The 104,690-nt window shown below is 41.2% G+C and overlaps 1 protein-coding gene across 2 annotated transcripts; it reads left to right on the top strand.

Annotated features, from left to right (window-relative positions):
- The first annotated feature begins 7,781 nt into the window (after positions 1 to 7,781).
- On the top strand, positions 7,782 to 88,763 carry LOC117355144 (cytochrome P450 2G1-like). 2 transcript variants are annotated; one of them, XM_033933264.1, is made up of 9 exons: positions 7,782 to 7,935; positions 36,111 to 36,273; positions 49,766 to 49,915; positions 52,281 to 52,441; positions 52,538 to 52,714; positions 60,578 to 60,719; positions 65,323 to 65,510; positions 76,900 to 77,041; positions 88,392 to 88,763. In XM_033933264.1, the coding sequence occupies exons 1-9, from the start codon at positions 7,834 to 7,836 to the stop codon at positions 88,571 to 88,573; spliced, it is 1,407 nt and encodes a 468-aa protein (XP_033789155.1). In that variant the 5' UTR covers positions 7,782 to 7,833; the 3' UTR covers positions 88,574 to 88,763. The 2 variants fall into 2 exon arrangements, with proteins under 2 accessions (XP_033789155.1, XP_033789156.1); XM_033933265.1 differs by lacking the exons at positions 76,900 to 77,041; positions 88,392 to 88,763 and adding an exon at positions 65,594 to 65,709.
- Positions 88,764 to 104,690: the final 15,927 nt, after the last annotated feature.

The raw sequence follows: 104,690 nt of genomic DNA, 5'->3' as shown, positions 1-104,690 counted from the left end.
GGATGGAATCCATCCAAGGGTTCTGAAGGAACTAAAGGAGGAAATAGCGGAACTACTGCAGCAAATTTGCAACCTATCTCTGAAAACAGGTGTGATTCCGGAGGATTGGAAGATAGCCAACGTTATGCCCATCTTTAAAAAGGGATCAAGAGGGGACCCGGGAAACTACAGACAGGTGAGTCTGACCTCGGTTCCGGGGAAAATGGCGGAAGCACTGATAAAAGAAAACATCGATGAACATTTTGAAAGAAACGAACTTCTGATAACCAGCCAACATGCAGGGGAAGATCGTTCCTGACTAACTTACTGCACTTCTTCGAAGGAATTAACAAACAGATGGACAGAGGAGACCCCATAGACATCATATACCTAGATTTCCAGAAAGCCTTTGACAAGGTGCCTCATGAACGTCTACTCTGGAAACTGAAGAACCATGGGGTGGACGGAGACGTGCACAGATGGATCAGAAACTGGTTAGAAGGTAGGAAACAGAGGGTAGGGGTGAAGGGCCACTACTCAGACTGGAGAAAGGTCACGAGTGGAGTTCCGCAGGGCTCGGTGCTCGGGCCGCTGCTTTTTAACATATTCATAAATGATCTAGAAACAGGGATGAAGTGTGAGATAATAAAATTTGCAGACGACACCAAACTATTTAGTGGAGCTCGGACAAAGGAGGACTGCGAAGAATTGCAAAGAGACTTGGACAAACTAGGGAAATGGGTAGAGAGATGGCAGATGAAATTCAATGTTGAGAAGTGTAAAGTATTGCATGTGGGAAGCAAAAACCCGAGGTATAATTATGCGATGGGAGGGATGTTATTGAATGAGAGTACCCAAGAAAGGGACTTGGGGGTGATGGTGGACATGACAATGAAGCCGACAGCACAGTGCGCAGCTGCCGCTAAGAGAGCGAATAGAATGCTAGGTATAATCAAGAAGGGTATTACAACCAGAACGAAATAAGTTATCCTGTCGCTGTATTGAGCAATGGTGCGTCCACATCTTGAGTACTGCATCCAGTATTGGTCACCGTACCTTAAGAAGGATATGACATTACTCGAGAGAGTTCAGAGGAGAGCGACACGACTGATTAAGGGGATGGAAAGCCTTTCATACGCTGAGAGATTGGAAAAACTGGGACTCTTTTCCCTGGAAAAGAGAAGATTAAGAGGGGATATGATAGAGACTTACAAGATCATGAAGGGCATAGAGAGAGTAGAGAGGGAAAGATTCTTCAAACTTTCAGAAAATAAAAAAACAAGAGGGCATTCGGAAAAGTTGAAAGGGGCAAATTCAAAACAAATGCTAGGAAGTTCTTCTTTACACAACGTGTGGTGGACACCTGGAATGCAATTCCGGAGGACGTTATAGGGCAGAGTACGGTACTGGAATTTAAGAAAGGATTGGACAAATTCCTGCTGGAAAAGGGGATAGAGGGGTATAGATAGAAATTTACTGCACAGGTCCTGGACCTGTTGGGGCCGCCGCGTGAGCGGACTGCTGGGCGTGATGGACCTCAGGTCTGACCCAGCAGAGTCATTTCTTATGTTCTTATGTTCTTATTGGACATGATAGTGGTGGAGAGGAGGGAGGGAGAAATGTTACACTGGTCAGGAGGAGAGATGATCCAAAGAAGGGAGAGATGTCAGACCACTGAAATGAGAAGGAGAGAGAGAGAGATGCCAGACTGCAGAAAGGAAAGGAGAGAGATGTTAGACCTCAGAAAGAGGGAGGGAAAGAGAGAGAGATGCTAGACCATGGGAGAGGAGAGAGATTCCAGGCTAAGGGAAGGAGAGGAGAAAGATGCCAGAACATATGAGGGGGGAAGGGGGAAGACAGAGATGTCTGACCATGGGAGAGGGATGAGATGGTGCATAGGGATTGAGGGGAAGGAGCGACAGAGGGAGGAGATGGTATACAGCAATAGGTGCAGCAGGGAAGAGATACGAAGAAATGCTTCTTATGGATCGATGGAAGTAAGGGAGAAGAAAGAGGGAGGAGATGGTGCACATGGATAAATGAGAAGGGAAGGCATGAAAAAGTAGATTTTGAGAAGAAAGCAGACAAATGGAAGAAAGTTGAATGTTAAAAATTAATGCTAAAAATGGATGTGCATGTATGGCAGAAAGTGAAGGAGAGAAAAACAGCAAATATATAAGGTGGCCCAGCATAGACAGAAGGAAATGCAGCCAGAAACTGGGAAAGATGGTTTGAAAACCAAAATCACCAGGCAACAAAGGTAGGGGAAATGATTTTATTTTCAATTTAGTGATTGAATTGTGCCAGATTTGAGAAATTACTTCAGCTGTCTATATTTTGTACTGTTCAGGAAGAAATGCATTTGTTTCTATTTCTCTGAGGATTGTATTGTATGCAGAATCTTGCATCTTAGGGTTTTATTTATATATATATATTAGTACTTTTAGTTTATGGTCTTGTATTTGTATAGGGGTTATCTGTTTTCTGCATGTATGACCAAGGCCAGATGTTCTGGTAGGAATGAATGCTGAGAAACATACAGTGTGCTTTGTGCAGTTTAATTTTGTGGTCAACCATTATGTATTGTTAATAAGATTATATTGTGTATGTATATATGAAAAATTAAATGGAAAAATGGTATTATAGGGGCAGTTCTGGGGCGGAGATTAGGCGGGGTCTGGGGCAGAACCCAATCAAAAAAGCGTTCCTCTGCCTATGTAATGATTCAGATGTGAACCAATCTAGTTGATAGTTAATTCTTTGTTTTGAAACAGTAAAGATGGAAAATGCTTATCTTTTTCTTTATCTATGTGCTTGTGTCATGTAAGAGTTACTAGTTTGAAACAAAAGAAACTGTGGAGTCTGATGTTGCTGATGCAGGCTTTATTCAGGCATGAAGATAATCTACAATCTTAAAGACAGTGGAAATCATCCACAACTTAAGTCAATGAAGAGGACCTAACACAGTCTGTGTTTTAACCAAAAAAAGGTCTTCCTCAGGTTGCTTTTGAGTTACTAGTTTGACAAGAGCACTTATTAAAGGCACATATCAAGAGTCTTCTTGAATTATGAAATCTGTAGAAAGTTGCAGACCTAGATTTTGCAAGAGCATTAGAGAGAAGGACTTGGTGGCAAATCAGATCCACCAATAATTAAGAAGAATGGAAACTAGGTGGTAAATAAGACCAAGAATATTATAATATCTCTGTATTGCTCCATAGTGTGACCTCACCTTAAGTATTGCATTCAATTCTGGTCACAAGAAAAAGATATTGCAAACTGGATCTGTTCCAAGAGCAAACCGGATCTGTTCCAAGTAACCTATATTCCTTAGTCCACAACCCTTAGGGTGGGGTTAAGAAGGCAAAGCCTCAAGACTTCCTGAGCGTAGATGCTCACTAAACCAATTCAATACAGGGGCAAAGGAAGATGAGATTAATGAAGAATGACCATCCTAGTGGTAAAGGATGATCACCATGCCATCCATCCTTTTACCTGTAAGGGAAGTTCTGTGCGTAAGCTATTGCATAGGAGCCTATGACCTGCTTTGGAGAGCAATATTCAATTCTGGTCTCAAAAAAGATATAGTGGAATTAGAAAAGGCTCAAAGAGCAATTAAGAAGATAAAGGGGATGGAACTCATCTCATATGAGGAAAAACTAGAGGTTAGGGTTCTTCAGCTTGGAAAAGAGATGGCTGAGGGGAGATATGATTGAAGTTTACACAATCTTTAGTGGTGTAGAACAGATACAGGTGAAAATATTTTTTGAACCAATAGGAGGAAATATTTTTTTCACTCAGAGAATAGTTAAATTCTGAAACGCATTGCCAGAAGATGTGGTAACAATGTTTAATGTAGATGGTTTAAAAAAAAAAAAAGGTTTGGACAAGCTCCTGAAGGAAAAGTCCATAGTCTGCTATTGTGACAGACAAGGGGAAGTCAATGCTTGCTCTGGATCAATAGCATGGAATGTTGTTACCATTTGGGTTTTTGCCAGGTACTATACTTGTGACCTGGATTGGTCACTGTGGAAAAAGGATACTGGGCTAGTGTTTGGTAAAAGGATATAATAAGAAGGATGTTGTTGTGCTGGAGTCACTACTAATAAAGGAGGGGACAATGTGACAAATTTGTTACCACCAGATTTGTTACCACCAGTCAGTGCTAACTCAGCTCCTCAAGTCAATCACTTGCTCTGTAACTCAATATATCGCAAACTATGGGCCCGAGATTCCAGGTGTGCCTTGAGATGCCGGAGAGGAGGAGAGGCACCAGCTGACTGCCTACAGGATGTGCTACTTGCAGCAAGAGGCACATCCTGTAAGCAGTCAGCCGGCACCAGCCTTCCTCATGCCTCTCTGTGCCTCCTCCCTTCCAGCACCCCTCATGGACGGCTCAGGCCCTGTCTGGAGGGCCATCAGGCATGCACAGGCATTGACATGATGATGTCATGCATGCATGTGACATCATTGCATCGATGTCCACGCACTTCCGATGCCCTCGAGCCACAGCCACCAGTTTAGTATGCCACAGCTTTGCAAAGTTTGTGAGACATTGCTGGAACTACTGGAACTTTACAGGTGGGCTGGCACACAGTGGGTTGATATGAATGTTCACTGATTTCCTTATCATCATTTGATCTTTGGGATTTTCAGTCTGAGGCCCCAATGTTCTAACCTTACAGTGCTTTTAACAATAAATGCTAAACTACTTCTAATCAGTTTAGTGTTAAAGTATTTTAGCTTCCGAAGCACATAATGGCTCTGCGTGGTCTTTGCCATGCTTCTTAGCACCCTTCAATAATACTTTGTAAATGTAGTACAAGGTCATTAATATTAAAATGAACACTACAGGCGATGCCCAGACATTGCCTGATTCACAAAATGAAGCGCTGACCTTTAACGCTCCAAAATTACCAGCAGGTCTGGAGGTGGCAGTAGTGTGTTAAAAGCACATCTCAGGCATGTATGTTAAAGGTATGCCTCATGTGCATGGGTCAAAAGTGTACACCAGCAGGTCTGGGCTGCAGATTGCATGGGAGATGGAAGTTGAAGATGCATTTATCATACTTGATGGGATGGGGGTCCATATATGTGTGTGTTAAATGAATGTCTCATGCATCTGTCTTAAAAGCACATCTCATGTGCTTCCAATAAAAGCATATGCCAGTAGGTCTAGGGATGCTGATTGCAATGAATGCTATGCGCTGCTCCCGATGCTTATAGAGTTCCTTTGAGCGGCTCCCCTTCCTGCTTTCTGCGCCTGCCAATGACGCAACTTCCTGTTTCCACCCGGGTGGATTGCAGAGGCAGACACAGAAAGCAGGAAGGAGAGCCATGGGTGATGTAGCTGAATCACTGACGAGGCCGGCAGTTTTTTCAGCTTCACGGAAGGTAAAGGGAGAGAAGGCTGGGAACATGCTGGGCCACGGGGACTATCCAGAGCCTTGGCACTGGGCCATGAGAAGGGAAGTTCTAGGACCATGACTCCTAGGTCGGGAACACCCCCTCATGGCTGGCACCTGGGGGAACATTACTAAAAATATTTTTTTACATTGGGGGGGGGGTCAAAAATGATGGCAGGGGGTGTCAAAAAACAATGGGTCCCGGGTGTCACATACCCTAGGTACGCCTCTGTTAATAAATCTCAATAAATAATATATAAATAAACCCATTGGTTGTCCTTAATAAATTGCCCTACTGTCCATTTGCCTACATACAGCCACTCCTGTCATGATATGGTCGTCCTTTGAATCTTAAAGAGCTTATTATGCCACTGCAGTATAAATGTTACCTGTTCCCACTTTACCTGTGCACAGGTCTCAATTACACTGAAGGCTTCTGTAATTGACTAACAGTTATAATACAGGTTTGTTATCATAGAAAATCATTTGTGGCAGAAAACCTAGTGGATCAAGTTTAAATCATTCCCTTTTGACCTACCTCCAGAGAAGATAACCTTCTATCTGTGTCTTTAGTACCTACTATGCATTTGGGCCCTGATTCTATAAGACGTGCTTAGGCTAGTTGCTGCTAGGCCCGTACATTGAGAACACCTAGCGAAACCTTGCTTAAATCTATGCTTAATTTGTTTTATAAAAGGCTAAATGGCATGGTTATTGACCATGGATCAAAAAACGGAGATAGTCGGCTCTGCACAAACAGCAGCAAATCCAAAGACAGAAGCAGAGTGCACCCGGTCTTCAAACGAACCGCACTTTAATAGCAACCAATAGCAAAACGCATACAGAGAATTATCTGACAACATCCTCTGACTCGACACGGGCCGTGTTTCAGCTAAAAAGCCTGCGTCAGGAGTCCTTGTGAATGACAAACCAGATAAATAAACAGTATTCGTAAAAAGAATGCCAGATTGTAAAAAACACTGTTTGTGCAAAAGTGTGAATGGTAATTGACCATGCTATTTAAAACCCATTCTAAAACAATAAAAAAAATACTAATTAAAGCTGAGCACAGATATCCATGTGGCACTAAGAGATGCCTAAGTTGAGGTGCCTTTTGACAGCTAATGACAACCAGTGTCGTAGTAATGGGGGGTGGTCCGCCCCAGGTGTGGTCTTCCTAAGGGCATGGCACCCCTCCTCCTCTCCACCCCTTGCTCCTCTCCTTGCCGTGCACAAGTGCCCCTTGCCTTCCCCCCCATACCTTTTTTACTTCCCCAGCATCGGCGCTCTCTCTTACATCACTTTTAAGACCCATGCCTAGGAAGTGGCATCAAAGGTTGAGCCAACACGGGGCAACTTGCTCACACCAGACAGGTAAAAAAAGTAAGGGGAAAGTGAAGGGGGCATGCACATGGCAGGGGTGTCAGTGAATATCCCCTCTAACCACCTAATCTGAAATTAGCTATTTTATGGATGGTCCGAGGGCAGAGTCAGGGCAGAACTGGTCCTTATGTAGTTAAGTGCCGATATTGAGCACTTAACCACTTATAGTAACTGAACAAATCAGACTGCATAAAACACAAGTCTTATGTTTGTCTGATTTCACTTATCTGGATAAAGGCTGACTAGTGGCCTTAACCAGATAAGCGCTGTTCATCCAAATATTTGCAACTATTCACAGCCAGTACCCAGACATAGTCCAGCATTGAATATCCAGGCATAAGACTATTGGCAGATAAATAGTAATAAAATTGTTCACTGATGCAAGCTGAATATTTACCTATTTGTTATTAAAAGGAGAACCTGATTGTTACAAACTAATGGAAAAGAAAAAAAAAATCAAGAATCATTGGGACAACCTTCTGAGAAACAAAAAAAGCTGTTCTTGAAATAGTAATTGATGTGGAGACAAACTGTAATTCGCCAATCAAAATATATAAAAAAAAGGAATACAGTAGTGATATCAAATATTAAGTGGTAGTGATATCAAATTTGTAATGATAATGAGGAAAAAGACCTCAAATACCCCAGCGTCTTAATATTTTAAAGACACATTCAATGGGGTAAAAAAGTACTATCATTGGTCAACAAGCCTCATTAACCTGATGTCCTCATCAAAGACCTTTTTTTTTTTTCTTAATTTTACTTCAATCTCACTGGAACACTTAAAAAAACACAAAGCAAACAAGCAAGAGCTAAATGGGTTGAAACTTGTTGCTGGGATGTGGCTACAACCAGCTTGAATGTGTTGCACAATTATAATGCCTCTGGCAATACGACCTAGCATAAAAATCAACAAGTTACGCAGAACTCAACATATTCACCTGCTAGTAAGAATGAAAGAAATGTATATTCATGGTAGCAAATCCTAACCATGGATCTCAGTATAATCTTTGTTATTTTTGTACCATTTGCTTTCTGTTTTCTTGTCCAATTCTTAGATGGAATAATGTTTAGATGCACGAGGTTGCCTCCAGGACCGACACCCTTTCCTATTGTTGGCAACCTTTTCCAGCTAAAGAGTAGGAATATCATTCAGTCACTTACAAAGGTAAGCCTTTTTAAAAATTTATTTTTGCTGTACTTTTGTTCTTCCCTAGGAAAGTCCAGTCATTTGAGCCAATTGTGAGTAACCTGCAGAGAAGGAAGGTATGCAAGTATTTTAGGTCTCCTAAAGTTAAAGACTCCTAAAGTTAGGTGCCTAGCTGATCTATGCACTGACCCCCCTCCCATTTTTTTTATAAAACCATAGCATGGTTTTTTAATGCTGGCCATGGTGGTAACAACTCCGTCAGAGCCGTTTCCGTCATGGCTGGCACTAAATACTACGCTGAGCAAACAAACCAAAACTGCAGGCTTGTACACGATGCAGGCAAATTTTATTGTGACAAATAAATCATATCTAAAAACCTTTTACCAAGCGAGGGACCCAACACGGTCCGTGTTTCGGACAACCTTCATCAGTGGTCCCATTAAGTACAAATACAATATTAAAACAATTATGTAAAAATAATGAATCTAAAAAAATTTTTATATTAAAAAAAATATATATAATATATATACAAAATATATATATAAAAGGTATATAGGTGTTGTATAATATACCATATAGGAACATGGTGATCCTGTTTATGCTTAAAACAAGTGTGTGAAGAAGAAGGAAAGAAAGACTGCATGCAATAATCATGAATTCCGTGTTCTCCGAAACACGGACCGTGTTGGGTCCCTCGCTTGGTAAAAGGTGTTTAGATATGATTTATTTGTCACAATAAAATTTGCCTGCATCGTGTACAAGCCTGCAGTTTTGGTTTGTTTGCTCTGGTTGGTTGTTTACTGCAGACGAAGTTGGACCCCTTGTTTTCCCTGGTTTTGTTCCACTAAATACCACGCTACCATTTTGTAAAAAGGGTGGGGTGGGGTTAATTATTTTAAAAACTTAATTGGTGCAAATTACAAGCAATTAGCACCTCATACTGTACGCATATGTGGAATATACATTTAAAAAATAAATAAATAATTGGCTAACATTAAAATTAATTGGATGGTAGATGCATAACTCGGTCCGGTAGGTGTCTACCACTTTCAGGTAGGAACCTAGTCCAAGGCACCTACCAGAAAGTAGGCACGGTTAAGGGGTGAATTGTGGGCGTGTTTAGAATGTTGGTGCCTGCTTTGGACTTAGGCGCTGGTATTTAGGCCAAGAAAACACTGGCAAAAATAGGGTATGCCTAAGGTTAGGATGCCTATAATTGCCTAAGTCCACTTTAGGTACTATAAACAGTGCCTATCTTAAGATTGACATATGCTAAACACCGCATTCCACTGCACCTGTTTTAGGTGCCGTCTATAGAATTGGGGCACCAACGTTATAGATGTCACAGTTGTCAATCAAAAAAATGGTGCCATTTATATAATCACATCTAGTGGCACCTAAGCGAACTTGGGCATCTTTAGGTGTCCTAGACATAGGTGCCGCTCCATTAGGCCAGCTGTTCACTCACCTAATTTGGTGGTCCTTATTTATTTATTTATTTATTTACTAATCTTTAAGCCCGTTACATTAACTGGTGCTAGAATAGATGTATCTGTCTGTCTTTCTTTCTGTCTCTCTCTCCTTGGCCTCTGCCTTTCTGTCTGTCTTTCTTTCTGTCTGTGTCTCTCCCTGGCTCCCTGTCTGTCTCTTTCTTTCTTTCTTTCTTTCTTTCTCTCTCTCCTTGGCCGCTGTCTGTCATTCTTTCTGTCTGTGTTTCTCCCTGGCCCTCTGTCTGTCTTTCTTTCTTTCTCTCTTTCTCTTTGGCCAGTCTGTCTGGTTTTTTTTTCTTTTTTTCTCTCTCTCTTTTGCCGCTGTCTGTCTGTCTCTCTGGCCCCCTGTCTGTCTGTCATTCTTTCTGTCTGTGTCTCTCCCTGGCCCCCTGCCTGTCTGTCTTTCCTTCTTTCTCTCTCTCTCTCCTTGACCGCTGTCTGTCTGTTTTGTTTTGTTTTTTTCTCTCTCTCTTTTGCTGCTGGCTGTATGTTTGTCTATCTCTCTGGCCCCCTGTCTGTCTTTCATTCTTTCTCTCTCTCTCCTTGGCCACTGTCTGTCTGTCTTTCTTTCTGTCTGTCTCTCTCCCTGGCCCCCTGTTCCCCTGTCTGCCTGTCTCTCTCTGTTGCACCATGCCTGCCTGTCTCTCCGTGGCCCCCTTCTGTTTCCCCCCCCCAGAGCAAACCAAGATTGCTGTCTTCCCCCCAACACACCTCTCTCCCCAAAGCAGGAGGGCTTGGGCTCCCTCCTGGCTTGATTGAGTCAGGGCTGTCGACGGGGCAAGAGGACTTGGGCTCCCTCTTGCCCCGATGTTGTCGGGGGGGGGAGGGGGTGATGTATCACAGCAGGAGAGATTGGCCATCTCCCCCCGCCACGATGCAATCACTTCTCTACCCGAACTGCCACAACCCGCGGCAGGAGAGATTGGGCATCTCTCCTACCGCGGGTCACAGCAGTTCGGGTAGAGGGGTGATCGCATCGTGGTAGGGGAGATGAGGCACTGCATTGTAATGTGATTAGTGTGTACCTCCGAATGCAAAATTAGAATCAGGATTCTCTCAGCGGTAATTAGATATTCTCTCCAACATCACTCATATAACATCTAATGTTCATATCAAATGAGGTTGTTGCCATTACTCAAATGAAAAGTTAGAATCAGAGTTTTCTCGCCAGTGGTTATATATTCTCCCCAACTACTCTCCTGTATTGCCTGTCTGTTAAATGAGGTTACTTTTTTGCGCAGTTCTGGGTTTCCTCTATACATCCCTATCTCCTCAGCTCCTCCAAGTTTGCTACTCTAGCCTCTAGGGAAAGGATTCATTCTCTGAGAACTAGGAAATCTTAGCATTGAGCATACACGTATAACCTCTCACCAACTGGGAGATAATCATATATATGACAGTGCGAAAGACTGGCTAGCACTCCTCTTGCTTCTAGATCATTGTATGCATCTTAGTATTATTGAGCTGTTTAATTAAACCTTGTTAAGGTACTAGGAATATTAGACTAATATAAAGATCTTTAGTATTATACTGTGTGTTTCATTTAGTGTTTCATTTTTAACAAGTAATGACATGCAATAAGAGTCTGCAATAAGCACTCCTCCTGTTATTAGAATAACTGACTATAAATTAAGACTATTAGTGAAGAAATGTGATAGGGGTGTGATAGTTGGAGAGGGTGGGTGGGAAAAAAGACTGAGCTAGGCCTTGCTAGGCCTGCTAGATACTATCTGTTAATGCTGGAGGCTGTGGTAGCTAAGTTACTTTCTTTAGCAGAAAATTAATGTTTAAAACTATGGGGACAAAACTTTTATACTATGGAAACTAGCTAATAAAGTACCGTATTTTCACATAGATAACGCGCACCCATGTAAAACGCGCACACGGGTATAGCGCGCAAAAAACACAAATTTATATACAGAAATTTTTATATACCGCGCACACCCGTATACCGCGCATGCTGCCCGACTCTCCCGTCGCCGCCTGACTCTCCTTTCGCCCGCCCCGACTCTCCTCTGGCCACCCCGACTCTCCTTTCGCCCGCCCGACTCTCCTCTCCCCCTTGAATCCTGTCCCCACCCTGAAAGCCTGAGCTCCCTCTTGCCCCGATCGTGTCGGGGGTGCCGCGGTTGGCTGGGGCAAGAGGGCTTGAGCTCCCTCTTGCCCCGATCGTGTCGGGACCGCCAAGAGGAAGCAGCAGGACACCGGTAGGAGCTTCTAAATGATGGGGGGGGGGGGGTCGGGAGGCTGTGGGGGTGCGAGCGGTCCTTCAGGGTGGGGGTGAGGGTGCGGGTGGGAGTGCGTGCGAGCGGTCCTTCGGGGGGGGGTGAATCAGACGTGGGGGGGGGAACTATGTAAAAAAAATTTTGTACAACGCGTTCACGCGTATAACGCGCAAGGGTGTGCGCGGTACGTAAAAACCACGTATAACGCGCGCGTTATATGCGAGAAAATACGGTAAAGTAAAGAAAATTAATGTTCACTTACCTAGAGATATTTCCTCTTCTGCTCTCAGAAAGAAGGTTACCTAAGACTTTTCCTCTCTATATAGGTATGATTCTTAGCAGACTGCTACAAACAGATCCTTTGAAGCTAACACAGTAATCAGATTGACCTGGTGACATTTACAGCTAGTCTACCTTTCTACAGAATCTTAACTAACACCTAATTCAGATCAGAAGCACTGCTTTCTGCCTATTATGGCATAGAACAGAAACTAGCTTTTTTTTTTTTTTTACAGAAAGTTTGAGCTCTCTTCTTCACTTTGTTTTAAAGCTTTAGCCTGTTATAGTTAAGTTTCTACCTCTGGTAAAACAATTCACATTTAAAACTATGGGAAAAGGGTTATGCACTATGGAAACTAGTTAATAATAAAGTTTGCCTTTTTTTTATAATGAAGACTGAGCTAGACCCTGCTATGCCTGCTGGAGGCCATCTCTTAAAGCTTCAGTCTGTGACAGTTAAGTTTCTAATTCTAGCAGAAAGTTAGTGTAAAACTATGGGGAAAAGGTGTTCATACTATGGAGACTAGCTAATAAGGAAAGTGTACTTTTTTAAAAGTTAAACTGTCTTTATAAAGGAACCTACAAATTATCTTTTATCCCCAAGTTATTTATCAAAGCACAAAGCAAAATAATGTTCATTTACCCAGGAAAAAAATGTCCACCTTTCTTTTCCTCTCTTCTTCTCTCTGAAAGAAGGTTAAATTAGTACTGTTTCTAATGCAGATGATAATGCAATGATGATGATACATTTATTCTTTCAGTCAAGTGTTTCAGAGAGACCTTTGATCAAAACTTGTAGAGCCAGTCAGAAGACATCAGCAATACTACATCCTGGCTTGATTTGAAAGAACTTTTAGTCAGACTGAACAATCCAGTTTCTAGAGCAATTTAATACCTTTTTAGCTATGCTGGATTAATGACTCATAAGCACATTAACATGAATGACAGCCATTTTAAAAAATAGTTTTACCAAAATGAAAGTGGATTAAATTATAGGACAATAAAGTTGTTGGGATAAAAAACATTGACAATAGTTGCATTCATTGTACTTGTGGTACTTATACCTTTGACTCAAAAAGTATTATAATAGACAATAACTTTGTAAGTCCACTTAAATAAACTTTTTAATGTATTCTTCATTGTATTTTTATTTTTACAGGCAGTCCCTGGTTTAAGAATGCCAAACTTGTACTTATAATAATAATAATAACTTTATTTTTCTATACTGCCATAGTCGAAAGACTTCTAGGTGGTTCACATTGAAAGAAGGCTGGACAATCAGCGAATTATAGAATTCCAGAATCGGCAAATTACAGAATTCGAGAAGTGAAGTGTTACATAAGAAATAGTAATTACGTAAGAAATTACATCGAGGTTGGCAAAGGGGAAATATCATAGTGGGTGAAGGGCATCTGTTTAGGAGATGAATTTGTCAAATAGAACAGTTTTATTTGATTTTCGAAATGTGCCATAGGTCTGCCTGGCACTATTAATGTAATTTCCCAGCCAGGATTGCTGTCTGCTTGCTTGGAACATGAAGGTTCTGTCCAAAAAGGATTTGTATTTGCAGCCTGTGATCTTTGGGTTTGTAAAGATGTTTTGGTTTCTGGTTGTTCATGTGGGGTTGTATAGTGTGAAGTGTGGTAGTAGGTAGGAAGGTGCTAGTCCCCAGATCTGTTTGAAACAGATACGTGCAAACTTGAACAGTATGTGCGCCTCCATTGGCAGCCAGTGGAATTTTTTGTAGTAAGGGCTAATATGGTAATTTTTCCTCAGTCCGATGATCATGCGAACTGCAGTGTTTTGTACTATTCTTAATTTTTGTATTTTTTTGGAGGGATACTTAGGTAAACGATGTTGCAGTAGTCTGGGATAGATAGGATCAGAGACTGCACCAGTAATCTAAAGGATGTTCTGTCAAAGTATTTTTTAATGGTCCTTAGTTTCCACAGCGTATAAAAGCATTTCTTCACCTGTAAGTTTGTGTGATCAGTCATGGTTAAATGTGTATCTAGTGTGATACCCAGTATTTTTATGGTTTTGGAGATTGGGTATTCGTGGTCGTTTAATTTTAGCGATGTTCTGGTTATTTTGTCCTTGGGGCTTGCCAAGAAGACTTTTGTCTTTTCTGTGTTTAGTTTCAGTTTGAAGTTGGTTGTCCATTTTTCGATTTCTATCATTATGTGAGAGAGGTTATCTATAATTTCATTTGTTATGTCATTTAAGGGGATTAAGATTGATATATCATCTGCGTATATACAATGCTTTAAGTTTAATTTTTGTAGTAGATGACCTAAGGATGCGATATAGATGTTGAACAGTGTGGGTGATAGTGGGGAACCTTGGGGCACCCCCGAGGGGTTTTTCCATGGGTTGGAGTAATTTCCACTGCTGGCTACACGGTAGGATCTGTTTGTTAGGAATTCTTGGAACTATTTCTTTACCTTTCCTGAGAGCCCCATTGCATCTAAGCATAGTAGCATGATTTCATGGTCTACTAGGTCGAATGCACTGCTAAGGTCTAGTTGCAGAATCAGAGCACTTTTGCCTTTGCTGAAAAGATCATAGAGGTGGTTTAGTATGGAAGCTATGACTTTCTGTGCTGTATCCTTTTCTGAAACATGATTGGTGTTCACTGAGGATGTTAAATTTGTCTAGGTAGTTCACTGGCTGTATGAACTGGGGTCCTGCTTCTCCCTTCCTGTGTTAATGTTCCCTGTTCTATGTGCAGGACCCAATAAACAAGCAGAGCTCCAGAGTCTCAATGTATGGATGAGGCAATGGTGCTAAATGCTCCGACATTGCTCTGATGCTCATGGAATTCTCTACCGTGGCTTAATAAAAGGGGTGGGTGTAAGTTAGGTGCTTACAAGTAGATCAGCTAGGCATGTCAATCTAGGCACCTAACTTCAGGCTCCATTTATAAAATCTAGGCCTAAATGCTAAAAAGCTTCTTAACATTTTGCACATGTGAATTCTCTTAACATTCATTAAGGCCCTAATGCTCATGAGAAGGCCCTACCACTGCTTAATGAAGTTCCCCTTAAGCAACACAAATTGACCCTTAATTCTGCTAAATGTATCTAATATGTTACTCAAATAGAAATTCCCAGCCTAAACCAGAACACACTTTTTGGAATTTTTAGAAATTTGACATCTGCCACTTCTCATTATAATAGTCAAGATTTTTGTCCCCTAGTCAATGAATTGTCATCTTTTATTTCCTGATAATTTAACTACAAAACAGATCATCATACCACCCAATCTGGATAAGGTTGTAGATTTTCCTATACAAGCTGGATCTGGCAAGCTGAGTTATTCATCTGCCAATTGATGAAAAGTGGGTTAAATCTTTATTAAGATTATCTTCTTCATCGTGCATATCAGATATTTGTCCAGTTTATTTACTGATTCAAATAATTAACTGGTTAAAATGGGACTGTTAAACATGGCATTTACAACAAGGCAGAACAAGTCACAAGGTTCTGAGAGTGGTGACTCAAAGACAAGAGCCCCTGTGAATATCAACACAAATGCAAATAGCATACAATAATAAATAATTAGTATAATTGGGTACCCTCAGTGTGAGGGATCAGTGAAGGGAGAATTTCTCCAACGCTTCATACAACAAGGTGAAGGCAACCATACCCCCATCTGCACACCATCATTGGGTACCTCCTGTGTGTGCCTTAAATCAAAATGTAAATCAAACCACAGTAAAAAAACTAAATAAACACAGGAGAAATCAATCATTGAGATCACTCTGAGAACCCCCCAGCCAACTCCCCCCAAAATAGCAATGGACTTAGCTTCAAGTAGCCTTCATAAGTTTACAGCATAAACAGGGGAAACCTGGATACCAGGTTCAGGTTCAACCAAGTCCGGTTTCGGGAGCTCAACGTCCCTTCATCAGGAACCTGCAGATGAAAAAAATCAATGGTATCAGTCCAAGCCGGCTGGAAGGAGGGCGGAGATAACAGAGCGAGGCACAAAGAGCGCTTAAAAGCCACAAAGGAAGTGGCGTCACGCATCAAAAAGCTAATCATAACAAGGGAAGAAAAATAAGACAACAGAACTAGATGATCATGTTCCACTCGATGCTGTCATTCAATCCGTACGGTTGCACACACTGCAGATGAAAAATCCAAAACTGTTCTCTAAGTTGAATGTGAGCCATCTTATTGCCTCTAAAGTCCCCGGGCAGCTGTTCCAGCACAAACCATGTCAGATCATAAAAAGCATGGTCTTTGTCCAAACAATGGGGTACTAAAGGGGCAGATCTGGAGGCTGTATGAATCCTACTTTTGTGTTCATACAACCTGGTCTTGATTCTCCTACTAGTGCGCCCCACATAAATCAAATTACATGGGCACGTAATGACATAGATCACCCACTAGGATTCACATGATGTATGATGCCTCAACTAATACCACCGGTGAGTCTGAGAGTGCTGCCAACATGAGATCGATAACGTATTGCAGCACATATTACAATGTCCACATGCCTTATGACTTCCTAAAGTATTGACAGTCCAGAACACTGCAGTTGTTAATACATTTTTTACATTTCTGGGGTGAGAAAAGGCAATGCGGGGGGAGTCCTTAAAAACAGGATGAAAATCCAGCACATGCCAATGTTTCCTAATGATATTAGCCACTTGATGAGCTTGATCAGAAAAAGAGATCACACAAACTTGCCGATCAGAAGGGGGGTCTCTGAACAGTGTTGAGTAAAAGATCAGGATTTGCATAACGTGCTCTAAGATAGGCATGTTTAATCATCCAATCAGGATAACTCTGAGCTTTAAAACGTTGAGTCAACAGTTTGGCCTGAGATTTACATTCCAATGTAGTTGTACATATACGGCGTATCTGAAACGAACAGGATCCGTTTCTTGGTCCCGAAATCGTCCTGCAAAACATTCTGTCATCTATTTCAGACGTCTGGAGGCAATTCCCCTTAGAAAGAAAGATACACGGACAGAGTTCTAAAGGGATAGCCTGTTTTTTATTAGTCTGCATTCATTATATATCTTCAGTGGTATTAGCAGATGACGTAAGTACAGACCATATCTACTGACAGGATACATAGGCTTCAAAGAAGTAATCAAAAAGGAGCAGGATATGTACTTCATTGTTTAAAGCTAAAAGGTGTAAAAAGCTTCCTTTATCTATCTCAACCGGTACATAGTAGTGGGGGGTCGAGCCTTCATTGTCTGAGAGTTAACTTTGTTAACATAAATTAAATGACCTCTTCCCAAACCATTAAGAGAGTAAACACCCAACATTCTACATTTGATTACTTCCAGCATGGACAGAGACAGAAAACTTATCCATTAAAATGTATCCTTTCATAGACAGAGACAGAAAACCTATCCTTTCCTTTCAATCCCCTCTTACGTCATGAAAATGACGTCATAAATGCACAGCATGAGCGTGGAGGGAGAGATATTCTAGATATGTCTCTTGAGGAGGAGTTTTAGGGGCTGTAATATGAGTCAAACAGCGCAGGAACAGTCTAAAAATTACATAAGCAACAAGAGTGCAGATAATAATAAAGATTATAATAATAAGGTCTTTCACCCACCCCTGCATCCAAATAAAATACAGATCCCAAGGATTAGATAAACCAGAATTACGTTTAAGTTCAACATTCTTATTGATAGTAATAAGGGACTCAAACCTAGCCTTAACCTGGTCTCGGGCCTTGAATTCATCTGGGACCCCTATCTCATCTATGTATAGCTAAAGTGCACTGGCCTATCTACTGGCTGAGTAGTTTAACACGGAGCCGGAGGTCTCCACAGAGCCAGTAAATATCACCTAAAGCAAAATCTAATGCGGCAACAGTGAAGCATACCTATAATTTCCAAAAAAGAATACTAGGCTGTAGTTAAATTTCCAGTATGCCTCGGACAATAGTTTCTGATTAATACATTAACACATTTTAGCTAATCATGATTTAATCAGGGACTACTTGAAACCGTCTTCCTGCCCTCAGGGTCTATCTGCATCCCCATGCCAGAGTCAGATTGATACAATTTCCCATAGGCCTTTGGTGACACCAGCTATGCCAACCGAAAATGCTGAACGCCTGCAACGGCTATGCTGACATCTTCCATATTCTTTGAAATGAAAGCAAACTTGTGGTACCCTTAGCCAGCTTGCCTCGCTTATGCCTTGCCAATCTCTAACAGTATATCATAGCTGTCCTCCAAGCTATGAAGATGAACAGTTCCCATTATGAGTTCAAACCTCTATCTTAGGTTGCATAGGTCGTATCTATATCTTACCCGTCGTTGAGCGAATGAACGGTGCATAAGAGGTGCAGGAAACTTTCTCAGGAGGCCCAGGCAAAAAGGTACAAGGATGTCATAAGAGAGTATGTAAGTATGGGATATGGGATAATATTATCTCTGACCCTGGTAATGGTAATGCAATAGGCCATGCCAAATTAAAACCAAATTAGAACCAAATTAGTAAGTTGTCAGAGAAGATACTGGAAATTCATGTATAACTGCCTTAAAAGCTAAAAGAAATGTACACGTGTTTCACTCTACAGCAAAGGAGAATCATAACAATACATAGCAAAATTTGTAGAATAGTTAAGCTAGGATGAATTAAAACATTAAATACATGGTTTGCAGTGGGCGAATACCCAAAGAAAAGTTCCCAAACTGAGACATGAGCGTCTCGTAGCAAATTTTCTATAGTTTGTGCAATCTGTCCATTTTCAAAAGTGATAGTATGATTCACTTCTTTGGAGGTTTTCTTAAGTTGTTCAATGTAAGTATGGAGTTCAGTAAAGTTCAGCAGCTTTTGGAATGTCTCATTCCCCATTCCAAGAGGTAGTGGATGTACAGCATATGAAATAAAGTCTGAAATGTCCATAGAATAGGTTAAATAGGAGGAATTGTACAGCAAAGCGTTCTTAGGAAGGTGGCTATCTCCGATGAACAGGAAACATTGTGTACAGCATGTGTGGAAAAGTCTTTGCAGTCAGGGTGCAGGAAGATGAATTAGTCCAGCAGGAACCAGCAGTCTCTTTAAACTGGTGAGATGGGATGAAATGATGTTTGCACAGGATCTTTCAGTCACTGCAAATTAGTGGTATTCACCCTTGAGATGGAATGATGTTTGTGCATACAGGGAGGGATTTGAAAAGAGTCCCGATATCATTCAGCAGCTGTACTTCAGTGTGATCCAAATAAGAGATAGAAAACGGGAGAGAAACCATGTTGCCTGTACTGAATGTAGAGAGAGAGAGAGAGAGAGAGACCAGGTTTCCTGTACTGAATGTGGCAACATGTGACAATATTAATGCATTTACTTGTTATAGTTATGGCAAAAGAGAGACAATATTCAAGTACTTAAGGTTCTTAATCAGACATTCCAAAAAGATATGTTTTTGTGTGCTGCATATAACTATTATGGCAATTCAGAGAGACCATAATTCTGTACTGAATCAGAAATGTGTACTGAATGGTTCATATCAAGTGAGCACCATAGGATATAGATATAGAATAAAACCTTTTCTTAAAATATAACCCCTAACTAAGCTACATTTAGCATATGCAAATTATAGGGAAAAAGAACATTGCGCATTTGGGCTAGTAAAAAGTGGGAAAAGAGCTAGCTCTAGAAATGGCCAATATTATGTATCCTGGGGTACCCCTCAAACTAAAACAAGTAGACAAAACACAGAGCACATGGCACAGACAAAACACAAAACACATAGCTCTAGGCTTCAAACTATTCTTCCATCAGTCAAGTGTTCAGAGCTGAACTTATCTCTGGAAATAAACACATTGTTATAGAAAAACAAAACAGAGATGAACACATGAGTAAAGTATATGGACAAATAATGCATAGCATAACCATCTCATATTTAGAAAAACTAATGTCTCTTTGGATCGTCTTTATCTCTGCAGTGACAAAGAGGATCCCTGGAAAACACCAGAAATATCCTAGTGCCAAAAACTGGGATGGGCATGCATATATCCGAACCGCTGCTAAGAAAAAGAAAAGAAAAACACATTTTAATTTTGCAACATCCTAATTTCAGCTAAAACAATAGGAAGGAATTTTTTTCCATTCACAAATGTGCCAGCTGTGGCTTTCCAGATTTTATCTTTAATAGTCCTATTCATGCGTTCGACAATACCGGAACTCTGTGGGTGATATGGGAGATGAAATTTCCACTCAATGCGGAATGCGATAGCTAAATCTTTGCATACTCTGGCAGTGAAAGCAGGACCATTATCTGAGTTGATGTATGTGGGACATCCCCACCTAGGGATGATTTCGCGAAGTAAAATGTTCACCACAGTCTGAGCAGTTTCATTTGTAGTGGGAAAAAACTTCAGGTTATCGGGAGAACATGTCAACAATAACAAGGGCAGCTGGTATACAGGGTTTCCCCTCTTTGCACCAAAGTCCGTCCGAAGGGCGGTTTTGGGCACCGGCCAGATGGGCATTGATTAAGCCAGTGACCAGGGTCTCCGCAATTAAAACATCCAGTACTTCTAGATGGATTATTACCATCTCAATCGGAGACAGGGGCCCGCCCGCTACGAAACCCGTGACCCCCTCTTCCGCGAGGAGCGGACAGGCGCGGTCCCCAGGTAGGTAGCTGGCTCTAATAATGCAGGATTTCCCGAGGCTTAGAGATCTCAAAGCGTAGGAGAGTGTTGCGTAGTGGTTAGCGCTACAGCCTAAGGAACCTGAGGCTTGGGGGTTCAAACCCCACACTGCTCCTTTTTTCAATCTGAAATTATGCACGAGAACTAGTGGGCCATTCTGAAATCATTTGTTTGACCAGAATCTGCAAAGGAGAACAGAGGTTAGAAAGGAAAGTCTGAAGTAGGGAATCCATATTTGCATGGGCACTAAGTCCTGCCTCTTGGGTCCAGGTTTCATTAAACCTCTTCCACACCTATCAAGCTCTGTCTGCAATCCTAATCAAATCACATTGGATTCCTGTTTCTCATCGCATTACCTTTAAAATCCTACTTTTAGTTTTTAAAACACTGTCTTTGAACGAACCCCAATTCATTAATAACTATTTATTCCCCATAGTATATCACGTTCTTTAAGATCCATTAATCAAAAACTCTTAACAATTCCATCACTGAAAGTTATCGGAACTCGTCATCATGATATCTTCTCTGTAATGGCCCCACAATTATGGAACACCTTACCTCAGCATTTAAGAGTAGAAAATGACCTAAACCATTTTAAAGGCAATCTGAAGAGCTTCCTTTTTAAAGACGCCTTTAATTTATTTATTCCCTATTCCTATTGTTTTCACCATTCATATCTTCTTTTGTGCTTTATTAATACAATTGTAGTTCTGCCCTTTTTTCCTTATGTATCTGTTAGTTTGTATGTCAATATGTCAAACTCATGTAATTTATTATAAATAAGCTTATGTGTACACCTTGTTTTTTATTTGTAAATTGCTTAGCAAATTAAATTAAGCTATTCAATAAGTTAAAAATAAATTGAAACTTGAATCTCACAAATTTCCATATTTTTCTTGCTCTATCTGTAAAACTAATTCTGGCCCCTGTATTAATTAAAGTTAATTTATCCTGACCCTCTTTGGTAGTATTAACATTGGGGCGGCCGCAAGTGCCCAAAATCAAAGGTGCCACATACCTCAAGCTGAATTCAGAGTCTGACTTCTTTCCCTTATCCTGTGTCTCCAAAATTGAGTCCACAGGAAAGTGATAGGAGTCCGGCAGGGCTGTGAAGGTTTGAGTGACCTTGGTATTTAGATACAGAAAGTCAGGACATCCCTATGCACTAACACTGTTTTCCCTATGCACTAACACTGGTTTTTTTTTTTTCCTGGCTGTCAAATCACTTTTTACTCTTTCCAATTCTATCTGCATTGTATCTTGATCCTGTTGCAAAGCATTATATAAAGGCATCACTAAGAAAGAAAGATAATGCCTCCAAATTATTCAAAATACTGCCATTAAAATCATTTCAACTTAAAAGCTCGAAAATTTGATCATGTCACACCACTTTTGATTAACTCCCATTGGCTTCCCATAGATCATCGATTTACTTATAAAATAATGTTACTGATACATAAAACCTTAGCTTCCGGTCTACCTGATTTCATCAACAGGTTATTAATCCCCCACAACCTCCATCGCACATTACGTTCTTCTTATCAAAACCTGTTATCCATTCCCTCTTTAAGACACATTGGCACCATGCGTACTAATATCTTTTCTGTGACGGCCCCTACCGTCTGGAACTCAGCACCAAATTATATAAGAGAAAGTTCATCACTTGATAAATTTAAAACTAGCTTGAAGGCCTTTCTTTTTTAAAGACGCATTTGGAGTATAAAAGTCCTTTTAAGGACTGTAATGGGACTTTGCTCCTTGCTTTTCTTATTCATTTTAATCTTTTCTACAAAGTGCTAGATTATTTATTTTTTGTTTCCTCCCTTTTGTTTTGATCCTTCTCTCTTTCTTTTTCATTATAATTTGTTTTGTTTTTAAATATATGCCTTTCTGACTGTCTGTTTTAATAATTACACAAATGTATTTCTACCCTTTTTCATTTTGTTTCGGTAAGTTCCCCAAACAAACCTGAAACCTACTTACAGGGAGCTCTTCTACGTTTAAAAGTTTCAGAAATCATATTCGTTCTGTCCACTGAATATACATTAACATTTTATAACATTTCCAATATTCTTTTATCATTCTTAAAAACTTATTTCAGACAATTTATCTATGTATCAAACAAGCTGCTGAAAAGTTCTCAGCCGGCCTACAAACAGTGCTGAAAACTAGTCAGCCTGCTTGTCATTACAACAAAGGAGAAGGAGGGGCTGTCCTCCTCCTCTTCCCGCCAAAGACTGCCACAGAATCAGAATCAGATCTCCGACTCCAACTCAACCACTTCACCCATACCACACATCCACAACCTGGTTCACTCACATTCAATTCATATTAAGCCCTACAGGGTTCACCACTTTCACCTACCCTATTCAACATTTACATATCCTCTCTAGGACACCCACTGCAAAAACCAAACCTGATCTATTACATATATGCAGACGACATCTCCATCCTAATCCCAGTGAATAGCATAACAAATGAAACCTCAAAATACATTACTCATATAATGACCGAAATAGAACATTGGACAAGCAACTTCAAACTGAAACTTAACACAGAAAAAAACAAAAATCTTCCTTGCAAGCTCAACGGATAAAATTGCCAATTCAACGCTACATATAAAAGACCATGATTACCCAATTACCAACACAATAAAAATATTGGGAGTCACATTGGACACACACACCTCACTATGCTTGAACACACGAATATAGTGGCAACAAAATGTTTCACGATGTTATGGAGATTAAAGACCATCAAAAAATACTTTGACCCACTATCGTTTAGATTACTAATGCAGTCACTAGTGCTTTCTACCCTGGACTATTGTAATATCGTTTATTTGGGTTTCATTCAGAACTCAGCTGTCCGCTTGATATATGGATTAAAAAAGAATGACCATGTCATCTCCCATCACAAACCACTGCACTGGCTGTCAGTCGAGGCAAGAATATTATTCAAGTTCTCCTGCATATGTTTCAAGCTAGTTTGGGGACCAGCACCTACATATCTACAAACCCATTTCGCACTCCACAACCCAACAAGACAAACCAGAAACAGCTATCTTTTTTGCATACCCAAGCATAACCAATTGTAAATACAAAACCTTTCTGGACAGAACCTTCATGCTCCAAGCAAATAAACAACAACATTGGCTAGACCGTCACATTAATAAAACAGAACTGACCTACAATGCCTTTAGAAAACTCATAAAAACTACCCTATTTGACAGATACATCACCTAAACAGAACCTCACCAAGTACTCTTTCTTTTCACAATGCTCTCTGAAATCCTAATTCTTGCTGTTTCTGAATCTCTAAACAAACTGTACATTGTAATTTTTTCCCTTTTTTCAGGAAAGCTGCGATTTTTCTTTACAGGTCCGCTCCAAAATTCTTAGCAAACATTATATTTTGTAATTTTGATTCCTAATAGTCTCTGTACTCTGTATTCCCTCCACATATTGTAAATCGCTGAATGTTCAATTCTCTTAAATGTAAACCGCCTAGAAGTCGCAAGATTGTGGCGGTATAGAAGAATAAAGTTATTACCATTATTATTATTATTACTGAAGTAAACAAAGTCTCATCTGTCTAGGAGGTGGAGAATCCTAAGTGCCTTTATGACCCATTAGAAAAACAATATCACAATGCAGGAATTTTTTCAATAAAAAAAACAATATAACAATGCAGAAATTTTCGCTTACCTTACCTTATAAGCGAGGTACATTAATAATATACAATATAATCTTATACTCTATAAAATCTTATCTAAGCGATAGAAGAGAAAAGCGCATGCAAAGAATGGTACAGATGACAGAATGCGCAGACGTTTCTATAAATCCACAATAGAGACTTTCCAAAAGTCTTCACTTAATTTCATTCTTCCCGAAAGAATGGCAGCTGCTTATTTTCGCGGCGGGAATTTACCGAAAACTCCACATTAATATTTGTCCTTGCCAAAAGGACAGTAACCGCGGCGGGTTTACCAAAAACCCTACAATTTAAATAAAGGGTTGGAACATGATGCCAATACCTGTGAGTATTAAAGAACAAAATTCAAAATTCAGAAATACTCACAAAATATTGGTAATGTCAAGTCCATCCCGGACGTAGCCCCCAAATTGAAACGAACAGGATCCGTTTCTTGGTCCCGAAATCGTCCTGCAAAACATTCTGTCATCTATTTCAGACGTCTGGAGGCAATTCCCCTTAGAAAGAAAGATACACGGACAGAGTTCTAAAGGGATAGCCTGTTTTTTTATTAGTCTGCATTCATTATATATCTTCAGTGGTATTAGCAGATGACGTAAGTACAGACCATATCTAGTGACAGGATACATAGGCTTCAAAGAAGTAATCAAAAAGGAGCAGGATATGTACTTCATTGTTTAAAGCTAAAAGGTATAAAAAGCTTCCTTTATAGTAGTGGGGGGTCGAGCCTTCATTGTCTGAGAGTTAACTTCGTTAACATAAATTAAATGACCTCTTCCCAAACCATTAAGAGAGTAAACACCCAACATTCTACATTTGATTACTTCCAGCATGGACAGAGACAGAAAACTTATCCATTAAAATGTGTGCTTTCATAGACAGAGACAGAAAACCTATCCTTTCCTTTCAGTATCCTCAAAAACTGATTCACTGGCAAAGATTGTTTGAGACGAGGAGGGTGACAGCTCAAGTAATGCAAATATGTATTATGATCAGTGATCTTCCTGAAAACAATAGTTGTCAGTTTCCCACATGATTTAGTAACCACAGTATCAAGATAAGTGACCTTAGTAGAACTAGTAGTAGCAAAAAATTTCAAATGACAAAAACTCATAAAATTTTTCTTCAGAGTTGGACCAGATCAGGAACACATCATCTATATAGCTATACAACATCCAAGATGAGGGATAAAGCAATTTTTCTTCAAAATTGGTAACATTCAAGTTGGCAACGCTAGGGGCCATTGCCGTACCCATGGCAATGCCATGCGTTGTAGAAATTCTCCCTTCGCTGATCCCTCACACTGAGGGTACCCAATTACACTAATTATTTATTATGGTATGTTATTTGCATTTGTGTTGATATTCACAGGGGCTCTTGTCTTTGAGTCACCACTCTCAGAACCTTCCACTGTTCCCTCTAAGCTGAGCAGGTGTCCTCCAGCTGCATTGCTACCACTAGGGGGTAGAATATTTTCAGTCGCTAAGGACAGGTATGTTCCCTGGAGTCCTGCAGAACTTGCCTGTCCCTCACAATTGAAAAATGTGACAGTAAAACAGCACCCTCTATTGGTGAGACTGTGGGTGGAGGACTCCTGCTCAGCTTAGAGGGAACACCTTGTTCTGCCTTGTTGTAAGTGTCTTTTGCAAGTTCCAGTAGCAGCTTTTTTGGGGGGTAGTGTACTGTTAAACATGGGACATTTCACAGATTTATTGGAGGGTATTTTGTTTACTTCCATTCTTAAAAAACACTTCCTTAAATCCATAATTACCAGCTAGCTAGAGACTGGTAGCCAGTATCCCATTTGCTTTCAAAAATGTCTGAAGCTACTGTATCGGAGATGTTATCCATCTATTAATAATTACACAATTATCTCAGTCCAGTACAATTTAGATTTAGAGTCTTTCATAGCAGAGACTCAATCCTGCTGTCATTGCTTCAGAAGCTAGGTTGATGCACACTAGAGGTGGAGCTGCAGTTTTGTTACAGTTTGATCTTACAACAGTTTTTGGCACAGTAGATTTTGATTTTCTTCTGTATAAATTATCATCACTTAGCGTTATAGGGACTGTCTTTCAATGGTTTAGGAATTTTTTGTTTAACAGACATTATCAGGTTAAAATGTAAGATGTCTTGTCTTCTACTTGGAAGACCTCATGTGAGGTCCTTCAATGGACTTCACTTTTTTGTCTCCAGTGTTAGGATGCCTTCAGATTTAAGGCTGTGAGCAGATCTTATTGGCTGAGGCTTTACCTTTTGGATGGTTCTTGGGATTGGGGAATGGGAGGGAAGGGGATGAGAGCTATGAATGTGAGGCTCCTATAGGGATACAAGGACACACAGGAATGGCAGGTAGCAACAGGAGAAAGTGGATGGGCTGTTAGTGGCAGAAGGGGATTGGTGGGGGCAGGAATCATAGTAAAGAAAATTTGCAGTTGAGGAAACTGAGAGGGAGAGAGATGTTAAGCCCATTCACCCACCTCAGTATTGATTTGGTGTCTGAAGGGCTGGTTCTGATAGATTGTATGGTGGGAGGCAAACATATACAGTACAGTCTTTGTGAGTATGTTTGAGTTTTGAGAGGGGATTTGAGAAGGAGGAGGCTGCAGCTGCGGGAGTAGAGCAAGAATGGGATTCTATTGGGGAACCCAGATGTGACCAGAAGAATGACGTGCATATTAAGGGCTCCTTTTACTATCCTGCGATAGCGCTTTTAGCGTGTGCGGAATTTTAGCACGTGCTAAACCCATGCTATGTGGCTAAAACAAACACCAGCTCAATGCTGCCGTTAGCATCTAGCGCACATGGCAATTCTGCGCGCACTAAAACTGCTAGCGCAGCTTAGTAAAAGGAACCCTAAAAGTTTATTGGTAAAGTGGGTTTTGAACACTTGCGGATGACACTCATGTTTTAATTTGTCTGGTGAGATGAGTGATGATTGATGATTGGAAAAATGTGAAAACATGAGTGCCGATGTTGTGGAACGTGTACATGACTTTTTTCGGTCAAGATTTCCTGCAATATGAAACATTTTTTTTTTCTTCTGCTAATGACATTTCTTTGTTGATTGTAGTAGATGATAACATGTCATCTACTACATGTTAAATATTTTGTTAAATATTAAATATCATCTACTACATGTTAAAACTATTTGTTAAATATTTTCAGTTGCATTTATCTGATTGAAAACTATGGTATTATTCATAGTTTCAAAGTTACAAGAAGATAAAAACAAGTTATTTTGGCTAAACCATGGTAAAGCTTCATTCCAGAGATTTTAACTCTGTCTGACAGTAGAGCAAATGTCAAAAGTTTGGGGAGTTTATTGAGATGCAATAATATTTTTAGACCCCCCCCCCCAAATTAATAAAGTAGTTCATACAATATTTTGTAAGCTTCTGCAGGTCTGCATTGTGCGATCTCTATGTGGCATGAATGTATTTTGCTGACTTTATTTTTATGGCATGAATGTATTTCGCTGATTGTTCAGTTTCTTATGGTGTAACCTGCCTAGTACTTTTGATAATGGCAGTATAAAAGGATAAATTTATTATTATTATTTGCTGAGAAACATTTTGCTATTTTGATTCAGGCACTTATTCTGTTCCATATAGACTACTGTAATAGATTATATGGTTTTACTTCTGTCCAGTTGACCAAATGCTTCAAAACATTGCTGATAAAATGATATTTCACCTTAAACATTTGATAGGGAAACCCCCTCCATAATACATTTGGCTTGGTTACATAGATACAGAGAAAAATGAAGGCAGATTAAGATTATCCCCCTCTTTTACGAAACTGTAATAGCAGTTTCTAGCATGGGGAGCCACACTGAATGGTCTGCGCTGCTCCTGACACTCATAGGAACTCAATGAACATCAGGAGCAGTGCGGACCATTCAGCGCAGCTCCCCGCGCTAGAAACTACTATTGCAGTTTCATAAAAGGAGGCCTATATGGCCTATCTAGTCTGCCTATCCATGCCATCTGTTATCCCTTCCTTTCCCTTAGACATCCAATGTACTTATCCCAAGCTTTTTTGAATGTAAATACATTTTTTTGTCTCTACCACCTCCACCAAGAGACTGTGCCAAGCATTCACTAGCATTTCAGAGAAAAAGTATTTCCTGAGGTTACTTCTTAGTCTATCCCCATTCATCTTCATCCTATGCCCCCTCATTCCAGAGCTTCCTTTCAATCGAGAGTCGCCTCATGAGCATTTATGCCACATAGGTATTTACCACGATCACTTTGTCACCATTTTCAATTTAAAACTTAATTAAATATTTCATATAAATAATTCTAAATAATATATAAATTTTTGTGAAGTGCTCAGACCCACAACCTTTTGTGCATTGTGATAAAAACACACAGCACTGGTTGACTATAAGACCATCACCACCTTCACAGTCTTAACTGCCTATATATCAGACAACATAAGGCATTGTAATTGGAATGCTGTTTAGTTGTTAACACTTATCTGTATTCCAGTGGCAGCTTTGTGATCTGCTATGATAACCTGTGCTCAATACTAATAACTTGAATGTGATGTCCCTGTCTAATCGACCCCTGACTTGAGTTTCGCTGAAGTAGCTTCCTCAGGAGGGAACACTATAAAATAACAATCATGAATCAAAACACTGACATCAACCACATTCAATGTCATCTATTCATAAAAAAATTATGATGTAACTATCCATTTAACAACTCAATCCTACCTGTGCTATATTTGGATCAGCAGTGTTAGGGATGTTTAAGTCATGGTAAGGGCCAATTAAAGCCCTAAAACTGCTTGATGAATTCCCCCTAAGCTATATTTACACCAATGTTGAACACTAAACAAAGGCTTTCCTCAACTACTATCTGTGCTCTAAACAGATGTTATCATACGCTCTAAAATGTAACCTAAATTACTAATCTAGACTCTAAAACACTGCATATATAAAACCCTAGCAGAGACTTTAATAATAATAATAATAACATTAGCATTCGCATTCCCGTCACCTGCAACTGAAAGCTAATCACCATCAATCAATAATCACACAACTCAGTTTTATTGGAATAAATATTTGGCCGAAGCTTTATTATCTATCTGAATATTATCTTCACTTACAATACAATCTGTGTCCAAAAACCAATAAACCCCCAATGCATATTTCACACATCCCCAGGGAGCTATTCAGTGTCGAAACTAGCTCCCGCTAAGTCTTTAAATTTATAACATTCCCCCAAACATGGCCCACGGTGACGCAAGGCCATGCTTCCCCTCCCCTTCCCCCAAACATGATCCACGGTGACGCAAGGCCATGCTTCCCCTCGCAGCAGTATCGCATAAGAGTGTTAAATTTATTTATTTATTAACTGCTCATCTCCCAGATCCAACTGGGCCAAACCCCATTTTCCGCCCCACCCAAAGCTGCGACCACCTCCCCCAACCCCATAAGCTCCACCAAATCCACCCAAGTCGACATATAACATGTACACCCCCCACCCCACCCCACAACACTAACACAAAACATAACACCAGCACAAATGGGAGGGAGGGAGGGATAATCTTTTCCTGAACAGACTACTCTACTGTTCCCCTTTCCTCAAAGAGTTCACTCCAGCCTGCCACAACATCCAACCAATCACGTTACTGCTCCGCCCCATCACCTTAGAAACTTCCTTAATCATTTTTCTTTCTTACAAGCTCTGTCTATTAACCCTTTCTTACTTCCTCTTATAAAATTGTCAATCCTTACTCTACAGACCCTTGATAACACCTCATATATTCCCCTTACCCTCTGTCCCCCCTCCCCCCATCATTCAATAAATATTACCAGCCAGTGACATCAGCTCAGCTAATGTTATATCACACCAGATGAATCTGGTGTTCTTCTTAATAATAACAGTTTAAATACCGCAGGACCGTAAAGTTCTATGCAGTTTACAATGATTAGAAATGTTACAGATTGAGTGAATAAACAAAGTTACAGATACACTATTATCTTAACTGATTTTGCTAAATATGCAGAGTAATCTATAATAATAATACTCTCGCCACATGTTCCCTGAGATCTGATCTGTCGGGAAGTGCCGGCGAGAGTGCGCATGCATGCTTACTTGGTCACCAGGACTCCAGCCGGGACTGCAGCCAGCTGCTAATCGCCTCCACAAGCCTGCTCCGCTCCTCGGAATGCTGCGGCAGTGGGGGGCTGTGTCTCGGAGGAGAGGGATCGTGGCGGTCAGCGCCCCACCACCTCTGCAAGTCTCTTGCTCTTCGTTCTGCGCGGGAATTCCAGGCACCCCATGTAACGCCCGTGTCCAGCGCGAGCCTTTAACCGTTGCGGCCAGCGCGGGAGAGGCGCGAGTGCAGCCTCGCCCACCCCAGCGCGAGGGACCTTCCCCCCTCTGCTCATGCTGCGTGAGGTGATGGACGGCGTGACTTTTGCTGAAAGGGGACCAGCAGTGGCTTAGGTAACGGGAACGCGAATGGGGGGGGGGGGGGTTGATGGTCTCTCGATGCCTGATCCACGGTGGGGCCCTCGGGCTGGGCCAGAGACCTTTCAAGGATGGCATTTCTTCTGGGTTGCTGCATTGGATCTGGCTCAGGCTACGAAGGACTCGGAGATCCGATTGTTTTTTATTTTTTATTTTTATTACATTAGCAATAATGACAAGTTAAACACAGGGCTTGCCTTTCCAAGAAAAACATAAGACCGAAGGCATCAGATCAAAAGGAAAATACATGAATGAAATACAAGTTCTTCCAGCAGACCACAATAAACGTAAGGGAGGAGAGAATATAAAAAGATGAGCGGGGGTCTGATTTTTTTTTTTTTTTGTTCTTATATATTTGTAACAGTTGTTTTATTGTAAATTACCTTGAAACTATGTGGAAGACAGTATATTAAATTATCATATCCCACAGAAAACGTATGGTGTTTAATTGGGGACTACACAAGGCCAGGCATAAGGTGCTACTCATGGACCCAGCACCTGGAAAGCTGTCACTCCTTAGGACACACAGAGAAAATATTGCCTTGAAACAGTCTCACACACATCATGAATTAGCAAGCAGTGCTCCGAAACAGGTTTCTGTCATTGCCCTGAGTTTTGTATAAGGCTCAAAATTAGACCTTAAACCACTTTACCTACCTCCAGCTAAGTTCACCTACCTCCAGATAATTCACCTACCTCGACTGAACTCATCTACCACCAGATAATCCTCCCCCAAATATCACACCTAATCACTCTTCAAGTAAACAGACCACAAAAAGATTGTAATCATGCCTACTCTAACTGTATTCCATTTGCTAAAACCACACAGCTAGGCACTGTCAGTTTTCTATCCAACACATAAGATCCCCAAGAAAAAAAAAAAAAAAAAAAAAATTGTATCCTCACTGGAAAATGTCCAGTAAAATCCTCTGTAATGTGATCATCACTGGAAATGTCCAGTCAAATCTTTTGTAATCCGCCTTGAACTGCAAGGTATAGGCGGAATAGAAATCCGTAATGTAATGTAATGTAATGTAAATATAATAACTGGCTGTTGCCCAATGTTTGCCTAACATTGTTATTATATTTCATTTTTGAACTGTTGCCTTATACAAAACTCAGTGCAATGATAGATGCCAGGTCTGAAAAGAATACCTGATAAGTGTGTGAGACTGTTTCAAGACAACAGTTTCTGTGCCTCTCCTATTTTTTGGTATTATGAAGTTCTTGAAAATATTTTTTTTCTTCCCTTTTCACGTAGTGCTACTCCTTAGGACACTCCACACGGTCAGTGCGGCAACAGAAAGAAAGACAGACAGGGGGAGAGAGACAGAAAGAAAGAAAGACAGACAGGGGGAAGGGAGAGCGACAGAAAGAAAGACAGACAGGGGGCCAGGAAAAGAGTCAGAAAGAAAGAAAGAAATGCCTAAGTCTACACATCTATTCTAGCACCCGTTAATGTAACGGGCTAAAAAACTAGTTTACAATATAATTAAAAAAGACATTGAAATTACCAACTGAACCCAAGTTTACTTTTCCTTATGTCTGAATGCCAGCAGGTAAGATACTCCAATGAAGTTTCTTTCCCTCAGCAGGTCCTCAGCACCTCTTCAGGACCTTTATAGGCATGTGTTACTTTTAATTAGCTTGCGTGAGATTTAAACTTTTTAATGGTATATAGTCAGAATATTTAAATGGTTTGTTCTCATATCTTTTTCATCCTAACACTTTAATACAAGGATCATCTAAGTTACTATTCTTTCCTTCTTTTACTGGAATAGGGTATAAGAGATTTTTGAAGGAATATTTCATTTATCAGGCAGTTCATTGAAAAGTTACCTTCTTAATTGAACTTTTGAAAGGAGTTAAAACACATTTATCTAGGAAACATTAAGATAAATTGCTCGGTGGTTTTTTTTTTTAATTATTGCGCTATAGTTTTTTTGTCATCTACTTTGAACCTTCTTTGGGAGTTGGCTGAATATCAATACCATATTATAAGAGGGCTAATTGTGTTAATACAAGGGTAAATTGTCCCTTATCAATTACAACCCTAAGTTCTGATACTAATGATAATAGACAGGTTTCAGTGCTTATGGAATTGAACACTTTTTAACTTACAAGATGTCTCTACTTTTAGGTTTTATTATTTTGATATATGTAGAAATGTATTTTCTAAATCCAAAGGGTATAATGCATAAGATAATTTAATAAGAGGGAACTTCAGTAACTTCTGCAGCTCATGCTGCTAAAAGCTGCAAATCAGAGATAAGCTCTATATAGCAATGCATAGATTATATCACTAAGGGCTCCTTTTACTAAGCTGCATTAGCGTTTTTAGCGCATGCAGCAGATTAGCGTGCATTAACCCCATGCTACACGGCTAGAACTAACACCAGCTCAATGCTGGCGTTAGCATCTAGCGCACGTGACAATTTAGCGCGCGCTATTCCGTGCATTAATGCCCTTATACAGCTTAGTAAAAGGAGCCCTAAAACACTCTCATATATTTGACATTAAAAATGTGTTCTAAATACTCTGTTAAAAAACATATATAAATAGTAACAGTGTCTCCGCGTGCAAATGTACTAAGTATATTGCCCACTCCCAAATTGATGAAATCCAAAGACTAATTTTTATTTCAGTTTATAACTGCAATGATTAGATATGTTATAAAGTCCAAAAGTCTTATCTGGTTGCTGGCTTGTACAAGGTGCCGCTGAAAAGTTCTCAGACCAACCAAGAAGAGAATGGTGTGGAGCCATGAAACCTACAAGTTATTCCACGCTTTTCTTAACACTTTTCATTTCAATGAAATAAAACAAAACGTGTCAAGAAAGTGTGTAATAACTTGTAAGATTCATGGTTCCACATCATTCTCTTCTTGGTTGAGCTGAGAAGTTTCCAGCAGCCCCTCATAATGATGTTTGACGAGAGTCTTGCTTCGATGTCTGCCTCAGGGACAATGCAGAGCTCAAGCAAACCACTGTTATCCAACTGCATCTTTGAAAGCTTACTCAGTTTAACATAATTCCTGCTTTTAAGGATCTAAACCACCCAAAAAACTGAAACATTTGGATTGACACCATGACATCATTTTTCAATAAACTTTATAGAAAGGTTCCTCAAATGATGGAATTCCACTCAACAAAGTCATTCAAGCCATTTGATTTCAGTGTATGTATCCACCATTGTTCTCTAACCCCCTCTTTTACTAAGGTACGCTAACCAATTAGCGCACGCTAATCAAATTAGCGCACGCTAAACACTAACGCATCCATAAACTAACATGCACACGTTAGCGTTTAGCGCATGTTAAATCGATTAGCGTGCACTAATTGGTTAACACACCTTAGTAAAAGAGGACCTACATATCAAATGATAAATATACTCACAAAAATGGAACAGAGCTATATATACTTTAGAAAATATAGAAAGGACCTTCAGATGGTATAAATTTTAACAAATGATCCATTCATTGAAAACTTTGGATCAACAATAAACATCATCATCAGTCCTTTCATGTTTTATATATATATATATATATATATATGTATATACTAGTACATTAACGGGTGCTAGCTGTCTGTCTTTCTTTCCCCCTCCATGTCCCTGTGCAGCAGCATTTCCCCCCACCCTACTTCCCTGTACAGCAGCATTTTGATTCTCCCCCCCCACTTCCCTGTGCACCAGCCACAGAAGCAGCTTTCGCTCCCCCCACACCACTTCCATGTGCAGCAGTAGCATTTCCCTTACCCCCCTTCCCTTCCCGCGGAGCTGCCCCCCCCCCACACACACTACCTTGTGCAGCAGCAGCATTTCCACCCTTCCCTGTGCAGCAGCAGCATTTCCCTGTCTTCCCTGTGCAGAAGCAGCATTTCCCCCCCCCATTTCCCTCCCCCACTTCCCTGTGCAGCAGCAGCATCATTTCCCGGCCTTCCCTGTGCAACAGCAGCATTTTCCGCCGCCCCCTTCCCAGCCGCCACATTGAAATTGATAGAAAAGCGCTGCACCGCGTTACCGCTGGCTTCGGCATCTTCTATCCACTGCGGCCAACCCTATGGAAAAAAGGAAGTAGTCAGATAGGGCGTGCCACAGTGGACAGAAAATGACGAGGCCAGCGTTAGTACGGTGCAGCGCTTTTCTCTTAATTTAAACGCAGGTAAGCTGGGCAGAAGGAGGAGGCTTTGGCGGTGAGTAAGGGCGGGAGGGGGGGAGTCGCCGGCTGTGCTGTGTGTCTCGGAGTTGCCTGGCCGCCGCTTCTGCACTCCTGCTGGCCACGGACCTACTGATTACAGATCAGAGATCACGGAAGCACGCAGGTAAGTGAGCATGCGCGGCTAGGTTTTTATTATATTATATATGTATATATATACTGTATACTGTATATACAGTATATATACATATATGTATATGTACAGTCATGTGAAAAAATTAGGACACCCCATGAAATATTTATATTTTGTTATGATGTTATGTTTTGCCTCTTAAAGAAATGATATGATAATACATTCAAGTGCTGGACATATCACTTTCATGGACTTTAGTTGCTTTGAAGCTTTATCCTTGAGGGGAACAATAAAGAACTTTTGATTTTTGAATGATGCCCATTTTGGACTCTTTTATGTAGTTTGTAATTTCTCACCAGCCACTCAAGTTACAGCTCGGTTGGGCTATGCTGAGGGCAGGGCTTGATTCTGGCCGATCCTGCATCCCACCATAATACCTATGTTCAAGCGGTATATCAAATGCAATAAATCCACTTTCAATGATTACGTACGTTAGCAATTTAAAACTTGCTAACGTACGTAAAAGGCAGATTTTACACAGAACTCTGTTAGGGAGTACTGGGTAAAAATCATAGAGCACAGCATATAATTTTTCTTGCTTATGCTAAACCCTCATCTGTATGTGTCATTTTTCATTCGCATGCTTGGTCATGCTAATTTTAGCATCTTCATGCAAATATTTCTTTAGATTGGTTTGAAGATGCATATTAAAACCTTGTTTCATAGCTCACTCATTTGTAGCATAGACACAAAGGTCTTAGCATGTATGCTATGGTTTACTGTGTAGGCTTCAACAGAAAATGCAATTGTATGATGTTTCTTTCTTTCTGGAAAAAACTTGAACATAGAAAGGAAGATTTCTCCCTTATACTCCTTCATAGGGGTGGGAGGTGGGGGATGGGCTGTCTTATCAGATAAAATAAGTTGGAAGACAGCCTACCGACATATTGCATTATGTGTCCCTGGACAGAAAAAACATTGGGCAGTGTTTTAAGAACCTTTAAAATTATTTCATTATCATTATAATAAGAAATATTTTGCATATTATTGCTGTTCTTACCTTTTTACAGCTCTATAAAAAGTACGGTCCTGTGTTCACAATTTATCGGGGCAATCGCCCACTGGTCATGATGTGTGGGTACGAGGCTGTGAAAGAAGCTTTGATCGATCAGGCTGATGACTTTTATGACAGAGGAAGAATCCCAGCATTAGAAAAAATATTCCACGACTTTGGTAAATAATATTTTAAAGAAGAAAATGCAAAAATGTATTGATATATTCATTGGCGTACCTAGGGGGGGGGGGGGGGGGACGGTCCGCCCTGGGTGCAAGCTCCAAGGGGATGCACAAGACAGAGCTGAACGGGGACGACGGGAGACCCACGGGCTAAATACAACTCGGGCCGCGAGGCTCGTCTTCTGTTCTTACCTGCCCTGCCGCGCACACAGACCCGACCGGAAGTCTTCCCAGATGTCAGCGCTGATGTCGGAGGGCAGGCTTTGCTTAAGCCCTCCCTCCGACGTCAGCGCTGACATCGGGGAAAACTTCCGGTTGGCTATGTGTGCGCGGCAGGGCAGGTAAGAACAGAAGATGAGCCTTGCGGCTCAAGTTCCACCCAAACCCAGAAATAAGGCAATACATGGGTTGTTGGTTTTTTTTTCCCCAATCCTGCCCTCAACCGGTCAATACTTTAGGACAGGGGTGTCAAAGTCCCTCCTCGAGGGCCGGAATCCAGTCGGGTTTTCTGGATTTCCCCAATGAATATGCATTGAAAGCAATGCATGCAAATAGATCTCATGCAGATTCATTGGGGAAATCCTGAAAACCCGACTGGATTCTGGCCCTCGAGGACCGACTTTGACACCTGTGCTTTAGGATGTCCACAACGAATCGGTACAAGATAACTTTTGATTGCATGTATGTAGTTTTCAATGTTTTGCATTGTTTGTATTTTAATTGATTGTTGTGAACTGCCTAGAACTTTTTGGGTATGGCGGTATATAAAATTAAATTATTATTTATATGCAGATGATTTGTTTAGCTATTCATTGTGGATATCCCTGCTGTAGAGAACCCCCCCCCCCTCCCCATAGAGTTTAAGAAGCTCTGCCCTAGTGGGTTGCAATAAAAACAAACGGGGGATAAATACAGCCCAGGCATTTCACAAACTGCCGGTGCCAGGACGTGAGTTCAAGTCGTGCCCCCGGTCTCTGCCAGGGAGGGTGCAGGTCATGCCACCCCAGTGGAAGCTAAGGCTGCGCTCCAGATGAGGTGGCGCGACAGAGGCTGGAGGAGGAGGAGGAGGGACGGTCCGGATGGCTGGGAAAGTTGCTAAGATGAGGGCTAGGAGGCAAACGTGGAACACAAAAGGGGGGAGGGAGTGCATTTTTGGACACAAGGCATGAACTTGGGAGAGAGGATGGAGGAAGGGAAGGAAAGAGGTGGGGGAGGGAGTGTGTTTTTGGACACAGAAGGCATGGACTTGGGAGAGAGGAAGGGAGGGAAAGAGATGCTGAGCTGGGGGAGGGAATGTGTTTTTGGACACAGAAGGCATGGACTTGGGAGAGAGGAAGGGAGGGAAAGAGATGGTTGTGTACACGGGGAATGCAAGAAAAGATAATTTTTGGTCATAGGGAGGGAGTGAGGTACAGACAGTGGCATACCAAGGTGGGGGGGGGGGCGGTCCACCCCGGGTTTACGCCCCAAGGGGGTGCACAGCTGGCCACCCTCCAGTGTTCTCCCTAGGCCAGCAAACTGCGGCTCTTTAGCCACTTGAGCGCCACCATCCCATTGGGAACAGGCCGGCGCCGAGTTCTCCCTGCTTTTCCCTTTGGGGCAGACCAACTCTAGCCGCCTGCGTCAATTCTGACGTAGGAGAGGACGTTCTGGGCCAACCAATCGCTGCCTCACTGGTCCAGAACATCCTCTCCGACGTTAGAATTGACGTCAGGCGGCGAGAATTGGTTGCCTCTGCGGGGAAGAGAAACAGGGCGAACTCAGCGCTGGCCTGTTCCCGATGGCGGCAGTGGCAGCGTTTTCCCAATGGTGGTGGCATGGGGGAGGGGAGGGCAGGGGGAAAGAAAGAAAGGGGGGGACAGGGAGCCAGAAAGAAAGAAAGGGGGCAGGGTGAAACAAACAAAAATAGGGCACGGAAAGAGAAAGAGAGAAAGACAGACATACAGAACGAAAGAGGGCATGGAGAGAGAAAGAAAGAAGGGGCAGTGTGAAAGAAAGAAAGAAATGGGGCACGGAGAGCGAGAGAAAGACAGACATACAGAAAGAAAGGGGGTATGGAGAGAGAGAAAAAGAAAGAAGGGGGCAGGGTGAAACAAAGAAAAAGTTTGGGGAGGGAATGAGATCTGGAAGAGAAGAAGCATACAGGAGGCTGAAAGAAGGAAGAAATATTGGATGCACAGTCAGAAGAATAAAGTGCAACCAGAGACTGATGAAATTACCAAAGGTAAGAAAAATGATTTTGGTTTCAATTTAGTGATCAAAATGTGTCGGTTTTGAGAATTTATATATGCTGTTTAATTTTGCACTATGGCCCCCTTTTACTAAACCACAATAGCGTTTTTTAGCGCAGGGCCTATGAGCATCGAGAGCAGCGTGGGGCATTCAGTGCAGCTCCCTGCGCTAAAAAATGCTATCACGGTTTAGTAAAAAGGGAGGGGGAATATTTGTCTATTTTTGTATAGTTGTTACTGATGTGACATTGCATAAAGTCATCTGCCTTGACCTCTTTGAAAACCCACGGAATATAAATGATAATTAACATTTTCTCTGCGTACAGCGTGCTTTGTGTTTTTAAAATTTTATTGTTGGTAGATCATTTTGACTTGGCCACAAAGGTAAGGGGGAGGGAGGGGAGCTGCTGAAAGACATCTAGTAATCCTTGCAGGCTTGACTGTGCAGGGAATTATTTTTGTAAAATCATGTTTTGTTATGTGACTGGCATTATTTAGACTTTAATTTCTATGAATGAATAGAATGAAAATGATATAAAATTACTTGCTTGTTTTTATGTGCATGCACTGAAGGAAAGTGGAGAGAGAGTGGGCTGAGGACGCTGAAGGGAAATGGGGAAGAGAGAGTGGGGAGAAGACGCTGATTTATAAATTGACAATTGTACAGAATATTGTTTCTTTTTATACTTTAATATAATAAGTTCAATATAAAACAATTCAAGGCTTGTGTGGATGGAATCAGGTGGTTTACGGGGATGGGGACTGAACTTATGGGGATTAGTCCAATAAAATGGTATTTTTTTATTTCTCATTATTTGTTTTATTTTTATTTGTTAATTTGTAAAGTGGTGATTGTTATGTATCAGTTTTTTCAAATTTACATCTACTGTCTTTATATTTTGCACTGTATTAGAGGACATGTGTTACTGTTTTTGTGGTGTTGCATTGTATCCAGGGTCTGGTTTCTTGGCGGTTCAGTTTAACTTTTGTCTACATATTTCTATTTTTAGCTTGTGATTATTCCATATTGGGTGAGAGTGTATCTCTGTTCTGTGTGTATGAAAAGAACTTAGTTTTCAGTTGGCATTGACTGCAGGATCAACTAACTGCGGGATCTGGCTTGTTTAGTTTTACAATGTATGTGTTGATGTTCTAGTGCTCACTGCAGTGTTTAAGATGCTGCCTTTTCCTAGGTACACTTTTGTGTGATATGTGGATTGTTACTAAAAATCATATTTTTCATATAGATGGGGGGTGTCAAAAAATGATGGGCCCCGGGTGTCACATATGCTAGGTACGGCACTGGATATATTGATGATTATGTATCTATTCTGTAAACTGCTTCAATTTAAGCAGGTTAGAAATTTTTAAATAAAATACATAAACTAATTATTTATGATTCTAGTTTTAATTCTGTGCAGTGACCTGAAACACAATCTGTTTATTAGGCTTGGGATTCAGATCAGGTACCCTTACTTTATCCTAATGTAGCAGTTTCTCTTCAATAGTTCTGTAGTCTTAGTATCCTGAGTGGCCTAGCTAAGGAGGAGGGTGCTCAGAAAAATAACACTAACCACCCCTAGACTAAGAGATTATGTAGGGGAACCTGGCTAGGATTTAGGCCTGGATGCACTAAACATAATCGCTAATGACGACTGGATTGCTGTTGGTTGATTCTCTGGCCATTTGTAGAAGAGCAATAATCAATGTACCAAAAAGATTGCATGCAAATTTGCGTGGAGGTTCATCGTAATCCCTATCTCTCTCATCTGATTGATTGGTGTGAGAGTGACTCTCATACATGCGCAAAGCCAGCAAAGGGAAACCCGAGCATCTGAGAGGCAGGGAAAGCCTCGAAAGCAGTCTCCTGCCACTCAGCTGTTTAGGGCAGGAAACTTTTTTTTCAATAATGGACAGATGTTGTGCGTGTGTTACACATGCACAATATCTGTCCCATTAAAAAAAAAAAGCTCTCTCTGACGTTCCGACACCAGGAACCAACACCCCACCCCCTCACACACACAGCTGCAAAAATGGCAGGAGGGTTGCCCACTTTCTCTTGCCATGCTGTCCCTACCCCCCCCATGCAAGAAAATTGACAGCAAGCACGTATTTTGCTGATCACTACACTTATTACAGCTACAAAAAGATAAGTATAGCGTATATTTTCTACTATCAGTTCCAGCCTTATATTTTGTTGGACTTCTTCACCTATGGCCTGATGAACTATGTACGCTGAACTAAGTTTATAGCAGCAGCTAAGTACCAATGTGCTTTTCATTTGTTTTTCACATTTTTTGATTTACATTGAGGCATATTTGTACACAGTAAATCACAACGGGGGTGAGACCAGGGATGTTACACCTTTTAAACCCCAAATGGGTATAAAGAGTGACAGCTAACGCTTTGGTCTTGTTAGCGTTCAGTTGTGTAAACTGAGGACTCCTGCCATTACACTTAAATTTAAGTTTTATTTCACTCTATTTGTAGTGTGTGTACCATTGTACTTGGTTACTGCTATCTTCACTCTATCCTTGAATAATTTTCAGATTTTTTTAGTTTTACTCCCTCCTGTCAACAGAGACCCCCCTGAACCATCCCCTCCCCCCTAAAAAAGGCAGAAGGGATGCCCACTCCCTCCTGCCACCAGATGATCCCCTGAACCCCACTCCCACTTCTCTCCCCTCTCCCCCTGTACCTTTGATAGATGTTGAAAACTGGAGGGAAGCATGGTCCTTCCAACTCTGAGGCCTGCCAGTCGAAAAAGATGTGCCTTCTCTTGCCTGGTGCACCATGTGATGCACATGGAGGAACCTAAGGCTCTGATTAGCTCAGATGCCTAAGGCCCCTCTCCTTGGAGGGGGTCTTAGGCATCTGAGCTAATCAATCACTTGGCTATATTGCCTAGGGTTTTAGCTACGGTAATTTGCATTGCCGGATCAGAAAATGGGCGATTAGGAAAAACATGCAGTGAGCCGTTTTGTGAATCGGGACAGTAAAAGCATTGCTAAAGCTATCAAAACAGGTTTAGCAATGATCACCGACTTTAGTGCATCTAGCAATTAGTGTGTTTGAGAATCAGATGAAAGTTACACAGCTTAAAGTGACTAAGGGCTCCATTTACTAAGGTGTGCCAGTGTTTTTAGCGTGCACTAAAGATTAGCACGTGCTAACCCTGCACTGCACGAAAAATACTAATGCAAGCTTTATGGAGGCTAAAACCGCTAGTAAAAGGAGCCCTAAGTGAAATACTCAGTTTGAACGTGTATAAATGATTTTATTGTATTCTCCCATTTTTAAAAGGTAAAAAAAAAAAAAAAAACAGATTAAAATTCTTAATCCTATATAATAAAATCCTAGAGCATGCATGCGCTCTTGAAATTTCGTGATCCTTGCCGCTGTGATTTCTGATCCGTGGCCGCCAATCCGGCGGCAGGGAACATTTTGGCCACTCCCCTCCTCCTGCCCTCACTCACCATGGAAGCCAGGCAAGCTCTCTCCCTGCCCGCGTCCTCAGCAGGGAACACACCTCCCGCCCTAACTCACCGCTGCCGCCGCCGCCGCTGCTGCTGCTGATCCTCCTGTAAAGAGCAGCCTGTGATGGTGTCCGGCTTTAGCGAACCTCGCAGGCCGCTCTCCAACCTCAGTAGCACGTTCCCTCTGACGCACAGGATTGCGTCAGAGGGAACGTGCTACCGAGTTGGAGAGCGGCCTGCGAGGTTCGCTAAAGCCGGACACCATCGCAGGCTGCTCTTTACAGGAGGATCAGCCACCACGGGGATCATGAGAAGAGCCGCCGATACTTTGAAATTTGAAAAAAGCAGCAGGCCAGCCCGCGGGAAGGGGGAGGGGCCGAACGGAGCAGGACAGCTCACGGTAAGAGAAGGGAATGGGGGGTGGGGGAAAATGCTGCTACTACTTCAGCAGGGACCTGGAGGGGAAGGGAAATACCGCTGCTGCTTCTGCAAAAGAAAGTGTGTGGGGGGGGAGAGAAGGGAATGGGGGGTGGGGGAAAATGCTGCTACTACTTCACAGGGATCTGGAGGGGAAGGGAAATATCACTGCTGCTTCTGCAAAGGAAAGTGGGGGGGAGAGAGAAGGGAATGGGGGGTGGGGGAAAATGCTGTTACTGCTTCAGCAGGGACATGGAGGGGAAGGGAAATACCGCTGCTGCTTCTGCAAAGGAAAGTGGGGGGGGGGAGAGAGACAGAAAGAAATACAGACAGACAAAGGATGCCAGGGAGAGAGACAGACAGAAATAAAGACAGACAGGAGAACAGAGAGACAGACAGAAAGAAAGACAAACAGACAAAGGGTGCCAGGGAGTGAGAGAGAAAAATAGCAGGAGGGAGACAGACAGAAAGGAAGGAAGAAAGAGACAGGAGCAGGGAGAAAGACATAAATAAAGAAAGACAGACAGGTCTTAAACACTAGTAATATTATAAAGTGCAAGTTACAATTAAAAAACTAGCAATTAGCTATTCTAAAAACTGGATCCAGTGAACTAAATTATTTTCTGGATTACAATTGTCTTACAGCACGAGGCATAAAATAGAAAATACTAGTCTAATGTAGTCTAGACAATGAAAAATATCTGTGACACATGTGACAAATTCCTACAAGACATGGGTCATCAGTTCAGCCAGTCTTCATATATCAATACAAACCCAATGAAAGAGAAATTTCTCTTTTAATTCTTGCTTAGGCTGTTTCCTTCCAACCACAAAGGTCACAGACATGTAAAAGTAGCAAAATGCTGCCAGCTCAATGGCTCTATCAGAAAATAAGGCATAACAAATGAGGGGGTGCTGAAAATTTCTCAGCCCAGCTAAGAGAATGATGTGGATAATAGTTCAATCACTGATCTGAAACAATGTCAAAACATAGAATTTCAGTTCTGCAAACTGGCACTTAACAAAATAAGAAAACACTCTTTTCAGCTAAAGTGGCAAAATATCGCTCAGAATTTAAGAAGTTGATTGGGCTGAGAACTTTTTAACATTCCCTTGTATATGTACACACACGCTACAATTCTCTCCATGTTACTTGAGCTATATATTAAAGGGTTGCATAACACTATAAGAAATGCATGGTTTAATTGCATAGATCCATTGAGATCCTAGTAGCTTCAATCTAGGTTTAGTGTATGAGGCAATTATTTTTCAAGAAGGTGATTTAGAAACCAAAAAAATATTGCTAGGAAAAGATAACTTGGCCCAATCCAGTGTGACTATTTGTGCATACCTATTGTGATGTGAAAGGTCTTCCATATATTTTGGTCCTCTCCTTCCCCTTTGCATCCATTATTTGGGGAATTTTGAAACTCTGCAGAAAAGTCCCATAGGAACATTTGAAAAACATTTGTGCAGTTTTCTTTTCCTATGCTATGCTTGGTGTAACAGTACCAAAAGATCTGCATTATGTTTTGTAGAATGAAGCTTATCTGATTATCTGATGTCATCCTTTTTACTATGTGGGGAGTACTTTGAAACATAACAAGTACTTTTCCATATGGTGGTGCTGGGGAGGAAAGGGGTGCAATTTCCATTGACCTTTTTCCATGGTAAGTAGCTGTTTACCTCCAGAAAGAGTTTCTTAAATTTCTTCTGCTATATCGATCTCATGCATGAAGAATCGTCAAGGTGAAATTCTCGTAAATACTTTCAGTTTCATTACCTTAGACACTGGCTTTGTTTGGAATATGAGGACCTGATTTTGAGAGGTGATACTGACCATGTTAATTTAAGTGCTGGTGTCAGTGTTTAAATTAATATGTTTATGAAGCACCACTATATATATTGGGGGGGGTTCATTTTCCAAAAATGCAAACATCCAATAAATGGTATAAACTAGCACTTGGATGTCCTAATCAATGGGATATACAAGTGCTGATTTTTATAACACTGGCATTCGCATCACTCCTCATATACACATCACTGAATAAAGACATATAACACTTAGTAATGGCAAAGCATGGGCCGCAGCTTTATTAAACTTATCCATCAATTAATTTATAAAAACATAACAATTTATACATAAATAATTCAGTGTAGCTTAACAACCATAAACCTTGATGCTAATCGGTGTCGAATTAGCTCAGCTCAATAAATTCATCACATTCCAGCAAACCCCACTTCCCCCAGCAAGACTCGCGGTATCGCAGAATCATGCTGGTCACCCATGGCGGTACCGCACATGAGCAGAATAAGCACATAAAATATATAACTTCATAAGCCACACTGTACACAATTCACCCCATAACACATTTCTGCAAAAGCTGCGACCAACCCAACCACCACCCACCAAAACCAAACAACCCCCCAAAAAAAAAAAAACCTGGGAGGGCGGGAAGGGAACAAATTTAACCCTGCCTACCCACCTCTTCCCACACGCCTACCCTTCCCAAAATGATTTAACCCGCCAAAATCACCCTTAATCCCACACAATTCCTCCACCAATCACCCTTCACCCTTCCTAACAACCAATCATCCTGTCCTAGCACCCCAATCACCAATCCCTGCCAACCTCTAGCTCCCACTACCAACCCTCACATTCCAACCCCCCCCTCCACCCCCAGCCCACTGTAACTACTTTTTAAGGGTTCGCTCAGCCACTGTTATCAGCTTACAGCTAAACTGTAAGCTCCCAAACCGTCTTTCTGTACATCTTGCAAGGCGTCCCATCCACTGTACATCCAAACTCCATGGGGGTATGTATAGAGGTATGCTATGGGCAGGTTCTGGGCAGCCTTATACTTGGACTTTTTGTGGTGATTATCAAACCTTTCCCAGGACGTCTAAGATGGAACTAGACCTGTTCTAGAAGCGCCTAAGTGCCACAAACCTACCCAAACTGACCAAATGACCATTGGAGGGATTAATGACCCCTTCCATACTCTCCCAGTGATCACTGACCCCCTCCAACCCCCTAAAAAAATCTGAATAGTACATACCTCTTTCTAGAACAGCAGCATCTGGTATGGGAAATCCTAGCAGAGCATCACATAATAACACAAAGTAAGCATGTAAATACAGATAAAAGTACATTATAGAATACTAGTCTTATAGCCCGTTACATTAACGGGTGCTAGAATATATGTGTGTGTGTGTCTCTTTATTTCTTTCTCTCTCTCTCTCTCCTTAGCCGCTTTCTTTCTTTTTGTCTTTCTTTTTCCTTGGCTGTCCATCACCACCTTTTGCCTGCTCCCCCTGTCCATTCTCCCTTCCTTTTACCTCCCCTGTGTCCACCACCACCCCTTCCCAGGTCTCCTTATGCAGCAGCAGCCCTTCTCCTTTTGTTTTACCTCCCCCCTGTCCAGCAGCACCTTCCTTCTCCCCCTGTCCAACATTAGACCTCCATTCCTTTTTCTTCACCCCCCCTTGTCCATCAGCACCTCTTTCCTTCTCCCCCTGTCCAGCAGTAGGCGTCCCTTCCTTTTTCTCCCCCCTCCTCCTTCTTATCCCTATGATACACTTACCTTGCTCTGCCCCTGATCAGAGGCTCCCGACAGCCACCCAGTTGCACCCATTGGCAAAGTTCCCTCTGCGGCATCCCGCACCCCTCCTGACGTGACTCCTGCTGTCTTTCTTTCTGTCTGTCTCTGTCCCTGGCCCCCTTTGTCTGTTTGTCTTTCTGTATATCTCCCTGCCCCTGTGTCTTTATTCTTTTCTTTCTGTCTCCCTTCCTCCCTCTGTCTATCTGTCCGAAGCAGCATCCCCTCCCCCTCCATTTCCCTCCCCCCACACCAGTTCCCTGTGCACCTGCCTCTGTGTCTTTCTTCTTGTCTTTCTGTGTCCCTTCCTCCCTCTGTCTGTCTGTCCAAAGCAGCATTTCCTCCCCCCACACCAGTTCCCTGTGCACCTGCCCCTGTGTCTTTCTTCTTGTCTTTCTGTCTCCCTTCCTCCCTCTGTCTGTGCAAAGCAACATTCCCTTCCCCTTCCATTTCCCTCCCCCCACACCAGTTCCCTGTGCACCTGCCCCTGTGTCTTTCTTCTTGTCTTTCTGTCTCCCTTCCTCCCTCTGTGCAAAGCAGCATTCCCTCCCCCTTCCATTTCCGTCCCCCCACACAGCATTAGCATTTCCTCTACCCCCTTTCCCTTCCAACAGTCGCGACTACAAACGCGGGCCCAAGTCCTTTGCCACCCCCCCTTCCCTTCCCGCGGGCCCGACTACACATGGCGATTTAAGCAGCGTGTGCAGCACTCTTCACACGCTGCTTCGGGTCCTTCTACTGCCCTGATTTACTCTGGCACATCCGGAGCAAATCAGGGCAGTAGAAGGGCCCGAAGCAGCGTGTGAAGACTGCTGACACGCTGCTTAAATCGCCAGTCAGGCCCACGGTAAGGGAAGAGGGGGGGCGGCAAATGACTCGGGTCCCGGGCAGCGGAAAGTTGCTGGGCTCCTCGGTGGGGGTGCTGAGTGGCTGCGATCCCTCTCCTCCCAGACCCCCCCCTGGAGGAACGGAGATCGGCGGCTGCAGCTTCTGGCTTCGGTGTCTTCTATCCACTGCGGCCAACCCTAGCGGAAACAGGAAGTAGTCAGAGAGGGCGGCCGCAGTGGACAGTAGACAGCAAAGACAGCGTTAGCAGCGCTTTTCTCTTCATTGAAAAGCGGGTGAGCCGGCGAGAAGGAGGAGGTGGTGGTTTTGGCAGTGAGTGAGGGCGGGAGGGGGCAGTGAGGGAGGGTGGGAGTCGCCGGCTGTGCTGTGCTTTCCCGATCTGTCTGCCGCATATGCACTCTGGCTACAGATCACGGATCAGGGATTACAGATCACGCTGGTTTGAGTGCGGATGCGCGGCTAGCGTTTTATTAAATAGGATAAAGCATAAAAACATGTCCATAAATAAACCAGCATAAAAACATTTGTTTACATCAGCCTTTATCTTCAATTTTTATATAGTCTGTGTAGTCATATTTTCTATGTAGATGGTTTTAATTCATTATTTATGTTTATTAATGCTTTATTATATATATATATATATATATATATATCTGCATTCCCATATATATATATATATATATATATTGTGACAGGGAAGTGCCTGTCAGCGGTTTAAACCCGGTTTTAAACCCTGCCTTGCAAAGGGCTGTCCCTATTCCTAAGCCCAGGAAACTGTCTAGTATCCCTGTGCCTATCACTAAGAACCAACAGGCAGGGCAAGGCAGAGAGGCAAGGACAGAAACCACAACGTCTAGTTTGGGGCACTATAATTCCTTTTATGATTCCTTGGGCAAAGCTCTGACAAAACCTCTGAGAAAGAAAACCAGCACAGGCATGGTTAATGAGGGGTGTGTGGCTAGCAAGCAGGACGAACCCAGAGGGCGAGTGAGATTAGGCTTGCAGCATAAAATGAGCCCAGGTGGAAACAATAGGGGGAGGGCTGAGGAGATTACGAACACTGTGGAGAATGCTGGAGAGAAGACTGGAAGGAGGAATGCAGGGAAGAGCCAGGCTGCACTAAGCAGGAGAGAGCCTGCCAAGAGGTCTCTGTCCCAGACCTTAGCTAAAGCACAGCTGGTCTTACAACCCTCCCGAGTGACCAGACTTCTAACTCCTCAACAGCAGTGCAGGGAAGTAGCAAGACTTCCAGGACAGGGCTGTCCGTTAGCTGGCCCTGAAGGGAGTTCTTACCCTAGCTCAGAGAATGGTGATTCCCTAATGGAATTAGAAAGGGCGTTATCTGAGAGCAGTGACATGGAATGCAATCTCGCAGCATGGGAGCTCCAGGAGAGTCACAGATAACGTGGTATGAATGGGGGAGGGGAATGAAAGTGAATGTTTGGAAGTAGCGTTCTTTCTCCCTTAGTCTAACTGTGAACTAGCATGAGTAAATTACTTAGAGCCCGAGAGGAAAATCTGTGAAGATAAGGAAGGAGGTGAGAACCTGTAATTAACCTCCTCAGAAAGCTTGCACGGAGCTTAGAGTCCCGATATAGTTTAACCCTGAAGCAGGAACTTTGGGAGGGGACTAACGGCAGTCTGAAACGGTTGGGTTATAAAGTTCCCTAGCCCTACCCTGAGAGCTTGGGGTAGTGGGGGCAGTGGGCTTCAGGGGGGACAGTGCTAAAGCTTCCTAATGATTTTTCAAACAGAAAAAGCAAAATCAGGAGAAAACGTTTTTGGTTTTATTTTTGGCTTTTCTGCCTGGACATCAGGTTGGACTGTATGAAAATATGTTTTGTTTAAGTCTCCTCAACACAGAGGGACTGCTTGAACCCTAGTGCTGTAAACTGAGGGAAATAAACGAAAAGCTGAACTTTACCACTAACGCAGCCTCCATTAATTATTCCACTGTTTCCCAGCGGAAGTCCTCCTGGGAGCGCTTGGTCCTTACGCCTGGGGCGGGAGCTGGGTTGCTTGCGCTAGGCTTACCCCCGGCCCCGCCACAATATATATATATATATATATATATATATATATATATATATATATATATATATATATATATTGCTGCATTCCCATACAAGGCCTTCTCATCCACAGAAACAGGGATCCTTCTTGGGACTATACTTGGCTAATAAAGATTGTATTATTGGTTGAAAAGACACAACCCTTGCCTTTTTTGCTTGACTGTCCTAGGTTTGACTGAAACAGAAGAGAAATTTAGGAGCTGAGCTTCTTCTTTTTATTTTAATATTGGACTCTTACAGAGCAGTAAATGCAGTAATGCAATTATTGTATATACATGAAAGGCATCTTTGAAAGAAGAAAAACAATAGCATTCTCTGCCCTCCAACCCTGCCTGCTGATCGACCCTTCCCTTTGAATGTATCCATGACATCCTGTTTGTCTGTCTTGCCTGTTTAGATTGTAAGCTCTTTCGAGCAGGGACTGTTTTCTTATTCTTTATGACTCTGTGCAGCGCTGCTTGCATCTGGTAGCGCTATAGAAATAATTAATAGTAGTAAACTAAGGAAAAAATATGTCACAAAGAAATACGATGGGCCGCTGAAAAGTTCATAGCCCAACCAAGAAGAGAATGATGTGGAGCCACAAAACTTACAAGTTATTCCACACTTTTCTTGATACTTTTTGTTTCCGTGATATGTACATTTATGGCTCCACATTATTCTCTATTTTGGTTGGGCTGAGAAATTTTTCAGCGGTCTCTTATAATAGAACAAATGGCTTATAATAACTTTAAGATAAATTTGCAAAGGAGAAGACTTGTTTTGGTACTTACATTTGAATGTTCTATAGGAGTTCTTGTTTTGGTAAATACCCTGAAAAATAAAACAAAATCCTTTTTTTTTTCCAGGAGTTGGTGTTCTCAGAGGAGATCAGTGGAAGCAGATCCGTGCTTTTTCTCTCAAAACGCTAAGAGAGTTAGGAATGGGGAAGAGGAATTTTGAGGAGTTGATGAAAGACGAAGCTCAGTGTCTAGTGAAAGAAATCAGAAACACAAAACGTTTGTATACTTTAAGGTTTTGCTAATGTTAAATGCATGGATTAGCTGCAATTTGATCATTATTTTTGCTAATGGGTATGAAATATGTTTGAAAAATGGGTGGAATAAATTTTACTTTGCAATTTATGCTCTCAGATTTTACCAGAATAGTTAGTGGTAAAGGGGCTCATTTTCAAAAGAGAAAAACATTCCCAAAATGGCATAAACCATCACTTGGATGATTTAATTGCCAAAACGATCAAGTGTTGATTTTTGAAACTAATTTTTTAGACGTATTGCAGAGCACTCACCCTCCAGAATGCCTAAATATTATGGAAATATGTATGAGGTGTGGTTTGGGTGGGATTTGGGTGGGCTTGCGCTTGGACATCTTGCAGGGATAATCAAAGCTTTTCAAGACGTCCAGGGTGTCACTTAGATGTTCGGCATTAGACCTGTTTTAAAAGCAAATAAGGGCCAAAATGGTACCCAAACTGACCAGATGACCATTGGAGAGATGAAAGTATGACCCCCACACTCCACTAGTGATCACTGACCTCCTACATACCCGTGTCTCTAGAACAACAGCACCTTGTAGAGCCTTGTAGAGCAGAACACAGCTGTCTTAAGTAGTTTTATGGGTGGGTGTGAATGGGCCGAGTGGTCATCTCCGATTATATTACCAGCACATGTAGGGTTCCTGGCTGGGTTTTCTAACAACCCTTGTGTACTCACACACATGTACAGATTTTAAACACTCTTGGAAGGTATAATGAAACACTTATTTTTTTCGTATGCTTGAGCTTATTCCCTCACAGGCTCAGGAAAAGCAAAACTATATACTGTACTTTCAGTCCAGTACAACAGTCTGTTCTCAAGGCAATATCATTTCACATTCAGTTCAGCAATCCTCGGTTTTTAGTCAATTAATCAGCTTCCAGCCTTCTCAAAGAACATGAATGGCTTACCTCAGCCAACCAGACATTAGCTATCTCTTTCTCAGCAGTATAAGAGCTATATGCAGTAAACAGGGTCGGTAGTACCACATGGGTCTGCTGGGATTTGAGTTTTGGCAGATTCCAAAAGAGCAATTGATACGCCAACAAGTTTACATGCAAATTATGTGCATGGATGTTCGCTGTAATCCCCATCTCTCCCGCCAATGGAGCACTGTGAGAGTGACTCTCACACATGCACAAAGCAGGCAGAGGAAGTTACTCAGCTGTTCAAGGCAGGAAAACTTTTTTTTTCTTTTTTTATGGACACAGATGTGTATGTGTTACCTATGCATGATATCTGTGCCCATTAAAAAAAAATTATGCCTACCCCTCCCCGACCAAATCAGTCACCCCTCCCCAACAACCATGGGTCTCCAAACCCCCCGACGATGATGGCTGCCACAGCGAAGCATCCAGAGAGACAGAAGGGATGCCCACTCCCTTCTGCCTCAGCAACCACCTGGAATCTCCTCCCAGCATTCCCCCCAACTTCCTCCCAATACCCCCACTCTAGACAAAGATCTCCTATCCTACCACCCCACTAACAAGAGCACAAAAGATAGTCCTGGTGGGCTTGGGGGTCAGGTCAGGACCCCCCCTGCTCAAGCACTCCCTAAGCCCCTTTCCCGTATCTCGATGTACAGTAGAAGCCGGCAAGAGGGATGCTCACTCGATCTTGCCAGCAGGCCTGCCTCTTCAAAATGGCGGCCTTCCTATTCCCGGTGGATCCTGGGATGTACCAGGGAGGGGCCTAAGGTCCTGCTTATCCTGGATATCTTTAAGTGTCAAGAAAAGTGCAGAATAACAGTGAAAATCTGTGGCAATCCCTGGCCATTTGAAGGTGCCCTGCAACACATGGAGAACCCCTCACATTATTCCCACACAAAGAAGACAGAAAATCCTTCATGAGAGTTAGCTACTAGCTAATAGTCATCAGGAAAGCTCTCATGAGGCAATTCTAGAACATTGGTGATAACTTTTATTTGCCCATTATGTATGTTTAGAATAATGACCTACTTGTCATTTTTCAAATACTCAGCTTATAAAGTATTTGCAAGGAGGTACCGTATACAAATGGGCAGAACATGGACATTGCTTACACATATGCACCTAGATTATAGGATATTATACTGTAATTTATGCATATCTGAGTCATGTAGATGTTAACATACTTGCTCACTCTTACATTTTAACCACACATATACCCAGTATTTCTTTAAGGAATGAGCCCCTACCAGGTTTTCTGTTTTAGAATTGCACTATATGTTATCATACATATGAAAGCTCTGGTACCAATCTCAAACTTGTGCTCTAGGTGATCACTTTGATCAGACTAATGGGAGAACTGTGTAGACCACCGAATGGTACTTTATTTTTATTTTCCCTAGAGCTGCCTGTGGATCCCAGCTCATATCTGACCCAGGCTTCTGCAAACATCATTAGTTCTATTATGTTAGGAAAACGGTTTGTCTATGGAGATAAGGAATGGATGAACATTCTTGATGATATGAATGAATGCTTCCATATCATGGACAGTTTCTGGGGAAAGGTAACTTACAGTCTACAATAAAGGAAACTCAGTGAAGTGAAAATATAGGGGTTTTGTGCTGAAGTTGTTAAATGTTTTGTATTCTATTTTGTACAGCTTTATGATTTAATTCCTGAAGTCATGCGCTACTTACCCGGTCCTCACAACCGAATGTTCAAATGTATGGAAGGTCTTACAAATTTTATTACTCACAGAGTGAAACTGAAACATGAAACTTTGGATCCCAGCTGCCCTCGGGATTTTTCTGATTACTTCCTAATCAGAATGGAACAGGTGACTTCTTATGTGACACATAAATGTCTAAAGCTAGACTTCTACTTATAAAGCTTGAAGGATTGTACTATGCATTAAATGAAGCAAATAATATAATTTTACTATAATGTGAGATGAAGGATAGACTGAATATGAAACATGGTGGTACAGATTTGTGATAAAAAATGAGGGATAGATATTTAATATATTTCACTCTGTCAAAAATTACAAAGACTAGGGGACACTCGAAGTTACAGGAAAATACTTTTTGGACAAGTTCCTGGAGGAAAAGTCCATAGTCTGTTATTGAGAAAGACATGGGAGAAGCCACTGCTTGCCCTGTATTGGTAGCATGGAATATTGCTACACCTTGGGTTTTGGCCAGGTACTAGTGGCTTGGATTGACCACCATGAGAACGGACTACAGAGCTTGATGGACCATTGGTCTGACCAAGTAAGGCTGTTCTTATGTTTTTATTTGTTGGGTTAACTTTGAGCATGAACTGCACAAATTATACTTTTGATTCCCCGGGAGACTGCTAAACATTTGTCCTGACAGCACAAAGTCTGATAAGTCATAGCACAAAGTCTGATAAGTCATAAGAAACAAGGATTAAAGGCAGATCAGGGGCACAACCTAAAAGTGAAAGTCTACAAAGGTGTCTATTGTATAAAAAACAACAAAAGTGTCTCTGTGCCTTTATAAAATAGGCATAAATACCAGCCCCAATAATACACAAACTCACTAACCCATAAATTTACACCTGCTCTGAAGGTGGGATAAAATTTGTGTATTTATACTATGAACTCCTTTTACTAAGGTGACCAAACAGGTTGAAAAGGTGACGGCGAAAGCTATAAGGATGCCAGGTTGCATAGGGAGAGGTATGGCCAGTAGGATAAAGGAGGTATTGATGCCCCTGTATAAGACTTTGGTGAGACCTCATTTAGAATATTATGTACAATTCTGGAGGCTGCACCTTCAAAAAGATATAAAAAGGATGGAGTCAGTCCAGAGGAAGGCTACTAAAATGGTATGTGGTCTTCATCATAAGGCATATGTGGACAGACTTAAAGATCTCAATCTGATACTTTGGAGGAAAGGCGGAAGAGGAGAGATATGATAGAGACATTTAAATAACTGCATAATGTAAATGCGCATGAGTCGAGTCTCTTTCATTTGAAAGGAATACAGCACTGCCGGGGTACAAGCTCTATCGCCAGGACAGGTCAGGACAGAAAGGAGGAGGAATAACCCTATACGTAAAAGAAAGCATACAATTGACAAGAATGGACACAGCGGAGACGACCAACAAGCTGGAATCGCTATGGGTTAAAATACCGGGTAGGAAAGGGCATGAAATAAAGATGGGCCTATACTATCGTCCACCCGGACAAACCGGAGATAGCGATAAAGAAATGGATGCCGAGATGAAGCGAGAATGCAAAAGCGGTTACACAATTGTTATGGGAGACTTCAACTACCCTGGGATAGACTGGAGTCTTGGAAGCTCAAGATGCGCTAGGGAGACAGAATTCCTGGAGGCTATACAAGATTGCTTTATGGAGCAGCTTGTTAAAGAACCGACGAGAGGAAATGCCACTCTGGATCTAATCCTAAATGGACTAAAGGGACCTGAAAAGGAAGTGGAAGTAGTGGGACCGTTAGGAAACAGCGATCATAATATGATCAAGTTCAAGGTTGAAGTAGAAATACCGAACAGAAAGAGAACCATAGCGACAACTTTCAACTTCAGGAAAGGAAACTATGAAGCAATGAGGGAAATGGTAAGGAAGAAACTTAGGAACACTTCCAAAAAATGGCAAACAGTAGAACATGCCTGGTCTTTTTTCAAAGACACGCTGAGCGAGGCACAAAATCTGGGCATCCCCAGATTCAGAAAGGGGTGCAAAAAGGGTCGAACAAAAGACCCGGTATGGATGACTAAAATAGTGAAGGAAGCGATAGGCAATAAGAAAAATTCATTTAGGAAATGGAAAAAGGACAAAACTGAAGGGAACCAGAAGGAGCACAGGAAGTATCAAAAAGAATGTCACCGTGTGGTTCGAAAAGCCAAAAGAGAGTATGAAGAGAGACTAGCCAGGGAGGCACGAAATTTCAAACCGTTCTTCAGATATGTTAAAGGGAAACAGCCAGCTAGGGAGGAGGTAGGACCGCTGGACGAAGGAGACAGGAAGGGAGTGGTGAAGGAGGTGAAAGAAGTCGCAGAAAGACTCAACATGTTCTTCTTGTCTGTATTTACAAACGAAGACACAACCAACATACCGGAACCTGAACAAATCTTCAATGGAAATCAAGCAGAAAAATTAACATCCATGGAAGTGAGCATTGATGATGTACACAGGCAGATAGAAAAACTTAAAACTGACAAATCCCCGGGTCCGGACGGAATCCATCCCAGGGTTTTGAAGGAATTAAAGGAGGAGATAGCGGAACTACTGCAGCAAATTTGCAACCTATCCTTGAAAACAGGCATGATCCCGGAGGATTGGAAGATAGCCAATGTCACGCCCATCTTTAAAAAGGGTTCAAGAGGTGACCCGGGAAACTACAGACCAGTGAGTTTGACCTCAGTTCCGGGGAAAATGGCGGAAGCACTGATTAAAGAACACATCGATGAACATTTGGAAAGAAACAAACTTTTGATAACATGCCAACATGGTTTCTGCAGGGGGAGATCGTGCCTAAAGAACTTATTGCACTTCTTCAAAGGAATTAACAAACGGATGGACAGAGGAGACTCCATAGACATCATATACCTTGATTTCCAGGGGGGGGATACTTGGAATGGGCAGACTTTGTGGGCTATAGCCCTTTTCTGCCGCTTTTTTTCTATGTTTCTATGTTTCTAAGGTGCCTCACGAGCGTCTACTCCGGAAACTGAAGAACCATGGAGTGGACGGAGACGTACATAGATGGATCAGAAACTGGTTGGCGGGTAGGAAACAGAGGGTAGGGGTGAAGGGCCACTACTCGGACTGGATGAGGGTCACGAGTGGTGTTCCACAGGGCTCAGTGCTCGGGCCGCTGTTATTTAATATATTCATAAATGATCTAGAAACAGGCACGAAGTGTGAGATAATAAAATTTGCGAACGATACAAAACTATTTAGTGGAGCTGGGACTAAAGAGGAATGCGAAGAATTGCAAAGGGACTTGAACAAACTGGGGGAATGGGCCGCGAGATGGCAGATGAAGTTCAACGTTGAGAAATGTAAAGTATTGCATGTGGGAAACAGAAACCCGAGGTACAACTATACGATGGGAGGGATATTATTGAATGAGAGTAACCAAGAAAGGGACTTGGGGGTAATGGTGGACATGACAATGAAGCCGACGGCACAGTGCGCAGCAGCCGCTAAGAAAGCAAATAGAATGCTAGGCATAATCAAGAAGGGTATTACAACAAGGACGAAAGAAGTTATCCTGCCATTGTATCGGGCGATGGTGCGCCCGCATCTGGAATACTGCGTTCAATATTGGTCTCCGTACCTTAAGAAGGATATGGCGTTACTCGAGAGGGTTCAGAGGAGAGCAACACGTTTGATAAAAAGGATGGAAAACCTCTCATACGCTGAGAGATTGGAGAAACTGGGTCTCTTTTCCCTGGAGAAGAGGAGACTTAGAGGAGATATGATAGAGACTTATAAGATCATGAAGGGCATAGAGAGAGTAGAGAGGGACAGATTCTTCAAACTTTTGAAAAATAAAAGAACAAGAGGACACTTGGAAAAGTTGAAAGGGGACAGATTCAAAACGAATGCTAGGAAGTTCTTCTTTACCCAACGAGTGGTGGACACCTGGAATGCGCTTCCAGAGGGCGTAATAGGGCAGGGTACAGTACAGGGGTTTAAGAAAGGATTGGACAATTTCCTGCTGGAAAAGGGGATAGAGGGGTATAAATAGAGGATTACTGCACAGGTCCTGGACCTGTTGGGCCGCCGCGTGAGCGGACTGATGGGCATGATGGACCTCAGGTCTGACCCAGCGGAGGCATTGCTTATGTTCTTATGAAACTCTGCAATGATTAAGAGGTGATAGGCTCCGGAGTAATCTAAGGAAATACTTTTTACAGAAAGGGTGGTAGATGCGTAGAACAGTCTCCCAGAAGAGGTGGTGGAGACAGAGACTGTGTCTGAATTTAAAAGGGCCTGGGATAGGCACATGGGATCTCTCGGAGAGAGAAAGAGATAATGGTTACTGCAAATGGGCAGACTAGATGGGCCATTTGGCCTTTATCTGCCATCATGTTTCTATGAGACTAGTCAGTCGCAAAATAGGATGATTATGTGGAAAAGTGATGTAATTCACTTTTGAGATATTCAATAAATAGTGTTTAAAAAAATAAAAGTGTGGAAACTTTTTGAAGATCCCTCATGTATACAAAGAAGAGGATGACATGGAGCCATGAAATTACAAGTTATTACACACTTTTCTTAACACTTTTTGTATATAGATAGATAGATAGGATATTAGTGTAGCTTATTTTGCCGATTCAAATCAATTCACCAGTTCACATCAGTGAATCGTTCACTTTCTAAAAAAATTACTCACCTATTCTGTGAGTCCTAACACCTCCAGGTCTCCTAAAGCAGCAGTAGTGGTGGTGGTGGCAGGCAGGAAGAAACAGTGTTCAGAGCAGGCTGCTCCTGGCCTGCCCCACTAGCTCCTTCCCTCTGCTGCATTACTGATGATGTGGTAGAGGGATGCCCAGGTGGGGCAGGCCAGAGGTAACCTGTTCAGAGTGCTGCCTCTTCCCACCAGCCTTCCCCACTGCTGCTGCTGCATTGGGAGGGGGGGGGGGAATCAAAACACCTGTTTGTAGAGAAATGCATCATGATGGGAAGAGGGCAGTTATTTTTAAATCAATGTAAGATGTGAAGAAAATCTGTGTTCAGACACATTGTATTATTATTACAAAATGATGATATGGTGTTATGTTTGGTGTAGTGCCCTCTGGGTTTTCTACAGATGGATAGTTCAACATTTTTAGATACAATAATACAACCAATAAGAGGAAATATTTTTTTCACTCAGAGAACAATTAAGCTCTGGAATGCGTTGCCAGAGGATGTGGTAGGAGTGGCTAATGCAGCTGGTTTTATAAAGGGTTTGGACAAGTTCCTGAAGGAAAAGTCCATAAACTGCTGTTGAGACAAACATGGGGGAAGCCACTGTTTGCCATAGAATGCTGCTATTATTTGGGGTTTTGCCAGGTATTTGTGACTTGGATTGGCCTTCATGAAGACAGGATACTAGTCTGATCCAGTAAGACTATTCTTATGTTTTTCACTTCTGATGGATTTCTTTCAGGTGTGTATTTTAAGGGATCTTAACTTTCCTTTGAAATCAAACTTATTTGAAATGGATAAACATATTGTTGATGCTCTTTCTGCTGTAGATTTTGTTGATTCTTCAGCTCACAAAACTGGACATGAGTTGGAGTTGATTTTTATTCCTCAGGGTTTAGCCAACAATATGCCTCATTTTAAGGTTGATGCTGTGCCTGGGCAAGAGAAAGAGATCAATGAGAGTTGCTGTAGATACTGATTCATTAGCAAAGAAATTGATATCTTTGTTAACAGATATTGGGAATATGAGTAGTGATTGAACTAAGGTGATTGAATGATGGAATAGCATGTTATTTCATGTTTTAAGTTCAATCATTTTATTATATTTTGTAAGCTGAAAACCATGTAATGAACAAACCACTGATGATGTTAACAAAGTGCAGGTATGGGATGACCACACATTGTACAAACAACAATGATTATTTGATATAAAGCATTAAGAGCTAACAATGGAGTATATAATCGATAATCTAGAAATTCCTATTGAAGGCATTGTTGGGGATATTATTTATGTACACTCTGCTGAGGATTGTAGGATTATGTCCAAAAAGAAAAACAAACAAACCATTAACACAGTATTTTAATCAGAACAACTCATTGGCAGCTTTGACTAGCCTGCATCATTTGCTGATGCCAAAGGAGGAGATTCATTACAATACAACTTAGTCTTGAAACCCTGGAGGGTGTTTTCCCCTACAACAGACTCTGGAAGAGCGTTCCAGCTCTCCACCACTCTCTGGGTGAAGAAGAACGTCCTTATGCTCGTACGGAATCTATCCCCTTTCAACTTTAGAGAATAGCCTTACTGGGTCAGACCAATGATCTATCAAGCCCAGTAGCCCATTCTCACGGTGGCCAATACAGATCACTAGTACCTGGCCAAAGCCCAAGGAGTAGCAATATTCCATGCTACTGATCCAGAGCAGTCCGTGTATGCAAGATGTTATCTCACAAATCTGCCTAACTCCATTCAAAAGTCCTTAGTTCAAAGTTTTATAGTTTTCATAGGTCCTCAGAGGGCCACCACGCACTCAAATGTGTTTCATAGTGCGGGGCTTTATGCACCCTTTCGTCACCGGACCTGATCCAGAGCAAGCAGTGGCTTCCCCCATGTTTTTCTCAATAACAGACTATGGACTTTTCCACCAGGAACTTGTCCAAACCTTTCTTAAAACCAGCTAGGCTATCCGCTCTTACTACATCCTCTGGCAATGTGTTCCAGAGCTTAACTATTCTCTGAGTGAAAAAAAATTTCCTCCTATTGATTTTAAAAGCATTTCCCTGTAACTTCATCGAGTGTCCCCTAGTCTTTGTAATTTTTGACAGAGTGAAAAATTGATCCACTTGTACCTGTTCTATCTCCCCTCAGCCGTCTCTTTTTTAAGCTGAAAAGCCCTAACCATTTTAGTCTTTCCTCATACGAGAGGAGTTCCATGTAATTAAGCTACTAAGTAGTAGATTTAAAAACAAACTGGAGACAATATTTCTTCACACAACGTGTAATTAAACTCTGGAATTAGTTGCCAGAGAATGTGGTGAAATCAGTTAGCTTAGTGGGGTTTTAAAAAAGATTTGGATAATTTCCTAAAAGAGAAGTCCATAGTCCATTATTGAGATGGCTTGGGTAAATCCACTGCTTATTCCTAGGATAAGCAGCATAAAATCTGTTTTACTACTTGGGAACTAGCTAAGTACTTGGGACCTGGGTTGGTCACTGTTAGAAATAGGATACTGGGCTTGAGGGAGGGATCTTCGGTCTGACCAGTATGACAATTCTTATATTCTTAACAGTTGAATGTAAAAGATTTTATTTCTTTGCTGGCATTGATGCCAATTTATTACACTAAAGTTTGTGATTTAAAGTTTGTGCATCTAACATAAATATTGTTATCTTTTTCATTTATTAAATAAAAAACAGACTCCCTCCTTTACAAAGTCACACTAGAGTTTTTAGCGCCAGCCGTTGCAGTAACAGCTTGGACACTCATAGGAATTCTGTGAATGTAAGCGCTGTTACCGCTGTGGCTGGAGCCAAAAACGCTAGTGTGGCTTTATAAAGGAGGGGGAGAGTGCTTAAATATTGAAGACCCAGCCATCTAATAATGCAAAAAAAACCACAAATAAACAGATGGGTATCATTAAAAAGTAACTATATAAACTAACTAGATATTATTATTACTAATTTCTGAAAAATATAATAAAGTTATTCATTACTTTTGCATGAAAGTAATTATTACAGTTGCTCATTACTTATAAAAGTAATATATTACCAGTAATATATTACTACCCAAACTGCCTATATGCCTAATATTTGGTGATTTTCTGTCTTAAGTAAAAACAGGTTCTTCCCATCACCATAGCTTAGAAAAATTGATTGCAAATCTCAAATGTTTAATTTCATCCCTGTCAAACTTTTATGAATGGCTATAAATTTAGGAAGAAATTGTATCATTTGGGAAAATATGGGGTGCTTATTTTCCTGTTCTTCAATTATGCTTATTTTATTTTCAGGAAAAACAAAATCCTTTCTCACAGTTTTCCGAAATAAATTTAGTCATGACAATACTTGGGACCTACATTGGAGGAGTAGAAACTGTCAGCTCAACTTTGAAATATGGATTTTTGATTCTTCTTAAATACCCCCAAATTGAAGGTAAAACCCCCCAAATATGAAGCCAATTTACATTTAATTTTGTATTCCTAATTTACTAATGGATTCACCTAGGTTAATATATATCTCAAACTGTTTTCTAGTAATGCACATTTGAGAGACTGACAAAAAGTAACCCACCACAAGGTGATAGTATAGTTCAAATGCTTCTGTCAAGATACAGTATTAAATTGTATCTTGGGGAGGCTGAAAAAAAAAATGCCTGTAATATACATGTATATGCCTTTAATATACATGTTTGGCATTTATGAGGGCAATGTGTGTAAGAACATAAGAATTACCATACTGGGACAGACTGAAGGTCCATCAAGCCCAGTATCCTGTTTCCAACAGTGGCCAATCCAGGTCCCATGTACCTAGCAATATCCCAGTCCTCACCCTCTCTTTAACTGCAAGTCTGTCTTTTCAAAGTAGGGATGCTTCTGGAAAATGTAAATGTTTTCTGATTTGTTTTAGGACCTTTTACCAAGATTTTTGGGGATTGTTTCATGTTTCATGTTCATTAGTTTGTAAGGAATGGCCTAATGGTTAACACAGTGGGCTGAAAACCTGGGAAACAGGGTTCTATTCCCTCTGTGGTTCTTATGACCCTGGGTAAGTCACTTAGCCCTCCATTGCTGTAGGTATAAAAACTTCAATTGTGAGACATGAGGAACAGAGAAAGTACCTGAATATAATATGTAAACCACTTTGGTTTTATCACAGAAAAGGGATATATCAATTTGTTTTTAAAAAATTATATCTCGTTACATCCACAGTTTTGAGTATGTTCCATAAAAACATACATAATTAAATTGTAACAAATAAACAACATATACAACTCATATAAAATTTTCATTCTACCGTATTCTCACAGAAAATTTGATAAACGCATGGTAAACCAAAAAACTGCCTACAAAAAATTAACAGACTTTAATTATATAGTGGGGAGAGTGTGGCGCAGTGGTTAAAGCTACAGCCTCAGCACCCTGGGGTTATGGGTTCAACCCACACTGCTCCTTGCGACCCTGGACAAGTCACTTAATCCCCCCATTGCCCCAAGTACATTAGATAGATTGTGAGCCCACCAGGACAGACAGGGAAAAATGCTTGAGTACCTGAATAAACTCGTGTCAACTGTTCTGAGCTCGCCTGGGGGAACGGTATAGAAAATTGAATAAATAAAATAAAAAATTATATTATCTCAATAACAACATTTTCACAACTCTCCTGAATTGCATCACAGTAAATGACTATTTCGTAGGTTAGAGGGAAAGTTATCAACATGGGCTATTACTAGATGGGTTACCGATTTCTTTTTAGATCCGCAATTCATCAAGTCACTAGTACTCGAGCATGAGTTGGTGCCATCTACCAACAACTTTAGCACAAGGATTTTATTTTTCCCATTTTATGCAATGAAACTCTGTTCTTAAATAGTACATGTTAAATAACCCATCTAAATGGCAGCTCATTAATATACAGTATGTTAAATTGATTTTATATTCACTTTTTAATGTGCCTAAAGAACCCAAATATACTTTAACAAATGCACATCCTTAGTTCTTAAATAAAATTACACGTGGTGTATTTTCCCCCATCAGGAAAAATGCTATTTTATCCAGATAAAGTATTTTCATTATTAACATCAGTATGATGTATTTGATAAAGACTCATGTACTCCAAAAATATCACTGTAATGCAAATCTACTTCATATTTCTTAGGAGAATTGCTGCCATCGCAAGGGCACAACAAAAGAAGATGACCCGGATTACCACAGGAGAAAAAAGGACAGTCCAAACAAACAAAGCTGTGGAAATTCAATATTCTTGACGCTGATTTTATTCAACAAATCCTTTTAAAATACAAAATCCACATTTGTGATAGAAGGACCCAACATGGGCTTTGTTTCGGCAAAACACACCTTCCTCAGGGATCCAAGATGTTGATGATGTGAATAACATCAAAGTTCACGTCATCAGCATCTTCGATCCCAATGGAAGGTGTGTTTTGCTGAAACACGGCCTGTGTTGGGTCCTTCTAGCACAAATGTGGATTTTGTATTTTAAAAGGATTTGTTGAATAAAATCAGCATCAAGAACATTGAATTTTCACAGCCTTGTTTGTTTGGGCCATCGCAAGGGCAACAGCAGCATGAAGAAATTAATCAAGAGCCAAATTCCATAAAGCGTACCTACAATGTTAGTTAGCTAGGTGCCATCGACTCGTACTTGAGTCCTAGTGATGAATTACAGATCTAAAAAGAAATTGGTTTTGTGCTAGTCCGGTAAGACCTTAGTTTTCTAGTGTCATCCCCACGGTTGTTACAAACATGTCCAGCCATCTGATTGCAGGTCACTCTCTTTACCTGGTTCCTTCAATCTTCCTAAACAAGATGTCCTTCTCCAATGATTTTTCTCTTCTGACAGTGTGGCCAAAATAAGACAGTCGTAACTTCACCATTTGGGCTGCGAATGACATAGCTGGTTTGATCTCTTCCAAAATCGATTTATTAGTTCTTCTGACAGTCCCCAGAACACATTAAATTATTCTCTAGCACCAAATATCAAATGAGTCAGTCAATCTTATTGTTGTCTTGTTTTTGTAATGTCCAACTTTCATATCCACAATTGACCACTGGGAAAATGAGTGCATGAACAAGTCTGATCTTCATTTGAAGTGTTATTTCCTTGCTTTTGAGTACTTTGTTGAGAACCTTCCTTGAAGAGAAACCAAATGCTATTCTGCAAAGTATTTCTTCCCTGCTAGTTGCTTCTTTGTTTACAAAATTTTCATCATTTTCTATGTTCATGATCTTTATCGCTTTTATGTTCAGTTCTAATCCCGTGTTATGACTTTCAGCTTTGACTTTTCTCGGTATACAGTATACAGCATGTCTTCTTTGCTGCTGCTGCTGAACATCTGCATATTTCAGGTTGTTTATATTTCAGCCACCTCCTTTCAAACCAATGCTCTCTTCTTCCAAATTTGCTTTTCTGAAGATGGCTTCACCATAAAGGTTGAACAGGTAAGGTGACAAGATGCATCCTTGCCTGACACCACATTTTATTTGAAACTAATCAGTTTTGCCATATTCTGTTCTCACTGCAGCGTCTTGATTTTCATAGAGACTCTTTATCAACTGAGTTATGTGTTTGGGTATTCCTTTTGTGCTAGAGTTCTCCATGGTTTATCGTGATCCATACAGTCAAAAGCTTTGCTGTAGTTGATGAAGTAAAAGTATAGAGGCTTTGGTATTTTTTGCTCTTTTCCAATATCCATCTAACATTGGTAATAATGTCTCTTGCTCCTCGACCTTTTATGAAACCAGCCTGAACTTTGGGTAGTCTTGCTCAACGTAGGATTGAAGCCTCCAATGTATTATTTTTAGCAGTATTTTGCTGGCATGTGGAATTAATGCAATTGTTCTGTAGTTGTTACAGTCTTGGTGTCACCTTTCTTTGGTATAGGTATGAACAACGTAGGCCCCTATAATATAGATGCCTAGTGCATGTCAATCACAAATTAGGCACACTTTATAGAATCACACCTAACAATTCCTAAAGTGGACTATTAGCGCATTAGCCCTTACCGCCACTTATTTTTTAGGCAGTAAGGGCTCCAACGCTAATCCTGTGCTAATCAGTCAGCACACGCCTACTCTCTATCCCCAAACCCTCCCCCAGCACTAAAAATTAAAAAAAGTACTTTTTAGCATATAGTTGGCATCCATCAAATGCAACATTAACACATGGTGCCTCAGCATACTTATCGCTGCTTGGTAAAAGGGCCCTTATGTTTGTACTTTATAAAATAAGCACAATCAAATGTATTATGCACACCTCATCTTGACCTAGTATAAATGTATAAAAATAAATGTACCTGTCATATCTGCATGATTTGTGCTAGAACTAAAGGGATATTTAATTTGCTGTATCATTCACTGGATTTTTCAGTTCTTTCAAGTTTAAAAAAAATTTTTTTTTTTTTTCATTTTGAGGCAATGTTGTAAATTATCTACACTTGTAAAATACTGCATATTCTTAGTGAAGTAATATGTATTCTTGCAGCTTTTATTCTGTTTTAGATTATAACAGTGTCATCTCAAATGAATGCATATCCATGCATTTTATAATTATATATAGGTGCCTATAAGGCCCATTTTATATAGGTTATGGAGATGGAATAAAGACATACCCAGTTTCACAGTACTTTATACAATGTTCTGCTGACAAAGAACATGTGTATTTGCCAGAAGATACAGAGATACAAAAAAGAGCATGGTCACACAAATACTGATTTAGCAGTTTATACCATAGTTACTGGTACTTTTTCCACATGGAAAAGGCATCACCCCAATATCAAACCCCTGATCAGCTTTTGACAGCAGAAGTTCACCCCCAACCATAGGTTTCTATTTTTAGTACAAAATGTAGGATCTTATGTTTCATTGAATGAAGGAATTTATGATGTGAAACTGAGGAACTTTCGTTTTTGGAATTTTGGTCTAGTATGTTTTTTGTCCTCTACTATTTCAGGTTTTTTAGGTAAAATTTGAATTTGTGATGGAGATTATTCAAAAACATAGTTTTATTTTCTCGACAGAAAAGATACATGAAGAGATTGATTCTGTGGTTGGACAAAACCATATGCCATCTATGAACGATAGAAGCAAGCTGCATTACACCAATGCTGTGATCCATGAGATTCAACGATTTGGCGATATAATTCCACTGGGAGGTACACATACAGTAGTACGAGATACCCACTTCAGAAAATATACTATTCCTAAGGTAATTATTTTCTCTTTCTTCTTTGCTTTTTCTTTTTTTACAATATTTTATTTAACTAAAACATATTTTTCTTATTTCCAAAGATAGAATGCCTGTCTTGGTTTAATTATCTCAACCCAAACCCTAAAGAGCTTTAAAAAGAAATCTTTAAAATACATGACTTTTTCTGCGATCTACCCTGGAGCCTATTTACTGTAATCTGTATTTATGTAATGATTTATTTTTTTAATGAAATTTTTAATTTGTATTAATTTAATTATGGTTTATTATTGAGATTCTGACTGTAATAGAATTTTTATTATTAGACTTTTATTATTAGAATTGTCATTATTGAGATTTTGATTGCTATAGTATTTTATGAATTTAAAATTAAAAGCAAAAAAAATAACTTTTGCTTTTATTCTTTTCTTTTCTATTTTTAAATGGAGTTCTTTTCCTATTGAATGTGAAATATATTGTATATATACTGTATATTGTAAACTGCTTTGACCTTTTTAGGCCTTATGCAGTATATAAAGTTTTTAATAAACATAAACATAAGCATAAAATATTTGTAAAACCTTTATTGCATATACAGAGCTTATGCCCCCTTTTACTAAGCCATAGTAGAGGTTTCTACTGCAACTCAGAGTACTAAATGCTCCAACGCTCATAGAATTCCTGTTCGATAATGGACATTTCTCCACTCCCGGATTTGGATGTTTAACGGGAAACGTCCAAATTCAGACTTACTCCTTCTTTTACTAAAGTGTGCTATGCTTTTTAGCACGTGGTAATTATCGCGTGGTAAACACGTGCTAAATGCTAACGTGTGCATGTTATCCCATGGACGCATTAGCGGTTAGTTTCAAGTTTACTGATTTTTAATATACTGACCATCAACGAGTATCTGGCCGGTTTACAATAATATAATAAAATAATAAGAAGAGTAATGCTTGTAAAAAGAAGGGGAGTGAACATTGAAGACATTATATAATAAACAAACAAGAAAGTGAGGCTAGAAAAGATGGGAGGGGAATTAGAGTTACATTATTAGTGGTGAAAAAAGCTTGAAGAAGAAGAGAGAGAGATAAAAAAAGGACTTTGAGTTGAAGGAAGGGGAGGGAAAGGATAAAACTTTAGGGATGGGATCACTTCTTAAAAGCGGTTGAGAGACTTCATGATGAAGGTTCAAGAGCTGTAGAATGCATCTTGAAATAAGAATGTTTTTAATTTAGTCTTGAATTTGTTCGATGAGTTTTTCGTGACTAAGTTGAGGAGGCAGAGCATTCCATAAAGTTGGAGCGACTACGGAGAAATTGGATTTCCTGGTATAATAGAATTCCTTAATAGAGGGAACGGATAGTAAATTTTGATCAGCTGATCTAAGAGATTGAGAGGGGCAAAAAGGGATAAGGAGTTTGTCAAGGAAGGGTGGTAGATGGGAAAGTTTGATTTTAAAAACCAACATGAGGGTTTTGTAGGTAATGCGGTATGTGATAGGTAGCCAATGGGCTTCTTTCAGAAGGGGGGTGACATGATCATATTTCCCTAACTTATGTATGAGTTTTATTGCCGTGTTTTGAATAAGCTGTAAACATCGTAATTCTTTTTGGGGAATTCTGTTATAGAGAGAATTACAATAGTCAAGATGGGAAATAACTAGTGAATGAACAAGAGTTGTGATTGCTTCGGTTTCGAGAATAGAAGTTAGGGAACGAATAAGGCGAAGTTTGTAAAAGCAAATCTTTACCACTGAACTGATCTGATCATGGAAAGTTAGGTCTTTGTCTATGATTACCCCGAGTAATTTTATTTTATTTTTTTTTGTTTCCATTTTTACAGGGAGGGATTTGATAAAGATCTGTCCTGTTATTGCCTCATTATTTTTGGTTGGGAAAAGTAAACCGCATGATTTATTGATATTAAGAAAGAGTTTGTTTACATGAAGCCAATCACTGATTTTAGCACACGCGTTGATTTAGCATGCGCTAAACACGCACTAAAATGCTTAGCACACCTTTGTAAATACCTCTCTAAGTCTAAGGGGGAGAGTGTAGCTCAGTGGTTAAAAGCTACAGCCTCACCACCCCGAGGATGTGGGTTCATATCCACACTGCTCCTTGTGATCCTGGACAAGTCACTTAATCCCCCCTTTGTACATTAGTTAGATTGTGAGCCCACCAGGACAGACAGGGAAAATGCTTGAGTACTTGAATAAATTCATGTAAACCGTTCTGAGCTCCCCTGGGAGAACGGTATAGAAAAATTAAATAAACCTGAGATTGCTAGCTATACTGTATGTTAGGCTATGGTAATATATAATTTTATTATTTTGTAATGTTATTGATCAGTTCCCCTCTAAGGACAGTATACCTAAGAGCTAATTACTTGCTAAGATCATAAGAATTGCCGCTGCCCTAATTACTTATGTAGCCTTCTAATTGGTTTAAGGGCCTATAAATCAGAAATCAGGCCAAGGATGAATGGATGGGAGGGAGGGAATTAAATGCTAAACTGAGGCTTCCTGTACTTCTTAGTTGTGCTATATACTGCTACTATAGCAATTTAAAAATAGCTCTTTAAATGCTAGTCTATGAACTATAACAGACTTATATGCCAAGAAAAAAAAATCAACAACTATCTCTCAAACTCCCTTGCTAAATGAGCAGAATACTTAAAATAAAATAAAGTCCCTGAGTTTACTTGACTTATTTGAAGTCTACATTTCCCCATTAAAAGCAACTTGCTAGCAAATTCTTACCAGTGAATGAATGACCATATCTCAGTTTAAACTAACATTTTAGAGAAACAGGCATAAGACCCATGGAGGGGAATAATCAAAATAAACGTCTAAGTCCGTTTTGGCCTAAATCACAAGTCGTCCAAAGTCGTTCACGGGAAAAGATCCAATTTCAAAAAATATGTCCAGCATTTTTTTTTTTTTAATTGTCAAACTGTACTTCCAGCCGTTTGATCGTCCAGACTGCTAAGTTGTCCATCTTTATACCCCATTTTTGTCCAAAAATTTGTTCAAGTCAAAAACGGCTAGAAAAAGACCTTTTGGACATGGGAGGGGCCAGAAAAGTACAGGACTGGACACCCAGACATGGCAACAGAGTAGTAGGGCATCTTACAGGGTACTGCTGTGAACTTCACAAAAAGGGTGCCACATAAACATCTCACAACAGCTCCTTTATAGGTAACGGTGAGCCTCCCAAAACACCCCCAGAATCTACCAGACCAGGGGTAGCCAATTCTGGTCCTCGAGAGCTGGAGCCAGGTCAGGTTTTCAGGATATCCACAATAAATATACATGAGATAGATTTGCATCTCAAAGAGGCAGTGCATGCAAATCCATCTCATACATATTCATTGTGGATATCCTGAAAACCTGACCTGGCTCCAGCTCTCGAGGACCGGAATTGCCTACCCCTGTACTAGACCCACTTATCTACCACCCCAATAGCCCTTATGGCTGCAGGAGACACTTATATAGCAGTACAAAAGGGTTTGTGGGGTTTTGGGGGGATGCACATGTTTGTCCATGAATGCAGTGATTAGAGTGGCTTATGGTCCTGGGTTCTCCTCTCTATGGTTCACTAACCCACCCCCAATGCCACTTAAGCCACTTCTGTGCAGCTCTACTAGGCTTTCCTATTCCAGGCTGCCAGGTGCTAATGTTTTGGAGGCAGATATGTAAAGTTGTTATTATGTTTTTTATGGGGGTAGGGGTGGGGGTCAGCGATCACTGGGGTTATGTGTGGGGGTCTGTACTTTGTGTCTGCAGTACTTATCTGGTCACTTTGGATACCTTTTGTGGACTTAGACCTGGTTTTAAATGGTCTAAGTCACAACGTCCAAATTCCGTCTAGGCAGTGTTGTAAAACCTTCGATTATACATGCAGTACGACTAAGTCTAGGATGTCCCACGTCCCACCCAAATCCCATCCTCACCACTCCTCCTAAAATGCCCCTTTTAGCTCTGGTCGTTAAGCAGCACTGTGAAGGCCTAAGTCGTTTTTAAATATGTCTAAAATCCTGTTCGATTATCGGCACTTGGACGTTTTTTTAACTGATTGTCCAACTGTCGATTTAGGCCAGTTTTTAGACGTTTTTCTGTTTTGATTATGAGCTCCTTAGTTTAGAAGCATTTTACATATAAAAAAGCTATATTAAAAAGAGGGACTTTTAAAGATAGGGATGATCGCCACATATATTTTACTTTGACAAAAGGCTTAGGGCTCCTTTTACGAAGGCGCGTTAGGGCCTTAACGCAAGGAATAGCATGCGCTAAAATGCCACGTGCGCTAGCCGCTACCGCCTCATCTTGAGCAGGCAGTAATTTTTTGGCTAGCGCACGTTCATAAAAGGAGCCCTTAGAAGGGGTGAGGAGAGAGCATAGTATGGTCAGGCCTAACATATTTGACATGGAATCTCCAGCTTACAAATGAAATCGGTGAGGGGAAAAAAATCTTGCATAATCAATATTTGCATCTGCCCTAAGGCACAAATAAGCACCTGCTCTAGGGGAAGCTGCCAATCCTGAGTCCCTCCCCCCAACATACACACACATATACACCTCCAATCAAGTCTGCTGTCCTCTGATTCCCACTCATCACCTTCCCAGCAACACATATACTTTATTCACCCTGAACACGATGGCAACAAAGAATTCCCCTCTAAGTTTCTGCTGGCAGAACCTTTCTCCCACCCTGACCCCTTAATCCAGCCTTACCGGGGTCTCTGGTGTCTAGTGGGAGACGTGATGCCCACTCACTTCAGCCTGTACTGTATATCCAGGTCTTAAAATGACTGCCATGTCCTAGTAATAATCATGCACGTTTGAGGGAAAAGCTTGGTCAGATCCTAGGCAGCATAAAAAATCCATGAGTGTTAGTTTTAAAAACACAGGGGAGGAACAAAACAGGGGAAAACATAACCACAAATACAAATATGCAAAAGACAGAATAGAATAGTCCAAACCAGAATGATGTGCATTAATAAAGTGTCCTCCAACTCATTTGAAACTTCAGCAGAACCAAATAAGAAACAACAATACGGCAATCCTTGTGACGGTATCTGGAAATGCAAAGTACAGTGACCGGCGTACTAGCGCTAGTACACCGGTCACTGTACTTTGCATTTCCAGATATCGTTACAAGGATTGCCGTTTTGTTGTTTCTTATTTGGTTCTGTGTAAGTTTGCCATCACTTTTGTGATTTGACTTCATGCCATTTGCATTGGCGTTGGAGGCTCTTAAGACTCCTGATGCAGGCACATCTGCCGAAACATGTACATGTTGAGTCATTGAGTCATTTAGTCGTTGGATGAACTTTTTTGTTTTTGGATGAATAAAGGCTTTCAAACCATCAAATGAGTTGGAGGACACTTTTATTAGTGCACATCATTCTGATTTGGACAATTCCATTCTGTCTTTTGCATAGTTTTAAAAACACACGCATATACCTAAATACCACCATTCCAGAGTTCTCCACTAGTGTTACTGTTCTGGGGGTGGGGTGCTACTTCAGTATCATACTTTCAGTTGTGACTAAACAAGCATGTTTCATAACATAAGAACATAAGAATTGCTGCTGCTGGGTCAGACCAGTAGTCCATCGTGCCCAGCAGTCCACTCACGTGGCGGCCCTTAGGTCATAGACCAGTGCCCTGAGTCTAGCCTTACCTGCGTACGTTGTGGTTTAGCAGGAACTTGTCTAACTTTGTCTTGAATCCCTGGAGGGTGTTTTCCCCTGTAACAGCCTCAGGAAGAGCGTTCCAGTTTTCCACCACTCTCTGGGTGAAGAAGAACTTCCTTACGTTTGTATGGAATCGATCCCCTTTTAACTTTAGAGAGTGCCCTCTCGTTCTCCCTACCTTGGAGAGGGTGAACAATCTGTCTTTATCTACTAAGTCTATTCCCTTCATTATCTTGAACATTTTGATCATGTCCCCTCTCAGTCTCCTCTTTTCAAGGGAGAAGAGGCCCAGTTTTTCTAATCTCTCACTATCCCTGTCTCTCACAGTTGAAAGAGTGATATTGTATACTAGCCCCCATCGGTACGAAAGCCAGCAAAAGATTCCCACACACCTTAGACCTGCTTAGAAGCAATGTAACAACAGGCATACTTCACTCTCAAAATTTATACTAGCTCCCAAGTTAGTTTAATGTACACAACCACATTTTAGCTGTGATATTGGCTACAATTATGCTGGTATTTTATAAAACTGCAGAGGCACCTTTGTCTTTAAAATAGCTACAAAAAGTGCTCATTTTACCTCTCAACCTATAATACCTGCTATAACAATACCATCTTACAGGAAAATTTTATAAAAGGTCACCTATGTGTGAAGTGCAAGCAGGTCCATGTTTGTAGCCTATTTCATAGATAAACATAGGGGCCTTTATATTAAAGCATGCAAAGCAGTTAGCATGTGAATTAGTGTGTGGTAGCTGTTACTTGGACAAGCAGGATAACTGCTAATATAGTGGCATGACAGTACACGCTAATTGGCAAGTTAACTGCATGTTGTTTTAGGGGGTAGGAATTACGGTGGTCATGAGTAAATGAGCACGGACCTCATACTGCAGTTAACGCATGGGTACATACCATGTGCTAACTGATACTTGTACATTTTTAATACTGATTCACTTACCGCCTCCTTAAGCGGTGGCACTAGGTGCAGCCATGCTAATTACAACCAGATTGAAGAGATCCCCCAGGCAAAGCTGGGGTGCTGTTAACATTGACCAGAGAAGGCCACTTTGCTGGGGATTGACTTGTTAGGAAGGGATTGGGGGAGGGGGTTAACATAATATAACATAGATTCTTATATTCCGCAGCTACCTTGCAGTTCTGTGCAGTTAACGAACTAAGAAAGTATTGTCTATTCACAGTATGATCACAGTAGATTAATCATACTTAGCATAGATGTCTCCTATCAGCAAAATTAAAATGATTGACAAGGTAGCTGGGTAAAAGTCCATTCAGAGCCTTAAAGCAGATACAACCAAACTTCAAAACCACTCTTGTCTCTATTGTCAACCAATGTAATCTGTGATAATACTGGGGTTAAGAGGAGAGAAGGCAGGGGCATGGTAGCAAGGGCACAGCAAAGGATGAGGATAGTTGCCAAGTGGTTAGGAAAGGTACTGATTGGTGAAATAGAAAGAGGGAGGGTTGAAAGAAAGGAAATAATTTGGCGGGCTAGGAGATCATATGTGAAGTGGAAAGGGGAGAGGAAGGTTTTTACAGTAGCTGGGGAATTTTGCCCTTCTACTCACCCCTGTGGTCTGTTTGGAGACAATTTTGTTCAATAGTTGTGGGTAGTTGGGGCCTGATGTGGTGACATGTTGGATATTCTGTATCAGGAAGATGGGGGGATTGGTCACAGCTTGGGAGCTGTGGTCCATTAAAGTAAGAAATTCTGCCACTAGTTGCAGCTGGAATTATACTTTGGGAGATACCTGATTAATAGAAATATTGCTAGGGGGCAGCACTCCCATGATCACTTCCTACCTTTAATTTAGGAAAGCACTAAGAATGCATTTATTCTCACTATAGTATAGTCCCAGACTTAAGCTCTGTACTGTCTGACTCATGATTAGAGAATGACACAGTGGATGTTACCCACGGCTAGCCGTGAGTAGCCGCAGGTAACCCACCAAAACAGTGGAGGGGGGAAAGGTGCTCATCGCAGGTACGGGGACTAGGCCATCCACCGCCCTGTGGAGCGGTTAATGGCCTTGTCCCGCAGTTAAGGGAGGGAACACGCATGGCCCTCTCCTTCCTTTCTTTCTACCTACCCACCCGAATCTATCTATCTCCCTCCCTCCCCTTTACCTTCACGGCGCTTTAAGGTTTTAGTCTTGTTGAAAGCCGCCGGCGCGTACATGCAGTCGCACATGTGTGGGCAGAAGCTTCTCCTCTGATGCAACTTCTGACGCGACTGCACGAACTCTCTAGCGGCTATTAAAAGACTGAAACCTTAAAACGCGCCGTGAAGGTATGGGGAGGGAGGGAGATGCACGGACTGCACGAGGGGTGCCAGAGGGAAGGGATCTTTGAGCTGGTCCACTGTGCGATCAACTCAGCGTCTATGGGCCGGCTCCCTGAGTGCTGCATTGCCCAAAGCTATGAGCAGTGGCTCCTCGCGCATGTCCCACGCCTCATCTAGAAGCCTTCCCTCTGACGTTGTGATGTCAGAGAGAAGGCTTCCAGTTCAGGCGCAGGCCACGCGTAGGAGCCTTTTCCCATGACTTTGTGCACTGCAGCACTCAGGGAGCCATCCCAAAGATGCCGTGTTGATCGTACCGTGGACCGGCGGTTGAAGAACACTGCCTAAGACCATAAGAAATATGTGTTTTCCGATGGTCTTAGGCCCCCCAAAGGGGTCGCGACCCACAGGTTGAGAACTCCTGTCTTAGACAGAGGAAGAGACAGAGGAAGAGATAATGGTTGCTACAGATGGGCAGACTGGATGTGATTTATTTGAATGATTGTCATCCTTCAATTAAATTTGAAATGAAAGTCCATCTAACTGAAATAGTTCTTTTAGATGTGAGAATTGTGAGTAAACAAGTAAATTTTTTTACAATGGAACATGCAAAACCATCTGATTGAAATACTTTATTGGAATTTTCAAATATACATTTGTGCGTTTTGAAAAATAACCTGTCAAAATCTCAGTTCTTTAGGTATTGGCGTATTTGTCATTCCACAGAGGAATTCCTGTCTCAAGCAGAATATATGAAGACAAAGTTTTTGGAGCCAGTGGTGTCAAAAGCTTTGAAAAAGGCTAGATTTAGCTCTCGAGATCAACTATTGCAATATAGAGTTAAGGAGACTGATAAAACATTGGTGCTCTGCATTATGAAATTTTCTAATATTTCACAGTGTTTAGGCAGAAAGAGTAAAAATGTGTGGCCTGTTTTCAAGAATTGGACTGCAAAGTCTCATTTACACGTAACAGCAATTTAAGTGATTTTTTTTTAAAGAGCGGATGTCTGGTCCTGTGTGGAGGAGGGGAGGGTGGGACACTTTCAATGTGGAAGATGCACAATGTGTGAGAATATGCAGGGAGGAAGTGTGGTACAAATTTCAGGTAGAAGGCCCATAAAATTATGTACGTTACCAACATGTGAAACAGTGGGGGTAGATTATGCTTTAGCCTGTACTTGTGATTTAATCTATATTGGACACACATCAAGAAGTAACTGATGTGCTTACCCGACACTGTGTGGAACAGAATCATTCATTCAAGTTATTTAAATGTTCTATATTGGAACGCACACCTTTGACGCAGCAGAGAGGGGATATTAAATGGACATTATATCAACATAAACAGCGGTGGATATTCTACCTGGATACAATTTGGCATACTAGCTTAAATCAAAAGTTAGAATGGTGTGCCTTTTATTAATTTATGAATCCATCGGTCAGTTTATGAGGTTATTGCCCCGGAAGTACATTCACCGGAAGTAGAAGAGTTAACACCTTTTTGTTCCAGCCACGTGGCTTGGTGCCATCAGTGTATGGATTTGCAGTTTGCTCTTAGCCTATGAAAATATCCCTGACGCTGCTACTATATGGCAAAACAAGGACCTTGTTGGAAATAAGATTACAAATGATCAACGATTGAACAACTCTGGACGTTTTTATATATATATATATATATATATTTTTTTTTTTTATTTTTTTTTTTTTAACAACCTGACAGTGTGGGTGGAATCAATGCTGGAAACATTTTGGATGCCGAAGTTTTGGAGTTAAGTACAATGCCATTGACTATTTCCCTGAGCACACTGGTGGGTTTTGTCCCTAGCTGAGATTGGCATCTTGTATAGTGGACTTTTTTTAAGTTTATGATAAAAAGTGAAAATCTCACATGCAATAGCCAATAATAAATATTTAATAAATAATCACTTATGAGTGAAGCTGTTCAATCAAACAGTCCAAAGTCAAGCGCTACACTCTTATATTCATCTTACTTAGAAAGTGAGAATAAATAAATAAACACTCAATCTTATAATAGCATTCCAGTGCAACTTCATTCCACTTTAGATATTTTCATGGTTAGAATGATTTTACCATTTTCATATATTGACCTCAGTGGCTACACTCAGACCATCTATTTCATGTAAGGCTTGAGTATATGCAGCCAGCCTCCTCATTGGTCATATATTTTTCATTAATCATAACTCTATGGTTTTCTAATAATGCCTATGAAGAACTTATCTTAGGCAGCAGGGAGGGACTCCGACGTGAATTCTTGTTTTGCTATCAGCTGTAACAAGAAAAGTCCCCTGATTTTCCTGTGGAGCACTGGCTTCTGAATCCTTTGCCGCACAGGTATGCTTCTATCCGAGGACTCAGGAACTCTGTGGGTGGGTGCCTATGATAGAATATTGAAGGTTAACCAATGAGGAATTTGGGTTCTCCTTCCTAGCTCTGGAGCAATGACTGCCCGGTAGCTTCTAAGGCAAATTCCCCTGCATATGTGCTTCAACTGTATGCTTTAGGTACAAAATAGTTAAGCCTTGAGCTTTAGCTTCAGCATTTGAACTGGAGGATATAAGTGTTTTGTTTGTGGATTTTTGCTCCTGTTCCTCTTTATTTTTCTTTTTGGTATTTAAAATTGTCTACATAGATGCTTTTAGTCTTGTCTGCATCTATGTTTTATATTTATAAATCATTTGTTCTGTAAAACCTCATTGTATTTTATTTAATCACTTGTTATATGTTAAACGTCAATAAAAAAATTTAAAAATAAAAATGAATGTTCGTCAGTAAATAACCACTCTGCCTTGCCTAAATGCTAATATTCAGTGCCATTTAACTACAGACTTCTACTGAATATGCTTAGGGCTGGGGCAATCAGGGTGCATTTGGGACATACCCGGAAACTATCCCAGCAGCACTGATATACAATGCCAGTGCCTCGATAACTAAAAAGGACATTAAGATCATTTAAATGCAGTCCTAACCATTTTAATTTAAGCGATTATGAGATACTAATTGCTTGTTTTCAGCACCAATTAAGCTTTTTAAATAATTGTTAGGTGCCTAGATTGGGTAGACGTGCCGATCTAGGCACCTAACTTTAGACATCTTTTCTAGAATCTGGGCCTAAGTTCTGCTTCTAGTCCTTTCTGTTCTTTTTGCTCCCTCTAGCATCCCTACTGTTAACTAGCTTTATTTTTGGTGCACTTAGGGGTCCTTTTACTAAGGCACGCTAACCGATTTAGCACACGCTAAATCAGTTAGCTTGCCTTAGTAAAAGGATTCCTTAATTTACTGTGTCTTTGTAGCATATTGAGATCTTTGCTAATAGATATATTAGAGAATTGAAGTACAATAACTATATAGAGTGATTCTGCAATATTTGTTTAATTTTTAACTCTAGGGTACAAACGTACGCATCTTCCTCTCATCTGTATTATCTGATCCTAAATATTTTAATGATCCAGAGAACTTCAACCCAGGGCATTTCTTGGATGAAAATGGTGATTTTAAAGCAAATGAAGCCTTCATACCTTTCTCAATGGGTAAAAGTATTTTATTTATTTATTTATTTTTATTTCTTCCATTTGTGTGTCGCACATATCTATACAAGTTATCCCAGGACAAGCAGGCAGCATATTCTTGACTGATGGGTGACGGCACCGACGGAGCCCCGGTACGGACAATTTTAGAGTGATTGCACTCTAAGAACTTGGAAAGTTCTAGTAGGCCACACAGCGCACGTGCGAGTGCCTTCCCGCCCGACGGAGGCGCGCGGTCCCCGGTTTCTTAGTTTCCGCGGAGCTAAGAAGACGCGTCCTTTTCAACGGCTGTTGAAAATATTTTTTTCAATCGCCTTCCCGCTCGCGTAAACCTTCAGGAAATCTTATTTCCTTTTTTTCTTTTATTATTTTTTTGATTTAAAAAAAAAAACAACAAAACTTTACTTTTTTCGGTTCGCCCCGGCAGGGCCTGTTGCCACCATCGAGGCCTTGGCCTTCGATTTGGCAGAAGCCGTTTTTACGTTCATGCCCCCCCAACCCGGGTTTAAGAAGTGCCAGCAGTGTGCACGGCCCATTTCTCTCACCGACCCTCACAACTGGTGCTTACAGTGTCTGGGTCCAGACCATCGGGCGTCCACCTGCACCCGCTGTGCCACATTCAAAAAACGGACTTTGAAAAACCATCAGATTCAACAATGGTTGTTATTTGGTGCCGATATGTCTGAACCTACGGCACCGACACCGACATCGGCCCCGTCTCAGTCGGCACCCACCTTGTCGACACCGCGCCGGCGTCGCAACCATCTACCCAACCCTTTTGACTTGGTTCTCCAAGGCATAGCCAGTGTTCTACCATCTGCCCATCTTCCCTGACCCATAGGAGGACGTCTTACTCTCTACATCAGCCGTTGGGAACTCATCACCTCGGATCAGTGGGTCCTCAACATCATCCGCCACGGCTATTCTCTCAACTTTCAGACTCTTCCTACCCAAAGTCTGCCAAGAGAGTCTGCTTTGAACACCCCTCAGTCTTCCCTCCTTCTTCAGGAGGTTCAATCCCTCCTCCTTCTGAACGCCATAGAGGAAGTTCCTCTAGATCAAAAGGGGCAGGGATTTTACTCCCGTTATTTTTTGGTTCCCAAAAAAACAGGAGATCTCAGACCCATTTTAGATCTTCGCGATCTCAACAAATGCTTGGTCAAAGAAAAATTCAGAATGCTCTCTTTGGCCACTCTTTACCCTCTTCTCACTCAAGGCAACTGGCTATCCTCCCTCGATCTCAAAGAGGCATACACTCACATACCGGTCAATCTGGCCTCCAGACAATACCTCCGCTTCATGATCAATCACTGTCATTACCAATACAAGGTGCTACCCTTCGGTCTTGCCTCCTCTCCAAGAGTGTTCACCAAATGTCTGATTGTGGTGGCTGCTTTTCTACGCTCTCACCACCTTCAGGTCTTTCCTTACCTCGACGATTGGTTAATCAAGGCCACTTCCTCTCAGACAGTGCTCCTGGCCACCAACCAGACCATCCTTTTTCTTCAACTCCTGGGGTTCGAGATCAATCTACCCAAATCTCATCTCATCCCCACTCAGAGACTTCAATTCTTTGGAGCGATCCTGGACACAGTCCTCATGAGAGAGTTCCTGCCCTCCAACCGTCTACAAACTCTTCAATCTCTATGTCAGCAGGTGCTTCCACAACGTTCCATCTCTGACAAGCAACTGATGATACTCTTGGGTCACATGGCCTCGACAGTTCATGTCACCCCCCTTCGCACGTCTTCACCTGCGCACTCCTCAATGGATCCTTGCTACCTAGTGGTCTCAAGCGACGGATCCTTGCTCACGACACGTCTTTGTGACATCATCTCTTCGTCAGTCTCTACAATGGTGGTTGTAAATCCGGGTTCAGACCGGATCCTAATGTAATGGATGTAAACCGCCTAGAACTCTTTGGGTATGGCGGGATATAAGAACATAATAATAATAATAATAATAATAATATCCTCAAATCTCTCCAGAGGTCTTCTGTTCCATCTACCTCCTCATCAACTAGTCATCACCACCGACGCCTCCCCTTATGCCTGGGGAGCTCATTTGAACGAGTTCCAGACTCAAGGCCTTTGGACAGCCCAGGAAAAGAAGCATCACATCAATTTCCTGGAACTCAGAGCGATGTTTTATGCCCTCAAGGCCTTCCAACATCTTCTCTTTCCTCAAGTTCTCCTACTGTGCACAGACAATCAAGTTGCCATGTACTACATCAACAAACAGGGTGGGACAGGCTCTTGCCTCTTATGCCAGGAAGCCCAGAAGATTTGGGCTTGGGCGACAGATCACCAATTATTCCTGAAGGCTGTCTACATTCAGGGAGAGCAGAATTCCTTGGCGGACAACCTCAGCAGAATTCTCCAACCCCACGAATGGACTCTCGATCCTTTAACTCTCCAGTCCATTTTCGCTCAATGGGGCACTCCTCAGATATACCTCTTTGCAGCTCCTCACAATCATCAGCTGCCCCACTTCTGCTCCAGACTCTACTCTCCTCACCATCTGGCAGCGGATGCATTTCTTCTGGATTGGTCCAATCTGTTCCTGTATGCTTTCCCCCCTCTGCCTCTCATGTTACGAACCTTGTTCAAGCTCAAGAGGGAACAATCCACCATGATTCTCATAGCTCTACGGTGGCCCAGGCAACATTGGTTCTCCCTTCTACTTCAACTCAGCTCCAGAGAACCTATTCTACTTCCACTGTCTCCTTCTCTACTTACACAGCATCAGGAGACCCTTCTGCATCCCAACCTCCAGTCTCTGCACCTGACAGCTTGGTTTCTCTCGGGCTGACTTCACATGATCCTCTTCTATCTCAGCCCATTCGTTCTATTCTGGATGCTTCCAGGAGACCGGCCACTCTGCAATGTTACCATCAGAAGTGGACACGGTTTTCTTCTTGGTGTCTTCTTCATCAGCATGATCCCACTTCCCTTGCAGTGGAGACCTTGTTAGATTATCTTCTTTCTTTGTCTGACTCTGGTCTCAAGTCTACTTCCATCAGAGTCCACCTCAGTGCTATTGCTGCTTTTCATGAGCCTGTTCATTGGAAACTTCTCTCAGCTCATCCTTTGGTGTCCAGATTCATGCGGGGTCTTTTCAATGTCAAACCATCTTTTAAGCCCCCTCCCGTAATCTGGGATCTCAATTTGGTTCTTTCCGCATTAATGAAGCCTCCATTTGAACCTTTAGCTACAGCTCCTTGCAAGTTTCTCACTTGGAAAGTGCTCTTCCTTGTTGCTCTTACCTCTGCCAGGAGGGTCAGTGAGCTACACGCACTAGTTGCTTATCCACCTTTCACAGTCTTTCATCATGACAAGGTGGTTCTACGTACACTTCCAAAGTTTCTCCCTAAGGTTGTCTCTGAATTCCATCTCAACCAATCGATTGTTCTGCCTGTCTTCTTTCCGAAACCTCATTCTCATTCTGGAGAACAGGCTCTGCATACTTTGGACTGTAAGCGGGCTTTAGCTTACTATTTAGATCGTACTAAGCCCCACAGATCATCTCCCCAACTCTTTCTGTCCTTTGATCCGAATAAATTGGGACGTCCTGTTTCTAAACGTACGCTGTCCAATTGGCTTGCAGCGTGCATTTCATTCTGTTATGCTCAGTCTGGACTGACACTGGAAGGTTCTGTCACGGCCCATAGAGTTCGAGCTATGCCAGCATCTGTAGCTTTCCTCCATTCAACTCCTATTGAGGAAATCTGCAAGGCTGCTACTTGGTCCTCAGTTCATACTTTTGCATCTCATTATTGTCTGGATGCTTTCTCCAGACGGGATGGGCACTTCGGCCAATCTGTTTTACAAAATTTGTTTTCCTAATGGCCAACCTTCCCTCCATCCCTCTTTTTGTTAGCTTGGAAGTCACCCATCAGTCAAGAATATGCTGCCTGCTTGTCCTGGGATAAAGCACAGTTACTTACCGTAACAGGTGTTATCCAGGGACAGCAGGCAGATATTCTTGCGTCCCACTCACCTCCCCGGGTTGGCTTCTTAGCTGGCTTATCCTAACTGGGGACCGCGCGCCTCAGTCGGGCGGGAAGGCACTCGTGCGTGCGCGGTGCGGCCTACTAGAACTTTCCAAGTTCTTAGAGTGCAATCACTCTAAAATTGTCCGTACCGGGGCTCCGTTGGTGCCGTCACCCATCAGTCAAGAATATCTGCCTGCTGTCCCTGGATAACACCTGTTACGGTAAGTAACTGTGCTTTCTTGGCGACATTACAGAGGAAGGGGTTAGAAGAGGGTAGGGAGGACTATGGAGGGCAGGAAGGAATGGAGAGGAGAGAAGTATGTAGAATATTTCATAGAAATTCCTAATTTTACAGATAGGAGCATAATCTATGTAAATGATACCTAAATGAATTAAAAGTAATATGTAAAAAGGAATTGAAGGGAGGAACTGTTAAACAATAGAATTCAGGGAAATTCAATTAATAAAATAAAAAGAATAGGGGTAAAAACAATGGAATAAAATTTAAAATAATTCATAAACTAGAAAAAAAAATCAAATAAGTCTGACAGAAGTCCAATTTCCTGAAGCAGCTCTGTTGCCTCAGCATATTTTAAATAATCCCAATGGCAAAAGTCCAGACAGGATAGATATCAGCTCGGGCTTTCCAGCTGCTGCAGCCCCGACTCATTACTTCCAGGCAGAAGATGCACAGAGATAGAACAATCCAGCACCGGGCTGCACTGTTCTCGGTGGGCGGAGGATGCTCATGGGCAGCTCCCGATGAATACAGCACTCTGCCTCCATCGGACAACCAGGAGGAGAAGTCCACGGCACGGTCCTGGAGATATCATCAGCCCCTCCCCAATGAGAGAACAGACACCGCCCCATCCAAGGCAACAACCAGCAGCGGTCAACCATGCTTCCACTGGTCCCGCCTCCAGCAACGATCTCCCTGTAGCGATCTCCAGTCACCACACGCAGGTAGGAAGGGCCTCTGCTGAAAATGAACCGTTCCAGGCCTTTAGGTTAGTAGACAGTTATGCTGTGATTCTATATCTGTGAAACTCTTCCTATCCAAGATGTTTTCTGACTCGCCCGAGTGAAACTGAAAAGAAAAATGTACAGAACCCTATAAAACTATGAATAAGGTAGATGAAAGGAACAAAATAAAACTAAATAGAACAAAAACTTTAAAATATAAGAGAGACAATGAAGCCCAGGTCTTACTCGGGCAACATTCTAGAACAGAATAATCATGTTTGCAAAATGTGTATTTAATTAATAAATCTTTAAAAAATTATATACTGTATAGTACTCCCCCGAACCCCCGTGAATGTTGAAAAACCGCAAATACGTTTTTTAGCTGGGGAGACAGGACAGGGCAGCCGGAGAGGAGTGTCAAAGCAGCTCCTGATTGGTGAGGCCCGACTTTAATGCAGGAAGAGGTGGATGGAGCACACCGCGAGTGATTTCCTTCACTCACCGGCGCTCCGGCTGTCCTTTCCTGCCTCTCCAGCTACCCTCTCCTGCCCAGTCATTCTTGGTCAGAAAATACCATGAATGTTTCAAGTTTATTTCAAATTTACTATACCGCCCACTCAAACCTTCTGGGCGGTGTACAAAATACCTTAACATTATACCAATTAAAAAATAATTTAGTCTAAAACAAACCAGGGGGAGAAAAATAAATAAATAAATAAATAGATCAAGAACGATTAACAGACACGGACGAACAGGGACAAAAGGGAAGATGGGATTAGAAATTACAATTGATAGAAAAAGAGAGAACATTAAAGGGAAGAACAAAAGGTTGGGGATATAAAATGGAAACATTACTTAAAAATAGAACTAAGTTGTCCTGAAAAGGACATTTTAGGTTACAAAGGCATCTCGGAAAAAGAATGTTTTTAACATGACCTTGAATTTGATCAATGATGCATTTTCCTGCAAGTAATTGGGTATGCTATTCCAGAGAAAACGTGCACTAACAGAAAAAATTGTATTCCTGATAGTATTGATCCGTTTCAATGAGGGAACTATAAGAAGATTTTGTGCAGTGGATCGTAGAGACCTAACTTGAGTATGAGGGATAAGCAAATTATTAATAAATTCTGTCTGGCTATTAGCTTTCGTTTCAAAGGTTAGAAGTAAAAATTTTGTAAGTGATCCTATGCTCTATAGGCAACCAATGAACTTTACAAAGAAGAAGCGTAACATGATCATATTTTTTTGCGTTAAATAAGATTTCTATTGCAGTATTTTGAACCATTTGGAGCCTTTTTATTTCTTTTTTTGTAGTGCCCTTGAGAAGGGCATTGCAGTAATCCAAGCAAGAGATTAGGACCGCGAATCGCTGACCGCAAATTTGCGGGGGAGCACTGTATATAATAATGATAATCTATCTTCCCATAATGGGAATAATTTTTTAAGCTTTTACAGGCTAAATCAATGTGCAGTAATCATATGATAAAAATATTTTTATTTTTTTTAGATGAGTCAGGGGTCAGAGTGTGGGTATTCCTGCACTAAACGGTGCAGTTACATTACCATGTGCTAACTGATTAGTGCAGGAATACCATGTGAGCCCTTAGATTCAGATTCTATAAATGGTGCTGAGTGTCGCCTACATTGTAGGTGCCGCTCGGCGCGGTTGTCAATCAAAAAAACCCCCAATATCGTTTATAGAATCACACCTGGTAGCACCTATGCGAACGTTGGTATTGCTAAGCATTGCTCCTTTAGGCCAGCTTTCTACTCACCTAATTTGACGTTGTTTATGTCGGATACCTAATGATGCCTAAGTCAACCATATCTGTTCTCCACCCATAATATAGGTATTGTTAGGCATCTTTAGGCATGGGAGGGCGCCTTCTCTTAGGCATTGCTAGGTGCCCTAAGAGTTTGGCGCTAAACTCTTAAATTGTTTAATGATTTTGTTTTTTGGCGTGGTCAATTATCACACCAATTAAGCCAATTAAAAATAAAAATTAGGTGAAGATCCCAGACTTAGGGTGTCTAGCATTTTCCCTATTTGTCCTGGTGGGCTCACATTTTATGTAATGTACCTGGGGTAATGGGAGATTAAGTAACTTGTTCTATAAACCAAATGCAGGAGAGTGGATTTTCTTCAATGCAAAAAAAATATATACCAACTCAACTCTAAAAAGATTTTTTGAAAATCATTTTATGAAATACTGCAACTACTGAATTTAATATACAGTAAGGAGGAAAAAAAGCCTCAGAACCCCATCTTCAGACAGATGAAATCTTGCTGAAAGACTGGAAAGGGTAAGATCCTCACTGTCTTATTAAAAAAAAAACTTCCTTAAACAGCGTTGATAAATGCTTGTTAAATTTTGAATGAAGTGATATAAACGTTAGGGTCCATTAAATTGTGGTAAAGGTACACATCCCAGCAAACACTTTAACAGGCTTATTCAAGGTTTCAAGGTTTCAAGGTTTATTAAGTATTTGATGAATCGCTATATCTTTATACAAAGCGATGTACATAATAATAAAATAAATTAAGTTAAAATACATACAGTATAAATAAACAATAGAAATCCAACATGACCAACAATAATTGGGAGGGAAGGGGGGTTAAAGTTACATCTATTATATTGAGAAATACATTTAAGGAAAAAACATTAGGGAGTGAGGGGATTTTAAAAGCAGAAATTAATAAAATAAAGTAAATTTTAAATATTAAAAGCCTGTTTAAAAAGAAATGTTTTCAGGGATTTCTTGAAGGATGAAATGTCTTTTTCAATTTTTATGTATTGGGGCAATGAATTCCACCATTGGGGGCCAACTACAGAGAACATATCTAATCTTCGAGTGCCTATTATTTTTAAGGAGGGAACAACTAATAGATTTTGGGAAGATGATCTAAGTGCGCGTATGGAACTATGGGGAATTAACATTTTTGAAATGCACTGAGGTTGATTGAATATCAAATTTTTAAATATAAGTAACAAGACCTTAAATTCAATTCTCTGGCAAATAGGGAGCCAATGTGATTCAATGAAAAGAGGAGTTACATGATCAAATTTATATATATAAATTTATAAAATATTTATAAAATTATAAATACAGCTACAGCAACTTATCTTTTGAAACAGCTGTGCAGGGCCGCTTGTGCGGGCCTATGTAAGCGTCCCTTCAGCCTTCCTCCTCTGACGATGGCGACCAGCGTTTGGCTCAAAGCTGTGTCAGGGAGGCAGGAGGGTAGGACGTGATCTTTGCAAATCGGCATCAATCTGAATGCTCAGTTGGCTGTTCGGAGGCTTTTTTTCCTCCTGATATTCAATTCAGTAGTTGCAGTATACTAACGCAAGCTCTATGGAGGTGTTAGCGTTTAGCGCGTGCGGTATTGTAGCGCGCGATAAACACACGCTAAAACCACTAGCGCACCTTAATGAAAGGAGCCCCAAGTGACTTGCCCAGGGTCACAAGGAGCAGCGTAGGATTTAAACCCACAACCTCATTGTGCTGAGACTGTAGCATATTTATTTTATAAAATACAGTGGTACCTTGGATTACGAGCATAATCCATTCCAGGAGCATGCTCATAATCCAAAATGCTCGTTTATCAAAGCAAAGTTCTCCATAAACAATAGTGGCAACAGCAATGATTGGTTCCAGAACCTATCGGGGCCGGGTGCTGCAGTGCCATCTCCTCCGTCTGCCTCCTCCGTCCATCATCGGAAGAAGAACCCCACAGTGCCGCTTCGGGGGGGATACGTGTAATATCCACCAGCCGCCGGAGAACCTTGCAGTGCCTTCAGAGGGATGCCTCCTCCATTCGCTGGCCAGCCCTCCATGTCGGATGCCCCTCGCACGCTGGAGAGCCCCCACCCGAGCCCACACAGCCGAGCGCCGCCCCACCTGCACGCCGCGCACAACGCCGATGATTGATGCTGTGCGCGTCACACGCAACATACAGGCGGGACGGCACCTGGCCGCGCAGGCCCCGACAGAGGTCCTCCAACCTGCGGAAGGCACCCGATGTGGAATGCTGGCCGGAAGACGGAAGAGGAATCTCCCGAAGCAGCGCTTCCTGGACTGAAAGTGCTCGTTTATCGGGGCAGTGCTCGGTTTGCGAGTCAAAAGTTTGCTGAGTGTTTTGCTCATCTTGCAAAACACTCGCAAACCGGGTTACTCGCAAACCAAGGTTCCACTGTATATGTATACATGTACAGACTATATACCCACACTTATACCTTCTTTATAGCAGGTGTAATTTATCTGAACAAATTTGGGTAGTACTAGGATCATTGGATAAGTCTATTTAAAAAGGCAACATAGTTATGTTGCCTTTTCAAAATATATGCCCTGGGCATTTCACATTGGCAATCTATTATGAAAATGTCCCTTGGAGAGTAATTTTGCAAATACAGAACACTTGACTGCAAATGTAGAGGGGAAAATTGAAATGCATGGCTCTGACTGACTGCATCAATCAGAACAGGAGGATTCTGAGAGAACTGTGAAACTGGTACTGAGATTGAAAAAGTTATATCGTATATGATTGCTGTTTAAGAGTTAAGTCTAGAAAAATTATAATTGAAAAGCATGTTAAGGACTATGAGAAAAGTATTTTAACAGCTGAAAATTTGAACTGTTAGGGCTGGATTCTGCAAATGGTGCTGTTATCGGTGGACAACTACAAAAGCAGTGCCATTCGCGTGTCAGTCATGCCACAGCACCATTTGTAGAACTGTGGCCACATCAAAAGTTGGCACCAGAAATATAGATTGGAGTTTTACAGTTCCACATTTACAGCGCCTACCTGTGACGAGAATCATGTCTACAGAGGTGCCGATCAGCACAAATCACACCTACAGGTTTTCAGGATTTCCCCAAATGAATGTGCATCAGATTTATTAGCATACAATGAAAGCAGTGCATGCAAATAGATTTCATGCGTATTCATTGGGGAAATCCTGAAAACCCGAATGGATTGTGGCCCTCAAGAACCAACATTTGACACCCCTGGTATATGTTTTGGTCCTTAGGATGTCTATCTTTTTTGGCCATTTTCAAAAATAAAAACATCCCCATAAAAATGCACAAAACAAGTTTTGTAGACATATCCAACTACCTTGTCTGATCGAAGCAGAGGAATTCCCATCAGTGGAGCCAGTTTCAGGGATTTATGCCAGCTGAGCTGATGGGGATTCTTCCTGCCAGGATCAGCTGAGCCGAGAAGCCCTGACCCATCCCCAAAACATCCTCCCAACATCCCCCAACATTTCTGGACCCCTTCCATGTCACTCAACACCATCCAACATCATCGAGCACCCCCCCCAAACACACATACACACATCACCCAACACCTCCCCTCGTACCTTCTGCTGCAAAATCATCAGGAGGGAAGCCCACTCCCTCCTGCCTACAGGGCCCCGTGCTGTGAATGATGGGCCTTCCCCCTCCCAATGAATCTTGGGATGCAGTGGGAGGGGCCTAAGGCCCTGATTGGCTCAAAATGGTGATTTGGAGTTAATCAGGGGCTTAGGCCTCTCCCATTGCATCCCAAGATGCACTGGAAGGGGTAAGCCATGTCATCTGCGGCATGTAGTCCTGTAAGCAAGAGGGAGTGAGCTGTTTTCTGTTTGCTCTTCTGAAAGTGTGTGGGAGGGGTTCCAGGGATGTAGGAGGGGAGCCCAGGAATGTGGGGGAATGTGGGGGCAGAGATGTCAGGGGAGATATGGGATATCAGGGAGATATCCGCATGTGAGGGGGATGTGGAGGATATCAGGGCGATGGTGGGATGTGAAGGGGAATGTAGGGGATATCAGAATGTCAGAGGGATGGGCTATGCAGCTCAGCTAATCCTGGCAGGGGGAATCCCCATCAGCTGTGCTGCCAGGAATCCCTGAAGCTGGCTCAGCTGATGGGAAGCCTATGGGTTTTTTTTTAGTCTTTGGTTGGTGGGAGGGGGTCATGATCACTGAGGAAGTAAGTCTTGTCAGTTTGGGCACCTTTATGGAACTTAGATACAAATCAAAGAGGTCTAACTGCCAGCATCTAAGTTCCTCTAGGAAAGCTTTGATTATGTCTGGGGTACATCCAGGTTGAAGCCCACCCAATTCCCACCCATAACACACCTCCCAACACGCCCCTTTGCTCTCAGGATGCACAGCAGCTTAGAAGTGCTGCTGCACATCCAGAAAGTTGGGTTTGATTATTGGCACTTGGATGTCCCTGCTATTAGGATGTCCAAGTGCCGACTTAGGATGGTTTTTGGACATTTTAAAGTTTTGATTATGAGCCCTGTATTGAATTATTTCATGGGATTTATTCAGAAAGATTAATTTCATATGAATAATCTCATTAAAATGCATTTATTCTCTATATGTTTGTTTCTTTTACTAGGTAAGCGGAATTGTCTTGGAGAGGGTCTGGCTCGGATGGAGTTATATCTGTTCTTCACGGCTATCCTGAAGAACTTTTCCTTAAACTCTGTTCTACAGCCCCCCAAAATTGACCTAACACCAGTTGTTAAAGGCATAGAAACCATAGTTCCCTCTTATGAAGTTCATTTTCTCCCACGCTAGGAAAAACTAACCCCCTCTTTTACAAAGGCATGCAAATTGATTTAGCGTGCGCCAAACGCTAACGCGCCCATTATAGTCTATGGATGTGTTAGCTACCGCACCTTAGTGAAAGGACCTATAAATATATTTTGTGACACTAAAAGGACTGTGTGATATGTATTGTACTTTCCCCTCTTCAAATTCATCTACTGCAACATCAATAAACACTGGTGGGCACCTACATTAGATAGACTGGGAGCTCACTGGGACAGATAGGGAAAATGCTTGAAGTACCTGTATGCAAACTGCTTTGAGTGTGCTTGTAAAACTACAAAAAAGCCATGTATACAAGTTCCAATCCCTTTCTCTTTCTTCTAAATAACTTTGGGTTTTACTAAATGGTGCTAGAGGATTTTAGTGCAGGCCGGCAAGGCAAATGCTCCGACACTCATTGGAATTCTATGAGCGTTGGAGCATTTACCTCACTAGCCCACTCTAAAAACCTCTAGCATCATTTAGTAAAAAGAGCTCTAAATCTGTAGAAACACAAAAGCTCCATTTAGGGGGGGATTCATGAAAGGGTGCTAACCACTAAAGATGCCCATCCTATGGGTATCTTTAGTTGTTAGCATGCACTAACATGTGTGAAGGGGCATAATTTAAAAAAACGTCTAAGTCCCCTTTTGGCCTAGGCCCTAAACGCTGAAAGTATAAGCAGGGAAAATGTCCATTCTCATAGAAAACGTCCAAAATGAGGGTTGGTTTTTTTTGAATGGCCTACCTCTATGTTCAGCTGTTTAAACGTCCAGACCACTACTACGTCTACACTTACAACACATTACCAACCAAAAAACAGCCTAAGTCTCAAGACAAAACCAAACCTTTTAGGCGAAGGAGGGACCAGTCCTTTGCCTCATCTCCCCTGCCTCGATCCTCACCCTGAAGTGTTGAGGTTCGGGGGGGGGAGGGGGGCGATCGCTATCACGGCAGGGGAGATAAGGGATCTCTCCTGCTGCGATCGTTGCGGTGGGGGGTGGGCAGGTTGCTGGGGCCACTGAGCTGATCGATGCAGCCACAATCAGTTCAGCGGCCCCTTATTTGGCACTTATACCTGATTTGATTTGGTCTAAGTCAAAACGTATAAGTGCCGACTAGGCAACCTGTTCACACTTTTGGTTATACCTGCTGAACGACTATGTCTAGGTCAGCCCACCTCTCGCCTTTTCCCCTCCTCTAAAAATGCCTCTTTTTGTTCTATGCATTTAGAGGCAGGGGAAAGGCCTAAGCTGGTTTTAGATATGTCTAAAACCAGCTTTGATAATCAGTACTTGGACGATCTGGCTTTTTGATCGTCCCAAGTACCGATTTAGGCCACTTTTTAAACATTATTTTTTGGGTTTGTTTTTTTTAAAATTATGAGCCCCTTAACATCCTTTGATTAATTCCCCTCTTTGGGTAGGATATCAAGGGAGGAAATGAAAAGATCTGGTCAGGGTGTTCACAGTTTCCCTGGTATTTTATAAAATATTTTCCTGATCACAGAGGGATTGATATTCATCCAGCAGAGGTAAAGCATTATTCCCAGATACTCAATGCTAGGCCATACCAGTACCGACATTGAATATCAGGGTTTATGCAGTTAGCTGTGTCTTGTGCACTTAGGTGCAATATTCAGCACTTTGCATAAGCGACATTGCATAGAAAATAGGACTAATGAGGTGAAGTAGTGAAAATTGTTATTAATTTAAGAAAGAAAGTTGAATCATTGGAGAATAATTCTCATAATAATTTTCAGTTTTTGAATTTCCCTCAGATGTTTTCTGTTACACCTAGGGAAATGCACAAGAGGTATTTTGTGGAAATTTTATTGGTTCCTGAAGAAATGGTACCTCCTTTCTCACAAGTGCATTATTTGCCTGCAAAAGTTCAGCAGAATCAATAAGTGGTTCAGGATGCTGTTTCTCAAGATATTTCAGCTATTTTGGAGTCTTTTGACAAGGATTCAGCTAAAGCTCTAACATTAGTCGCTACAGCGGCCCTAGTTCCAGCTTATATATGGATTTTGAAGATTTTTTTCAAGAATAGACACAAGGGGGAAATTATATAACCAGCGCCTAAACATAGGCAGTGGTAGACACCCTGCCGATGCCTGTTAATTGAAAAATGGCATCTCTTTTGCTGATCGTAGTTGGAGAGGGTGTTTCGGGTGTCAGGCAGGAGGAAGTGGGCATCCCTCCTGCTGATTGGGGGAGTCCTCTGTCCGCTGCAGCTGGCTCAGCTGATTGTGGCAGGGGAATCTCCCACCCCCAATCAGCTGAGCGAGCAGGACTCTTCGGGGAGCCCTGCCGGCTCAGCTGATCAGGGATAAATTTTCTTGCTGTGATCAACTTATGGCTGTTGCAGTCTAGCAGCAAAGATAGGTGGCTGAAATGTAGGCCAGGGTTTTCCAGGCCAATATTTCAGCCACCTATCTCGACTGATTAGGCGCGATTCTATAACTGGCACTGTTAAGTGATTGATATGCGATTGGCAGCCGCTGACATGGGTGCTGGTTACAGAATCCATCTGAAATTGTTCTTGGGTTTGAAGATTCAGATTTTTCCAGATGTTTCTCAAGATACACAAAAATGAAGATGTCAGTTTTTTGCTTTTAAAACCTGGCGTTACCCAGGTTGGTGGAACATTTTATTTGAGATATCCTTGCAATGCATTGAGAGATATCAAACTTTAAAATATGTTTTCTTTGAACCATCTCATTTCTGGCAACAAAGTGTATTGAGGGAATCTAAGAGGATTTTTCAATTTAGCCTCTAGGGTGTTAGGTCATTTTTCTTCTGTTATTCAATTTCTTGTTGTTTTCCACTCATTGTAGTCTTGGATCTATATTATATGGACTTGAGAAATGTATACTTTGATGTAATTTATTTAAATATTTCCTTGACTTGTAATAGTATATATTTATTTTCTGTACAAGTTTGTTTGGTAAAATAATATGAAAACTTAAGCCCTCTATTACTAAGTCGTGGTTGAGGTTTCTACCATGGCCTGGAGCGCTAAATGTTCTGACACTCTTAGGAATTCTAAGAGTGTCGAGGCAGCAGCAGAGCATTTAGGCCCTCTTTTACAAAGGTGCGCTAAGCGTTTTAGCAGGTGTTTAGTCTGCGCTAAATCAACATGTACGCTAACCGCTAACACGTCCATAGGATAACATGCATGTGTTAGCGTTTAGCGCATGTTTAACACACGATAATATTTCTCACACGCTAAAAAGCATAGTGCACCTTAGTAAAAGAGGGGGTTAGTGTTCCAGGCCAGAGTAGAAACCTCTACCATGACTTAGTAAAAAGGGGGGCGGGGGTTAATAAATATATTTAAAAAAACAGAACTGACTAATCTAATCATAGGACTTACTTAGGACTCCTTTTATGAAACTGTGGTAGAGCTTTTTACTGCAGGCCAGTGAGGTAAATGCTCTGACACTCATAGGAATTGAATGAGCATCGGAGCATTTACCTTGCCAGCCCGCAGTAACAAGTTCTACCACAGTTTGATAAAAAGAATTCTTAGGCAGTTAAATGCTGAATATCAGTGAGTCAATTTTGAAGATGTCATAATTTTAGAAAGCACTAGTGAAACAATGGTACAACTTTATGAGGAAAATCAATAACTAAATTTAAATTTTATATAGTATGTTATTTATCTACTTGGAATTTATAGGAAATTATGCAAAAGTATACAAATTATTGAAATATGTTCAAGTGCTCTGATCATAGTTTTTTATGTTTTTGCATTGCATATTAATGGCTTTCTAAGCATATTCTGAAAGGAAAGAATGATTGTAGAGGTCTGTGTTGGAGTTTATATGGTAAATGGATTCAATATAAAAATAAATAGCAATTGGACACAAGGTCCCAGGCATCTCCTCTTCTAGCTACAAGTACTGAAAGAACAGTGTGAAGAGGTAAGGAAAATAGTCATGACTACAGTGAGAAGGTCAGCTTGGTATGATTACAGCGAGTCTGTTTTGCAAGCTATGTTGTGCAGTGAAGAGGAACAGGAGAGAAGAGATACAGCGGAGAAGATACTGAAGATCAGAGGTGAAGGAGATGAGAAGACACAGCTCGGAGACAGCAGGGTGAGACCCAGGAAAACGCCATCCATCAACACTGAGGCATCTACACTCACCCAATTGTTTGACTGGAGCTCTGGAATCTCTGAGCCTCCTCTTGCCTGTACCATGACAGCAGCAGACATCAAGGCATTTGTAAGCAAGCCCATGGTAGTTCCAGACTAGCCATCACATACCCAGTCCATAGAAAGGTATATAAAAATGGCAACTAAGGCTGCTGGTCAGGTGTACAATCAGGAAAGGAGGGACCATTATATTAGCAGTCAGATGATAAGCAAGCAGCTCATGAGTGAAATAGAAGCAAACAAGATATGGCCTCTTTGCTGGATTTTGTTAAATAACATTAACCTCCTCCCCTTTTACTAAACCATGATAGTGGTTATTAGTACAGGGAGCCATGCTGAATGCTTCGCACTGCTCCCGATGCTCATGGGGGATAAATTAACTACATAAATGACATTTTAAAGACAATTATGTAGCTACAGCTGTAGTTCAGACTATTTGCACATTCAGATAAATATTATTTAATGCCTACATATTTCAACTGTGATTTGATGTAGGGAAGACTCACTTGAAGCTATTTATTGAATCTAGCTTTAGATACAGCATGCAACACTACATAGTTTTGTCCCTGGTAGTTTGTAATGTTTGAAAAATTAAAAAAATCTACTCTAAAATTGACACTTCCTAATTCATAGTTGCAAAAATAGAATGTAAACAAAGACTAAATCAAAATAAACATTAACCAAAATCCAGTGAGGTGGACTCTATTGACTGTGGGGTGTCAGATTGACCACATGAAGTGAAAGCCACTTCAACGGGTCTGTCAATTCCTCATTCATCCCCTACAGACCGTATTCTTTATGAATTTTTTCAATTGCTTTTTTTATATATATTATTTTTTAAAACTTTTCATTTCTAACGTTGTTCATAATAAGTTAAGTAATAAATTAAGTATTAAAGGTGACTTAGCTTCTTTCAGTTAGCTGTGTGAATCATATTGTTTGGATATGCTTTCTCCTGTGTTTTACATAGAACACTCCCTTCTGCCAACGCGTTTCGCCGGTCTTTATCAAGGCATGGGGTTCTAGGGAAAAATTACAAAGCATATAATGAAAACCTATCATTCAACTAAAACTAAATTACAAAGTTAAAGAACATAACTGCGGCACATACCTGATACATAAAATGTACCTAGTTTACGTATCAACGGCATCCAGTCAGGTTATTTATTGTATTCAGTGCCCGTGCCCTAAACTTTATGTAGGTCGTACTTTAAGATCCATAAAAATAAGATTGACAGAACATAAGTCCAGGGTCCATACTCGAAATGAAACGTCTCCATTGGTTCATCATTGGAAATTGTGCAATCATACTCTAAAAGACTTAAAGTGGCGAGTGTTGGATAGTATTACTGCAGGGTGGGAGGGAGGTAATATAGAAAAAAATCTTAATTTAAAAGAACTTCGATGGATGTTCATGTTGAACTCCATGGCTCCAGAGGGGTTAAATGAAACAGCTGATTGGCTTGCCCAAGTTGACCTTAGTTGCTAACATCAGTCTGACGTCAGGAATAACCTCTATTTCAGTGTGAAAAAAATGCCGCGGCCATCTTTTGGATGCCGTTGATACGTAAACTAGGTACATTTTATGCATCAGGTATGTGCCGCAGTTATGTTCTTTAACTTTGTAATTTAGTTTTAGTTGAATGATAGGTTTTCATTATATGCTTTGTAATTTTTCCCTAGAACCCCATGCCTTGATAAAGACCGGCGAAACGCGTTGGCAGAGGGGAGTGTTCTATGTAAAACACAGGAGAAAGCATATCCAAACAATATGATTCACACAGCTAACTGAAAGAAGCTAAGTCACCTTTAATACTTAATTTATTACTTAACTTATTATGAACAACGTTAGAAATGAAAAGTTTTAAAAAATAATATATATAAAAAAAGCAATTGAAAAAATTCATAAAGAATACGGTCTGTAGGGGATGAATGAGGAATTGACAGACCCGTTGAAGTGGCTTTCACTTCATGTGGTCAATCTGACACCCCACAGTCAATAGAGTCCACCTCACTGGATTTTGGTTAATGTTTATTTTAATTCATAGTTGCCCATTTTATCTACAGACCACCCACAAAATAACCAGCTTACAGGTTAGCAGTCTGTGGTGATCAGCAGCATGAAGCAATTAAGTGCCCCTGAATATCAGTGGATAGCTCAGAACAAGCAATTTTACCAGCCAGTAATCATTTCTTGCCATCTTGGTGGGGGCACCGTCACCTCTTCTTTTCGCCCCCATGCTCCTTCTCCGCCCTATCCCTACCATGTGAACCTTCCCGCCCCCTGTATTTCTAACTCCTCGCTGGTGTGAGCAGTTTCTCCACCTTGCTCGTGTCAGTGTCGGCTCTCCCTTTGAAGTCACTTCCTGGTCACAGGACTATTTATTTATTTAGATTTATATCCCGTTCTCCCAGTAGCTCAGAACAGTCTACAAGTAAACATACACAGTAGAAGTAATTAGACAAATAAGATGTACAATAGGTTTAGATGCTTGGACATACAAGATTGTGCAGTATTTATCAGAGTACAAACAATTTTTCAGAGTACAGACAATTTATCAGAGGACAGACTAAGAGAGGACTATACTGAAATTTAGGGAGAAGTTAAATAGGGGAGAGAAGAGAGAGGTGGGGTTTAAGGGGGGGTGTAGACTGAGGGAGATCTTTAGTTGAAGACTAGTGACAGTGTTCATTGGAAGAAGAGGGTATAGAGGAGCTACTTGCTGGAGGTAGTTCAGATGAAAAGGAAGGTTTTTACTGCAGATACCAAAGTGGTTTGCAATACATTGAATAGTAAGCAGGTACTCTAAGGAGTTTCTCTTTCTGTTCTGGAAGGTTCACATTCTCACTATAGTACTTGGGACAATGGAGGGTTAAGTGACTTGTCCAGGATCACAAGGAGTGGTGCTGGGATCAAACCATATAACTACATGCAAATTAAAACAATAAATATTACAAATTGTATAACTGCGGACTGTGCCCATAAATCATTAAATAATACGTACAAACCAACATATAGTTGTTAAAGCACACACAAATATTTACTGTTATTAGGACCGAGTCTGTCACAAAAAAAGGGAAATGACATAAAAATGTATATGACAGAAGGAAGAATCTCAATAAATGGCTCAAAATAATAAACCTATCTCACAAAACTACAGTAATTACATAAAAATGCTTTCATCTTTAAGAGTGAAGATTAATTAAGACATTGAAAGCCTACAGGGACTCGTTTTTTGTGTATGAATTCTGTATTTGAGTTCCTTGAAGGAAGCAGAGAATAAAACATGATCCATATCGGGACCCTATGAATTCCATTTTGTAGTTGTTTTGTTTTTTTTAAAAAAAAAAATTCAACCATTGCTGGTATTAACTTTTGATGTGATTACTATAATTTTGTGAGAAGGGTTTAATGTTTTGAGCCTGTTATTAGGACCCAGCATCCTTCCAAATCCTTCTGTGAGGCCAGAACTGTGCACTATAAACAGGAGTGAGTGAGAATGGCTATCCCTCCCTTTTTATGGAAAGCAGATGAATAATCCCAGACCTTACAGAAGCTATCAACCGTTTCAAAGGAAGATTTTGCTGTCAAATAATTCTTTTGCAGCAAAAAAAAGAACATCTTCATTTATTGTGCAAATATAATTGGTTTTTTTCTGCTTAAGTTATTTATCCAGGATTTACTATACCACCTTAACTGACTTTGCATGACAAGGAACATGAGTCACAGTAGGATCAGTAGGTCTGCTGAAACAGTCTAGGACAGTGTTTTTCAACCTTTTTACACCTATGGACTGGCAGAAATAAAAGAATTATTCTGTGGACCGGCATCGGTCCGTGGACCAGCGTTTGAAGAACACTGGGCTAAGTTGTGGGCCAGACCCCGCCCATCTCTACCCAATCTCCACCCCAGACCCTGCCCCCATAATAGTACTAATTGCACCTTGCATGTCCCGTGCTTCATCTGGAAGCCTTCCCTTTGACGTTGCAACATCAGAGAGAAGTCTTCCGGATCAAGCGCAGGATGCCCATAGGAGCCACTGCCCGTGGCTTTGTGCACTGAATCAGTTAGGAAGAGGGAGCTGGCTTGAAGATAACGCTGCATCGATCGCACCATGGATCGGCAGTTGACGAACACTTTTTTGGGCCTGATACACGTGCTGTCCCTGTAGACTGGCAGGAAATTTCTGTGGACCGGCACTGGTCCATAGACTGGTGGTTGAAGAACACTGGTCTAGGATGCATATGGGTCAATTTTTAAAGCCAGCTGTGATCACTCTTTATATAATACTTGCTGGAGAATTAAATAAACTTGAAACTTGATCCCACGCTTTTTTTAACTTCGTCACCGTTTTCATCTCCACCACCTCTCTCGGGAGTGCAATCCAGGCATCCACCACCCTCTCCATAAAGAAGAATTTCCTTACATTGCTCTTGAGTCTATCACCCTTCAACCTCAAATTATGTCCTCTGGTTTTACCATTTTCCTTTCTCTGGAAAAGATTTTGTTCCACGTTAATACCTTTCAAGTATTTGAACACCTGAATCATATCTCCCCTGTCCCTCCTTTCCTGTAAGGCAGGGGTAGGGAACTCCGGTCCTCGAGAGCCGTATTCCAGTCGGGTTTTCCGGATTTCCCCAATGAATATGCATGAGATCTATTTGCATGCACTGCTTTCAATGCATATTCATTGTGGAAAACCTGAAAACCAGACTGGAATACGGCTCTCGAGGACTGGAGTTCCCTACCCCTGCTCTAAGGTATACAATTAAGCACTTTGCAATATGAAGAGTGACTGAATATCATCACTATAATTTACCTAGTCATTCTGGCCTTCGTCCACCCAAACTCTGCCCAGCACTGTCCAGATAGTGTCATAGATACTCCTTGGGTACTGGACTTACGTATTTAACGAGAGCTGCTAAAGTTATAAGTCTGTTTGAAAATCTGGCCTACAGTGTTTAACTGCCTTCTAAGCTCCGTTTCCTTTCTTTTTTTTTTCTAGCTCATTGATTTTATAGGGTATTTTTTGTATTTATTTGCCTCAAATTGCTTTGGATAGTTCCATAGTGGAACAGAAAGTAAATTTAGTAGTTTGATTAGAAACGGCTACAGCTTTTATTTACTAGTATATTTTACAAAGGCAAAAAGCAAATGAGAACTCATACTAACTTCTTTTCAATATTTCTCATTCATAGGGGTCATTATTATGGATCCTTGTCAGTATTTAAATAAATATGGAGCTTGCAGAGGCAATAAATAGTGACAACTATATCTGTAAAGCACTAGCTAAATTACTTTTATTGCTAGTTTTAGTCATTTTGGCTAGAACTAGATTAATAATGCATATCAAGAAGAATCTTATTTCTTGCGGTGCATCACTAGATATGTTATTTTGTGTTTTAATGATATCTGTGCAGATTTTACTGCCTTTTTTTTTCTTTTCTAGTGAATCTAGTGCTGAAGGAAGGTATTTGATTGTCCAGTTAGAGAACAAATAGCAGCACTGAAGCTTTCCTTATAATCTCTTGGCAATGTGCTTCAACCTTGCTTGTAAAAGTTTATTACTGGCGATAAAAGTGCAATCCCTGTGTCTCTGGGCACTTCTCTTTGGTTACTAATAATACTAGACCAAAATATTAAAAAAAAAAAACCCTGTTGAAAGACCTATTAGTATATTACATTGTAACATCAACCATATGGTGGGGAAAAATCCTCAGAAATAAAAGCAGTGGAACAGCATAAATGCTAATATTTCAAATACTGCTTACATCAAATCATAGACATAAAAATGCTCCACCGCTGCAAAGTCCATCTTGCAATGTATATAGGTAACTCACACCTGTAGATATGAACCCAGTGAGGAATTTATCTGAGCCGCTCCTCAGGAAAATCTTCACCACAGCTTTCAAAACGCCACGCCCTTTATTAGAAGAAGGAACACTTCACAGGCGTGGAGCTGCATACAGCAGAATGTGGTCCTTTTACTAAGCCAATTTAGCGCACGCTAAATGCTTACGCATCCACTATATCCTATAGTGGCTAGCGCGTCTTAGTAAAAGACCCCCATTATTACCAATTAGATCAAATCATGTCAATGTACTGTATATTTGGTGATGTAGATATCTGGCTGCTTGAAAATAAACCAAGACTATCAGATCATTTGACTCAGAAGACCTTTCAAAAGGTAATTTTGTAAACCAGTTTTGTAGATAATATAGCTTTTAAAATATGTACAGTACAATAATGCACCCACTTTTAAACTATTTAAGAGTGGATAAGTTCAGGGATTGTGTAGGTGTAAAGGGGTAGAATTTTTTTTTTATTATTAATCTTTATTCATTTTTAAAACTCACAATGTGTAACAAATAATACAATCATTTTATACTTTTACATCACTTAATATATCATCAAATTCTAACTCACATCAAATATTCCTCCTCCCTTATACCCAACAACTATTCATAAGCAGAAGAAATCATAAAATATTCCCACCCCACCCGCCACTCCACCCTGGAAGTGTATGAACAGAAGGGAAAAAGTAAATATGTACTCTATGCAGTAATTTCAATCTTTACAGTATCTTGTTAATGGCTCCCAAATAATCTGAAATTTCTTAAAATTTATCTGCTGCATGGCAATTATCCTTTCCATTTTAAATATGTGACTCAAAGAGTTCCACCAAAAGCTATAATTCAGCCTGCCCCAATTTTTCCAATTATTCGCAATCTTTTTATGGCAACTCCTGTCATAATGAGTAGAAGCTTATTGTTATTAGAGGATATTTGGCTTTTAGCCCTCATTGACATGCCAAACAATACAGTGTCATAGGATAATGCCACCGGATTATCTAACAAACCATTTATTTGACCCCATATTGATTTCCAAAAAGCAAGTATTAATGGACAATAGAATAACAAATGATCTAATGTCCCAGCTTCAAGATGAAATGGGTAGTTCAAAATGGGTAGAATTATGATTTATGAGAGTATTTTATAAATTTGCATGGAAAAAAATGAAAAGAAAAGAAGAAAAAGAAGAAATAATGCCTACAAATGCACAAAGAAAGCCAAACAGTGGAGATATCCAATCTATGAATTTGATGACAAATCAATAATATGCTAGTGCTGAAACTTCACAGTGGTATTTTGGTCATTATTATACTTTCATATGGAATAAGATCATTTTTTTAATCCTGTTGAATTATTATAGACTCCTGATGCAGGCGGGATTGCCGAAACATGACCCGTGTCGAGTCCTATACTGTTTCTGTGAATAGCATAAACATGCATGTATGAGGGACCAATGAAAAGTTCTCAGCCCAACCAACAAAGTTGGGGCAGTCTCCATTGAGGGCTACCCACTTACGCCCTCTTTTACAAAGGTGTGCTAAGCATTTTAGCGCAAATTTAGTGCACGCTAAATTAATGCGTGTGCTAACGCATCCATAGGATTTTGTTGATTGGGCTGAGAAATTTTCAGTGGCCCTTCGTACACATGAACTTTGCACACTAAGTTTTATGCCTACTCCAAAGCAGGTATAATGTTCACAAAATCAATTTTAGGTCAATATCTGTAGGTATAGCCTAATTAACACTATTTTGGGCCCTAGGTAAACATATAATTCTGCCCTCCCCCTACCAGAATTTCCCCTTCTCCTTCTCCCTTACTCCTTTTCTCACATTTTTCTTTTTGTTTACCTTTACCCCTTCCTCATTGAAAATATCCATGGCGATGACCCTGGAGGACTTTTCCGGACTAGCACAAAACCTATTTTTTTTTTTAGATTCGTAATTCATCAAGATACTAGGACTAGGACAAGATACGATGGCACCTAACAACAACAACTCCCTCCTCCCCCGTTAGTCTACAGGATATGGGCATTTAATGGAGGCAATTATATAAATGGCATGTGTGCATAAGTTCTACCCTAATTTACAGATATATGCCAAAATGCACTGTGCACTGTTCTACCAGTTGCATACATTACATAGCACACTTAGGTACTCCCATTTACACCAGCCATTGAACTGGCATATAGTAACTGATCACACCTAACTTTTGGTGCACCGAGGCAGGTTTTTCCCATTGTAGTACCTAATTTGACGTGCAAGTTAAATAATTACCTCCTTTACTGGTCCCACCAACTGAGCTACAATAGTCATAAACCAGTGACTTATGGGTGGAAACTTCACAATTTTAATCATGTTTATTGTTCTACAATTACTATTTTAAATTATATTATGACTATAGTAAATGCTCCTCAGAAATTGATGCCTCTATACCATTTCCAAGAAACCTCCCCTTACTATAATGACTACGTTTTCACTGCAAACTTTCATATATTCATTCAGATTTTACTGGACCTCAGAAACACCTTCCTCCACCGTTAACCATACATGTTCTTAGAACGGGGAGCCTCACAGGTGTATTTTTCCTCACTGGTCCTTGTTATTAAATAAACTTTTTTGAATTTTTCTTTATACGTTTAGGTATGTACTTATCTTTTTAAATAGTACAGCGGTAGGACCCGACAATTTTAATGTAGAGCGGGGTGGATGTTAGCAGTTTTTGCATGGATCCCTGACGAAGCGGATGCGAAACATGTCGGGTCCTACCGCTGTACTATTTAAAAAGATAAGTACATACCTAAACGTATAAAGAAAAATTCAAAAAAGTTTATTTAATAACGAGGACCAGTGAGGAAAAATACACCTGTGAGGCTCCCCGTTCTAAGAACATGTATGGTTAACGGTGGATGAAGGTGTTTCTGAGGTCCAGTAAAATCTGAATGAATATATGAAAGTTTGCAGTGAAAACGTAGTCATTATAGTAAGGGGAGGTTTCTTGGAAATGGAAGTGTTTCTGTTTCAGAGTTCCAAGATTAAAGACATTAGCCTTCAGTTTATGTTGCCTCAGAAATTGATGAGCACTCTATTTTAGTTTTTGAACATGTTTATTCAAATATACCATAGAAAATCTAAGGCTTGTGTGCACCACATAGAGAATGTCAAAAGATACTGGGAATATGTTCAAAGGCGATTATTGCGTGCACATGCTATAGAGTGCTGATCAACCATATTAGTGTTTTCATTTGGAGTTTCCCAGGCATATACTGTAAGTCACTACATGATGAACTAGTATTATCATATAAACGGTAGAAATTATTCTTTATTGGTATCGCCAACATGGCCACATTTCACCTTCAAGTTGTGTCAGGGGTACAACTATATAGCAAATATTAATGACAACAAGATTATTTCAGTAGCGGAATAAAACAGCAATTAAGAACTCAAAATACTCTCACAGTGACTCTCACACAGCGTTACAGAATGTCAATCTGTTAAGTTTCTAAAGTGGCTGTGCTTTCTAAAACAAATGAGTTTTGGCACAATGTTTGCTTTTCAGAGCTTAAAGCAACATGGCTAAAAAAAAAAAAAAAAAAAAGGTGACATATAATTCCACCCAGAAGATTACAGTGCTTCTGACTTTTATTCTGGATGGTGCTAATGTAGATAATAAATCTGCCATTTTAAATGTACAATGATTGGCAGAATGTTAAACCAGTATCTTAACATTCACCAGGATGATACTCAAAACTCTTTGTTTCAACTGCTTTTTAATGCAAACAAATGAAACATTTATAAAGGAGATGCAGCTGAATCAGGAGTGCTGCCTAAGCAGGAGAGTCTCTCTGATACTTCAGTTCAACCCTTCAAACCAAGAAGGTCTGTTAATTTATTGAATGAGTTGTAGAAAATACTGATGAATGTGTTATGTAGTATAAGGGACAGTACAAGATGGTAAAAAAACAATGGAGGCTTATTTTTTATTTATTCAATTTTTCTATGCCGTTCTCCCAGGGGAGTTCAGAATGGTTTACATGAATTTATTCAGGTACTCAAGCATTTTTCCCTGTCTGTCCCGGCAGGCTCACAATCTACCTAATGTACCTGGGGCAAAGGGGGAATTAAGTGACTTGCCCAGGGTCACAAGGAGCAGCGTGGGTTTGAACCCACAACCCCAGGGTGCTGAGGCTGTAGCTTTAACCACTGCGCCACACACTCCCCCTAGGGATTAGAGAGAGCCAAGAACAGATCTAAGTAACAAAATGGAGATCATCTTCTTGTACAAAATGGAAGGGGGAATAGCCAACCCAGCAGCAAAAAGCCAGAGACCAGGGCCAATAAAAGAAGATCATGTGATAGTGGAATAAGGACAGAGCAGACAGGTTCTGCTGAGTGTGAGCAGAGGAACACATGCACAGAAGGAACCAATGAGTTTAAAGTTATACCTAGCAGGAAGGAAGACGATTGGTAGTACAAAATACAACTGGACTACAAATGTAAACAAGTGCTGAATGCACCTACAGATTGAAGGCAGAACACTAACCACCTGGCATCTGTTTATACAACTACTAGTCTTTAAGCCCTTACATTAACGGGTGCTAGAATAGATGTGTCTGCCTGTCTTTCTTTGTCTCTCTCTCTCATTGGCCGCTGTCTTTCTTTCTGTCTCTCTCTCTCTTTGGCCGCTGTCTGTCTGTCTTTCTTTCTTTCTTTCTTTCTGTGTCTCTCCTTAACCACTGTCTGTGTGTCTTTCTGTCTCTCTCTCTCTCTCTCCTTGGCTGCTGTCTGCCTGTCTTTCTGTCTCTCCCTCTCTCCTTGGTCACTGTCTTTCTGTGTGTCTCCCTCTGTCACTCTCTGTGTGTATGTCTTTCTGTCTCTTTCTCCCTCTCTCCTTGGCTTCTGTCTACCTGTCTTTCTGTCTCTCCCTCTCTCCTTGGCCACTGTCTGTCTTTCTGTGTGTGTCTGTCTTTCTCTCTCTCTCTCTCTCTCTCTCTCTCTCTCTCCTTGGTCGCTGTCTATCTCTTTCTCTCTTTCTCGTTGGCAGCTGTGTGTCTGTCTTTCTGTCTCTTTCTTTCTCTCTCTCTCTCTCCTTGGCCGCTGTCTGTGTATGTTTCTGCCTCTTTCTCTCTCTTTCTCCTTGGCCACTGTTTATGTGCCTTTCTGTTTCTTTTTCTCTCTCTCATTGGCCGCTGTCTGTCTCTCTATCTCCTTGGCCACTGTCTGTGTGTGTGTCTGTCTTTCTATCTCTCTCTCTCCTTGGCCGCTGTCTGTGTATGTTTCTGTCTTTTTCTCTCTCTTTCTCCTTGGCCGCTGTTTATGTGCCTTTCTGTCTCTTTCTCTCTCTCATTGGCTGCTGTGTGTCTGTCTTTCTGTCTCTTTCTCTCTCTCTCTCCTTGGCCGCTGTCTGTGTATGTTTCTGCCTCTTTCTCGCTCTTTCTCCTTGGCCACTGTTTATGTGTCTTTCTGTCTCTTTCTCTCTCTCTCTTTCCTTGCCCGCTGCCTGTGTGTCTTTCTGTCTCTCTCTCTCTCTTTGGCCACTGTCTGTCTTTCTATCTCTTTCTTTCTCTCTCTCCTTGGCCGCTGTTTTGTCTGTCTCTTTCCTTCCCTCTCTCTCGTTCCCTGCCTGCGCCCCGCTCCCCTTCCTTTGACCGCCCCCCCCAGCCCATCCCACCCCCTCTGCGGTAGCGCCATCAGCCTCCAACAAATCCTCATCCTCGACCCGGAAATTCACCCAGAGGGGAGAGTGCAGGCAGAGGAGAAGGCTATGCGACCACGGAGCAGCCGTAGTTGTGGTCTTCCTTCCCCTAGCCCCTTAGCTCGGTCGCCGCTGCCACCTCCTTCTCTCCCCGATGTCGGCTCCCAATGTGAGCACGTGCCGCACACGCACCACATTTCTCTGCCGACCACAGAGCGACGGACGCACAAAGCCACAAAAATTGAAGTGCGCATGTGCGCTAAGGGTATTATTATCTTAGATTATAACTTTATGCATACATATTAAACATGCAGAGTCCATTTTTGCAGTCAGGATCTCTGCTGTCCAAAGGATTTCTACTTCAATATGTAGGATCTGAAACAAGAGACAAACAGCAAG

Source organism: Geotrypetes seraphini, chromosome 2, assembly GCF_902459505.1.
Source record: "Geotrypetes seraphini chromosome 2, aGeoSer1.1, whole genome shotgun sequence".
In the NCBI taxonomy this organism is placed as follows: domain Eukaryota; kingdom Metazoa; phylum Chordata; class Amphibia; order Gymnophiona; family Dermophiidae; genus Geotrypetes; species Geotrypetes seraphini.
This window is presented reverse-complemented; position numbering and strand designations above follow the sequence as displayed.

Coding starts and splice junctions, on each gene's coding strand:
- LOC117355144 (XM_033933264.1), top strand. CDS start 7,834: ATGTTTAGATGCACGAGGTTGCCTCCAGGACCGACACCCTTTCCTATT. Junction 52,442..52,537: donor TGGACAGTTTCTGGGGAAAG/GTAACTTACAGT, acceptor TATTTTGTACAG/CTTTATGATTTAATTCCTGA. Junction 65,511..76,899: donor GAAAATATACTATTCCTAAG/GTAATTATTTTC, acceptor TTTTAACTCTAG/GGTACAAACGTACGCATCTT.